The following is a 141,681-nucleotide window of genomic DNA, read 5'->3' as shown; positions in this document are numbered from 1 at the left end:
CACACGTGAGAGGCAGATCCAAAATCTACAGAAGCTCGTCCATGAAAACTCACGTTCATTTTTCATATGTTCGTATATTTCATTTTCATTGTCCAACTCCTTATTTAAGACGAATTCTTTTCTTAGTTCAGGAGGCGCCTGACCAGCCCTTGTTGCCAATGAAACCGCATCGCGGGGACGAGCAGCTTTGGTTTCTTCTTGCTCCAGCCAGGGGCCTACCTGGGTCATAAAAGAGCAACATTAATCTTTAATGACTCCTTGATTTGTTACCCTGGGAAGGGCTCCAAGTTCAATGAAATTCTTCTGATGGAGGGGTGTGGAGGGCGGTCAGGTCCTCCTGCCACAATAACGAGAATGATGACTACGGAAGTGTCCGGACCGAGTATGCTGCTCAGCCCGGCCCTCAACACGCGGCAGAGAGGATGTCACCCAGTGTGACGGCAATTCCGTGCTGGTGGTGGGAGCGCAAGCACCCACAGCTGTCAATGCGGAAACGGAGCCACAGAGGGACTGTGTCCCTTCCCGGGCCCGAGAGTGGGCTCTTGTCTAACGCTCGGAGAGGAATTGTCCGAGGAGACACACGTGCTGACAAAGCAAAAGACTTTATTGGGAAGGGGCGCCCCGGTGGAGAGCAGCAGGGTGAGGGACCCCAGGAGACCTGCTCTGCCACGTGGCTCACAGTCTCAGGTTTTGTGGTGATGGGGCTGGTTTCCGGGCTGTCTCTGGCCAATCATCTTGGTTGGCCCATATTTGGTCTGACTCAGGGTCCTTCCTGGTGGTGCGTGCATCCCTCAGCCAAGATGCATTCCGGTGAGGAGGATTCTGGGAGGTTGGTGGGACGTCCTTTTGGCCCCTGCCGAATTCTCCCGGTTAGTTTTTGGGCGGCCGCACTGCGTTCTTTATCGGGACCTCCTGTTGTGAGACAACTCAGGCAAGCGGTTATCAGCATGCCTGGCCAAGGTTTGAGTCAACGGTTCCTTGACAGGACTTTCCAAAGGTCACACAGCTAGCGACAAGCAGTCTTAGATGCTAAGCCCTGAAGGATGGGAGGAAAAAGGAGAACGAGGGAAGAATGAGGGAAATGTTACTGAGTGGCAGAACAACACCTCCTGGAAATCCTGATCTTCTAGAATCTGGGGCCAAGAACTAGTACAAAGAATCGTGTACCAAGCTAGGCACATTTTTTTAAAAAATATGATGGATTTTTGAATACATTGACTGGGTGGCCAAAGAGAACTATCTTTTGTCTCTTTTCCAAACAAATAAAGAAACTTCCTCTTATGAAAATTGGACAGGGATGACAATTTAACACAAACACGTTATTCTGGAAAAGCTCACATACAACATTTCACTCTCCTACTGGAACTTCAGAGCATATAGAGTTGGATTGTGTTAAAAGAGTGGATGAAGAGCTGTATCGATGCAGTGTTTGGTTTGGACGCCTCCTGGGCAGAACTCAGGTTGCCTCTACAAGCCTTCTGTAGCCCTTTGTTCCGCCCTGGGCCTGGGCCTTCAGCACTCTGCATATCACACATGTGCACCAGAAAGAAATGTATCAAGTCACACACAGATGGCTTTGTCACTGGGATCTGGTGCTCAATGTGAGTACAGCGAGGCTGGCAACCGTAAACATCCACTCTATTAACTAACACCATTCAGGCCCAAGAAACATGCTTCTCTACATCTATTGCCGCATATTTTCAAGACAAAAAGTGACTGCCTCTGAGTGCCATGAAGTTTGTGGGTTGTATCACTGCCAACTTTGGAGAAGGACACTATTTTTGGAGTGTGGAAAGATTTGCGCAGTGGAAGAATTTAGATAAAAGACAAATTAATTAACTTGTTAAGTCCTCTTCTCAGCACGAATGCAATAGATTCTTGTACAATGAAGCATCATTTCCCAGGGGGGTCAAACATGCATTTTCTTCCTTATCCTTGGATTCCCACTTGTGGTTCCGGAGGCCCTCACTAGTGCAGTGTCTACCACAGTTGCACATGCCAACCTTGGAATACTTTGCAATGTTAAACATCACTCTTAGATTTGGATAGACAGTCAGTTTTTATTATTTGAAGTAGTTATGTTCTATAAAATCACCACAAACCCTGAATTAATGAATACTGAACAACTGTTCCTACAAGAAATACAGAGTTAGGTTCCTGAGAGCCTCTGGTCACAACACTTCTGTCAATTGATCTATACATAACCTTGTTTTATGTGTGTTCCTGTTTAAAAACACCCTATTTAATAAGTATTGCTGATTCATTGACATTGAACTCATGACGACCAGTGCTGTAACTGATGCCTGAACAAAGCTTATGTAACACACGTATCTCCTTCATAGGCTCAGCACAGCTTCTTGGACTTAGGACTCTAGACAGCACCACAGCACTATGTAGGGGGACATTCTGAACAGCAAAGTCACCCCAAAAAGCACAAAAATTCGAAAAGAGTGGGTCTAAATAGACCACAAAAAGGATGCTTATTTACAGTATGAAACAAGAAGGCAGGGTGTCCCTTGTTCCACCTCAGCTGGGAGCGTGTGTATCACGTGGCTCAAATTTTTCACCATAGTCCCCAAATGACCTAAAAAGCCCTGCAAATATTGATTTGCGGGTTACAAATCAATTTTAGCAAGCAGGTGAATTCTTTTTTTTTTTTTTTTTAAATTAATTTATTTATTTATTTATTTATTTTTGGCTGTGTTGGGTCTTCGTTTCTGTGCGAGGGCTTTCTCTAGTTGCTGCGAGTGGGGGCCACTCTTCATCGCGGTGCGCGGGCCTCTCACTGTCACGGCCTCTCTTGTTGCGGAGCACAGGCTCCAGACGCGCAAGCTCAGTAGTTGTGGCACACGGGCTTAGCCGCTCCGCGGCATGTGGGATCCTCCCAGGCCAGGGCTCGAACCCGTGTCCCCTGCATTGGCAGGCAGATTCTCAACCACTTCGCCACCAGGGAAGCCCAGCAGGTGAATTCTTAAATACAGAATCCATCCATAAAGATGGACAACTGTATATGATCTAGATGTAACCTGTGTGAAGTAAGATACTAATTTTCTACACTATATTAGCTAGTCGGGCATGGAATGCCAGAATGCAAACACTTTTATTCTTATAAAAAAATGTAATAAGATTTAATTAAACCTTCAATAAAGTAAATTAAAAATTTCATCTTTAAATAATTTTGATCAAAATGTTTATATTTATTAATTTATAATTTGGCTTTTAATTTTATTAGATAAGATTAAGTATTTTTAAAGAAAAATAACTTTTAAGAAAGCATAAAGACTTCCCTGGCAGTCCAGTGGTTAAGACTCCACGTTCCCGATGCAGAGAGCACGGGTTTGATCCCTGGTCGGGGAACTAAGATCCCGCATGCTGCAGGGCGTGGCCAAAAAAAAAAATTATAATTTTAATCTATTGCATTTTCTTTTTTTTTAATTTAATTAATTAATTTATTTATTTTTGGCTGTGTTGGGTCTTCGTTTCTGTGCGAGGGCTTTCTCTAGTTGTGGCAAGCGGGGGCCACTCTTCATCGCGGTGCGCGGGCCTCTCACTATCGCGGCCTCTCTTGTTGCAGAGCACAGGCTCCAGACGCGCAGGCTCAGTATTGTGGCACACGGGCCTAGTTGCTCCGCGGCATGTGGGATCTTCCCAGACCAGGGCTCGAACCTGTGTCCCCTGCATTGGCAGGCAGATTCTCAACCACTGCGCCACCAGGGAAGCCCTGTTGCATTTTCTTTATATTTTTGTGAAAATATTTTGAAATGTGTACTTTGAATATGATTTTTTTATTATTTAATTCTTTAGATCATTATTGTTAATGGAAAACAAATTATCCAAATATCTTTATTACAATACCATAATTAATAATGTTGCTAAAATAAAGATAAGAAAAATTAATTTTATGGAATAAATAATACGATAATATGTGAATTATGTATGTCTTTATTTTGTTACTCATCTAGATATTGCAAGCCTATCAACTGAAGCCCAGACATATCCTATAAATAAATTTATATTTATATATAATAATAAATAGATACATAACTATCTATTCTAAATAGATAAATTGTTAGAAAGATAAATTTATCAAGGTAGGAGGAGGGAGCATTTTTTATTTTACAGCTTATTGGTTTGCTTGATCTCTTCTTACTTTTTAGACATAGTGTATGTGGAGCTCCATTTGTACTCTTGCTCTGGGGTGGGCCTGTTACTATGGAGATTGGCGGTTTTAGGGGCGTTTTGGAGTCTGCATTCAAGAAGAGCAGCAGCTCAGCCTAGCAGATATTCTGATATTCTGATCAGGTCTCGCCCCAAATCTCAGAACAAGAGACAGCAACAGCATTGAACCAAGCTAGAAACTCCCCAGTAACAGTGCTAAACATCGTCGCAGGGCTGAAAAAAGTCCACCCTGGCAGCCTGGAAGCCAGAAGTGGAGGGGGTGAGAAAATGCAGGGCCACGATGGCAACAGCAGGGAAAGGATCCTCAGAGAGTTGTTTGTTCTGCTGATCAGAACAAGAAATCAATACACTTGACCGTCCAGCCCTGAAGGACTTCTCCAATGGGACCAAGACCCCGTCTACCCTGAGCATGGAAGGTTCCAGGCAACAGAACTGTGTCCTGGGGCTCCCACCTCAGATTAGCCCCAAACCAAGGCTCCTCCAGAGCATGTTTATAAGAAACTGAAGACAAAATGCCATCTGCCCAGGTATTAAAGTTAGGGCTGTAAATCATCTGAGGAAAGATTCAGCATGTGTGAAACTTCAGGGGACACAGAAAGTGACCTGGGTTCTACTTCCAGTTTCTAGTTTCGATACTAACTACCTGTGCGACCTGGGACAATTTTTTTTAACCTCTGCAAGCCTCTGTTTCCTCATCTTGAAAACAAAACCATAGTCTTAGTTGATTTTTAAGGTCCTTCTTGTTTTGCAACTCCACGATTTATCTGCCAGAGGGATTCCTTCTGTGTGTCTTGGACAACATCCAGTATAAGGATTACTTATTCCCAAAGGCAGCTGTTCTTTTGTTTGCTGTCCTCAGGGGGAACCCAGATATTTTATGATGTTATAAGGGAGCGGGGGTGGTGGCAGTGAGTGACCGGCAGGTTTCCCTCCGCCTCGGGGCCCCCGTCATTGGCACCGGCCCAGGCTCTTTGGTGGAGGTCATCCCACCCTTGTTATGCGGTCAGCCTGGCTACCTTCAGGGAAGTACCCACAAGACAATAGCTCCCTTTGACAGCACCACATCCTTCCAATTGCGACAGACAGCCCTTGGGCTCTCTAATGGGGTTCAGTCTGTAACTTCCTTAAACCATGACTTATCCTTATTATCTCATTCAATAAATATTTATTTTGGGGATAATAATATCTACCGTGTAGTATTTCTGTGAAGAGTAAACAAATTCATATAGAACGGACTATGCCTAACACATAATACACTCCAATAAACGTTAGCTATTGAGTATCTACTATGTGCCAGGCACGAGTAGGCACCGGAATGCCAGAAGGAGTTAGACCAGCTCCCTGAGCAGTGCACCGCGGGGATGGACATGGGCAGAACAAGAGCACACTGTGAGAAGCAATGCAGCAGGAAGAAATAAAACTTACGGGAGTACAGACAGGGAGGTACTGATTCTTTCTGGCGCAGGAACGAAGAATGGAAGGTAAATACCCAGTATCGCATCCCTCCCGTCTTCAGATAGGAGAAGCCATCTTACTTGTGGGGAATTCATTCCATGTAGTCAGGAAGGATGATAAGGGCAGGTGACCCAAGTCTGGCCAATCAGAATATCTACCTCCCTGATGACAATCATTGCTCAAGGATGACCATGTGGCACACACAAGGACAATCAGCTACTGAAGACTTTTAACAAACCTATTAGAAAAGCATTCATTGTCTTTTTGTCTGGGGTCCTGAGCTTTAAAGATAATGCATGCCTGGAGTTCCCAGTGACCATCTGTAGCTTTAGGTGGAGAGAAACTTAACCTAAGTCGAGGAAAATCTTGGAGAGAAGGAGAGACAGAGAGACAGAGACAGAGAGCAGTCATGGCATTCTGAACCTCTGGATCCAGTTGAGCCTGAAGCTACAACCACTCCGTCACATGAGCCAGTAAAGTACCCCTTTGCCTAAGCTAGATTGTATTGGATTTCTGACGTTTGCAACCATCAGCCTTGGCTAATACAGAAAGGTGTCTTTTTTCCAATTATAGAAAGTTTTAAAGAAGAGGGGATATATGAGCTGAAGTTTGAGGAACATGTAGGAGCTCATGAGGCAAAAAAAGTAACATTAGTCTTTGAGATTCAGTAACAAATCATAATTCCCTGGAATTCTTGAGATTTCCCCCCAAATCATAAATTATTCTATATTTTATAACACTTTATGTAGTTGTTTTCAAAAAATAATGGGTGACCATAATAATAAATCATGATCATGTTTCTGTGGTAGGGTTATAATAAATGTTTCAGAGGCTTTCCATTTTTAAAAAGACATAATAATAAATGTATAATTTATTATTGTTATGAAGAAATATATAGTGCCTGTAGATTATATATTTCAATAACACAAATAATCTCTACCTGATAGAGACATTTGACAGTAGAAAGCAATAAAAGTTATACCAGAAGAACAAAATAAATACCAAATAAAAGTCATTAAAATTGAAAGATATTATCACAGATACTGAAAGTTATTGTTCTTTTTTTAAAGTTTTTAAAAGTTTATTTATTTATTTTTGGCTGCGTTGGGTCTTTGTTGCTGCGCGCGGGCTTTCTCTAGTTGCAGCGAGCGGGGGCTACTCTTCATTGCGGTGCGCGGGCTTCTCACTGTGGTGGCTTCTCTTGTTGCAGAGCACGGGCTCTAGGTGCGCGGGCTTCAGTAGTTGTGGTGCGTGGGCTCTAGGGAGCAGGCTCAGTAGTTGTGGCGCACGGGCTTAGTTGCTCTGCGGCATGTGGGATCTTCCCAGACCAGGGGTCGAACCTGTGTCCCCTGCATTGGCAGGCGGATTCTTAACCACTGCGTCACCAAGGAAGTCCCTGAAAGCTATTGTTCTTAAAATGAAATGTTTAAACACAGAAAGCATCAATTGCCCTAAACAATGGTCTTGATCTTTGTTTCATGGCAAGTGTTCCATAGGTAGAAAAAGACCTTTCAGTTTGTGTTGACACAGGTTGAATTGTTGAAAGTGCATCCAAAACCATCCTTAAGTTGGGCAGAGGGTCCACGTTGTTTCACGTAAGCTCATTTCCTATGTAATGATGAAAATATTTCATCTCCTTGCCCTGATTTTGATTTTGCCTTTGCAATCAGTATCTCTTTTGCTAGTGTAGACTTCAGACTGTGCCTGACTTCACGTCATCTTCTCATGGGGTTTCTTCTTTTCTAGGGTCCATCTGGGCACCCCAGGTGCTCAGCAGGGCTCACCCACTCTGGCTCTGGGGAAGGCCAGCTACTCACGGTACTGCTTGGCTTCTGGGGTCTCCAGGCAGCTTGCAGCCTCACAGCCTCACAGCTCTCTGTCCATCCCTCTGCCAAAGACCACCACACTCAAACTCCTGGGCTCCCTTCTCTCCACTTTCCCACCCCACAAATTCCGGGGGCTTCAGCTCTTCCTCCTCGGCTCCATAAGACCGCCTCTCTCTGCATCTCCTTGCTGTGGTTCAGAGAGTGGTCCCAGGAGCAGGAAGCTGGGGTGGATGTGCGGTCACCTGTGGGTATCCCAGCTCTCAAGGATCACAGCCCTGTGTTGCTCGTGCTCCAATTCCTGGAAACAGTTGTTTCATCTGTTTTGCCCATTTTTATAGTCATTTAAGCAGGACAGTATATCCAGTACCAGTTACTCCAAGATGGCCAGATATAAAAACCCATCCCTGATTTTCAGTAGAAAATTGCTATTATGATCATGATTATTATTACATTGTCCAAGTTTATAACATGTCTGTTCTGGTTTTGTAGCCATAATTCCACCCCTTTCTTTTCTTTTCTTTTTAGCAATAATACTATATTTAAATAGATTCAATATTCTCCCTAATACCCTAAATGTAAATTTTACAAAGTTCTCTTGATTCTTGAGTTCTTCATTTGATTCATTCCCCTAAAGGTTTGATTTTATAACAAATAGGTTTTTGTTTTGGTTTGTGTTTTTCAAAAAAGACTGATAGGTGCTACATTCCTGAGCTCTTTCAAGTTTGAGAATGTCTGCCTTTTGTCTTTATACTGAAATGGCATCTTGTCTGAGTATCATTTTCTCAGTCATGCTTTGTTTATAGTACTATATATATTTTTCTTTATAGTGCTCAATTTTCTTCCTTAATTATTTTCCTAGTGACTAAAAGAATCTTTAAAATGTCAAACAACAATATCATCTCACACCTGTGAGAATGGTTACCATAAAAAAATCTACAAATAACCAGCGTTGGAGAGGGTGTGGAGAAAAGGGAACCCTTCCACACTGTCAGTGGGAATGTAAATTGGTGCAGCCACTATGGAAATCAGTATGGAGGTTCCTCAAAAATCTAAAAATAGAACTACCATAGCAATCCTACTCCTCTGGTGTATAGCTGGAAAAAATGAAAACACTAATTCAAAAAGATACATGCACCCCAGTGTTCACAGAGGCACTATTTACAATAGCCAAGATGTGGAAGCAACCCAAGTGCCCATGAACAGACGAATGGATAAAGACACGGTGTATATATATATATAATGGAACATTACTCGACCATAAAAAAGAATGAAATTCTGCCATTTGGAGCAACATGGATGGACCTAGAGAATATTATGCTTAGTGAAATAAGTCAAACAAATACTGTATGATATCACTTATATGTGGAATCTAAAAAATAATAAAAACGAGTGTATATGCAAAACAGAAACATTCTCACAGATATGAAAAACAAACTGGTGGTTACAAAAGGGAAGAGGGAGGGGGGGAGGGACAAATTGGGGTAGAGAATTAAGAGGTACAAACTACTATGTATAAAATAGATAAGCAACAAGGATATATCATATAGCACAGGGAATTATCCATTATCTTGTTATAACTTTTAGTGGAGTATAATCTGTAAAAATACTGAATCACTATGCTGTATATCTGAAACTAATATAGTATTGTAAATCAACTATGCTTCTATAGAAAACTTTTTTGATAAATTAATTTTTTAAATATCTAGAATTTTGTTTCCTTTATTCTTATGAAATATTGATACCTATTAAAGAATGTGCATAAACTACATGTTATAAATCATCATAATAAAATGAACATGCATGAATTCATCAGCTAACCTCATAACGGATACATTATTGCTACTGGTGAAGCTCCCTTTGGGCATCTCCCCAAGCTGAGTTCCCCCGACAACCCTCAGAGAAAATCATTATCCTAAACTTTCTTTATAGATTTACCACGAAATTTTCCTTAAGTAATATATAATTGTTCTTTAACATGAAATGTGCGGCATGTTTCTTAAGATTTGATCACATTGATGTGTGTAGCTGTAGTGCATTTATCATCACTGCAGTATTCAGTTTTATGAATGTACTACAATGTATCCATTCTGTTGTCAACTGACAGGTTGTTTCTAGTTGTTTTCTATCTTGAGCAATGCTGTTATGAACATTCTTATGCTTCTTTCCTAGTATATTTGCAATAATTTTTATTGCAAATAAAAATTTAGGATATATATCCAAAGGTGGAATGGGTATGATTATAGGGGATGTGCATTTTCAGCTTTATAATCTAATGTCAAATACAGCCGTTAAACAAACGTCCACTCCCACTGTGGGGGGCTGAACTTGTCCCCGCTGGGTGCTTTGTGTCCACTGTTTCCTGGCCTTGAATGTTACTTGTGAAGAGGGCTGAGTCCTGCTGGTTTTTGCTCCCCTGGAATGATTTGCTTTTTCTGTCAAATGCCTGAAGAATTTTTTCTTTATCATCGAAGTTCATAATTTCATTAGACTATATGTTGGTATTTAACATTCTGCATCATGTTTCCTTGGAACAGTGTATTCTGCTTTTTTATATATTTAGCCCTTCCTTTCATGGAAACTCACTTGATCATATTTACATTTGAATACATCTTTTGTCCCATGTGTTGGGCCCTCTACTTAAGGGCCATCAGTTATCTTTATATTTAATCATTTTTTCTCTCTTCCGTACCTATTTCTCTCCCAGTCTCTCTCTTCCATACCTATTTCTTTCTCAGTTACATTCACGGTGATTATCTTAAGCTTTACCTCTGCATCATAATTCAAATTTCAACAGTATCTATCCTGTTTCTTCTTATTCTGTTCTTCTTATTTCTAATTTATATTTTCATTCTATAATATTGCCCTCTGTGTGTTTCCTTAAATCTGAAATCTCCCTTTTCATCTCATTTCTGTCGTTTTACCGTCTCATCTTTGAGTTCTTCTTTCACTGGATTCATGCTCTAATTAAGCCGTATAGCATGAAGAAATTGGGAGGAATTTCCTTCTGTTGCTTGATTTACTATTTCTTCTCATCTGGGTTCCTGGTCTTTTGCATGTTGCTTCTCCCTAGCCCTCACTCTATAGTATGGTTTTATTGTTGTCATGCTTATTCTTTCATTTTGCTCACGTATAGGGAATTACATCCATTCAGTTTATTTGTTCTGATAGAGTGTGGGTGACTTCTTGACTCCTTCCCTGTTGTATTTGAGATCAGTTTGTTTTTCTCTCTGTTTCATTGTGAGGATCAAGGGAGCTGCGGAGTGGTGGCACCAGAAGGGAAGCTCAGTGGGCAGAGTGTTGGTGGTTGGAATGTCTGGGCTCTGCTCTTTCTGCTGCGATTTTGGAGATGTGTCAGGATTTAATCCTCAGGTTTGGATAATATACATCGTTCCCTGGTGGGTAGAACCTCAAGCTTTCATTGTTGCCCAAATTCGGTTTGTTGCCCTGAAGACTTTACTTTGGTCAGAATCAGCCCCATTGTTCACTCGCCCAATTTTACCCATTTCTCCTCAATAGCTATTTCTACTACTTTTCAGTCAGTGGAGGAAATGGATGTGGACACCTACATGCTTGGCTTCTCTTGGCTTTGGGGGTATTAGTGAGAATTCCCAGGACTTTGCAGATTCTCCATTGCAGCCTCTAGGTCAGCAGGGACCAGGTTAGGAGCCAAGCCTTGCTGGCCTTCTCTACTTTACCCCCAAATTTTGTTTCCTTTCTTGGTTAACAGTTTTTGAAATTTATTGTACAGGGTATGCCTCTTTCCTTATTTGATTGCTGTTGGTGAATTTCTTCTGCTTATTTTTACTTCTTTATTGTTTTGGCTATTTGTTGAGGTATTGGCAGAATAAAACTCTATGAGAAAGTTTCAATCTGATATCTTAGTCCAGAAGTCTTTCATTTGTTGTATGTTATCTGGTAACCCCACTGGAATGTAAATTCCACAGGGACAGGGATCTTGTTTGGTTTATCCCTGTGTTCCCAGGTCCGGAAAAGTGTTTGGCTTATAGTAGGTGCTCAATAAAATGTGTAGAATGGACAGACTGACGGACAGATAGAGGGATGGAGAGACAAAGAAATCAACTAGAAGGCTATCACCTTAGTTTCATGCAGGGATGACGTGCACCTGAGAAGCAGAAGCAGAAATGGAGAGGTAGGGGTGGATTTGAGTCACAAGCTGGAGTAGAATTGAGTTTCAGTTGTGGTGAGGGGCAGAGAGAAAGAAGCCAAGTCAATCCCTTAAGGTTAACTGAAGGCTCTAGGGTTTCTAGCTCAGATGACCGGGTGGTGTCATTAGGTCCTCAACTGAGAGAGGGACCACCAAAGGAACAGAAGATACTGGTTCGATGTGGACTCACGTTTGATTTCATCGGGCTGCCTTAGATACGAGGCTGATGTTTGGGAGAGAACAGGGCTGGGCAGTCTGCGGTGTCATCGGCAAAGGTGGAGTTCGAGGCGGCGGAGTTAGAGAAGAGAATGGGGCACAGGAGTGAACAATTTATCGGCATTTAAGGTGGGGGAGGAATGAGGGGCAAAGAAATCCAATTCATGAAGCTCCAGGTCCTAGAAAATGTTTCTAGAAGTAGAAGAAAAAAACCAAAACGGTTATGCAGATGTATATCACATTTGTGCCCAATTTGACTTCCTCCAGGGTCCACCTTCTCCCCCAGTCTTCCCTACCATCCTTCAGCCTCCATCAAGTGTTTCCAAGGTACAAAAAGAAAATGCAGATTTGCATAACCTCAAGAAGAGTGAAACCACTGCATTTGGAACAGGAATGGTTCCTTTCTTTTCGCGTTCACTAAAGTGCACAGTATGAGTCATTTGAGGTTCTGAAAATTCAGCAGGACCTGGGCTTTTTAATACTCTAATCAGTGGGGGGAAGGGCAGTGGGGGTAGACAAGCACCAGGCAGGAAATGCTGAGTGTCACACAAGGGAAGATCCCAAGAAGGTTTCCCTTCAGTGACGACTCTGGGTCTGGAAACAATGACGTCAGTACAAGCTGCAACTCTGCGATCGAGCCAGCTCTCCTCTTACTTGGGTCTGAGACCCAGGGCTGGGGACACTTCCCATCATCTCCCAGCCTACCTCGTCTTCCATGCCCGCACCCCCTCTATCCTACAGCGTATTTAGGGCTGGGGTGATGAGTCCAATTTCTGTGAGCTACACCCAAGGCCATGCTGACCAGCGCCATCCCGAGGCATCCTCACAGGAATTGGACACTGGGGAACGCGGGTTGAAGTGGAGTCACCTTGGACTCCAAAGGGCTTTAGTTACTGAACTGCCACGTGCAGATCTGAGCCAGGTGTTGTCAGGAAGGAAGGAGTTCCTGATTTGCAAATTTTCGTCCTTCTTCAGTCAACTAGCTGAGGCTTCAGAGTAAGGGCTACTGCCAATGGTCACAAAAATAAAATTATAATCATTAATAACATAATTGGCTGATTATTGCTAAATTAATACTAATTTTACTGTGGCTAATAATTATTCTCATTTATTACGCACTCACAATGCTAGACCAATTAACTTATACACATGAGCTCATTTAGGCTTCCTAACGACCCCTGAAGTACACATTACTATTTGTGTTTTATTACCGAGAAAACACATTCACTCATTTATTCATTCAGTCGATGGTTAGGGATGTAATGTGAATGAAACGGGTGCTGTTTCACTGCTGATGGCTTGCCCAGATCCCTTCACTGGGCAGGTGGGCCCGTCTCCAGTGGCTCTGACCATTGGCTGCTAATGCGTCACAGAATTGCCCTTGACCAAAAGGGAGCTGTTTCAACTGGGAGGGTCCTCCGCCTCCTCCCCTGCAGCCCATAGCCAATGATTCACCTGCACATAGAGGAACAAAAAGTTGGCTCCCTTCTCGCCTCAAGATGGGCAAACTCTGTGGTGTAATTCATGCTCTAGAGCTCCCCATGGGACTAGGCTGAAGAAATTACGTAGTTTCCAGCTAAGACTATATCCTTCCTTTCACATCCTTCCCCGTCCTCACCCCCTTTCTCTTGTGAGCACTTCATATATAAGTGATGGGCACTGGTGTCTCAGGCTCTATTTCTGGTGGGCCCACCTACCACACAGGGGCAGTAGAATGAGCATAGGCTTTTGTTTCAGACAGACCTGAGTTCAAATATATCTGTGCGGCTGTGTAATCTTAGGCAAGTCAATTAACCTCTCTGAGCCCTAATGTCTTTATCAGTTTTTAAAAGTTGAAATAATACTACTAATTTAATCTTCATTCCTTCCTCCTGTCAATAAACTTTAACATTAGACTCTATGCTGGGAAAATAGAGACTAAAAGGCATGTTGTGAGAGAGCGCACGTTCTGTGGCTCTTTTATCCCTTCCTCCTGCTCCCAGCCCCACCCTGCTCTGGGATTCTTCCACCCGGCTTCCTCTACTGCGGGGAGCTTGCCTGAAGGGGCCTTGGACTGCACACTGACGATGTACAGTGGCAGCAGGTTGGGGGCCCTGCAGGAGTGTGTGGGGACCACAGCACACCCAAGGATGCTGGGCCTTGGGGTTCAAAGAATTCAAAGGATCAAAGTGCTGACCAGGAGAGGTTGACCACCAAGGGACACCATTTACAGAGAGTTTACTCCAAGCCAAGCACAGGCTACATGAGCTTTACATATGTAGCATCAAATCCTTACAATAACATGGAAAGTTAGATATTATTATCTCCATTGTCCAGATGAGGAATTTGAGGCTCAGAGAAATTTACTGCTTTGCCCAAAGTTACACAGTAATTGCTGAGCCAGTATTTGAAACCAAGCATACTTGACTCCAAAATGCATACTCTTACACTGTCCATCCTTGAGTATGTTGCTGTCTTGTAACATCTTAACTTGCAATGAACAGTTCAGCGTATAATAGGAACTCAATAAATACTTTTTGTATGAATGAACAGATGGACAGCTGGATGGGATGGTTTGGGGTGCCACAAGCAGCTGTCCCTTGAACTCCAGCCCTTTGTTGACTTTTCACCTGTGTTGGAGAATATTTGGCTCTGTATATGTGAAAGGTACAATTTTTCTGAATGAAGACACACTATTCATCAAACTAATTATTATCAATGACAATTTTTAAGCAAAAACAAATACTTCATGAAATCAGGTTACTCTTTAAATGATCATTGTAGGCATTGATAAAACGTGAATTGATTTTTTAATGTTTATAATGCGAGGGAGGCAAACAGGACAATATTTTCTTTGTTAGCAGCAAAGGATTCACGGACAGTCACAGCTTAAGGACTTTAGCAATTATCCCTTCCAATACCCTCATTTTGTAGCTGGGTAATCGGGCCCCAGTGAGGAATGTATATGTTTACATGGTTATTTAATAATTATTCCATCTTTCACTACAGACAAAACTTCATTTCTTGGGCTTCCCTGGTGGCGCAGTGGTTGAGAATCTGCCTGCCAATGCAGGAGACACGGGTTCGAACCCTGGCCCGGGAAGATCCCACATGCCGCGGAGCAACTAAGCCCGTGCGCCACAACTACTGAAGCCTGCGCGCCTAGAGCCCGTGCTCCGCAGCAAGAGAAGCCACCGCAAGGAGAAGCCTGTGCACCGCAACGAAGAGTAGCCCCTGCTCGACGCAACCAGAGAAAGCCTGCACACAGCAACGAAGACCCAACGCAGCCAAAAATTTTAAAATAAATAAATTAATTAATTAATTTAAAAAAAACCCCAAAACTGCATTTCTCTGTAAGTGGTCCTTATCTAACTTATTTAACCTTTCTGTTACTCAGTGTCATTGCCTTTAAAGTGGAATAATAATATTACCTACCTTATGGCATAGCTGTGATAATGAAATGAGTAATACATGGAAATGACATGTGTAAGGTGCTTAGTAACAGTGACTGGAACCCAGTAAGCACTCAAACAATTCAAATATCATTATGATTATTATCACCCAGTGGCAAGAAACTGGGAGCTTGTGCTAATCAATTCTCAGCTTAAAAACTGAACTGATCCCTCTTTCCTTTCTTATCTTTATTTTACTATGTTAACTTTTGAACAGAACTCTGATTAGAATTAGAGTTTTCTTGTTTTGCCTAAACACACACACACGTGTATATGCATATACATGTATATGTGTATATGTGAAAAAGAAAGTATGAAACATCCAGTCCATCGGGAGATGACTCTCCCTTCAAAATGCATCCAGAATCTGTCTCCTTCTCGCCACCACCACCCTCCCACCGGGTCCCACTTCCGCCCTCCCGCCTGCATTCGTGCAGTAGCCACTTAATCTCGCCCTGCCTGCGCTCTTTCTCCTCAACAGTCTGCTCCCCACCGGAGTAAGAGGGCTCCTTCCAAAATGTGAGTCAGATAATTTCACTTCTCTGTTCAAAACCTTCCAACAGCACCCCTCCTTGTGCTGGATAAAACCTCTCCCATCTCCCTGCTCTTATTTCCTCTGACTTTCCCCTCCCTCTCTCTCTGCCCCAGCCACAGTTGTCCCTTGAACACCCAGGCGTGCTCCTGCCTCGGGTCCTTTGCTCGAGCTGCCTCCTCTGTCGGTGATGCTCTCTCCCAGGGAGGCCCCCGACTCTCCTCCTCCCTCCCTCCGGCTCTCTCTCTGCTCAGATGTCACCTTAGCAGGTCAGTCTTCCCTGATCAGCTCAAGAAAGTAACACCTCTATGCTCTCGATACCCCTCTTACCCTGATTATTCTCCACAGCACTTAGCAATACCCCCCCCCCCACACACACTTGTTTGTTACTCCTGTCTCCCACAAAAGTGTCATCTTTCCAAGGTCAGGGATTGCGTCTGTTTGGCTCTATCCTCATTGTGTAGAATCTGCCTGCTCAATCACATGATAAGGAATAAATTTGTCTTCTTCCTTTTTTACATGGAACTGCTTTTTAATTACTGAAAGAGAGAAGGTTTTGTGAGACCTGGAAATAAACCCTGGGGCTCCAGTGGACACCGATCATTTTTAGCGGCCCAGCCTCTGAGCCCCACGTGTTCGTCCCAGCCTCCCTGCCGTGGGCACAGACTCATGACCAGGCTCAGCCTGTCAGGCACACGCACCAGACTTGGACACAGAGGAGCAGGGGCCTGGCAAGGCCACCTTGGTGGTGATGGGGGCAGCAGTGGTGGCCACATCCTGGAGTAACCCACTGCAGTATCATCTGTGTTGACATTGCCATGCCTGGTGCTGGACTAGCTCTGGGGCTCAGAGCCTCCCTCCTTCTTGCTGCACTTCCTAAGCCTGATTTTCCAGCATTCTTGATGATTTTATGAGCTCCCCAATATCTCTTACTATAAAATTATCTTCTGCTTATAGAGGCTAAACTCAAGTTTCTGTTGCTTGCCATTAAGAACCCTGACTACTACAGGCTCTGCTCTGTGATACTCCATAGCAATAAGCACCAGCACCAACAGAGGGTGGGGACATTCAGTGACCACTGAGATCAGAGGGACGACTGGGAAAGCAGTAGCCTCATAAAAGCCTTCCTAACTTCTTACAATCTAGCTTCCCAAATGTGAGCAATTTAGTATTCTTTGCATCTCACAATTTGAAGTCATTTGTCTTTGTGCTTTTTCAGAGTGTCTGTGGTCTTTGGAAAAGATGTCTATGTTTGAAGTTATTATGCATCTGGGCATTCTGGAGTCTTCTTCAGATGGATTTCCTGCACATGATGTGAGCTCTCCAAGCTGGTGGCAATTTCACCACATGGAGGCAGAATTTGGATGGGAAGCTTTCAACCCGAGCATTCATGACCCAGGACTCCTCTGGGAGATATTCTTCTAGAGCTCCATTTCCAGGAAATTTGCATGTCTTATTTTAGAATCACAACCACTGCAGCTGTGCTCAGACCTGATTGAGGAAGAGGCTCCCCGCCTATCCCTAGCTCCATCTTCTGAGCTCTGCCTTAGTTGGGAGCTATCCCACCCCACGCCATCCCCGTTTACCCCAGCCTTCTATCCTTAATCATGCGTCTTAGTTTAGTACAGAGGTAGGCACATAATAAATAACTTTAAAAAGCAATCCAGGGCTTCCCTGGTGGCGCAGTGGTTAAGAATCCGCCTGCCAATGCAGGGGACACAGATTCGAGCCCTGGTCCGGGAAGATCCCGCATGCCGCGGAGCAACTAAGGCTGTGAGCCACAACTACTGAAGCCCGCGCGCCTAGAGCCCGTGCTCCACAACGAGAGAAGCCACCGCAATGAGAAGCCTGTGCACCATAACCAAGAGTAGCCCCTGCTCGCCACAACTAGAGAAAGCCCACGTGCAGCAAAGAAGACCCAATGCAGACAAAAATAAATAAATAAAATAAATTAAAAAAAAAAAAGGCAATCCAAGGCTTTCTCTTCTGCTGGTCTGTGGACTGCAGATAAGAGTAAATGGAGACAGAGACTTCCCTGGTGGTCCAGTGGTAAAGAATCCACCTTCCAATGCAGGGAATGTGGGTTCGATCCCTGGTGGGGGAACTAAGATCCTACATGCTGCGGGGCAACTAAGCCCGCACGCCACAACTATTGAGCCTGTGCGCCTCAACGAGAGAGCCCGTGTGCCGCAAACTATAAAGCCCACGCACCCTGGAGCTCTCGTGCCACAACTAGAGAGAGAAAAATCCCGCACACCACAACCAGAGAGAAGCCCGCACACCACAGCTAAAGAGAAACCCCAACAGACCGTGCACCGTAACGAAAAGGTCCTGCATGCCTCAGCAAAGATCCTGTGTGCCACAACTAAGACCCAACACAGCCAAAAAAAATAAAATAAAATAAGGAAAATAAATTTTAAAAAAATAAATATTTTTTTAAAAAAAAAGAGTAAATGGTGACAGTTTTAAGTAGGTAATTGATAAGTAAAACTGAGGGATGCATGGAAGTCAAGTCCAGTGCAGGAGGCTGTGGACTCTAGAACCTGGGATGGGGCAGTAGGAGCTCATCTGTCATTTTGCTTACTACTGTTCAGGGAGAGAAAGAGGTAATGACCTTAAGGGATTTCAGCTGTCTCTAAGTCCACTGTGTTGCCCTTGCCTTCACATCCCCTCTGTGCCTGGCAGTGCCATGCCATCGAATGAATGCTGGACCTTAAGGGTGGAGGGGACCTGCCCATTTCAGGGCCCTGGCAGAACATCTGGAGAGGAGGATGTGGCCCTGGAGCCCACATCCTAGAGGGCAGTCAACAAGTATTTATCAGGTAGTTACCAAATGGGTGGAGTGTCCACACCATGAGATGCAAGGGCCTCCTACTTTTACCACTGAGGTGACCTTGATGTTGGGTGTGTCTGTGACAGTCTTGATGACATTCCTCTCAGGAGAAGCCTGGAACCCAGGCTTTCTCATAGCTGGGGCTTGCTTTGTGTGTGACCTTGAACAAGGCCTAATGTCCATCTGGGTCTGTACTATTGGCCTTAGTTACTGGCTAAGCCTGGATGTGGCAAGCCCTGTGCCAGGTTCTTCTATATATGCCATCTCATTTAATCCCTCAAGATCCCTGTGGGGTAAGCAGCAGTATCCCTGTTTTGCAAATTAGGAAGCTGATGCTCAGAGAGCCTACCTAACTTCCAAATTCACACAGCTCTAAATGGCAGAGCAGGAGTCCCAACCTTTGTCCATCACAGACTTAAAACAAAGGACCCTATGGGTAATAAGAAAAAAATAACAGGAAAAGTTCAGATATTTGACATCTCATAGGCCGACAGCAATGGCTTCCTAATCGACCTTCTCAAGGAAGCATCCCCACAGTTGCCAGATTGGTCCAGATAACCTGTCTTTGGATTCACAGCCCCCAAGAGTATTCCTATCTTGTCTTCCCCTGATTATTCTGAAATAGTTTAAGATCTGTCTCCCTCCCTAGAGACAGACTCTAAAATGACCCCGAAGTATTCCTGCTTACAGGTGTTCATAGCCCTGTGTAATCCCCTTCTCTCGAGCGTGGGTGGCATCTGGAACTTACATCTAAGCAATAGAATATGGAGAAGATGAGGAGCTATCACTTCTGTGATTGTGATATAAGAGCACCACTTCTGTCTTGTTAGCAGTCTCTCTCTATTGCCTTCTCAGCTCACATGTTTTGATGAAGCCAGTGGCCATGCTGAGGAGGTCCACATGGCAAAGAACGGAGGGCTGCCTCTGGCCAAAGCCAGCAAGCAGCTGAATCCCACTATCAACAACATCAGCTTGGAAGAGGATCATTCCCCAGTTGAGCCTCAGATGAAACCTCAGCCCTGACCAACACCTTAACTGTGGCCAGAAGCAGAGGACTCAGGTAAGCCACACTGCATCTCACACAAACTGTGGGATAATAAATATGTGTTGTTTTAAGGCACTACGTTTCTGGTAATATTTATGGCAATAGGCAATTGGTATACTCCCTCAGTTGCAACCTCCTGAAAGGCAGGGATGACGTTCTATTCATCTTTGAAGTCCTAGTACCCAGCACAGGTGCCCTAAGAATGTGGCCCCACTGAACTGGCCTCTGTCTCCCCTCTAACATATCCTCCACATTGCCTCAAGGAGATTGTTCTAAAATGCTAAAGTAATTGTGTCACTCTCTGCTTCAGACTCCTCAGAGCCCCTTATTATTTTTAATAAAAGTCCTATTAGCATAGCAATCAAGGAACCTCACTACATGTCCCTAAACTGCTGTTCCAGGCTCTTCTCCCCCAGTACTGAGCCTCTCCCACCCTCTGCTCCAGCCACACCCGCCTACCACTCTTCCACCTGCTCCTCCATAGCTCAGAGCCCTAGCACATGCTGGGTCCCTCCAAGACTCTTTCTTCTTTGCCCGGTGAGTTCCTACTTAGCCTTTATGGCCCAGCTCAAATAGTGCCCTTTCCTGGAGCCTTCCCACCTCTTCCTCCAGCCCAAGGGCAGCCCGCCACTGTGCTCTCCTGGTACTTTGAATGCTGTTATAACATGTATTACACTGAGTTATCCTTGTTTTCAAACTCGACTTCCCTGCTGGTCTATGAGTTCTCTGAAGAACTTCCTAGACTTCTAGTCTTCTTCATATACCTCCTCCTGTCTTTCTCTCCCGCTCTCCCTGCCTGGAAAACTCCGGAATGGATTGATGCGTGAACGAATGGCATTAATAATAATACCCAAGGCTGAAACAAGGTGCTCATGGGTCAAACAAGAGCTAAATAGGCTGCATGCATGGGTACACAGGGAAAGCTCTAGACACCTACAGTGTTGATGGATGGTGGTTTGCAAGCACGAGAGATATGATCTCATGTTGCTGATACTGTTCCTTCATTGTGAGGAACAGGAGAAATGAGAGGCCTAGGAAACTTCCTCTTTCTGCTGGAGATAGCTGTCTATTTTGTATTAGAACATTACACAGTGACCTTTTCTGAGACTTTGTCCTTAAAGACTCCGTATGTAAACTTTACACTTCCTTCCTCTTCCTAAAATATTAGGTGATGGGATAGGTTTGACTCAAAGGCTCTCTCTGGCCCTCTTGGACTTGCTGATTGAGACCACTAAAGCCCAAGGCAGACTATATCATAACTTCAAAGGAAATATCTTATAAATTTCATGTAACTTACATGTCCTCCATGCTCTTTCTCATCACTTCTTTTTGTCATAGGGGGTCCACAGATATCACACAAATCCAGTTATCTAGAGAAGGCATTACGGAAGGGGTGTAGATGCTGAGGCTGCTCCTCGTTGCTCCACTTTTTAAGCCTTACAATAAGAGCAGCTTTTTCAGTCACAAACAGGCTCAGTGAGTGGGAGAGGATCCCTGGAGAAGGGGCGTATGTGGTACAAAACCATAGACCCAGTATCTTTTTTTTTTTTTACTTATTTATTTGGTTGCCCTGGCTCTTAGTTGCGGCATGTGGGCTCCTTAGTTGTGACATGCAGGCGCCTTAGCTGTGGCATGCGAACTCTTAGTTGCGGCATGCATGTGGGATCTAGTTCCCTGAACAGGAATCAAACTGGGGCCCCCTGCATTGGGAGCATGGAATCTTAACCACTGCGCCACCGGGGAAGTCCCTACCAGTATCTTAAACTGATAACAAACGACTTGGTTTAAATTTGAACGAAGTCTTGACACCACATTTCAACTTGAGTGTTGAAGTTGGCTCAGTTCACAATTAGATATGAAAAGCAGGAGCACATCTTTTCAATCCATCTCTTATCAGTTCATGGTTGCTTGCAGACAATGAAAAAAATATATTTATGTATATAAACCACTAGCTTAGATAATGGCTGATCCACGGCATTTGCATGTCCATGCTTGAATCAGATCTGTAACACATCCAATCCAACTGTGCAGAAATCTGTTATTCAAGTGGTTGAAAAGTCTATTTGAAACTAGATAATTGTTCCACATGTAAGTAGGGTCTACCTATTTATGCTTTGCGGCAGGAATATTTCCAGCCAGTTTGATTTTCCAGCACCACCTCAAAATAGAAAGTAGAAAAAATCCTTCTGCTTTTTGCCCCTACCTGAGGTGGAGACAGTGATCATTCAACAAACATTTATCAAGTATCTTCTCTACATCAGGCCCTGCAGCTGCAGATGGGAATGAGGCATTATTATTCCCTGCCTCAAAGAGGAGACAAAGGGAGCAGTTTACAACAGATGTGTAGTGAGTGGTGTTGAGGAAATGTTTGATGAATGAATGGAAGAAATAAAGAATAAGCTATCATAACACAGGGAAGCCCTGATGATAAGATGATAAGGGCTGTACACAGGAAAATAAGAAGACTGGGGGGTGGGCAGGGGTCAAGATGGGCTTTTTCTGCTTCCTATCAACCTAGAATCATAACCTGTGCTATTTGCATTTTGCTCCTCCAGATTTTGTGGCCTATTAGTAGTAGCAGAGGGCAGCAAGACTCTGTGTGTGTGTCTTTTTTTTAATTTTTTTTTTTAAGATTAAGGAATTAATCGTGAATAAATATTTCTGTGTAAGGTAAGGTATTAGGTGGCTGGGAGAGGGTGGAGTTGTTCATAGAAATGCCACAGCTGTTCACATACCTAAGGGCAGACACAGAACCTGCCAGCCTCATGGGCATGGCATCTGGGATGCCACCAGTTGGTGAGGCAACTCCTTTCTCTCTCCCTGGCTTTCATGCGGAGCTGTAGTTTCTCTGGTCTCCATACCTGTCCTGCACTCCCCACTTCCCTAGAAATCTTTTGCTCATTCCTGGTTTCTCTTATACGTGCTTCACTAGCCCCAAGTTTACTACATAATCCTTCTGTTCATTCCTATAATAAGGCTTCCAAAGTCCCGTGAGAAGAATCCAACTGACTGCCTCATATTTTCATGCCAGGTCATTAGCCAGCCTGTGGATTAGCTGTCTTTGGGAGCCTTGTCCATCTTGGTCTAATTAGCTGTGGGCCCAGCATGGCCCTTTGATAACCCAGCATTTCTAATCAGGAACAGGCAGGCAGATTCACTTAGAAGGGGATGTGGCCTGGGAACAGGCATCTCTCATGTAGTTTTACCTGCCTGAACGTGGGCATAGCCAATCTAGGTGTCATTAGACCTCAGAGTTTCTCAAGATAGAACAAAGAGAAACTGCTCAAACCCCTCCACCCTTGGTGCTCCCACCAGGAGATCAGAGTAGCATCAGCATAGGAAGGAAGGGTATCTGGGTACTAAAGAATCTTATTCTAGAAGCAACTATTTATTGAGTACCTGCTTTGTGTAAGGCAGATTCTTAGATCCACTAAGTCTTGGATCTTTTTGGTGTGAGAGGCTAAGGGGTTGAGAGCTACTTTTTTAAGAAAGCATATCTTTTGGAGTGCTTAACTGTGCTTTATCTAATAGATCTTCATAAGAACACTGTGGAGAAGGGTATTAGAATGCTTGCTATTTTACAGAGCTCAAAACTGAGGCTCAGAGAGTTTCAGTTACTTGCCTAAGGACACACAGCTATGGGAAATGGAGGAGCCTATAAGACCCTCAGCTCTAACTGAGCTGTGTCTCCCTCCCTCCCTCCTTGGCAGCAGCTGAAAGAAGGGTACAGCCTACTCTTTTTTTTTTTTTTAAACCAAATGTACCAAATACCAGATTTTTTTTTTTTTATTAATTAATTTATTTATTTATTTTTGGCTGTGTTGGGTCTTCGTTTCTGTGCAAGGGCTTTCTCTAGTTGCGGCAAGCGGGGGCCACTCTTCATCGCGGTGCACGGGCCTCTCACTATCGCGGCCTCTCTTGTTGGGAGCACAGGCTCCAGATGCACAGGCTCAGTAGTTGTGGCTCACGGGCCTAGTTGCTCTGCGGCATGTGGGATCTTCCCAGACTGGGGCTCGAACCCGTGTCCCCTGCATTGGCAGGCAGATTCTCAACCACTGCGCCACCAGGGAAGCCCGGTACAGCCTATTCTTGATGCACTTGCTGGTCTCCCCCTAGAGTGGGGGGCAGGGATAGTCTTCATCATCTTGTGTTTAGTAGCTGCTGCAGGCCTGATGCACAGCTCCCACTCACTAGTCCAATACCTAAGGAATGAGTAAATCATCTAATGCCTTACCCAGATCAGGGGGAAGGTGAGGGAAACAAGTGAAGAAGGGGTCAGAGGGTCCAGGGCAGACAGCTTTCCTGATGGTGCTGATTCCTTGGTCCTTTTGCATAATGATTTGATTGCTTGATTCATCTGTCTATTTTTTTTTTAATTTAAAAACATGTAAGATTGCCACTACATTGTAAATCAACTATACTTCAATAAAAATATATTAAAAAATAAATAAAAACATGTATAATCCATTCTGTGTGGGGCTAACACCTAAGGCCAGAAAAATAAATAAATCAGGGTCCTTCCCTTCAAGAGCTCACTATCTAGGAAAGAACAGGAAAGATAGTAAGATTGAAGATTTTTACAGTGCAGCAAATAACAGAGTTATATATGATGGGGAGAGGGGACACAGAATTATTCCATGAAGTTCTTGAGTGGTGAATGATTTCATATTTTACCCAGAGAGTATATCATATGTCAGGCACTGTGCTTGGCACTAGGATGGGGGCCCATAGCATCCTTATCAAAGGCTGTATCTGTCCATAGCTATTTTTAAAAAGTATTTATTAAGTTATAATTGATATACAGTCCAATAACGCACATATCTAACATTTCATAATTTGATAAATTTTCCCTGGTGTATACATTTCCTTACAATTAAGATAGTGAACGTATCTATCACCTCCAAAAGTTTCCTCATGCCCCTTTGTCTTCCCTGTCTCCCATTCCTCCCCACAGCCCCCCATTTTTAGACAGCCACCAATCTGCTTTCTGTTATTATAGATTAATTTGTGTTTTCTAGAATTTTCTATAAAAGGAATTATGCAGTAGATACTCTTTTCAGTCTAGCTTTTTTCACTCAGCATAATTATGTTGAGACTCATCCATGTTGTATGTATATCGATAGTTCATTGCTTTTTGTTGATGAATAGTATTCCATTGTATAGACATATCACAATTTGTCTATTCATTCACATGTTGATGAACATTTGGGTTGTTTTCTGTTTACGACTAATTCAAATAAAGCAGCTATGAACATTGGTGTACATATCTTTGTATAGACATATGCTTTCATTTCTCTACAGTAAATACCTAAGACTGGAATGCTTGGGTCATACGATAGGTATATGTTTAACTTTTTAAGAAACTGTCAAACTGTTTTCCAAAGTGGTTATATCGTTTTATATTCCTACTAGCAGTGTGTGAGAGCTCCATTCCCCCATATTTTTACCAAGTAAGTTTTTACGTTTTTAACCATTCTAATAGGTGTGTAATGTTGTTTAATTGTGGTTTAACTTGCACTTCCCTACTGACTAATGATGTTGAGCATCTTTTCATATGCATGTTTGCCACTCTTATACCTTCTTTGATGAAGTGTCTGCTCAAATCTTCTGCCCGTTTTTTTAAATTGAGTGTTCTCTTATTATTGAGTTTTAAGAGTTCTCTTTCTAGATATAAGTCCTTTATCAAATATACACTTTGCATACATTTTCTTCTAGTCTGTAACTTGTCTTTTCATTCTTTTCAGAAGAGCAGAAGTTTTAAATTTTAATATAGTCCAACCTGCCAAAATTTTTTTTGTGGATCATGCTTTCAGTATTGTATCTAAGAAATAGTTGCTTAACTGAAGATCCCAAAGATATTCTCTTATGTTTTCTTATAAAAGTTTTATGGTTTTAGCTTTTACAATTAGATCTATGAGCCATTTTGATTTAATTTTTTGTATGTGGTTCAAGATATGGATTGAAGTTCTTTTTTTTTTTTGCATATGGATATCCAATTGTTACAGCACTACTTGTCAAAAAGATTCCTTTCTCCACTTTTCTGCACCTGTATCAAATATCAATTGTCCAATGACCACCTAGAGGGGTGGGATAGGGAGGGTGGGAGGGAGATGCAAGAGGGAGGAGATATGGGGATATATGTATATGTATAGTTGATTTACTTTGTTATAAAGCAGAAACTAACACACCATTGTAAAGCAATTATACTCCAATAAAGATCTTTTTAAAAAAAATCAATTGTCCATATGTATATATGTTGGCCTATTTCTAGACTCATATTCTGTCACATTGATCTATTTGTCTAACTTTATGTTAATACCACATGTTCCTGATTATTGTAACTTTATGATAAGTCTTGAAATCAAATAGTCCTTCTACTTTGTTCTTTTTCAAAGCTGTTTTGGCTCTTCTAGATCCTTTTCAGTTTCCAATGAAATTTAGAATAAGCTTGTCAACTTCTACAAAAATAAAAACTTGCTGGGATACTGATTTTGATTGCACTGGCTCTATAGATCAATTTGGGAAGAATTGACATCTTAACAATATTGAGTCCTCCAATTCATGAACATGGTATATCTCTCTGTTTATTTAGGTCTTCTTTAATTTTTTTCAGTAGTGTCTTGTAGTTTTTACTCTATGGTTTTATACATCTTTTTTTCATGTATATCCCTATATATTTTATAGGTTTTTTAAAATTAATTAATTAATTAATTAATTTATTTTTATTTTTGGCTGTGTTGGGTCTTCGTTTCTGTGTGAGGGCTTTCTCTAGTTGTGGCGAGCAGGGGCAACTCTTCATCACGGTGCACGGGCCTCTCACTGTCGCGGCCTCTCTTGTTGCGGAGCACAGGCTCCAGGCGTGCAGGCTCAGTAGTTGTGGCGCACGGGCTTAGTTGCTCCACGGCATGTGGGATCTTCCCAGACCAGGGCTCGAACCCGTGTCCCCTGCATTGGCAGGCAGATTCTCAACCACTGCGCCACCAGGGAAGCCCCTTTTATAGTTTTTGATGATATTATAAATATTATTTTTTAAGTTTTGATTTCTGATTGTTCATTGCTAATATGTAGAAACCAATTGATTATGGTATATTGGTCTTGAATCCAGCAACCTTGTTGCTATGGACTGAATAGCGTACCCCAAAATTTACATGTTGAAGTTCTAATTCCCAGTACCTTAGAATGTGACTGTATTTTGAGATAGGGTCCTTAAAGAGGTAATTTAGTTAAAATTAGGTGGGCCCTAATCCAATATGACTGATGTTCTTACAAGAGGAGGAAATTAGAACACAGACACACAGAGAGAAGACCATGTGAAGACATAGGGGGACGATGGCCATCTAAAAGCCAAGGAGAGAGGCCTTATAAGAAACCAAACCGACCAACACCTTGATCTCAGACTTCTTGCCTCCAGAACTGTGAGAAAATAAATTTCTATTGTCTAAGCCACTCAGTCTATGATACTTTGTTACAGCAGCCCTTGCAACTAATACACTTGTTAAACTCACTTATTAGTTCTAGTAGCTTCTTTGTAGACTCCATAGGATAATCTACATAGGCAATCATATTGTCAATAAATACAGTTTTACTTCTTCTTTTCCAATCTGGATGCCTTTTATTTCTTTTTCTTGTCTAGTTGCTCTGACTAGAACTTCCAGTACAATATTGAATAGATGTGGCAAATTGCTTACCACTTTGTGCTTTAATTTCTTCATCTATAAAATGGGGATAATAATAGTATGTATCTCATACAGTTGTTATAAGGATTGAAATGTGTAAATATTTATAATGTGCTTAGAACAGTGCCTGGATAATAAGTGCTATATAACTTTTTTTCTTTGTTCATTTAAAATCATGGAAGGCTACCAGATTCTGCTTCAAGATGCAAGCCAACCATGCTGGCTTCCAGATATGGCTTTTGCTCCATCTTTTCCTTAATCCCTGCCGTCCTTGGTAGCACAGTTAGAATTTTACACTGGTAGAACTATCATTTAGTTCTACCGCCAGCCCAAGGCAGGAATCCCTTCAGCATGCCATACCTGACCAGTTGCTGGCTGTGTTCTGAGCAAGAACTCTTCAGGCTGATTGAACATTCAGGAAGACTGAATTTCTCTGTTCTTCGGAATGCCAGTGATGTCTGGCTGTGAGGTGACAGTGAGAGTTCCCAGAGGCTGGAAAGCTAAGATTCGGTGTTCACTGTATGCACTGCTAGGTCCTCCAGTTGTTTCCACCATGACACCTGGCATGGGTGTTTGCATTTCCTATGATAGAAATAAGCTCCATGGAGTGGGTCTTCTGGGAACTGGCAGCTCCTGTGTCTTGCCACTGGGGAAGCGAATTAGGGGCAAGGGTAGGGCTGGCTTCTCTGCCTTAGCAACTGCCCAGATTCTGAGTCAACACCTGAATAAACTCTGGGCTCTTTTTATTTAGCCCCATTGGGGATGGGAGAGGAACCAGGCTCAGTCTTTTAAACATGGCACGTTAAAAAAACAAGTAGGACTCAAAAGTGTCTCATTCCTGGGAATTCTTAGCTAGAAGATCTCAGTTTCAGATTTAACATGAGTCTTTTTCTGATGCAGCAGCAGGCCGCTTTTCTCACTTAAAGAGTATTGTTACATAAACAAGCAAGAGATGGGTTTGCCACAAGCAAAGTCAAATTTCCATCTAAATTTTAGCTAATAAGACTATTAGGACTGATTCAGGCTTTAGAGTTTTACATTTCCTGAGCCTGGCAGCTGTATTTTCCCTCTTTCCACTAAATTCTGTAGTGTAGAATTTAGGGAATTATGGAAAACACACTTGCAGCACCAGAGCTTAAATGCGGTAAGATCCCTGCCCAGTAGTAATTGCTGATGGTGGGGGAAAAAGTCTCTTGAAAATCATCCAGCTGCAGGAGACTGAGCAAGGGGTCTCAGGCCTTCTTAGTTCCAGGACTATCCTTTTTCTTAAAATAACTTTGAGAATTGAGTGCAAAAATATGCCAGTGTCACATTTGCTGTGTGCATTTAGTAATAGAAAAATGTGCAGTGCAAAGGCGTGTTTATACAACTAGCAATTGCACTGCAAAACCATCAGCAGCTCACAGCCCAACCAGTCTTCCAAAATACAAGTGTGAAGCATTTAAAATCTGCAACTCTGCAACGAGGTGCCCACAAAGTACCTTCTTCGAATTTGCATATTTGTGTACAAGAACACAAACCGTTTATATAAGGCTTTAGCCCGTTTTAAATGTTAAAAAAAGTCCCCATGATTTGCTTTGCTTAAAATGCACGCTCAAACTTTATTAAAAACATTTTTCAAAAAAAGTTTCATAAAGCTAGCCGTCAGCGAGTCTCGCTGGAGGGTGTGGAAAATGGATCGTATATCTTTAACCCGCAGAAGTTAAAAGGTTTTTTTTTTTTTTTTTGGTTGTTAGCTAACAATGGAAACTTTTTTTTTTTTTTAAGTGTTTCCCTCCCTCGGTCTTGCCAAGCAATAGAAAAAAAAGAAGAAAAGAAAAACTTGTTCCGCTGAGTTCAACCCCAGACAGGCTCACAACTTCCTTCCTGCTTTCCTCCCCCAAGCCCCCGCCTTTCTCCCTCCTCCCTCCTCCACCCCAACCCCCCCCGCCCCAACTTTTTTTTTTTTTTTAATCGCACATTGAACAAACACTGAAGTAGCCGGGAGCAGACACTGACAGGGGTAGTATCTCCACAGCCCACAAGGGCGTGCAGGGCCGGCCGGCGTCGCCACCGCCCGGATCTCCCGCCCCGGCCGAGGAGCTTTCCCTCTTTTTTCCCATTCCCCTTTTTTTTTGTCTTCCAAAAGAAGTGAGGAAACCATTTCCGAGCTTTTTTACTTTTAAAGCCATCTTTCTCCTTCGAGGTCTGCGTCCCCGGGCCATGTAGTCTGCACAGGACGCGGGAATCTTGAGCAATTGCAGGTAAGTTTGGCGGCTTTTTAATGGCTCTCGCCTCCGAACCCTCTTTCCCCTCTCTCTCTGCTCTGGAGCGAATCTGAGGGTTCCGGGTTCTGAAAAGGAGCAGAGAGGTGGGCCGGGGAGACGGGCAAGGGGGCTTGATTGGGGAGGGTGGCGTGGAGAGGAGGGAGAGGCGAGTTTTCGGCGTTTCCCGTGCTCGCCTTCCGGGCCGCTGACTCCCCGCCGCCTACCTCGGCGCGCTGCAGGCGTCCACGGGCTCCGGCCGCCGGGCAGCCGGCTTGGCGCCGGGCGAGGCTGCCCAGGATGCGGAGAAGCCCTGCACTCGGCCGAGCCGCCTCCGGGCTTACAGCGGGGCCCCGGGAGGTTTGCAGAGCCCGGGCTTCCGTCCGGCTGCAGCCATGCACACCCTGGAGTCCTTCCGAGTAGGCAAGGGTCCCGGAGCCCGCAGAGGCAGCCGCGTCCTCCGGCACAGGGTGTGCGGAGTGCGGACTCGCTGTCCGCGCGTGTACACACACACACACACACCCCTACGCGGGGGGCGACAGCGTGGGGGGGGCGGCGTGTATTGGTTCCGGTACAGGGGACGAGCAGCGCCTCGGCCCCGGGCGCGCGCAGACGCACCCACACTCACAATACACACTTGTTTGGGGACTGGCGACAAAGCCAGTGCTGAAAAATGCCTAGGCTGCGACCCCGCCGCGCGCCCAGGCCGTCGTAGGCCGAGGGACACAGCACCAAGGCCAGGGTCAGGAAGGTAAAAGGCAGGCACGCAGGGGTCTCCCTAGATCCGGGCTCAGGCAGCGGCCGGGGAAGGCAGGTCCAGCTCAGGTTCCCTCCGAGTGGGTCCCTGATGGCCAGAGAGAGTGGAGCGAGGAGATCCTGAAGCCCAAGGCGGGGGTGGGGAGCTGCCCCGTTATACCCGATGTAACCAGTGTTTGCAAAGCCGAGGGGACCCAGAGACGGTGGGGGGGGGGGTGTCCTCACTCTCGGAGAGCTCGGAATCTGCCGCGCCCCGCACATAGCCTGCTTAGGAATCAAGTGGTTGTACAGTCCCCCGCCCGTCCGCGCGGCTCTGGAGGCAACTCTTAGAATTTGGAATTTGAAGGGACCTTCAAGCGCATCACAATCTGGGGCGAAGGGTGGGAGCGCACTCGGAAAACACACCCACAACCTAGCTGGCGACCGAGGGCCCCCGGGGTTTGTGTCCTCGCCGTGCCGCACAGTCCCTGTAGATAAGATGTCCAGTGGCACCGATCCCCGACCGATTGGGGGATCCCAATCCCAGTCCTAGCCCCCTAGCCGTCCCCCGCCCCCGCCCTCTGGGGTCCTGACTTTTCTCCTTGTGTCTCCACAGCGGCGCTGTTGTTTACGGAACTCTGGGCGGGGGCTGAGCCCGTGGTCTTGCCCCCCGCCCAACGCCCAGGCCATGCCACCCCATCCGCGCGCGGAGCCGCGGCCGCCGGGCCTCTGGGGCTGAGCCGGGAGCCGAGAGCCGCGGGAGGAGGAGGCGCCGGCGGCGGAGCCGGAACAGGAGCGGCGGCGGCCGGCAGCGCGGCGGACCCAGTACTATGGCTATGTACTGCTATGCACTCAACAGCCTGGTGATCATGAATAGCGCCAACCAGGTGAAGAGCGGCGGCGGCCCTCGGCCCAGCAGCAGCGAGACGCCCCCGCCGCCGAGGAGGGCCGTGTTGAGCCCCGGCAGCGTTTTCAGCCCCGGGAGTGGCTCCTCTTTCCTCTTCCCCGCAGCCGAGTCGTTGTCGCCGGAGGAGCCCGGGAGCCCCCCGGGCTGGCGGAGTGGCCGGCGCAGGCTGAATAGTAGCAGCGGCAGCGGCAGCAGCGTGGGCAGCCCGAGTTGGGCGGGTCGCCTAAGAGGCGACCGGCAGCAGGTGGTGACCACCGGTACCCTCTCCCCTCCGGGGCCGGAGGAGGCCAAAAGGAAGCTTCGAATCCTACAGCGCGAGCTACAGAACGTGCAGGTGAACCAGAAAGTGGGCATGTTCGAGGCGCACATCCAGGCGCAGAGCTCCGCCACTCAAGCGCCCCGCAGCCCGCGTTTGGGCAGGGCTCGATCGCCCTCCCCGTGCCCCTTCCGCAGCATCAGTCAGCCCCCAGGAAGGGTCCTGGCTCAGAGTGAGGAGCGGAGGACAAAGTCCTGGGGGGAACAATGTCCGGAGACTTCGGAGGCCGAGTCCGGGAGAAGAGGAGGGACGCCCAGCCAACGCCTCTCGAAGGACAAGGAGGGAGTAGCACCTTTCCCCGGCCCTGCTGCCCCGGCAGGATCAGCGGCTCAGGGTCCAGGCGCTTCGGTGAAAATGAGGAAGCCGGTCCCGGCCGGACCCCACTGTGGCTCACCCATTGCTATGGAAGTTGACAAGAGGGTTTCTCCTCTTTTGGGAACTCAGAATTACCAAGCTCCCTCGTTGGGGCTGGTCGGAATGACTTTAACGATGGCCACAGAAGTGGCAGCGAGAGCCACATCCACTGGGCCACACCATCCACAGGACCCTGCCCTCACTGAGCTGTCTGAGACGGCCCGCGAGCTTGGGGGTGTGTACCCCCGGGAGGCTCTGGCCAAGAGTCAGGGGCAGTCTTTGGGCAGTGAGACAAGTCCGGCCCCAGAGAGGGGCGGGCCCCGCAGTGGAGAGCCCCCTGGGAAGGTGGGGAGAGAAAATCTGCCCGGTGGCATGCCCGGCTCCGGGGCGCCTGAAGCGGACAAAAAGCCAGAGGAGAGGACTGTGAACGCGCAAAGTCCGGCGGAGTCCTCTGAGGCCCCGAGCTGGTTCAGGCAGCCCGGAGACCGGGGCTCAGTAGGCTCCGAGGGGACCCAGAGTGGGGCCCTAGTGGCCAGGGAGGCACGGCCGCGCTCCAACAGAGTGGATGAAGGGTCTCCGACGCTGGGCTTGCTTGGGGGCTGCAGCTCAGCACAGCCAGGCCCCGGGGAGGTGGAGGCGGGGATTCCCTCTGGCGGAATGCTGGAGCCTTTGCCCTGTTGGGAAGCAAAAGATCTGAAAGAACCTCAGTGCCTTCCTGGGGACCTGGTGGGTGTGCAGCCTGGGAGCTCCAGGGTTTGGCTGGGCTCCATGGAAGAAGCCGGTCTGGCCTGGACGTGTGGCACAGGGGTGCAATCCGAGGGGACTTGGGGAAGCCAGCCGCAGGGCAGAGATGCCCACCCCAGCCCAGAGCAGCTCTCCCCAGATCAGAAGGACAAGCCTTCCCGGGGAGAGGCCTGCAGCCGAAGCAATATCCCTGCCGTCATCATTACAGACATGGGTGCCCAGGAGGATGGTGCCTTGGAGGAGGCGCAGGGAAGCCCTCGGGGCGGCCTGCCGCTGAGGAAACTGTCCTCTTCCTCTGCGTCTTCCACTGGCTTCTCCTCCTCCTATGAGGACTCGGAGGAGGACATCTCCAGTGACCCCGAGCGCTGCCTGGACCCCAACTCCGCCTTCCTGCATACCCTGGACCAGCAGAAGCCCAGAGTGGTAGGTCTTGCCCTGAGATTTTTCTAGAACTTGTGCTGCTTTCATACCCATGTGTCCCTTTTTCTTACCTTCTGCTGAGTCAGAAAGACTCTGACCAGGGCCCTGGGGCAGTCACAACTTATAATTCTCTCCAGGTGTGTCTGCTGGGGAGGTACCTAGGCACTGGCCACGCACTTTGTAGCTTGGATAGCGAACCGGAGTCATTTCTGTTGTTATTTCCGTGTACATCTTAAAAGACATTTTTTAAGGTGCCTCTGGTAGGTCACCACTCATTTTTGGGGAAGATAATATTCATGAATGTTACCAAAAGCTTCCTGGTGAATCTCCAAAGATAGTGAACAGAGCTGCTGAGAGTAGCTTTTGTCTGATCAGGTGAAACACTTAATTCTGTGATTCATTTAGGCGGAGGAGAACTGACAAGGATGTCATCGAATTAACTCAGGCTCTACTAATAGGCCAGGAAAATGAGTGACGTGATTCTGGAACAGGGCTCTGACACCTGCAGATGTGGCAGTGGCCGGTCTTCTGGGTGAACAACCACCTAGCCTCAGTAAATTGTCGGGACATTGCAATATTTGTGGGGCCAGCAGAAGATACAGTTTGATGTATGAATTAAAATGAAAACTAGGCTTTGAGCTAAGCAGATAGTTCCTTTAATAACAGAATATTATATTACATTAGGTTGAACTGCATCTGGGTGATATCCCTAGGGTAGATACCTCGTCATGGATATGCTCGTTGGCTGGTACAGGTACATTTCAAGTACGTTTTCAAGTGCATCTGTTGTGATTCAGCACACTGACATCTTGTTCTGGCTATGGCAGTAGACAGGGGTTTATTTCTGTACACAGTTCATCTCAGTCCTAGGCTGTTTTCACTCTTAGGAGGATCAGAGCATCGTATGAAAGATGTAAGAGTTGAAGCTAGCGCTTCTGAAAAGGTCTGGACTTTCTCTTAGCTTTTCCAGAGTCTGGGGAATTTCCTAGTTCGGTGTATAAGGGGTTCTTGTGCTACCTTGGGCGAAAGTCTGCATTTATTGTAGTAGATAGTCTTCCGATTTAATCTTGAATATCAAGTACTATTTGCTGTACCTCAATAACTTAAACCACAGCAACTGAGAACTTTGTATTTCTACTCTACATGCTGCTCTATAAGTTATTTTGGACTCCAAAGCATGTGTCTGTCAGACTCCCACTTCAGAAATCACAGTCTGAATCTTTGTAGACCAGGCATTTCTTTTCATGAGACTCTGCTTTCTGCTGATGATGGGGAGGCAAATGCGTGTGCAGAATCTGGCCCCAATCAGCCTGGCGTTTTGTGGCCAGCACAGGGCACCTGGCACGGGCACACCACCTTTAGAGGAGGGATGGTCCACCTGGAAGGGGATGGATGGTGGTGAAGGGCAGGTGGAAAATGCTTCTCACTGAGGATATGGCTCAGGTTTCTCTGCCTTCTTGCCCACAATTAAAGATCTATGAGATGGTCCTCTGTTCCACTCCTCCCTTTGGCTTTTTATACCCTGGAGCGTGGCCAGCATAGCCAAGTTGTTTTAACTTGTTCTCCAACTTTCCATTTGCCCTTTCTAGTGGTGGATTAGCAGCTCCTATTGGCTGGCTCTCAAAGTATTTTGTGTGTCCCGATGTTTGAAAAGGGCTCTTGTCTGGAAGTGAGTTAAAGGGGAGATAAATAATGATAGATGACAATATTTTTTTTTTCATTTGCCAGAGGGATGCCAGCTAAGAAACCAGAGGGTTGAGTGGTGTCAAGGTAGTGAACGGGTCCAGAGGTAGAAACGAGGCCTGCCCGTGGTCCAGCCTACCTCCCTTCTTTAAACAAGGTTTCAGACACCCACAGAGAAGGGCCAGGGAAAAAGCCCCTGCCAGCCTCGCTCTCTGGTCATGTGCGGCTGATAGGGAGTGTCTGTGGGGGGAAGGGTGGGTAACCAACTGGAAATTATGGGATCCTAGGGACTTTTGAGCTTTTGGTTGAGTGCTTGCACGATAAGCTCAGTTTTCTTTTTCATGTACAGATTGTTGCGGTGGAGCCTTATCTGTGACACCAAAACATCTGCTCCTTGAGTCAAAAATCACTTGATTAGCTGAGATTGATATTTTGTCTACAGAAGGCCAGATAACTTGATTGACTGGGCCTTTTGGCTTGGCTGTTCAGTGTTTTATAGATAAAACCCCAGCCGGTGCTGTTTGAGGCTCTACAGTATCAATACTCGGTCCTCTCCTCAGACTGTGCTGCTTCTGTCTACACTGCTGCACTGCACTCAGGGGCACCCATCCTCACCCGTGCGCACCCTCACACACACACTCCCAGCAGCCCACTCACACACACAGGTTGGAAAGTGCACGTTCAGCCTTCTGGTCACACAACCAACCCCTGACCTTCAGACCCACACTGAGAACACTTTTTTGTGTGCTGCTGTGTCTTTGAGCAGAGTTAGACCTTTCGTGCCTCGTGTGGCAGTTCTTTGCTTCTGCGGAGGGATGATTGTGTGTGACGTGGTACGCAGGCAGAGGTGACAGCCCCGCAAAGCCTGGAACCTGGCTGCTGGGTTAGCTCTCCTGCTGTGTGGCCTCCCTGCCTGCTTATCACTGTGAGAAGTCCCAGCGCCAGTGTAGGGGAATTGGAAGATGTCCCTGTAGTTAAAAACAAAGTGACAAGCAGGTTGTTTGGAAATGCACTCTGAAACTTATTTAGCCATTTAGATTATGCAAATTAGCAGAGGCCTTTTTACTGAAAGGGAATGTGGTGAGAAGCGCCTCTGCTCATTTGCTTCCATGGGTAGGAGCTGTATGCAAAGTGCTTCAGGCCTTTCCTACAGCTCAGGCTTCAGATATGCCTGTCTCTGAAATAGAGTGTTCCGAGTTTTTGCTCCTCTGTGTCTGTTTCTAAAGGAGCAGGCGCTTGAAATTTGCTCAGAAGTAGTTGTATCACGCGCTTTGCGTTCAATGGCTTAAATTCAGGCGTGTTCACATTTACAGTTTTCTGAGATCTGAACAGAAGCGAATTGCACTGAGGAAGAAGGGTGTTCTCTCTTGTTCTTTAAGACAACTAGAAATTAATCAACAGTTCTTGACCTCCCTGTGTTATTCCATTTAAAAGTAACTGGGCCATTGAAACACCAGGTTTAAAGTGCTAAATTAAAATAAGCATGCATCTTCCAAAAATAGATTTTGTTGATTTATTCCAAAATTGTACTATCAATCATGTGTACAAAAACCAAAACAAAATGCTGGTCTAGTTACCTGGGGGACATTTAAGGAATTATAATACAAAATCCTTGCCTTCTTGGTGCTTACTATTTTTTCAGGGCCATTGGAATTTTGTTTCCTTTACTTTTTTTATGTGTTGACTAGTTTTGTTGCCTTTTTTAAAGTAAAAAACTAACTAATATATATGGTAAAAAAATTCGAGCAGTTTAAAATGGTTTTATGTGGTTTTTAAAAGTGTGAAATTTTTATTTGAGGGTAAACCCAATTAAAATTTAAAAGCCTTAGAGGGATACTTACTTAAAAAAAAAAAAAAGAATCTAGTGGTAAGTACTTTTAAGTGGGAAATTCTTATCTGGAAGAGAATATGGAAGGCCCAGATTTATGGGGTTATGAGTTCGGGTTGCATATGCTGTTTTCTTAAGATGGGACACCCTTCCCCCTCAGGTGTGCAGCCAGGATCTTTCTGGAAAGGCTTCAGGACCTTTCAGATCTGGGAGGACCCCTAGTCATTTATGTGAGGTTCTGGGTGTTACCCTGATCTGTTTAAGAAGGAGGAAACCAAGACTCAGGGGCAAAGGGACCCAAGGGCTGCAGCTCTGGCTCAGATCCCTCCTTTTAAAATTTGCATTCTGTGTGAGGAGGAGCTCATGGGGGCCTGTAGAGTTCTAACTCTCTGTGACTATGTAATTCCAGACATTTGATTCAAAACCTGCTGTATGTGAAGTACGTATCAGGGTGTCTGGAAATGTGACAAGATTTCTTTGGTGTGGACCTCAGGCAGTTGAGGCCGAAACTGGGCACATTTAATTGTGTGCTTTTCCTTAAGATCCATTAACTATCTGCCTCTCATCTCTCTTAACTGGAAGAATGGTTCTTTGTAATTTCACATTGAAAAAGTATCATCAAAATAAATCAGTACAATACCCAAGATTCTCGTTAATGGTTAGACTGATATTAGAGGCCGTGCTGGTAGGATGCCAGCACATTAACCTGACAAGTGAAAAATGCATTGTTCTCTTGAGGGCTTCGGCCTCCTCAGATAGTTAAGTTTGGAAACTGAGGCTTTGCCTCTGCAGAGCCAAAACGTCACTTCAAAGACCTCGTTTTATCAAAGATAAAAGTAATTCATCCAGCTTGAATCATTTCAAATAAAGCTGGGGCGTAGAGAAAAAGGGAGATTGGTGTTTAGGCATCACAAAAACACAGCTCAAGATTTACCAGGCTTTTAGGTTTAACAAGAAAAAACGTATTAAACTGGACGACTTCTGCTTTTAGAGAAATGTATTTCAGGTGTTACAGAAAGCATTTTCAGAACTTTGGTTTTTAGCGCCAAATTGCTACCAAGCCACTTTTCTGATTTTGTTGGCACATGCCAGTTAAATGTAGTTACAGATTAGATTAGTTCTCTGTAGTTTATTTATATTCCTGGGAGCACTGATAACATTGTTTAGGCTTATTATATTTTGTCAGGTTTCAACTTAGTTGTCTAAAGGCAGAATTTTAAAATATTTAATGGAAAGAATTTTATATCTTGGTTGAAAAAACTTTGTAGACTTCAGGTAATCAGTGATTCGGGATTAACTCACGAACTCTTCTAAATGGTGTTGTGGACACACCGTCAGCATGGGAGGGTCTATATATATACATATTTTAAATTTATTTAGGCTGCGCCGGGTCTTAGTTGCAGCACTCGGGATCTTCAGTTGCGGCATGCGAACTCTTAGTTGCAGCATGCATGCTGGATCTAGTTCCACGACCAGGGATTGAACCTGCGGCCCCTGCATAGGGAGCACAGAGTCTTATTCACTGGACCACCAGGGAAGTCCTGGTCTATGGGTTTTGATAAGAGACGAGATCTTGGCATTGTAGGTTATACACATTGTTCCCTCCAGCCCATGACAAATGTGCCTTGCAGTGATTTTTTCCTGACTGGGTGGAATTGACATTGTGAATGATGTATTTTTCATGAATTGGGGAGCTCATTGTTTACAAAATCACACCAAACCCAACCGTGAACTCTCTGGTAACATGAAAAGCCAGTTAGAGTGCCAACCTCCATTGTCTCATTGGGATATTTGGGATTTTGTATGTCCGGTTCTCCTGAGACTGTGTGCCCTCCTGTGGTTGCATACTATTATCTTAGTTAACTAAGGACTGTGGTACTACAGGTGGCCTCAACAACATGGAAACACTCAGCATTGTAGCATTCCCTCAGACCGATGGGTCCAGTCTGCTAGACTGTGGAGGCCACCCTGGGAGTCTGGAAGAATCTGGTCCAACCTGGTCCCATGATCCTGTAGTCAGACTCGACTTGCTGTAATTCTGCCATCAACTATCTCGTTGTGGTTCCCCCAGACACCTGGTCGTTCATTTTTCCAGGGGTATATTATTGTTTTAAAGACAATTCAGGTCTCCTGGGCTAAAAGACACTATAGGTATAAATATGATCTCATTAGGAAGTTAGGCCTCTGTTCTTAGAATTTAAAAAATAACAATTTTTTTTTCTATAACCTACATAAGTATCATAATATAAATCTGAGTCTGGGAGAGGCTTTTAGAGCTCATTTTCTCCAATATCCACATTTTACAGGTAAGGAAAGCGAGGCCAGAGCGTATTCAATACAGTCATGTTTACATTTTTCTTTTCCCTTAAAAAACTTCATTAGTGGATAAACTCCTTACTCACCTGGGGAGATCCACCTTGGCTTTAAACATAGGACGTGTTTTTAAAATGTTTGTTAAAGGAATGGATGAATGAATGAGTGATAGACAGTAGCTCTGCTGCATTATCTACCCATAAAAGAACTGTCGAGTCATCCGGGAGAGGAGGAACAAAAAAAGGGAAAAAAGGAACAATTAAGGCAGGCTCATTGCTTATTCCTGTGACCTTCCTGCCATAGGAGTAGGGATGCCAGACTGGGGTTTAGGAGACCTAGGTGAAATCCCAGTCTGCACATGGCCTGCAAGCCCTCTGAAAAATGGAGAGAGTAGACATGACCTCACGGGGTGGGGGATGAGAGTTCAGGGATGCAGTGTTCTAAAAGTGCCTCGGATGGCTCCTGGCACATGGTACAGGCTCAATTAATGTTAGTGGAGGTGGAATTAGGAGACATCTTAAGTACTGGTGAGGCAGTGTCTGTCTGGAAATTTCGTTGGGTCCCTTGGAAGAAATTCTTGGTAGCAACTCTAGGATTTTGTTGAGGTGCCACTTTCACCCAGTACCATCCTGGAAGATGATTCTGCCTCACCCAATAAGGCTGCCATGAAATTGATTTCTCAAAGATGGGTATTCACAGGCTACCCGTGAATTCACACGCTATTGTGGGACCACAACAGCTTCCTGAAGTGTATTTCATGGAACACTGAGAAGAAGGCTGGTCTTACCCTCTGTCTCTGTTTCCTAGTGTAGTTTCCTTTGGTTCAGTTATGGGGCCGGGGATCAAAGACCAATACAGGCCTCAGGGAACAAGATCAGTGAGGACACCTTCTCGCAGAGTGTGTGTGCAGGGAAGACCACTCTGATGTTTCTTACGGGAAGGCAGGGCCCTCCAGGCTTTCTCTGATGAGGAATGATTTATGATCATCCTTTCACTGGTAAGCCAAGACGCAGGCTTTTGACTAACTTGTCCGGTGTGTTTCTCAGCAGTTCCATTAAGAATTCACTCCTAGAGATCTGATCTTTCCCCTCCATTGAGCTTTACTTGGGCATTTTATTTACTTGATATCACTTAATGGAAACCCATTCAACAAAAGGTATCTCTTCAGGCCGCTAGTCAGTACTACATTTTTTATTTCCTGAAATGTTTATTTCTGTTTTGCTCCAAACCAGCTGGTAAGTTTTATAAGTAACCAAAAGTAGGAGCTGCAGACAGTAAGCAAGCAGAATGAACCTCTGCAGTTCATATTTATGTATGATTTAATGGGGTAAGGGGGAGCGTGGAGGGGGAGTATACTTGTTGTATACTCTAAGTATACTTGTTGTTTTTTATGTTTTTATTTTCCCATCTCAGAGTAAGTAGGAAAAAACTTCTCATTCGACCTGGTGGTAACCAGTATTCAACTGAAGAGACTCCACCCTCTTGAAGGTCACTGTTATCCTGTTAATCTAGCATTTTACCTTTGTGGTAAGATTCTGGGTGGAAAGGGAAAATAAAATGATACAGCATCTCAAACAAAGGCATTGAGATCATTTCCATTGACCTGGTGACTAAGATTAGGGTTCGCCTAACCCAGAGATGATATATGTATTGTGAGGCCGGGTAAGGCTCTGTCCTTGCAGAGCTTGCCGAAAGGGTGGTCTGGTCCATTTGCTCACGTTTATAAAATTGGTCTTAATGCATCCGGAGGGCAGGAATGAGGTACTTTGGCCTTGGGCTTTTGGGACTGTGACAGCTGTTTTCTTTCTTTACCCTTCTTAGTGGGTCCTCTGCATCCTGCCCCCCCCATTCCATTTAATCAGGGTAAATAAACTGATTGTTTATTGTTCTTCCAAGAAGAAGCTGTAATACATTTTATATTAGCAGCGCTTAATATTTTCATTCACTATGGGGAGTCTTCAGCGTGCCTCGGGACGGAGGGATTTGGTTCCCTGGTGACTGGCCATTCACCAGCTCACCTGGCAATTTCTCTTGGTATGCTGAGAGTTGGTGGGACCCCGGCAGTTACCGGGGAGGTCCCTGCACCCCCAGGCGGTTCCCAGCGAGTGTTTTTTCCAATTTCACTGACATTCTTTCCAGGCTCAGCTCAATTTGTTTTCTTCTTCTCTATGGCAATTGATGACTGAGTCGTAAAATGTATAATTCAGCAGGATCTTGTGTTAAGTGCTTCTTCCACAGTCGTTCGGAAGCTGGTGTTTGGCTAATCCTCTGCTATGCATGGGTGTGTAAGATTTTCTTTTTGTAAGTTAGCTCTCTGGAGAGTAGGTTTAATACAATACATCTCATAACTATGGGGAAAGGAGACCTGGCTGGGGGATGGAGAGGAACTCAGGGAGTATCACTTCTGTAATCCTTATCTAACCTGAATCTATTAGCAGGAAACTGAAAAGGCCTGTGTATGACAATGAGATAAACAGTTTAATCTCTTAACAATGTCAAGTGGAAAATCCAACCGCAGCCAGTAACTTAAGAAATGGCTAGGAGGTTTTGTTGGGACAGCAGATCCTGAGACCCAGGTTGCTGAGCCAAGGGTAGGAAAATTGGTTGCTGTATGTTCAAGCTGGGAGGTTGGGAAGACACTGGTTCGAGAAACTACTGAAAAATCCTTACGGATACAAAAATATGCTAACGTAGGGGACATTTTGAATGCGTTATGATTGGTATTTTAGTCTGTATGAGGCCATTGAAACCTTTTCCTCCTCTTCACCATTGTCATCATCATTGTCACAGCATTTAAGTACTCATTTAGTATTCAGCATCTTGCTAATTCCAAGTAATTTAGGACATGTAAGACCTTCTCTGAGAACTTTCCTGGGCATACTCTAGGAGTGCAGTGTGCTGGAAAGACTAGGACTCTCAGATTCGGCGCTTGGCCTCTTTGGGCTTTGGTGTCCTCATCTGTAAAATGGGTGCATCGATAATCTTCCTACATCATGCGGTCTTTGTGAGTCTTAAATGAGATCGTGTTTGTAGAGTCATTTTGAGAGTGTATTCTTTCCCGCCTAAATTTTTTTTTTCACGAGTACTATGATGTTGCCTTTTTCCCCCAGATTTTCTCTTGATTTCTACAGTACTCATTTGTTTATTTCTGTCATGCACACTCTAAGTATACTTGTTGTTTTTTAATAAACAATGATCTATTTTTTTTAAATTGACGTGTAATATTGCCTTATAATATTATATTAGTTTCAGGTGTACAACTGTGACGTTGTTTTTAAAGCTTTCCCAAGAGGATGGACCAGGGCAAGCACTGCATCAGTGCAAGATATTCCCACATCTGTGTTGGTGAAAGAGAAATTGCTAAGGACTCTGTCAGAAACAAGCTCTATGTCCACGGCAGAGCCAGTTCTGACGTGGACGTGGCAGTGGGCCCGGGGAGCAGGGGTGAGTAGACATTCGGAATTACATCCTAGTTCCACTCCGGCTGCTCAGTAGCGCCACCTCCTGCCCAAGTGACCATCGAAGCCAGTGCTGACTGTGGACAAAGGCTTCATGCCCCTTGTGGTTTGCTAACTGGCCCATGGAGATGCGAATGTGATGGGCCTGAGGAAAGGCTGGAGGGAGCGAGGAGGGGCCACAGAGCAGGGGTCTGATGTTCCTGGAGCAGGTCTGTCAGCTCCTGAATAATTGAGAGCAGACTCTGCTCCATCCAGAGTCCGAGGATGCTTAATGGGAGCATTGATTTTTCCAATACCGAGTTGTGGTTTTCCCTTCTGTGTCCTGGAAAGTGAAAGGGAGGAATTCAGCAAAGTCTTGAGTTTTTTTTAAAGCAGACATTACATTCAGCAGATATTTCCTGGGCACTTCCTAAGTATGGCCGGGGCCTGGGCTAGATCCCGAAACCCTTTCATAGAGCTGGACCTCCCTTCTGGTGGCTGCCCACGTTGAGAGGCGGACGTGGCACCCCCGTGGCTGCCCAAACAGCAGGCATTATATCTACCGCCTCTGTCTGCAGATACCTGTGCTTGGGAGAATGGCTTAATTGCTGCTATCCCTGTCCTTGGGGATGTGCCCCCTAAGGCAGAGTGGATGCCAACGGACAGACTTGAGATTTGTGAAACTCAAGAACAAGTTGTCTAGCTATTAAACGAGCACATTCATTACATATGAGTTAATAAATAATGAACCAATGTTGGCATGGGAAGTGCAGGAAGCTTCAGTGCGTGTCGTGGAACAGGGAGTAGAGGAATTGAGTTTGGGCGACAGCCACTGAAGACAGTCAAGGCCTTGAGGGGTTTGCTGTCTCTGTTAGAAGTGATCAAGCAAAGGGACTACTCTGGATCCAAAGACTCTGCGAGGTTGGAAGGGAAGAGGGCACCCCCACCCCCCCGCAAGCCTTAACGCCCTGCGTTGAGCACCACACAAATTGATGCTCAGCAGATAAAGAATGTAGTGCTTGGACGGCTAAAACGGGGCCTCGGGAGAACCCCCATCCCCACCCCAGTCGACCAGAGGGACACGGTCAGGAAAACTTGGGAGGGACTGCTGCTCAGTGAGTGTCTGCTCAGTCTGAAGCTTTGGAAGAGCCCTGGGGGTGGCTGGGCTGGGGGTTGTGTAGACCCTTCCAGGGAGAGAGCCCTGGCGTGGCGTCAGGACAGTCCTGGGTTTGAGTCTAAGCTCTGCCACTTCCTGACTGCGTGACCCTAGAGAAATGTCTTACCTTTCTGTCCCTCAGTTTCACCATCCGTGCAGTGGGGCTGCTAATACCAGCCTTAAGGTTGTGAGCCTTAAACGAGGTCCTGTGTGAAGTGCCTGGCACAGTGACTGGACATACTATAAATGCCCAACAAACGGCAACTGCGAGGGCTTAGAGGCAGCGGTGCTCTCCTTCCTGAGCGTATTATGCTGAACCTGCAATGTCCACCCTTCTCTTTGTTTAGGTGAAAGTGACGAGGGTACCCAAGGGAGTATTGCTTGCTGGGGCCCTTCTTCCCCTAGCAGAAAAAAATGGGGCCTGGGGGCTCTTTGATGCTGAGGTTAGTAGGAGGTCTGTGCTAGAGTGGGGAGGAAGTGAGAGGGTCTGCTGGAGAGGGGGCTCCGGCCAGCCACACCCTCACTCCGTCCCAGACCTTGGCAGGGACTTCACTTCTTTGAGCCTTGGTTTCTTCATTTCCCACGTGAGAATAACAACCCTCTGTCACGCGCTGTTGTGAAGATGAACGGAGATCCTGCGGCCCGAGGACCTGGCACAGAACAGGCAGGGATAGAGGCAGCCCCTCTTCTGGCCCCCCCTCCCCAGTTGTGACACTAACTTGCCTTCAAGTGGCCCCAGCCACCTCATCCCAAAGTTCAGTTAACTCGTAAAGGATGATGACAAAATAGGCAGCAGGACTTATTTTTCCAAGAAGGTTTCTCAGTTGCAGGAGAGGCCTCACTTTGTCACCAGGGCTCGGAGCTTAAAGTTTAAAAAACAATCCATTATATTCAGTAGCTTGGCAAGAGGTGTCAGGTTACTCACCGGGGACCAGCCTCTTTTTGTTCTGTTTTGGAGGTGGAAACTGGCTGAGGTCACCCAGGCACGGGAGGCCCAGCCTTTGCGGGTGAAGAAGGCTCCATCTCTTCTCTCCCCTCCCCTCACTCCTCTGCTTTCTTGGTGTGTCTTTTAGAGTCACCATTGCTCATAAGAGAGAGAATGAAATATATATACATGTGTATAAGAAACATCACCGCTGTGTATAGCTGTGTCTCTTCCTGCCAGGGAGGTCTTTGAACTTGTATGTGATTTAACTGGCCTTCATTGCTTTCCTGTGCCGTGTCTGGTGGCGGGCTGGGCACATTCTTATTAAGATGTTCCTTATTCTCTCTCTTAGAATAAAGAGATGCTTTCTTCCACTGCAGGCCCAACTGAGGTCTTGAGGCCCAGGCTGGTGGTCTCTGCAGCAAGCTTTGCACGCCCCAAAGGAGAGTGAGCAAAGGAGAGCCTGCCCAACACTTCCTAGCCACACGGCCGCTTTTTGCCGACGTCCTGGCTGAGCAGACCCGGCCTGCTGGCCTGTTCTCAGGGCTGGGAGGGTGGAGGGTGGTATGGAGGGAGAATGCAGTCAGGTGGCCGGGCTCAGCTGGACTGACCTGGGCATACCAGCATACTTCGGAGTTCCAGGAGGGCCTGTGGGAGTCTGTGCAGACCCTGGCAGGAGCTGGGGCTCTGTGGCCGCAAGTCCCCGCCGAGCAGCACAGACTGCTCCGGGGCCAGACATCACCATAGTCTTGGGCACCCTGCCTGCCAAACACGGGCTTCTACTTTGCTGCACACTCGATGTGTGATGTGGAAATCCCTCTTTCCTTCTTGGCTGTAATACGGGGTGGCAGCCTGTGGTGTGCACCCTTGGGGTTCGCATCCTTTCTGTCTGCCGCTGGTCCACGCTCACCTTCCCACCCCAAGACGGCCACTAGGCATCCGGGCAGAGCTTCCAGGCCCTAAACTGTTGGGTCCTTCACGTGGCGTTACTGGGCCACGCACCTTTCTGGAGAGATGGGTCTCAGGGCTGGCCTGTGCTAACATGCCCCCTCCCCCGAGCCCCAGTCTCCTCCTGTCCTTTGCAGGGATGGAGGGGCTGATGTCTGGAAGGAATGAAACCACGAAAGGAACTTGTTAGTGTGTGGCAGCCTTGACCTCAGAGGCGGTCTGGATAGTGAGTGCACAGCACAGTACCTCCCTATTGCCCCGACCTGGAAATACACACAGGACGGTAATTAGTTTCCATCCCGGGCTAAAGCCATGTGGAGCAGCGTCTGGGTTGCTGTTTACATTGTGGTATCACACTGCACATTAAAAATCAGCCCACTCCCTCCGGAGAGCCGCCTCCCCCCCTCACTGTGGGCTAGCTGCTGGTTCACCCTGAGAAGCTGAACAAAGTCTTGCAGGTCAGAGGTTCTTCCTGGCATCCTTTCTTTGGCATTCTGGACTGGCCTAGATTTTCTGATCTGTCACCATTGGCCTCAAATACCACATCCCCAGGGGGAAGGCAGTAGAGTCTCACCAGGAGATGCAGAGGAAGGGAGCGGGCCCTAAGGGTCAATGGGGGTGAGCCTGGCGGGAAGTGCCCTGAATGTCCCAGGTGGCACACTGCTGGGGATCATTAGCTTGACTTCTGACCGTGGTTTGCAGACATGTTACACTGACTTTGGAAATAAGATTTCAGGAATTTCAGAAAATAGTTCAGTATGACTCCATGACCAGGTATTGTAAAAGAGGATGTAAGTCCTGAGTAGAGGTTTTACAGTCAGCTGCACGAAGGATGGGATGGAGGGGACCTGGCTCAGCAATATTTCTTATGAAATTCGCTGGGAGTTATAATGTTAACAGAAATTCAGCGTGCATTAGCTGGTGGTGCAGCTGTTAACAAATGCCCAGCAGTCTTAGGCTGCACAACAATAATCAAATAACAGTGGCTAGGATTTCAGAAGTATCTTGTTCTGTGCCAGGTGCGTTCCATAAGTGACTTCATTCAATTTCTGTAAGGCGTATATTATTTTCCTCCTTTTACAGCGAGCAGACTAGGGATCAGGCAGATGAGGTTGCCCGTCCCAGGGGCACAGCTGGGCATTGGCAGGGCTGGGATTTGAACTCATGGGTATCTCCCAGCTCCCTGCTCCTTCCATTGTCTGTCACCTGGAGGAGAGAGGTAGGGGATGGAGCTCTGTGCAGAGGGATGCTGAGTTTAGTTCTGGGCTCCGTGCTTTAGGAATATGGGGACTAATTGTACTGAGTGCAGAGGAAGATGCTGGGCTGACGAGGGGTCTGAAGCACAGGCCTTGGAGATGGTTGAGGGAACTAGAGTTGCTTGTTGCCGCGGACATATTACATCTGGGGGGGGAGGGCAGGAGAGTTGCCTTCACATGGTTGCCTTGGAGTAGCATTTTAGTCTGGTTCAAGATCAGTTTTCTGTTCACAGGGGTGGAACTGAGAGAGGATTCTTTTCCTTCTAAATGAATGGGCCTTTGTACAGAAACACAGATCGGTAGATGGAACTGCAGCAGAAGTGAGCTTCTGGAGCTCCCTCTCGGCCCCCGGCCTGGTGGAGTGGAAAAGTGAAGAACTCCTAACCCAAAAGGGCAATAAAAAGTGAAAGCTCCTCACTGCTCGGACAGAGCTGGGCTGTGAGCCCCTCACCGTGGCGGGAGGGGAGGGCATCAGGCATTCGTTCTGCAGCCCCCAGGGGCCCTGGGGACTCGCCTGCCCCCTCCCATAGGAGAGAGAGGGCAGTGCTGCCCGAGGACAGGGGTCCCCGCAGGTACAGAGCAATGATTTGTACGTGTCCCGTTTCCTCGGGCCACCCAGAGGGGCGTCACGGGCCTCTTCGTTTCATGGGTTCCTGGATTCGGTTATACGGCGCAGCCCCAGGCATTCTGGCCCCTTTCAAATGGCACAGGTGAAAGCCTGTCCTGGGTTTATATTTCAAACACAGTATTAGCACCTCACTTGGAAGTGGGTGCATCAGGTTGCATCACCTGCCTACAGACTTCAGATAAATTAGGAGACACTGGATGAGCTAAGGGAGGAAATTTATTCCAAAGGGGCAGGTGGCCAGGAGGCCCAGGCTTCCCATAGATGATTGCCTCGGGGCTCCTGACCTACAAGAAGAGACTTTTCTGTGCATAGCCTCAGTGGGCAGAGCTGAGACCTGAGGGTGTGAGCTCTGAGGATGCCGTGCGTCTCCTTAGGAGCACAGCACTGTCACCACCGGAAGGTGACCTCCGGTGAGCACCACGTAGGGGCCACGTGGGGCAGTGAGCAGCGCCACAGGGCAAAGGCAGGCAGGAGTGGAGGGACCGCCGCCCTCTCATGGGGCCCCTCAGCTTGTCAGTTGGAATTCTCAGCCTCGGCTTGGCCTTCTGAGACTCTGAAGAAAGTCTCACTTTTAGGAGGGGACATCTAGGTGGTTTCCAGTTTTTGGTTCTTTAGGTAGAGCTGCTGCGAACCTTCAGGTACAGGTTTTTGTGAGACCATAAGCTCTCATTTCTCTGAGCTGAATGTCCAGGGGTGCAGTCGCTGGGTCATAGGCTGTTGCGTATTTATTAAAGTTTTTTAAGAAACTGCCAAGCTGTTTCCAGAGTGCCCACACCCTTGTACGTTCCCACCAGCAGTGATGCCGTTTCCCTGCATCCTCGCCAGCACGTGGTGGTGGTACTATTTTTTATTCTAGCCGCTCTGATAGCTATGCAGGGCTGTCTCTTTGTGGCTCTAATTGGTTTTTCCCTGATGGTGTTGAACATCTTCCCCTGTGCTTATTTGCCATCTGTATATCCTCTTCGGTGAAATCACCTGGCTTAGAGAAAAAAAAAAAAAAATTCCACAGAGTTGCTGTGAAACCATGGGCAGGGGTCAAAAGCCTTGTGCATTGGTCCCCCGCCCCCGCATGAGCTCCCCCTCTCAGGGCTTCAGGGGAGGGTGCTTGGTCGTCTCTGAGGTCCCTTCATGCCCCAAGCTTCTCTGACTCTAAAATAGCGTGGTGCCCCAGAGCAGCACCTCCTTGGCGGGACCGCGGTGTGCAGGAGGGAGGTCCCGGGCCTCCTCACCCACACACCGTCAGCTCTTGTCTCCTCAGGATCCCGCCGAGGCTGACTCACAGGTGCTATATTTAAGGCAAGGTGTCTTTGGGCCTGGAAATAAAAGCAAAAACAAAGGAAGAACTGTCGAGTGTCTCCGTGCCCCCTCTGGGCCTCCTGGAAGGCTGTGGCCCAGCAGGCCCCCATCCCCGAGATGCTCCTTCCCTCTGCGTCTCCTCAGCGGGGCCTGTGCTGTGTGGTTTAGTTTTGCAACAGGGTCATGCTGAAGGTCCCAGCAGTGCTTCCCTTTTTATGTTAATTAAACAAAAAAATGTGTCGTGTAATTTAAAACCGCTAAGGACAGTGGTGACTGAAGTCATTGTTCAGGGTGCACTGAATCGCACCCTCTCACCCTCGGCTGCTTGGCAGTGTTGTTGATTTTTCGCCTCTTGCCTCCTGTGTCAGGAGTAGGGGCGGCCGGAAGTGGTCTTGAGTGTTAATGGAATTGCTACCAGTTTGAGGGCCTGCTGGAGGGTTTGGTCTCCACTGGGAAGCAGGGTAGATGACATCTGCTTAAGAATGTATTTATTTTTGTTCTTCTGTCTAATGATGTATATGGGACTTTACAGCGTGTGAAATAAGCATCCTTGATCTTTGCGTCAGTGAGTCATAAGAAATGAAAAGACAGGGTTGTTTCTCCCTCGGTATAATGAAGTATAATATTTGCAAAATCTCCTTTGGTGAAATTGTACAAACAATCTATCATAAAGAAGTAATTGTTTTCTGTGTGGGCTTAGAGGAGTTTTGGAGAAAGGGCAGAGGAGTGTCCCTTGAGCCCGGCCCGGGCAGTGGAGATAGTCTCCTGAACGTAGATGGTCACAGGCTTTTCCCCGTGGCCCATTAGAATATTCCAGCACATTGTAGTGGTCATTTGATTGGGTCCAAGACCAAAGATGGAGCTGAATCACATGATGGTTTGGTTCAGAATGCTTTTCTGGTTTGGTACTTTTTGAAAATCCAGGTTTATTTCTGGTTTGAACTTGTTCAATAGAGTTAAGAAAGAAAAAAAAAAACCCTCTTGTTACGTTCCTGTTTCAAATTAAAATTATATATTTGCACTTGGTTTGAGGTTGAATAAATAAAACGTATTGTGCCTGTTGGTGAGAAGTTCATTTTGATTCAAGTCACTTCTCCAGATAGCATCACTGTTATAAAACTCATTTCCCATGAACTTGCATTCTTCCAGGATGGTGTGTGTGTTGACCTCATTTCTTAAATATTCTGGATAATGAGAGTTACTATACTTGCATTAGTACTTTGCAATGAACTAGAAGTAATAAAATACTTAACGTTAAAACCAGCAGAGGTTTTGCTAGATGCACAGACTTTGTCTTCTTGGGACCAGGCGGAGGGTTTTATCTACTATTTGCAACTAGCTAACTTTCAGGGAAGGGTGAACTAACTCTTTATTCCTACAGCCCACAAACATTTATTGTGTGCTGACTGCATCCAAGTTGTGCTGGCAGGTAGGGATCTGCATATTAGTGAAGCTTAGTTCCTACCCTCTAGGAATTTTCAGTTCAATCGAGGAGGCAAACGACAATACCCAACATCTATTATGCGTTTATTTACTTCATTTTTTGGTTTTGTTTTGTCTTTTGGTTTTTATGGCTGTGCCACGCAGCATGTGGGATCTAAGTTCCCTGACCAGGGATCGAACCCATGTCCCCTGCAGTGGACGCTCGGAGTCTTAACCACTGGACCGCCAGGGAAGTCCCTATTACACATTTATTATGTGGTCGGCATTGAATGAGGAGTTAAGTGACCTGCCTAAAATCACAGTAGTAGAAGAGTCAGAGTATGAATCCAGACATTCTTATTCTAGAATAAGTTTTCTCAACTTTGGCACTATTGACATTTTGGACCAGATATATATATATATATATAGTTTGGGGGACTGTTCTGCACACGGTAGGGTGTTTAACAGTATCCCTGACCAATAGCACTCCCTCAGGTTGTGACAACCAAAAATATTTTCAGCCATTGCCAAATGTCCCCCGAGGGGCAAATCACCTCTGGTTGAGCCACTGCTCTAGAGCTTGTCCTAGTAACCACGGCTCTATACTGCCTACCCAGGTAATAAGTGCTTAGCACAGTATCCGTGTGTTTAGAATAAGTCCATGCAGAGTCCTGTCGGAAGCAGAGGACAGATGCCGCTCTATCTGGGGTCATTGGGAAGAGAAGTCTCCAAGATAGTGCTGTTTGAGTTCAATTTTGGAGGAATTCACTTAGGTAGAGAAAGGGGAAGGATATTTGGAATAGAAGGACCCACAGGCACAAAAGCATGAAAGCGTGAGAAGACAAGGCAGGTTTAAGTGATGACAGTTCCCTCTGGACCCTTCACTTCCCTCTCTTGATGTTTTCTTGTTTCCTTAGCATCAGGCTGGGTTCACAGCAGCCGTATAATTCTTACTTTCAATCAAAGGTGTTGTATCAGTCAGGATGAGCTAGGTTTTGTTGCATAACAACCCCGCAATCAGCGGCTTAAAACATCAAACGTTTGTTTCTTGCTCATGCCTGCTGCCTGATCTGGGTCAGCTGTGGGCTCTGCTGCTTGTCGTCTTCACTCTGTGACCCAGGCTGGTGGTGCAGCCACTTCTGGAACACTGCTGAGCACCAGGGCAGAGGGAATGAGAATGTGGTGTATCCCATCCTGGCTCGTAAAGCTTCAGCCCAGAAGTAGCATCTATCACTTCTGCTCATACTTAATTGACCAAGCAAGTCTCATGTCCTCAACTTTAAGGCGGCAGGGGATTCGAGTCCTACCACGTGCCCGGGGAAAGAACCGGAAATGTGCTGGAGACAGCACTCACGTCTACCACAGATGTCAAAGGTCCTCACCTGGGATGTGCGACCACGGACACGTCATCCTCTCTTTGAGGGCCTCCTAGCTTGGCTTTCAATGATGGCCTATTGCCAAAGCCAGTGTGAAATCGCTGAGCAAAAAGAGAAAATTAAACTATTAAGATTCCAAAAAATTTTAATACTCTGAATAAGCCAGAGAGGTCCTTGTGGGTTAGGACCAAGTCACAGGCCCACATTTTAGAGTTAGGATGTTGGGGGTGGGAGTGGGAGAAAGGGGTCAAGAAAATAAGACCTGGATGCAGTAGGTTGTTTTATGGAAGTGGGTGTAGTTGTTCAGGACACTGGTAGTTATCTCAACACCCAGGATGCTTTCCCTGGCTGATCCTGTAGTAAGTAGAACAGCTTTCAAGCCCGAGCCAAGTAGCAAGATGGTGTCCTTCGTAGACTGTAAATTTATGGGGCTGTTCTGAGACAGAAGGAAGCCCTGGATGAGAGCAGGAGCCACCGAGAGCATTTGGGATGATTTTAGAAAGTCTCAACCAATGCCTTATAAATAACCCAGGAGCATTTTCCTTGCTGGAAACTCGCTCAGACCGCGCCTCTGTCCCAGGCCCTGGGGTGAGGAGATAGAGACAGAGGCTGGCTGCAGTGGATCTAAAATGGGAAAAAACCGGAAACCTGTGGGGAGGATGCAGTCCTTGTCATCCCTAGGCAGAGGGGGCACAGAGGTCTTAGAAAAATAGAAATAAAGATAGCAATCGTTGGCCACTTCCCTCCCCAGTGAAGTGCTCTCTCCAAACCTGGTTTCCACTCTGTTTCCAAACTGTTTCTCCCTGTGGTGTGTAGGGAGACAGGGCAAGTGAGGTGGACAGAAATGGGGCGGGCAGGGGGGACACACAGGCATCGACCCACAGGGAGACAGGATGAGTCACAATCTGGGAACTTGGAGGTAGAGGCTCTAGGGTCCAGAAGAGCCGAGAACAGCCAGCTAGGTCCAGAGTCTCCTTACCTCTGGGGTCTTGCTGGAGCATGTGTGAGTGTGTGTGTGCGCACGCGTGTGTGCAGCTGTAGGGGTGCGTGGGGTGTCTGTACCCAGGGGAGGGCTGCGATGCCAGGTGTGCAGTGGGGTAGCGTTCCTGACCGTCCTGCGGTTTGCTGACAGCTGCCTAACCTGGGTTGCACAGGCTTCCTCCCTCTGCTGTCGGATACCCCAGGGTGCTCTGTGATGCACCATGGCTCCCTTCCATTTTTCACACCCCCAGCCTGTCCTGTTCTTTCTCCCTCTGAGAGCATCAAAGCTGATGGTGCCCTTCAGCAGGTTATGCAGGACCAGACGGGAACAGACAGGTGGACCTGCGGGGTGCAGGGCCAGGGCCAGGCCAGCTCCCCCTCCGCCCAGGCCAGGGCTCCCCAGCCAGGACCACCGTCCCTTCAACACCTTTTTCTCGGCTGTAAAGCGGGCATGCTGCAGGTAGCTGAGCAGGAACTGTTTGCAAGTGCACGGGCTCTGGGGACCTGTTTGGGCAGAGGAGGCCTGTAGCCCAGCTGTGTTTGCCGTCTTTCTCAGTTGCCCACTTACTGTGGGGAGGCTGTGAACTCTTGCTAACCCTTCACTCATCCTCGGATTGGCACTGTGCCCACAGTGATCAAGAGGGCAGGGGACCCAGACTGCTGTGGCCCCCACAGGGGCCCGACCCTTCGCAGCAGGGCTCCGAGAAGGGCTGCTTCCTGGTGAGCCCTACCCACCCCTGGGGAGGTGGAAGGTGGTTAAACCTGTCCTTCCCCGCTCTGAGGTCTCCGGAAGACACAGGTGCTATATATAAAACTCGGCGATTATCTCACTCTTGCTAAGTTTCCACCCTGGCTTGGCTCACTGTAGCCACCGCAGGGAGATTTCCTGAAGCCCTCCTCCCAGTCCCGGGGGCTGGGGGACTCTCCCCCCACCGAGGGCACTGCAGGGCTTGCTTGGGAGGAGGGTGGAAGGGAACGGAGGGCGTCTAGAAGAATGATCAACCTCACGCTCAAGCTCCTGCTAACTGACTTGGGGCCCCAAATGGCCCCAGCCTGCCATGAAACCCCCTCTTTCTTCTCTTTCTTGCCCTTCACGTGGGGCCTCGGGGCCAGGGACCGGCGTGGTGGGTGAGGGGTGCTAAGTACTGGCAGACACCCCAGCAGTTCAGCTCAAACCTGGAAGAGACAACGGGCAGGACTCCTGAGCTATTTCTGTTGTCGCCTCCATGATAGAGGAGAGGAGGTCCGGAAGGGCAGGTTTCCACTGAAGCTTTGGTGACTCGAAATTCCCCTGCGTGGTTTTTCTAGCTGGGGCGTTGCTGGCATATGCTGGGTAGGACCCGTCTCATAGTTTGGGACTGCCCAGCACACTGCTGGCCATCTAGTATTTTCCACCACTGGGCACTGTTTGCCAGTAGTAACCCCCCTGTCCGCTGTGCACCCCCCTTCCAGACGCCCCCTGGGGCCAGGCCACATACTGTGTCTGGTTAGGAACCACTGCAAGGAATTAGTTACTTGGGCAGCTTCTCAGGAGGACCCCAGTCAGAGCCAAAGGATTTTGGAGAGGTGGAGAGAAGACAGGGGTGGGATATTAGGCAAACACCTTGTTATCTTGAGCCGGGTATGGGCCTGATATATTTTTTTGTTTGTTTTTGGTCATTTACTTATTTTTTAACATCTTTATTGGAGTATAATTGCTTTACAATGTTGTGTTAGTTTCTGCTGTATAACAAAGTGAATCAGCTATATGTATACGTATATCCCCATATCTCCTCCCTCTTGAGCCTCCTTCCCACCCTCCCTATCCCACCCCTCTAGGTGGTCACAAAGCACCGAGCTGATCTCCCTGTGCTATGCGGCTGCTTCCCACTAGCTGTCTGTTTTACATTTTCATTCCATCTTCTCTGAATCAGCACTGTTACCTCAGGGCCGGCTTCATGGGTGCGTGAGCAGTGCAGTCACACAGGGCCCCGTGCTCCCTGCAAAGTCCCCACCCTTGGGCTTAATGCTCTGCAGTCGCCATCTTGACATTCTTAATAATTCTGTCTCTGAGTTGTGTTTTGTAAATGAAGTCCTGTGAGACAGTGGAGCCTAGGTCCCCTGGGTTGGGGCGCCACCTGCCTCCTTTCCCCACCCCCCAGCAATTGCTGACGTCCCAGCAGGGGCCTGGGGGAGGGGTCTGGGAGGGCCAGGGTCTGTGCCACTGGTGTCGCAAGGTGGGGCGTGGTGGCCATCCCCACCCCAGGCTGGCAACGCCGCAAAGCGACAACTCAGTGGGGTCGAGCCTCACGCTCCCTCCCCATCCAGGTACCAAGAGTGTCCCACACGGAGGTTGTGATCCTTTGGGCGCTCCCATCCTGGGGCAGGCGAACCTGTGGGGAGAGGAGACCTCTCCGCCCCTGACCTGGCGGCTGGTGGGAGGGGACCCGGCAGCCCCCTTGAGTGGCCAGAGTCATGGGGTGAGACCCCTGGGTCCCGTGAGGGTCTGCACTAGCCCAGAGATGTTAAACAGCAGAGAATCAACACTACATCAGGTAGAGAAAGAGAGACTGTGGAAGAAAGAAAAAAGTTGTATATTTTACTACCTTTCCTGGCCCTTTTCCCTGCATTTTGAACAATAGGTGCTGCTGTTTTCACTTTGCCCTGGGCCCTGCAAATTATATAGCATTCTTACCTGCCATTTCTGTTTAGTTCTCCTTCCCGTTTCTGGAAGGAAAAAAGACAAGTAGTTAAAAGAGGGATCACTGTGAATGTAGGAGATTCCATGTGTTTTCTCCCTCTGTCCTTCTGAAGGTCATGGTCACCAGCCTCAAACTTTTCCAACAATACCTGTTGGCACAGCAGCTTCTACAGGAAGCGGCAAACTGGGAAGAGGAGAGAGAGGGGAGGGGAAGGGAGATGTGTCTGTCGCTGGAACGTGGCTGGAGTTTTTGGCCAGTCAGTCAGATCTTCCTTAGTCAGTGAGCTGTTTCTTCACAGGCACTTACTGTGTGCCAGTTCTGGGCCAGTACTGGCCTGGGCAGGACACTGGAGGGATACCAGACAGGAACCATGAAGCCAGGTTCCAGGAAATGAGGCTCCCCTCTCATCAGCAAGCTGTATTAAAGGATTGTGAGCAGGTGTAGATAGTGTCGCACCAAGCAAATTACACACACCTCGTGCTCGGCCTGGGGGATTGTGCTGTAAGACATGGCCTGCTGGAGAGAACCATGCGGCCGACGTGACCACAGATGAGGTGAGTCTATAGACAGTGGACCGGCGCTGGCCAGAGGCAGGGGAGTCATATTCAGACAGGGCAGGCTCAGGGAAGTTTCTGCTTCATCAGTGAAGCTCTTATGGGGGAAGTTGGAGGTCAGGAGCCTCTGTGCTCCTCCAGGTCCTCTACCGCCTGCTGCACAGCTGCCAAACCTCCCAGGACCATAGCAACGCCTGCCCCACCCCTGCATTTGAAGCATCAGCCACTTCTTGTCTGTTACTATATCATGCTCATCAGACCTTCCTAGACTCATGGGAGACCTCGTGAGGCCATACGCAGGCCATCCTCCTACCTCTGGGCCAGACACACCCAGGGCAGCCCAGATGATGACCGGGGGGCAGGGGGGCCATCTCCATGTCCAGTGTGCAGGCAAAGGCCTTTGTCCCTAGTCTGGTGCCTGGCAGAGAGGGGAGAGCTGGAGCAGAGGCACGGAAGCCTCACATATGGGATATACTTAACACTAAAAAGTTACCGTTCTTTATCTGACTCAAACTTAGCTGGGTGTCCTGTACTTTTCCTGGCAGCCCTACTCCAGAGGGCAGTTTTGTCCCAGGCTTTGTGAAATGTGTGAATCCAGAAATGAGCGTTGGAGGCCAGGAGGCCTCTGGAGGTCCCCTCTTAAGGGGCCAGGCGTCTGGGGCTCTGCTGCCCAGTGCTGTCACCTGCTTGCTGTGCCACCTGGAGTTGTCCTTAGGCCTCTTTTGTAAGATGGGGATAGAAAAGCCAGTGTCTTGTCTTCTTCCACCTGCCCTGACCTCTCTCCCAGGATGGGCTACGGTGAGGCCTCCTGGCAGATTCCACAGGGCCCGGGGCTTCGAGGGGGCTGCTCAGGCTCCCTGCCTCATTAGTTAAGATGCTCTCGCTGCAAGTGTCAGAAAACTGCAATTGTGTGGGCTTGAACAGTAAGGAAAATATAATGTTTCACCTTAATTAATTAGCTCCAGCATAGGCAGCTGCAGCGCTGGGTAATTCATTAGAGCAGCAGAGTCACTCATGTCCTTTGCATCGATCTGCTCCGTCCCCACAGCACGGTGATGCCCCTCTTCTCAGGGTGGCAGGACGGCTGGTGCAGGTCCAAGTGTCCTGTGTGGAGGGAAAAAGGGGATGACTCTTCCTTGTGTCTCAGGCATCTTTCTCAGAAGATGGCTGGCAGATAGCCCCGTCTCACTGACCAGAATGTGTCACAAGCTTGTGCCCAAGTCCGCCTCTGGCGTCGAAGTGACTTAAAACCATTAGTACGTGTTTACTCCTGGAAAGCTCCACCCAGCACACGTTTTTGCTGGGTTCCTTCAGGGCAGATGTAGACATGCAAACAATATCAGGTCCCTCGCTCTGTTCCCTGCCTCATCCTACAAAGGGTTTGAGGCAGTGTTGATTATTTTCTTTGTTCTTTTTGATTTTTAACATAAACATTAGGGAGAAGGACTAACGATAACCATGATCAAACGAATGATTTCACTCATTCTGAGTGTACTTTGATAAGCTGCATAGTTTTGTTTTACATACGTGTAATCTGATTGTAGTATTGGTAGTTTTATCTTTTGATTGTATCATTTTAATGTCATCTCACATTTTCATTTTCATGAATTGACATGGGGTCATCTGCTTGTCATTTTAAGTGAATATAATAGTAATAGCACCTAACTTGTATCAAGTACTTACTGTATAGCAGGCACTGTTCTAAGTGTTTTCTATGGATTATTTTACTTAATCCTCATAGCAGCCCATTTTCAGATGAGGAAACTGAGGCACAGAGTATCTAGAAAGGTACTGCAGCCTGATTCCTGAGTCTCAGCTTTGAACCGCTACATAATTTACATGGTCATGCCTTTACTGTAGCTGTTGCTATATGCAGCAATGAGCATTTTCGTAAAATTACCCTTTCTCTACTCCCTTTGGTTACTAATTTGGAAAATGTTCCTCTTAGTGGTATTGTCGGTCAGAGCCCAAGAAGAACATATGGCTGTGTCATCTTTCCACCTTACCCTCTGGAAAAACTGAACCAGTTCAGGGTCATCTGCAAGGTCTAAATGCTCTGGCTTCCCTACCACCATTGGGTTTTCTTTCTAGTTTGGTATTGTCTAATTGTCCCTTAACTTTTTTTTTCCCTAAAGTTTTAATTTGTAATTCTTTAGTTAAAGTGAGACCCTACGTGTGTTTCCTTGTGATGATGCCTTTAATTATGCAAACTGGCTGCTTATCCCCATTGAGCAACCATGTAATTGAATTGTAGTATTAATGGCCCGTGTTGATAGCATTTTTCTATAGTAAGTGATCAGTTATATTATTTACAAATGTCTTTCTATTCTGTGGTTTTCTCTGAAAAGCATACTTTATTTTGCAACAGTGTTTCATTCCGATTTATTCTAATCTATCTCTTTTTTTTCCCCCCTGTGAAACTGTTCTTAATTGTCCTGGCCTGGAAATAGGGACCATGTGGTACTTGAGGGCAATGATTTTTACTGATTTTTCTTATGCAACCAACCTTTGTGATGGGTCCTTGGAGGACTGAACTGTGCCTCACCCTGTGAAGACTGGGTTTTTTGAAAACCCCCTTTTGAACTCCCAGGAGGCAATTTGGTGGAGAGCTGGTGCCTGGGTGCTGGCTAGCTGGCGGCTGGCCATATCCAGCCAGCCCCAGCCCCCGGGCCATCTGTACACCTTGGCAACCGAGTGGCGACCGACACACCCAGGCCCAGAAAGCCAGACAGAGTGGCGGCTGGAGACTTAACGGAATCCTTGTAATTAGAAAGGGAAAGAGCCTGTTAGCGCATGTGGTGTCCTCCCCTCGCACAGGCCCAACCAGCTTTAGAAGGTGCCTTGTAATTTGCTCTGTCACCTGGAGCACTCAATTAAGTTTCTGGGTCTTTGAAGTCCAGGAGTTGGACTAAACCGGTGGTTTTTAACCCCTTTTTGGGTCTTGTGCTTTTGGAAAGTGGTTGAAAGCAGTGCACCCTTTCCCTGGAAAAATGCACATTTCAAAAACCATTTTGCATGCTCTTTCAGGACACGTACAGCTAGAAGCCCATCTCAACTTCATTCCACAGTCTGCAGGTTTAGAACCCAAAGACTCGTTGATCTCTGAGGTCCCTTTTTAGTTCAGAAAGTCCAAGTTCCAGAAAGTTGCCGGTCAAGGAACCTGGGATTAGAAGTGGGCAAAGGCGAGCCTCTTGTACGTACTTGGAGGAAGCAACTGTCCAGCCCGAAGGGTTTTACTATCTGGTTTGTTTGTTTGTTTTGTATTGTTTGTTATTTTCCAGGGTTGAGTTCAACTTTGTGATACCATGTTCTTTTCTTATATCTTATTCTTTCAAAATTTTGTACTGCCTCTGAAACTACTGAAATCTTTTAGAGTTCTGGGGGTGGAGATGGGTTCCGAATGCTTTTTGACATTCCTATCACAGGAAGGGGGAGGGGAACATCTGCCCAGATGTTCCTGGCAACTCCCAGCAGCTATTAGCCTTCGCCTGCTGACCCTTCGCCTTTAGCAGCTTGGGACATGAGAGAATGGGCTGGTTGCATTGATGTTTTTGTGAGCAGATGGGTCCTTGGGAGTTGGAAGAGGGGGAGGAAAATTTCTTCTGGTTGATCAGAGTGCTTTCCCAGCACCTCTGGGCCTGCTTGGTTAAGAGGCTTTGCTTCAGTTCCCAGGGACTTTTCTAATTCCTCAAATGACCTGCCTGAGAGGAAGCTGAAAGGAATGACTCGGGTCTCAGAGATCTGTTCTCAGGGGTCAGGAGAAAAGTCCCAGTGTAATTTGGCATTAGCTGGAGGGGAGATGCCCACAGTCACCAGCTGAGCCTCCAGCTGTCCAGGCCAGCCCAGCCTCCTGCAATGGGACGGAGACAGTCACAGATACAAGTCTTTCTGGTCGGAGGTTGAAGGTATGTGTGCATATGTGTGCACACAGCTGCTTCTCAATATTTGGATTCGACCCAGGAAGCTGACAGGACTTGGGGCAGAAGGGAGAGAATCAGAATCTTCAACCCCGATTTTAGGTTTCTGGGATCTCTTCCCTCCCTCTGGCCGTCAGAATGTTTACATAAAATGTGGGGCAAGTGATAAAGGAATTAGCCCCTAAATATTTTACAAAATTTTAGGATGATTTTGCTGTGTGGGAGAGTGGCCTAAGTGTGGGGAACCTATGGACCTGGTTCTACCATAGTTACTGGTACTTTTTTTGTTTCCTGCGTATTCTGGAACTCATCTCTGAACATTTAGCACTTTTAACCAAGCAGGAGCAATGCTGTGATTCTTCTAAAAAGCACACACACGATTTTGCCAGTAGTTCTCCCTTCCAGTTCTAAGTTTTGAAGAGTTTTTTCACAGTGTAAGAGAGCCTACAACTTTAAGAAAGTTCATTCCAGCACAAGATTTCAGATGAAGCTGAAATTGTGTGGAGTCACAGTTTTTCCCGTTATCAGCTGAGGAGGCGAAAGCCTCTTACTCCTAGACTGGGCACTGCATTGTTGAATGTCCATCACTTACTGTTTAAGTAGCCAGTGATCCCTGAAAAAAGCCTGCCTGTAAAGTTGCCAAAATGATGCACTGCTTTGTTTCAAGCCACTGTAAACTCTTTCCGCTTGTCATTTTTATCTCCAGTGCTTTGGTCAAGGTCTTTCTGTTTGTTCTCCAGAGTGAGAAAATGCTGCATTCCCCAAGAAAATCTCCCAGAAAGACAGTCTTCATTGTTGCCTGCTCAGTTCAGTTCTTCACAATGACCCAGGAAAGAAACTAGCTGGGTTTTTCTTCAGTCTCATACATTTTCATCAGCACACACAAGTTTTATACAGGAAATTCTCACAACTTTGACCAGTCATGTTGGCTGTTGGGTGGTGGGTGTGTGGCTAGCCTAGATTATATAACAATTTTAAAAAGATAAGTCATTTTTATTACTTTCTTAGTCATGTACAATTACATCGGGGACCTAATTTTATAACAGTTAATAATTTGTAACTGATATTTTATGGCATGCTAAATAGATTTTTCTTAAGTGCTTGTACTGTTAATGTTTATTCTGCTCTAAACTCTTAGTTTAGCAGCCCCCTTTTTTCATACTCCGAAATATATTGAATTCAGCCTAAGACTGAATTATCCCAGGTTTTCTGAGCTGTGAATAAATAGTATTAGAGCCTGACCCTCTCAGTGTTTGAGGTCTAGGGAAATACAAGCTTAAGTCTGCCGGTTTCGTTTGCGGGACTGGTCAGTACCCTTCGCAAGCTGTCCGTGGCGTTGGGCACAGTGTTTTCTGAAGAAATGAAGGGTTTTGTTTCTTTGTGGGTTTTGGGGTATCAAGCCTTTACACAAAGTTAACTAACAGTGAGACCAGAAGTTGTTGCTCCTGGGGTGTGAGAGGGATGGGGAAGACATAAGAGCCGGTAGGTTCGGTAATTCAATATGGGCTGAATTCAACATACTTGGCGGTATGAAAAACGGGGGCTGCTCAACTAATGAGTCGTATAAATAGTAACAGTACAAATACTTTAGAAAAACCTGTTTAGCGTGCCATAAAATACCAATTACAAGTTATTGCTAACTCAGTAAATTAGGTCAGCAGACCAAGATTGTCCCTTTCGGTTCTCACAAAATCCCTACAAAAGAGCTATTCTACCCATTTTACAAATGCGGAAACCGAGACTTCGATAAATCCTCCCAAGACCACGGAGCTGGCAAATAGCGGCGCTGAGATTCCTTCCCAAAGGGTGCAGTGGCGGACCCCAGCCTTTCCCACCGCCAGGGGACCAAGCAAACGCGCAGGAGAGCCTCCTCTGTCCCCTTAACCCGGCCGCGGGCAGAGGCGCGGGCCCGCCCCTGCCGTCACGTGACCGCCGCGGGCGCGCGCCCCGCCGCCGAGCATGCCGGGAGACAGTGCCCCGCTTCAGGCCGCGGGCTTCCGCGAGCGGGCGGCGAGTGGGCAGCGGGTAGTGGGCTGCGGGCGGGGTTCCCCGGAGGAGCACGCGCTGGGTGGTTGGGGCCGGGCGCGAGGAGGAGCCGCTGCGCGGCCAAGCCCCTCCGAGAGCAGGCTCTCTTCCGACCTCCCTGGCAGGGCGAACCGGAGAGGAGGGCGGGAGGCCCGCCGCTCCGTCGCTTAATTGTAAACAGCTCGAGTGGGAAATGAAGTCAGGCTTGGCCCCCTGGGTCCCCGGTGCAGACTTCGCTGGTTTCAAGGGAGGCTCAGACCTTCACACCCAGGGGTGCTGGCCCTCGCTTTTTCTCATACTTAGGCGGTAGGACTTTGTGTGCAATCTCATTTTTCCAGCAATATCTGCACCTCTTTCCCTTTCACCTACTCAGACATTCCCGTGTTTCTTCATAATCACTTTCTTCTACTTAAACATACACACTTAGCCCTTGGCAAGCCAAGTGGAATCTTGGGTCCTTGTCAGACCTCAGTGTTTAAGCTGCTGAAACGCAGGGCATATTTGGTTTAGATATTTTACTGTTGTGAAAATAAACCACCTCCTGCAGTTTCACCAGCTCAGATTTTTCCTCGTTAGGGTCAATGTAGATTATCTACTGGAGAAAAAAATGTTTAATTAGAAAGGAATGAAATTATTCTAACTCCTGGTTCCTTGAGACTGGGGGGAGCTGAGGCAAGGAGCAGTTACATAGATGAGTACGAAACATACCAGGGCCTAAAGAAACCCCTGTCGAAATGCAGTGTCTGTGGGCTCCTGGTGACGGACTTTCCTTAAATTTGCTTTCTTGCTTATAGCACGTGGCCCCAGGTTCCCTGGCTCTGGGTTTCCCTGTTCTTACTCCTCTCGAGTCTTAGAGAGTTCTAGACCGATGAAGTGGGAAGGCGCCCTGTTAATGGGTCTGCATTACCGCCTGCCCAGTAAAGAGACTGTGCAGTTGTTCCATGGGTTTCTTAGAGCCAGAGGATGGGAATTAAATCTATGCTCTTACTGTGTAAGTGTAGCCGCTGCCTCAGCTCCTCTCTCTCTAGGCATAGTGCCTGTTGTTTCCTGCCTTTTTAACGGAGATACAGTGAAGCCCTAGGAAGATGACAGGCAGCACGGCAGAAGGTAACTCTTGGTACCTCACTGTGATGAGATAGAGGGGGAGTCTCAAGTTGATCTTTCTGTTAGGGAAATAGTTGCCCTGCTCAACAAATACCTGGTGCAGTTTTCTTGTCTCTTTCTGTTCTCTGGTATTTTCTCTGGTCTTAGGCAAGCATTTCCTGCTTTTTCTGATCCTCTCAGTGTGTGTGCAGGGGTGTTAGAGGAGGAAGGAGGAGGAAGATTGCTGATAAGGGAGCAACTGGTGAGCAGGAAATGGCTATTTGGTACTGGTTGTTCTGCAGAAGTAGGGAGTGTTTATGGTGCTGATGCTGTGAGGTCAGTGAGAAGCATTCAGTTCACGACCAGGAGGCTTCTCATCACAAGCGGGTAGGTTAGTGAGGGTCCCTGAAGTGTGCTCATTTCAGGCCCAGTCAGCAGTGGGCGGAATCCCCACCTCTTCTACTCTCTGCCATGCTGACAATTCACTGAGCAGGTCTCCCATGTCTCTGTGGCGCTTAAAAGATGAGGTCCTTAGAGAAGATGGGGAAAGTCAAGTTTTCCAAGTAGGTCTCTTGTTAGAAGATGTTAAGAGTCCTCAGAGCCTTACAGGAATTCTCCTGTTGGGATTGTACTTTCTGTTCTGTAGAAATGGTACTTCCAAAAGCAGGAAGTTCCCGGCTAACATAGCAGGGAACCTCACCTGTAGCTCACACTGACCCTGCATGGCTGGCTTCTGATCCGAGTGCCAAGAGTATTTGAAGTTCTTGGAAGTGTGTTCACACGAAGAATGGAAGGTACTGTATACTGCCGTGCAATGCCCTGTGCAATCTGAAATCCAGAGTCAAAGGGAAAGCTCAAATGATGACAAACCTAGGTCCAGAGAAAGACACAGACCTTTCCAAGACAGTGAATTTCTTCTGAGGTCCACAGCGTCTCTTTTTGTATTCTCTTCTTCTCTTGCTTGACTTCTGTTTGGGCTTCTGCTCCCGTCTTGCTCTGTGCTGAGCAGGTGGTGGTTAGCAGTCAGGCAGTGTAGCCTGTGGGAAGAAGAAGCAGGCTCTGTAGTCAGAGGCTGAGTTTCAATCCCAGCCTGAACAATTACTAGTATCATCTTAGGCAAGATATTTATCTCCTGTGAAAATACTTCCTGCATTGGGTTTATGTGGGGAGTGAGTGACGTAAGTCTCCACGGTGCATACGTGGTAAATGGTACTAATTGTTTTTGTTTTACATTGATGAGGCCGTGCTACACTGGGCACTACGGAGAATATCTGAGTGAGGACTGCTTTCAGAAAGCTGACAGTAAAGATGATAATAGTTAACTACTGTGGGCTTACTATGTGCCAGGCATTGTTCTCGGCGCTTTCAGTCTCTTGGCTTATTTAATCCTCATAATGGCCCTGTGAGGTGAGGCTGTTAATATATCTGTTTTGCAGATGATGAAATTGAGACACAGGTTAAGTAACTTCTCAAGTCTCAGAGAAAGTTCTAGTATGTGAAAATAGGCGGCCTGGCTCTGGGGTCTGGGTTCTGAACTACTCTGCTCTCCCCTGCCTCTCAGTATAGGCTATTAGACTAGGGAATCAGTGTTGTCAGCAGCCAGTGGGTGCCTGGTGGTGCTGAGACCCTCAGAGGTCATCCTCCAGGCATCCTGCCCTTGAACCTTTCCTTACTGTGTCCCAGTGCCACTGTGACTCGGAGGCCGCTTACTCAGCTTTCCTACTAAACAAACGGCCCACTGAATACTTCCCTTTTGGCTGAGACCTTTCCCTCTCTCTTGGCCTGATAGATCCTTATTATCAATGTGTTAGAAAGTCAAGGCTGTTCTTTATGGAAGATGGCTGGGGGGAGAGGAGGCCACGGGGGGAGAGGAGGCCACAGGGCCATGGAGAGTTCAAGAAACCCGAGGGAAACTTAAGGCATTGTTCCTTGGCCATCAGCTGCTCCCTGGGTCCTCCCCAGCAGTTTGTTGGAGCTTCCAGATGACCCTGGTTTGATATGAGTTCTCCAGCTCTGTCTTGAGCTGCCAGGCTCAATCTTCTTAATTTTAAGCAAGTAAGTGCAGCAGGTTGGAGAGGCCAGAGCTGTGACCAGCATAGCAGAGCTAGTGCTGCCCAGGGCTCTTCCTGGAGCTCATCAGCAGATCTGTGAGTGCTGAGTCAGCAGGAGGGGAGGAGAAGCCAGGTGCAGGGCTGAGCTCGAGCTCAGTGGCCTGGCGGGGAGAGGGTTGCCCCATCCGGGATGCAGCCTTCCAGAACCTCCTGCAGAGGATGCCTCTCCTCTCCCTGATGCTCTGACCTCAGCCAGCAGCTCCCTAGCTTTGGGATCAGCCACGTGCAGGAGGCGTCTGTCTTTTCTGTTTGTCTCCAGCTGCTGGAGTTATGGAGTTATGACCCATTCAAATGTGAGTGAACAAAAACTGTCCCCCGGCCTCTGTCCTTCCAGGTGTGGTTTGGCTGGGCCCTGCTCTGAGCTTGGGGAGAGGCAGAATGAAGTGAAAAGACGCGCTTTCCAGCCTTATGATTCTGAAAGGCGCTCCTCCTCTAATTAGCTCAGAGCATCCACGTTCTCAGTTAAGAGAGGTTTCTCATCACGCATGCATTCAGCATCCCTAGCCCTGCCCCTCTGTCCTGAGGCCAGCCCTGTGCAGTCCAGAAATGAGCTGTAACTCCTGCTTTAGAGGCCTTAACAAGTCAGTGACCTTTCTCATCTTTCACATCAACAGAGATTTCCTGAACATCCACCCTATGCCAGGCACCATGCTAGGCGCTGCAGAAACAGAAATTCAACAGATCTTCTGCCCTTAGGAAACGTCCAGTATGAGTGATTCCTCTTGGCCCCTTGACAGTCACATTCGTGACATTTAGGGAACAGAAAACAAGATTTGAACTGGTTGGGCAGACAAACCCAAAGCTGCCTTTCAGCCTGTGGTGCTGTCCTGACAGTGCCACACCATCTGTCTGGAGGGGGCAGTGTGACACATGTGCCTCTGGGTCTGGTAGCTTTGACCAGCACTGTCCCAAGAGGGTGTTTGCTCCTCTCTGGGGCCCTTTACATCCAGATGGAAAGGCACCTTTGTTGCTGGCTGTTCTTGCCCACTCTGACAGGACCCTTCCCTGGAATGATCGCTGAGGAGATGCTTCAGCCTTCATGCACGTGGAAAGGCACTTTTGGGGGATAATGTGTAACAGAGGACCGGCCACATCACCAAATTCTGCCCTCCTTTTAGGGTTCGGTTTTGGCAGTTACTTTTCCCTTTGAGGGCTTGGCTTGGGAAAGGAAGGCTCGAGAGCCCGTCGCCCCTCAGTCCTAACCCCTCAGGCCCTCACCCACCTCTGTGAGGTCTCCCAGGAGACACCAACAATCCTAGCTAAGGGCCCTGGCCTGGGGCATGGCTGGGGCCCAGTGTGCCAGGCGAGGCCGGAGAACCGTGGCCTTGCTGGGGCAGCCCTCGCTGGGAGAGCTCAGGGTTCTGGGCAAAGATGCTGAGAGTTCTGCCTCTCTCATTCATGCCACCCGGAGCGGGGTGCCGGTGTCTTCCCCTGTAATCACCCACCCTCCAGCCCCGGCAGTTGTGCTGAGAAGTGACTGAGCCCTGATCAGAGTGCTGGGAACCACGTGCAGCCCGTCTTCATGTGAGATGTGCTCCATTTCAGCTTCCCCCCCAGCGTGGAAGTGGCTAGATGTCAACTGCAGAGTTGGAGAACCGGAGCAAAGGGATCCCGCACCCGATGTCCGAGCAGGGAGGGTGCCAAGAAGAGGAACCAGTGCCTTCACTGGCTCGTGCCAGGGCTCTGTCTGCTCTGCTCTCTCATCTCCAAGGCGGGGATTCTGTTTCTCGTGTTCGCTGTGCTGTGTGTTCGTGATCTTTTCAGATTTGCTTATTGTTGGAGAAAAGGGAAAGAAACTTCACATCTGTTGAATATTCGCCAAACACTGCACCGTGCCCTTAAGTGCGTCATGCCTTCATCACACCCCACAGTGATTGTTTCCGCCATCTCTCAGCCGGAGAAACAGATGCAGAAAGGTTAACCACCTTGCGACAGGCACGTAGCCTGAATCAGTGGATTTCCTCCTGGACCTACCAACTTGTAGTTGATGCTTGCCCGTGTTTTCTGGTTCAGTGAACTATATGGTTGTTATTCTCAGATGATTACAACTCCAAATTCAAGTGAACCAGTTTGTTTAGTGGTTCCTGGTATGATTTGTTCCCAAGAAGGCTGGACGAATGAGCATCAGGGTGCGTCCTCTTTTTAATTAGGGACACTCTACCTGTCCTTATGTAGGAAGCTGGCATCCCTGAGTGTGATCCATGCTGGGGATGTTTCCTGGGAGTGGGGACAGGTTGTGCCGAGCTCGCTGCAATCCCTACGGGGGGACTCAAGGCTAAGGGGGAGGCTGGGACCATGTCACCTCTGCAGTGTCTCAGCTCTGAGATTCTGATGAAGCACTTAGAAAATACGCAGAGCCCTCACTGGATGTCAAGGCGTTGCGTGTTGTTTTTCTCATTGCTAATGCCAGCAGTGACTTCTCCGGAGAAAATCGGTCATCTTAGTGGTCACTTTGTCCCTGAAGGGACCCTGAGAAACAGGAGCAGCTAATGCTCCAACTGGAAGACGATGTCCTCAGGAAACGGAGGAGAAGGTGCAGGGCCTGGCCCTCCACCGTTTCCTCTCTTAGCTGTGGCCTCGTCAGAGGTGGGAGCTGGCATTCAGGGTAGTAGAATAAGGTTACTATCTACCTGCCAGGGTTGTCCGTTACATCTAATTCTAGGTACCAGGAGCACTTTCTGTGGGCCAACCTAATTCTCATTTAATCCCATAGCAAAACTATGAGCAAAACTATTATCCCCATTTCACAGATAAGGCAACTAAGGCTTAGAGAGATGAAATAATTGGACCAAATCATACAGTTAGTAATTGGTAAAGCCAGGATTTTAACCAATTGTATTGAATTCCAAAGACTTTCAGGTAGGGCATTAGTGAGTGGGTAGTGGGCGAAGCTGGGTGTCCTAGGTGAGGGGCAGGCAGGAGCTGGAGGGACGAGGGAAAATGAAAGTGGGAATGACAGTTGGAGGGCTGAGGAGGAGGCCTGGGGGCCATGAGTCTTTTCCCCTGCTCTGCCTTTTTCTCTTTTCTTCTTGGTCCTGGGCCTAGGGCCCTTCTGCCCTCTCCCTGCCCGCATCCTCCTGCAATGCCCCCGCACTGGGGGTTCCATTGGTGGTGTGGGTCTTGCCATAGTTTCTCCATTCCCCTCCTCCTCTTCTCCTAGCCATTTCCCCCACCTCCCTTCCTTTCATCTCTCTTCCTTCTTGCCGTCTGTCTGCCAGTTTTACGGCACGCCGGACTCCTCGGAAGGGCAGGGTGAGGATGGGGCGGAGGCAAGTTCTCCAGGGGCAGCGGGGGCTCTGCAGTGTCTCAGGGTCTGCTGCCATGGGTGGGGAGGGGAGAGAGGACCACGGGGCGGTGCTGGAGCAGCGGAGCTGGATTGAAGGGCAGGAGACACCTGCACGCTGCTCACGAGCTCGGCCCCCGCCCCAGGTCTGCCATATATAACTGCTGTTAAACCGGCATCAGCCTTACTGCACAATGGGTATCTTTAACACCAAAATACGGACTCCATTCTCTTTTATTATTGATTTTGGCCTAACATTTCACTCAAGATAATTCTGACTCCTGTGAATTTCTGTGATTTATCCTATTCACCGTCCTGCCCAGCTTTTTGCAAGGGTAGGGAGAATAAGGAGACTTGAATGCAGATACAGCCCTGGCAACTTTTTAACTCTGGACCTAGAGACACTTTTTGTCTGTCACAACTACAAGGGAGGGGGTGCTACTGGTATTTTATGGGTAGAGGTCACGGACGCTGCTCAACATCCTACATGCACAGCAGAACAAAGAATTACTCCATCCGAACTGTCAGTATGGTAGAGGTTGAGAAACCCTGATGGCTGAGTCTGAGTTTCTTCAGCTGCAAAATGAGTGTCCTGATCCCAGGCTCCCTCACTTGGGAGGCTCAAATGAGATAAGATATGTGAAAGTACTTGATAAAACCGTGATGTGCAATATGGGCCTCCAGTTCATCCGGTCAGTTACGATGGAAGGCACTCCAGACCAGTTAGTCCTGCTGTGTTCACCAGTTATAAGAAGTCACTGATATCAGTGAAAAGGTTGTCCAGGGTTAGACTCAGGAAGGAACCCTGTGGGGTCCTAACAGAAGCATCCGTCAAGGTTCCTAAAGGTCTGTTGTCAATAGTCCCCAGGATGTAGTTCAAACAGCTTCAAAACTATTCAACCACGCTCTCGTGCAGATTTTATTTCTCTGCCTCTTCATGCAACTTGGTGAGATATAAACACATTCTCTGTGGCATTCTTCCTGGTTTTGTAGCCTGCATCCAAAGAAGAAATGAGAGTGGTTTGTTGAGATTTTTTTCTTACTGAATGCATTAGACTGTTAGCAATTTCTACTTTTCTCTGTTTATTCACAGATCACTTGTTCTATAATCCAGCCCTTTGTTTGCCAGTTGGCAGCTTCCAGAATCCAGGTTGGCAGAACATTAGGCAAATACATATTGACCTGTCTGTAGTCCTCTGAGCCTTCTCCTACTCTCTGTGCTGTCTTAAGGGTTACTAGTAGCGGTTCTGTGAACACACAGTTGAGTTCTTTCGGGCTGTCCCTGAAGACAAGTATAGTAAGCAAAGTGCGCTGGGAGATCCCCTGTGGCTGGGGCCCTTGGATAACTTGAGTTCTCTTAAAAGAACCACATGAGGCTTTGTGGGGAAATTGGGGTTATCCAGGAAAGGGGAATAAGATACACATCAGCCCCCGACGTAGCCCTTCTGTCTGACCCATGGTGTCAGCACATGATGTGAACTCAGAATGGAAGGACTGCCTGCTACGGACATAGAAAGTGGTTCTAAAGTCTAGAAATTAAGTTCTTAAAACCATGACTCTTAGACAAGCATTTCCCTAATCTCTGTGTGTAAAGAGGTTCTCAGCATTGCTTGATGGCATTCGGTTTAGACCAGCCAGGAAAAGGCAGGAGAGGTGGAAGGGGGTGATGGAGGACCCTGACTCCTTCCAGAAGCCCAAGGCAAACTTAGCTCAGTGTCTTCCGTGCTCTGCTTTTGGGCTCCTGGGCCTCCCATTCCACGCTGTAACTTTCGTCCAGCTTCTGGAAAAGCTCTGTGCTGTCTGCTCCCAGAAGTTGACCAGAAGGTCTGTTGTAACAGTGTTGCCTTGAAGGGCTCTTTGGTCCTCGGACAAAAAGCAGCAAACTGGACCGAAATGCCTGCTTTGTTCCCTGACCAGCGAGCTCTGTTCCAGTCGGGTCTGAAGTAGCTCCAGGGCCAGGAGACTAAAGCCGTGGACTTAGGACCAGATGTTGAGATTTTATTGTCTGCTGGTTGTTGGTACGTGTTAGGAAAAGAGGAGAAGGAGAAATGAGAGACAGCGTTCCCATTGGCAAAAATACTTCCACAAGGTACTGTCGCATGGTGAGTTGGCCTCTTTCTTTCTTTCCATTTCTTAAGAAGTTGGCATGTTCCTCAAACTTGAGTATTTATATTCTGGACATTAGTAGTTCTGCAGGTGAAGCTAAGTCTCTGGAACACCATGTGCCCTCCAGCTCTTTCTTTGGGGTTCAGCCGGGCGGTGGTGTGATGTGACTTTTCCTTACAGTGGTGGCTCAGGAATAGCCAGTATGGCCCAGACCCCCAGGCTCTCTAGAGGCCAAGTTCAGCCTCAGCTCCTTTGGGGCCGGGTAGGGTGGAGATCGGCCCTGGTTTCTGTTGAGGATTTCAGGGCTGCAGAATGGGGGTGCTTTCTTTAGAAGCTTACCCCTTTAAAAATAATTTCCAGTTTCCTGTTTATTTGAAGAGGATTTTGGACTTATGTTTTTGAAACCTCTTCCCGCCATTTCATGTGACTTGGGACACAGCAGCTGGAATGATGTTCTTTTTACTCAAATGGAAAGTTGGATTGGGCTGGGGCCTCCAGAAAACTTGGGAAAGCTTAGAAGCCAGTCAAGTGAGATTTAAAAAAAGTATAAAAGTCATTGTGAGAGGCAGCTGAGCGTAATGGAAAGAGTGTAAACTGTGGAGTCAGATGACTTGGAATTGAATTCTAGCTCTTCTTTTTGGGCAGATTGCTGAATTTCTTCTCCTTCATTAAACTGGACAACTATACGGTTGTGAAGGCTCATGAAAAATTAAGGTCTAGCATCGTGCACATAGTAGGCCCTTGATAAATACTGACCCCCTCACCTCCCCACCCCAGGCCTTTTATCCTTGTTTTCCCAGAGCTGTTCTGTTTCATTGCTGGCCCTTCATAAGTCACCATTTGGGCTCCAGCCGGTACCTGGGAGCCCAGGACAAAGAGTAACCGCTATGGACTCTGGGTGGGTCGTGGTTGGGCCTCCCGGGACCCACTGCAACCTGCCTTGGGGATTAGGGCTGATACAATCTAGAGCTGCTCCCAGAGCTCTTCTGTGTTTATTTTTAGTTTGGGGTCATTTAAAATTGAACTCATCACGTACAAAGACTCCATGGGGAGAGATGGAAGCAACACAGAAGAAATATTTGGAAGCAGAGTACACAGCTGTTTAGGTGACAGGACAGACTCCTGGGCATTACAGCATTATTATTTATCAGGGAAAGTTGAAATTGGTCAGAGAACAAAGTTTTCCTTAACACATCAGTCTTAGTACCAGAAGTCTCTTTTTATTGTTCCGGCATTAAAATTATTTGCTGTGCTCTCTATTGGGCCAAATACACGAGCCAAAATACTGTTTTGCAAATTGGGAGGGGGCGTGTGTCTGCTAATTCTAGATCCTCCCTTTCCTCCTGTTGATTCAGGCTCGAGCTAAGGCATTTATATACATTTGGGGGCTTTTTCTGGGGCTTATTTTAGAATGTCTGCTTACTGTGTGTGCAGCTGCATTCGGCCACCGCCTGCTGCTGACACTGGAAGCCTTATGGCCTGAGGTTGGGAAGAGAATAGAAGAAACTGATCTTATGAATGTGTCTATGGTTGATTTGAGGAAAAGAATATGCATCTTACCCCCAAGGAGAATAAACAAGTTTTTTTTTAAAGTGTGGAAAATTTACTTTTTTTAAAAAAAAAATTGAAGTATAGTTGATTTACATTGTTTAGTTAGATTCTGGTATACAGCACAGTGATTCAGATATATCTATCCTTTTTCATTATAGGTTATTACAAGATATTGAATATAGTTTCCTGTGCTATACTGTAGGACCTTGTTGTTTATCTATTTGATATAGAGTAGTTTATATCTGCTAATCCCAAATCCTAATTTATCCCTCCCCCACCCCATTTCCCCTTTAGTAACCATAAGTTTGTTTTCTATGTCTGTGAGTCTGTTTCTGTTTTGTAAATAAGTCCATTTGTGTCATATTTTAGATTCCACATATAAGTGATATATTTGTCTTTCTCTGTCTGACTGACTTCGCTTAGTGTGATAATTTCTAGGTCCATCCATGTTGCTGCAAATGGCATTGTTTCATTCTTTTTTTATGGCTGAGTAGTATTCCATTATATATATATACACCACATCTTCTTTATCCGTTCATACATCGATGGACATTTAGGTTGCTTCCATGTCTTGGCTATTGTAAATAGTGCTGCTATGAACATTGGTGTGCATGTATCTTTTCAAATTAGAGTTTTCTCTGGATATATGCCCAGGAGTGGGATTGCTGGATCATATGGTAACTCTATTTTTAGTTTTTTGAGGAACCTCCATACTGTTTTCCATAGTGACTGCATCAGTTTACATTACCACCAAAAGTGTAGGAGGGTTCCCTTTTTTCCACATCCTCTCCAGCATAAAATTTACCATTTTAACCATTTTTAAGTGTGCATTTCTGTGGCACTAAGTACATTCACATTGTTGTGTAACCAACACCAGAGCCATCCATCTCCAGAACCTTTTCACCTTCCCAAACTGAAACTCCATACCATTAAACACTAACTCCCCATCCCTCCCTCCCAGCCCCCGGCAGCCACCATTCCGCTTTCTGTCTCTATGAATTGGACCACTCTAGGTCCCTCATATCAGTGGAGTCATATAGTATTTGTCTTTTTATGACTGGCTTATTTCACTTAGCATAATATCTTAAAGGTTCATCCACGAGTCAGAATTTCCTTCCTGTTCAGGGCTAAATAATATTCCATTGTAAGTGTAGAGCACATTTTGTTCATGCATTCATCCATTGATGGATACTTGGGTGGTTTCCACCTTTTGGCTATTGTAAGAAACTAGTTTTGACATGTTGGGATGAAGGCCTGCTTTCCCTGACTCCTTGTGAGATTGACAAGTTGCATGGATGGTACTCTGTGTGAGTGAGTGAGGCACGTCTGGATGTGTCTGAGTGTCCATCTGTCTGTCTACGTTTACATAAATAGTTAGGGTATAAGAGTCCTGGTTAATATCTGGAGAAACTCTCCCTGCCCACCTGGCTTGTCACAGAGTCCTGATGAAAGGATAAACAGTAGGCGCGTGCAAGGCCAGCTCTCGACACAAGAGGAGACACGCGTGGCAAGCTCCTCCCCTGGGCCCAGATGGAGTTTCCCTGCTCTGAGCAGCCTCTCCTGAACAGCCCCACCTCACCTCCTGTACTAGGATGGCCTGTTTACTGCCGGGTGCTGCAGTGGTGGGAGATCCAGCTGGGAGCCTGGCAGCCTGGGGCCAGCACCAGTCCTGTAATTCCCGGGTTGTGTGACTTTGGCTAAATCACTGAACCTCACTCAGTCTCAGTCTTTGCATTTAAGAGGACCTTTTTTTTGGTGTACGTGTATTAAAGGCAATGTAGCAAAAGCTGTTAGCCCAGTACCTGGCTTATGGTAAGCATTCCCCCCGAAATTTTTGTTCCCTTTCTCCTCCCTCCTCCACCAGATAGTGAGCACCTTGCTGGGACAGGCCTTGTTTTATTTACCTGTATGGCCTCGGGGCCTAAACAGTGCCTGGCTCACAGTAGCAGCGGCTAGTTCAGTGCTTATAACATTATGCTGGACTATATGCAAAACAGAGGCTCTGCTACGACAGGACTTTCCAAAAGTGTTCTGAACAAACAAAGCACCAGTGCAATGAGGGCAGGGCCCCCTAAGGAGACCCCTTTGAAGAAAATATTGTTTATTTGGTTGGGTAGATTCTGGCTTGATTGAAAAACAAAAACCTAATACTGGTCTCATTACTTTTTTGGTCATCGCCTCCTTGTCTGTGTGTAGAGTGCCTCTCAAAGATTATTGGTTGGGACTTTAAAAATAGGCCAGTTGTCAGATATCTTGGCAAGAAAACATATCCCAGTAGCTTTAGGTATTTTCATAAAGCTAAACGTCTCTCCTTGGAGAGAGCTCTTTGGATGAAGAGTCACTAAATACCCTGAGGAAGTCGGAGAGCAAACTCCATCTGTCCCAAGCTAGTGGCGTGGAATCTGGATGTCAGTAAAGTGGGGAGGGCTTGTGTGTTGGCGTTGGGGGCTGAAGGATTGGTGACGGGAGCATAAAGGGTTCAAATCCGACCACCACCCTCCCCTCCACCCCACCAAGGGTACCTGTCTTTGGTTTGACCAGTGAATCATACCAGCCTCCGTGGGTAGCTGGTGGCTTGGGCAGAGAGGAGGATGCAGGGATTGTTGGTGGGGTTCCAGACGCCAGGTGGAAGGCAGAGGAGAAAGTTCTAGCATACAAGCTCTCTCCTGGGCTGGACAGGCCCCTCCCACACATGGGAATGTTGCACTGGCTCTGAGATCCGGTGGCTCTGAGCAGCCCCCTAATTGCGATGGGCCTCGTTAGCGTCGCGCCATGGGCCCAGCGGTGTCTCTGCCGTCAGGGTTGCTTTGGTGACGAGACCTCCCTTCCTCCTTTCTCCTCGTGGCTTTCGTTATTACCTAATGCCAAATATAGCAGGATGGGGGTGGCTCTTCTCTTTGTCTTACAGGAGACGCTAAACAGATGGGGGCTGTCCTGGCAGAGCCGGGGGTTTACATTCTGGGTCTCCAGGAACAGCTCTGCCCAAAATGGCAGCTGTCACATAGAGGGCTGCGGTGATAAAGGGAGCGCTCTTCTTTTCTGGGCCCCTCAGGGCTGCAGGGATCTTCTTTACAGTAATATCACTAGTCTAGCTTGTCATTTCAGAGGGACTTGGAATCGGTGCTTAGCTCTATCAGACGGGTTAGGCCCAGGGTTTTTTTTCCCTTGCCTTGGATTTGGGCCAGACTTGGTATATAAGCTTCCACTTTTCCTTATCCTAAGGAAAATTTAGGAAGATTGGGTGCTTTCTCCTGTTTCTTGTTTTAAAAAAAAAGGGGGGGGGGGAAAGGTTGTTGCAGACACCCTTGGCTGGTCCTGGTTCTCAGGAGCAGCTCTTTCCCCTCCTCAGATGCCTGCAGGAGCTGGTGAGCTCCTTGAGGAGGTGTGGGGATGGTGTCTTTTGACCTCAGCCTCTGTTGCCTCGCAGAGGGCCACGTGTAAGGGGCCCTTGAAGGTGAGGATCGATCACGGAGCTGCCCCGGTCCCCACTGGCATCTGCTTGCCTGTCTCTGCTCCAGGCAGGGCCGAGGGAGGGCAGGAGGCACTGCGCCTCCAGGTGAGTGGGGCTGCTAGGACCAGGATTTCAGGGAACTCCTCGGTTTCACTGGCTTCAAGTCTGCAAGCTCAGAAGCAGACTTTGTGTCAGAGCTCGCTCACATTCCTTTATGGTGGAGGAAGCAGTTTCCGGGGACAAAAGGCAGAATCTCTTTTCCAGGCTGACCCCTGGGCTGGAGAACAGAAACCAAGGAGCTCTGGGGGACATGGAACACAGCAGATGGCAGCTGAGACCCTTCGGTGGCCCCTTTTTTAGGCCCACTTTTGGCAGCTCTGGGTGGGGTTTTTGTTTCCATCCAAGGATGAGAGCTGTGGACTCATGACTCTGAAAGAGCTCTCTTCACAAATAATTTATGGTTCCATACCTCATGGGCTAAATATTCGGCAGCATTCCTATTTCCTATCCCTATGCTCTGTTTCTGCTTTCTCCTCTTAACCAGAGTTTACTTTGCTCCACCCTGAACTTACTTCAGCCCACGTGTAAATGATGCTCTAGAAAGATTCCTTTTTTAGGTATTCCTTTTTGCTCACCAACTACAGAACTGGAAACTCAAGGCAGCAGATGACTTGTACCACATCAGTGAGGCAGGGGTTGGCCCAGGGCCACAGCACTCCCTGGAGGTTCAGGCCGTGCACCCAGCCAGGCGAGCCCTCTGGGGGCTTTTGTTGTCACACAGTCAGATCCTCCCGAGCAGCGCCTTTCCTCTCCCCACGTGTCCTCCTGCACCTCATGCTATGTATGCTCCAGCCCCTCCCATCGCCATAAACCAGTCACAGGTAGCCCCCAGGCACATACACCCAAACCCTTTGGGTGCCCTTTTCCAACATTATGCGTAGCTAATACTACAGAGGGGAATCCTAGGTGGGCAGGAGGTACTTTTAGCGCTGGGTTGGTCTGTGCTGGGTGCAGGGCGCTCACAGCTCAGGCTGGAGGAGGCGGGGCCTCTCAGAGGCTGGGGAGGGGCGGTGCAGGAGCTTCTTGTTTTCCCACTGGGCGTGTTTTCCCAAGGAGCCTTGCTTGAATGGTCTGAGCCTTCTGAATTTATCCCATTTTCCTAAAGCCCAAGGTGGATCCCCAGCTCTGGACTGCAAAATGCTGGAGGGGACCCGAGTCCAGTAATGGTATCTGTGTGAACCCGAGGAAATTTTTCCATGTCCTTTGGTAACTAACAATGCTCTCCTTTTCAGTCAATACCAGGCATGCCCAGAAGTGGAATTAGGCTTACTGGGTGGCTAAGGAATTGGAGACGTTCTCCAGCCAGCCGGAGCCTCGCTGCTGATCTAAGAGCAGATGCTTCTGTGACCTGCCCCCAGCTTACCCACCTCCACTGCTTCCTTACAGCAGACAAAACCAGTTGGGAAGCCTGCTAGCCCACATGGCTTTCCCTTGGGTTCTCCTGAAGTTCCCTGGGAGTCCTGTGGGCATGGGCCTTATCTACCATGCTGGACGAGCTATTCGCTTTCCTGTGGCAACTTGTCCTGTTAATCGGGGGTGGGTATCGTCATCCTCCCCCGACTCTTCACTCAGCTGCTTACACCCACCATCAGCTCCTGTGTTGCTCCACATTTATCTGCTCAGGGAAAGCCTTTTCCCGAAGACTGCCCATCAGTCCCCTGCCCTCCTGGCACTCAGAAGCAAGCCACTTCACTCCCCCAGATCAAGAGCTTTGTAATCAAGAAAGGGGATTTTTTTTTTTTCCTTCTACAGTGTGTTTGGACTTTTCATTAGTTCATTTTATAAACACTGAAGTAAACCACTGAACTAAACACTTGTTACATGCTAAGCATTCCAGCTGAGCGAGACCCAGTGCCTGCCCTGGAGGAGCTGGAGGTGACACGCTGGTCACAGGGGTGCAATCAGATCGGGAGCCTGGGAGTGGCAGGGCAGGGCCGTGGGGCACACTGGGAAGCCTCCGGCCCAGAGCCATCCGTGAAGGCTTCCCGGACGCGGGGTCAGTGGAGCCACGTCTTCACTGGTGAGCTGGACATCGGTGGCTGGACAGGGAGGGAAGTAAGATTCCATGTCAAAAGAGGCAACAACCAAGAGACTTGAGAGAATGTGGTGGGACCGGGAAATGGTGAGTGAGCCGGCATCCCAGGACCGTGGGGCAGGGGTGGGGAAGAGCCGGAGTGTCTGTACCGAGGGTACTGAATATTGAGCTCAACGGGAGCTGAATTTTGATGGGCATTACTCTCAGGAGATTCAGATATCCTGCGAGTGACAAGAGGACATGTCGAGGTTTGAAAACGGCAACAACACATCTAGGTGTAGAGAGGCAACTCTGACGACAGGGACTTCGGGATGCCTCTCCGACCATGTTGCTCCCGTTGATGGACTGTTTCCCTCCTGGTGCGTGGAAGGTTACCTCCTTCATTCCCCGCCTTGGTTTCGATGGACCTGTGGATCAGTCTGATCCTGAGTTCTATATTCTGCCGCCCCGGGAATGCTGACCCATGGGCATGAGTGGCGGAGGGCAGGAGGCAGGGTGCCAGGATGGAGAGGACAGCACAGTGGCCTCTGAACCCCCCTGTGTCCCTCTGGGCGAGTCATTTAGGCCCCTGTGCCTGGGTTTTCTTATCTGTAGATGTGAATGACTGCACACCTTCTGGATTCTCCCTGAATGGCAAATGATACCCCTGCACGCATGCATTTGTAGTCCTGTACCTGGCCCTCCCAAGGGCTTTCACTGGCTTCCTCCATTGTGGAAACGACTTTCTGCCTGAGAAGGGCTCTTAGAGACCCCAGTTCTGGGTCATGTGTGATGTTGGGTTTGTATGGACTGTACCTGTGCATGTCCCTTTTTGGTTTAAAAAAAAAAGAGCTACCTTTTGTCCACCCCTCCCCGCTCACTGCCAGAAGGGCTGCTCTGTGAATCCAAACGTAGGCATTCTGCACAGGCTTTTGAAGGAGGCTGGTGGGGTCTAAGGGCTGGTGCTCATCTCCTTCTGGAAGCCTTGTGCCAGGCGGGCCGGTTGGAGAGGGCCTGGTAACAGATGGGCAGGAGTTTCTCCTGCCTTGAGTTCTTTGGGGATGAGTCTCTACTTCTCCCACATTCCCTTCTGGTACTGCTTGTGCGGGTTCCATCTCATTCCCCTCGGTTTTGTTCCTAATAGCGCCACATCACTACTTCATGCTAAGGGCAGGAGAGAATTCTGTTGGTGAGAACTGGGTGCTGTACAGGGGCTATTTTTCTACTATTTCAAGTTCATTTACTGTTTGTATTGGACATTTCCCTGAGACCCAGCAAGCCAGATGGTTTGTCAATATGGTGCACGCCTTGGGGAATTAGCAGGATATCTGTGCCTTCTTTGGCTGGAACTTAACATTTCCCACTTTGGATCAGCAACTAATAAACTCTCTTTGCAAAATACGTTGCACCATCCTCATTTCCTTAATTTTTTAAAATGAAGTTTGGTAAGATTAAAGCTCTGGTCTGGGGCATAGATCTTGTAAGGGGCTTGGTGGTTGGTTTTTTCGTCCTCCTATAACCTGGCCTTGGGTAGGTGGCTTGGCCATTTCTCAGTTGAAGATAGGAGACAGGCATAGAAAAGAGGGAATGATGTGTTGCCCACATTTACAGTTTTGGAATTGAAAATCAAGCCTGCCACCTCTCCTCATCACCCGCCCCCCGCCATATTTCACAATTGACTTACACTACACAGCTAGTGGGAGGGATTTTGAAATGGGTAGGGGCAAGGGGACATAGCGTGGTGGAGGGAAACGGGTTCTCAGTACACAGACATGGATTCAAGTCCTGGTTACGCCCCCCGATGAGTTCTGTGACCTTGAGCAAACCATGGGATCTGCTGAGCTTCTGTTTTCTTATTGGTGAACGAGGGTAATTTAGTCCCTGCATCGCCTGCCTCACAGGTCTGTTTTGAGCATCATATGACATAATATATGCAGAAGAGCTCCATCAACTCTGCGGATGTGGAGGAAGGAGAGGAGAGGAAAAGGAGACATCATCATGTTGGCAGCAGGGTCTTTTATGCTGGGCTGCTCAGAGCATGAATGGGGAACTGTTGTTCCAGAGTGGGATTCCCCCCTTCCTCTCTGCCTTTGGACACCTGTCACAGATTCCCAAGCTCTGTCTCTTCCACCCAGGTCTGCACACGTTTGTACAGGACAGGTGGCAGTTTGCTGTGGTATGGTTGCCCCCCTGGGGCCTGGCTCCCCTCGGAGCGTCATGATGTCATGGCATCAAGTAGGAGGGAGGGAGGAGGCGTGGGTCCCTGGGCGGACAGACTTGTCCTGGGCAGAGCTGCCTCGGGTGACATAACCCAGGGTGACACAATCCAGTCTGATGGCCACCCACTTTGGGAGGTAGAGCTGTAGCCAAATGCATTTGGCTTCTCCCCCGAGTACACCCCTCCTCCTGAGGCTGAACGTGGAAGTGAAAAGGGGACTGGAGGTGGGGAACCAAAGTGGGAGGTGTCCTGGAGGCTTGGAGGGCTGCCCTGCCTGTCTCCCACGCCACTTCCGAGCTTCATGGAGCTCCTCCCCAAAGAGGTATGAATCTCACTCACTCAAGGGGGCCCCGCTGAAGAGTGCCGTCAGCCCACGGCATCCCTTCTCTTCACACCAAGTGCGAGTTAATCCTAGGTGGTTTGTTAACAGTCAGGGCATCACCTACCGAGGACCTAATACGTGCCAGGCAATGTCCTAGTACAGCTAGTCCTTAAAACAGCCCTGTGAGGGAAGTATTATTATTAACACCCCCACTTTACAGACCCGGAAACTAAGGCTCAGAACCATTAAGCGGCTTGGCCTGGGCCACACAGTGGGCAGCATGCTGGAGCTAGGGTTCTGATTTCTGCTTGCCTGGCTCTGAAACCTATGCTCTACCTTGCCAACTCACCTTCACTGCTGGTCAACAGAAGTCCTCAGGAACCCCGAATGGCTTGCTGAATGTTACTTCTGTTTTCCCAGCCCTTTGGGGCCACTATGACCAAACACTAGCCCAGTGGTTCTTCCGTAGGCTGCACACTGGAAACGTGGGAGCGTTAACCAATCCCGATGCCAGACTGCAGTCCAAACCAAATAAGTCAGACTCTCTGGGAGTGGGACCCAGGCAACAACGGTTGTAATGCTCCCAGGTGATGCTGTGCAGCCAGGAGTGAGGACCACTGCACTCGCCCACCAGGCCTCTAGCCGGCGGTGCTCCTTTGAGTAACGGAAGTTAGATGGTGGCAGCTGCCTGGGATCCTTCAGGAGGCCAAGAAATTCTTCAGCCCGCCCTTTAGGTGGCCCACCTCCATGGCTGCTACACTCTTTCCAGATAGCTCTGCCACTGACTTTTTATTTAATGGTGTCAGACAGCCTATAAGCTTTTATTTTTTTAATTTATTTATTTTTGGCTGCGTTGGGTCTTTGTTGCGCTGCACGCGGGCTTCTCATTGTGGTGAGGAGTACAGGCTGTAGGCGTGCAGGCTTCAGTAGTTGTGGCTCGCGGGCTCTAGCACGCAGGCTCAGTAGTTGTGGTGCACGGGCTTAGTTGCTCCGCGGCATGTGGGATCTTCCCGGACCAGGGCTCAACCCGTGTCCCCTGCACTGGCAGGCTGATTCTTAACCACTGAGCTGCCAGGGAAGTCCCAGCCTATAAGCTTTATAAGCAGCATGAGAAACTCCCAGTCTGGGTTTCTCAAGACAGATGTGGGAATGAAGGTATTTGTTTTGAAGAGGGAGGTGAGGTACTGTCAGGAGAACTGTGTCTTGCAGGGATGCCAAAAAGATGGCCAGCTAGTAGACCTGCATTCACTCCCTTTTTCAGCACTGGGGTTGAGGCATGTAAATGTTGCAGGTGGGAAAGGATAAGCACAGATCCAAATCTGTACAATGCAAAAATATGCAAATTGGGTTTTAAAATAAAATACTATATTTAATTTTTAAATCAAATCTTCTACCTTGATGTAGGTGCCCCAGGCAATTGCAGGAAGGCAGCCTGACATCTAGCAGACCTGGGTTAGATCTGGGCTCTGGATTTATCAAAATTTCTACACTTACCCACTCTGTGCCCTTGCCAGGGTGGCAGATAAGCCTGAGAGAATGGACACAGTCTCTCTCACACAGTGCCAGGCACAGAACGCACACCCGACGCACATGAATTCTTTCCCCTTCCTTCTCTGCCCCATTTTAAAGACGGGGATGTCTGCTGCTCTGCAGTAGTAAACCTGCTAGTCAACCTAATGTTAAGTGAAGTAAAACCCCTCAAGAGCAGAAGGCCTGGTCTAGGCAGGATCCACAGGCTGGGAAGAAAGGAGCTATTTGGCTTCTCCGTGGGAACTGGCAACAGCCCACCACACAAGTGTTAGATCTTCTCTCAAGACCACCCGGTCTGACATGGTAAAAGAAAGCGGATGGTTAATTTTCTGACCGAGGTGCTCAGCTGAAAGGCCACCGGAGGTGGCACTAATAATTCTGCCATCCCTGGTGAATTTTGGTTTCAGAGGACAGTACCTCTCAAAGGCACTGTCAAGCACAATGACTTCACCTCACAGGCTGACCATTTCCCGTTTGGGGACATTTTCTCAGCATATGAAGAAACACACCCACCTAGCCATCACAAGGCGCGCGCGCGCGCGCGCGCGTGTGTGTGTGTTGGAGTGTGGTGTGGTCTTGCATTCACCCAGCATGAGGTGGAACATTCTTCCCTGTTTATCGCAGGGACAGGCTAGCTCTCTTATGTCCAGTGGGCTTCAAGGCAAGAGGGTAGCATAAATCCCTGTGATGAGAGAAGGCATTTAAAATGTCTCCTGGACAACAGTTCCTGGCTTAAGTTCCCTTGATCTGACTTTTCTTTGGCTTGAGTTGCCTCCCAGCTAAGCTGAAAAGCCTGGGTCCCCTTTTTGCTTCCTCCCCAGATTGTGAGACTTTGCTTTCCTTTTTAATACAAATCGTGGATAACTTAATACAATTAATCACGGTAAAGTCACCTGTCCAGTAACTCGTCCACCCGCTGTTCTTAGACGAGGACCCTGAAACGTTCAGCCTTATCTCTTTAGGGGAAGAGTTTCTGTTCCTCCTGTCGGTACTCAGCTGCCCTCGGGCTTTCCTGCCTTCCACCTCGCGGCCAAAAGGGATTTAGAACCTCAAATCTCAAAGGAATGCGAATTAAATTTCCAGAAGCGTGGCGCTCTTTCCGGGTCGCGCTGATTTGGGCGGCTCGTGATCCCAGTGCGCCGGTCCCTGCGCTCCGACCCCGCCCTCCCGCGCTCCGGCCCCGCCCCCACACGCTCCGGCCCCGCCCTCCAGCGCCGCGACTCTTCAAGGCAGGGGCGGGGCCGCGGTCACGTGGTCGGCGTGAGGCTGGGAGGCTCGGCCTTCTGACTTTTGGGTTAAATTTCAGCCCCCTGCTGGGGCCAGGGCGGCCGGGAGTTGACTTCCTGCTCAGAGATGTGTCTTAGGCTTGGAGGTGGTCTCCGTAAACACGTTAGAGGCGTAGACGCGGGGCCAAGGTGCCCATATCAGTAGGAAAACAACAGGTTGTCAGGGGCTTTTCGCATTTCTCTTTCTCCCACGCCTGGCATCGCGTTAACTCTTGTCAGGTTTCTGCCTGGTTGGGAGTGAGGGCAGTTCACAGTGGTGAAGAGGGATATTTCTGAAGTCAGATTCTTTCTTAACCCTGTCTCCAGCAAAATATAATATGGAACAGTAACGTTTAAGTTTCTTGAAAACGTTATACGTCCGTTGTAGACAATTGGATAAATCCAGAAAACTATAAAGAAATGAAAATCACCTATACTTATCGTGTTAGACATTTTAAAGCATTTAAAAAAATACTGCTTTCATACTGTCAAAATGCAATTTTAAGTATACTCTTTTGGGTTACTCTGATAAGGTACAAATTTTCCATTCTCTTATCTGCTTTCTCTCTTAAAAATCACTTCAAAAGGGAAGCAGAATATTAATGCAGGTCAGTAACCACAATTTGGCCTTTTTTGAGATTATCCCAAGACCACGGAATTTCAGAGCCAGCTATTGTTTTTGAGTTTATGTGGTTAATCCTTCCGGTTTGTGGACTGAGACTCAGAAGTGACATGACAAGCTTGGGGTTGCCAAATTAGCTGCAGAGCTCCCCGAACTCCAAGAGCACGGAATATGACAACTCATTTTCAGGTTGGAAATCTAAAATAAGAAAGGCAGAGAAGGGTACAGGGGAAGTAGGCAGTCAAGTTAGAGAGGGACAATTTTCTTTGGAATTTTGATACATTCTAATTTCTTTTTACAAATGGAAATAAAATGACATTTTCTAAAATTCTAAATAGATGCTGACCCCATTGGAAAAAAACACCAGCAAGAAGATGGATACATAGAGAGGCAGAGGTCTCTGTCTTAGAGAGGCACCCATTTCTTTGGGATACATGGCCGTATCTATGAAGAAGTCAGTCCCCAAATCCTCTAGCCAAAGTCCTGACAGCTGTGTGCTTTCTCCTGCTGGTCTGTCCTCTGGGCTGCCACCATTCTCCATTCGCCCATTACTAGCACCTTCTCTGGGGCCTGCCCCTTGGGGATGCTCCACTTCCTGGCATCCGCTCTGTGCCTGCCCTGTTTCTCTTGCTAGGAGAATTAATTGACACTCCTCGTCACTTCCTGGGAGGCCTCGCTCTTCACACAGGAAACCTCTTTTCTGAGAGCAGCCTAGAGTAAGCCTCATGTGAACAGGGTTGTCAAGACCATGTAAAAACCCAACCAAAGCCTTAGCCCAGCTTGGCTCTTTTTGGAATAGATAATTCACTCTTTTTCTCTCTGACTGGGACGGTAATGATAATAAAAATGGACACCTATGAGACTGGAAGGAAGGGGGCAGGGCACAATCATTGAAAGAATGACACAACCGTTAAGAAGAACAGGATACCACAAAAACTGGTTAGAACCTACTAGGCCCAAAATGGTAGAAGATTTGACTTCCAGTAGACCTTGAGCCTCATTATCCACTCATTGTAATACATCAGCATATGCTAAATGACACACCCACAGGTGCCGTGACAGTTCCAAGGCAGACCATAAAAGGCCAAAATGTGGGTGGTGCCCAATTCCTAGAAATTCCCACCCCTTCTCCAGTATAGTTAGAATATTCCTCCCACTCGTTAGCCTATGAAATTACCCAGCCCATAAAAACTAACCACCCCACACCTCGGGGCCTTTTGAGATAGACCGGAATGCATTCTGTCTGTGGAATGTGTTTCTCCCAGTGCCCTTTCCAAGACCCCAACCCCATGCCCTGGGACGGCCTACACTCTGTCTATGGAGTAGGTATCTCTCTAAATAAACCTGTTTTCACTTAACTATGGCTTGCTCTTGAATTCTTTCCTGCACGAAGCCAAGGACCCTCACTTGGCGGCCCATCCTGGAGACTCACACGAGACCTGAGCCATGACTATCCTCTCGCACCCCATTTATTCCTACAACACCTAGAGAGCATTTAATGCTATCTCAATGTGTCCCATGCTCATTTCACAGATGAGGAAACGGATGGGGCACAGACAGGCTTACCTGGAGTCATAGGGCTAGTAAATGGCAGAGCCAGAATTCACACTTGGCCTGGCTCCAGAGATCATGTTTCTAACCACTAGGCTAGACTAATTGGTTTCCTACAGGGGCTCAGCCCTTTCCCTGTGTGACAGCATACTATAAGAGGTCTGCAGCCATCTGCGCAGGGATTTTATTTTCTTCTCTCCTGAGCCAGAGTCTGAGGTCTTGAACACTAGGTAGAAGCCTTGGTTCCTATGCTCTGTCCTAAGTTTGCATGGCAGCCAGTTTTCATTTTGTGTCATTTTCTTTTCTTTCCAACAGGCCATTTTTGTCATGTTTAATAACTAATTGTCATTTAGTAACTGGTTCTTTTGTAAAATTTTTCATAGCAATAATGTTAGAAAAATAATCTTTGTCAGCTTCTATGTCCTGGTTTGGGTTTGGACAAGTGTAGATGTGTGACCAGAGAGCATATTCTGGAATTGGACAAATCTGTTTAAATATAGATCACCACTGACTGGCAACATATCTTTTTAAAAAATTCCTTCATTTGATGTTCAAGTAATGCCTATACAAGCTTGTTATAGCAAGTGAAATAATATAAGTGAAATACCCGTACAGGCGGGATAATACATCACAAGATATATAAAAGTGAAGTTAGTCATCTCCCCCTTCAACGCTGTCCCTCTTCATCAGTGTTAGACACTTTCTTCTCCTGGGCAATTTACTTAGCCTCTCCAAGCTTGTTTTCTTGTCTGTAATGCGAGCATGATGCCCCACTTTGTGAAGGACTGAGCGTGATTTATGTAGAAGGTTCTCTTTATTTATTTAAGATTTTTTTGATGTGGACCATTTTTCAAGTCTGTGTTGAATTTGTTACGATATTGCTTCTGTTTTATGTTTTGATTTTTTTGGCTGCGGGGCATGTGGGATCTTAGCTCTCCGACCAGGGATCGAACCCGCACCCCCTGCATTGGAAGGTGAAGTCTTAACCACTGGACTGCCAGGGAAGTCCCTAGAAGGTTCTCTTCAAATGGTAGTTGTTTGTGGAACCAAAAAAAAAGATACAAAGGAATTTATTTACAAAACAGGAATAGATTCACAGACACAGAAAACAAACTTATGGTTACCACAGGGGAAAGCGGGGGTGGGAAGGGGGATAAATTAGGAGTATGGGATTAACAGATACACACTACTATATATAAAATAGATAAACAACAAGGTCCTACTGTATAGCACAGGGAACTATATTCACTATCTTGTAATAACCTATAATGGAAAAGAGTCTGAAAAAGAATAGATACATATGTATAACTGAATCACTTTTCTATACACCTGAAACATTGTAAATCAACTATACTTCAATAAAAATAAATAAATAAAATGGTAGTTGTTATGTAGTGGGAACATATGTCCATTAGGGCTGCAGTAAGTTGCGTTTTTGCTGTGGAAAGAGGGGTTCGCCAGCTTTCCCACTCGCTCTTGTTTTTCCAGGCTCCTCCGTCTTGCAGCCTCTGGCACAGCCCGGAGCTCAGGGGAGTGGGCAGCGGCGGCTGGTGACTCCCAGCGAGGCCCAGAAGGCGGGTGGGAGCTCACCTCTCCCACCTCGAGCCCCAGCCAGAACTCTGGGTCTGAGTTCCAGGCCTTCTGATCCTGGGGCTGGGCTTGTCTGAGATCCAGATGAGGTTAGAGAACTAAGGAGGAAGGAGAGACAGCCTTAACGCCCCCTCCCTTCCCCCTCAAACCTCAAGCAGCAGCTCATGCTTCTCTCCTGCACACACACCTCTTCCTGCCTTCTCCACCTTGACACCCAGGTCTCTCCCCAGCCTGGTGGCATCTTGCCTGGTGCTAATAATAGAGAGGGGTAAATCTGCCAGGCAGTGTATTCAGCAGGCTGTCCCAGCTCTGCTCTTTCACCGTGATCCTGGCAAACTTTCTGGGCTGACTTGGTAAATAGCCTTTGTGAGCAGAATAAGCCTTTGTGTGTCCTGGAAACTCCTGCTGTCCCTCCCTGAGGGCACCGCCCTCCTGGAAGTGTGACGGGGATGCCTTTGGCCTGGAGATCATAGGGAAACCTAGTTTCAAATAGCCCTAGACTTCCAACCCAGCTGGGGTCTGGGAAGGGAGGGCTTGCAGGTTTGGCCAAGTTGCTGCCCCAGGTGCTGGGGGAAGAAGTGGGAAGGCGGGGTGTGTGTGTGTGTGTGTGTGTGTAAATGTGAGGAGGCTACGCCGCATAGTTCTACCTGAAAGGCAACACAATATTCTTATGGTAGTCTTTTTCAAGGCTCTAAAGCAGAAATCAGAGTGAAAGAAGAAAAGTAAAAGATCTACAGTTTTCCTATTTAAAAAAATCCCCAAAGCCTACTATCCAGTTCATGTGGTGGTTTTTGTAACTTGCTTGTATGAACTTCTTTAGAAATTGTTTAAGCATCCCTCCGGGCAGCTACCTTAAATTCTTGTTAACTGAATGTAGGATGTATGTCCACTAATGGATTCAATAAAACACTTCCAGATTTGGGGGTTAGTCTCCAGGCACTTTTGCTAGGTAATACCTCGCACTTGGATGATGTTTTGTGGTTTGCAAAGCACTTTCACATCTGTTTTCTCACTTAGTTGTCACAATAACCTTGGGAGCCAGGCAGGGCATGTCTTGTTATTATCCCTGTTTCACAGATAAGGAAGCCAAGGTTTTGGAGGGTTCAGTGGCCTGCTCAAGGTCACACGGGGGGGCGGAGAGGGCCCTGGAGCTCAGGCTTTCCTTAACTGGCCTGCCTCCCACTGAGACGAAACAGCAGGATGGTTCCTGGGACCCAAGATCTGGGGGTGGGGTGGGGGTGTTCTTGGATTAAATTAATTCACAGTTCTTTTAAAAATAAATTTATTTTTGGCTGCATTTGGTCTTTGTTGCTGTGCGCGGGCTTTCTTTGGTTGCGGCGAACGGGGGCTACTCTTCGTTGTGGTGTGCAGGCTTCTCATTGCGGGGGCTTCTCCTGTTGCGGAGCATGGGCTCTAGGCACGCGGGCTTCAGTAGTTGTGGCGCGCGGGCTCAGTAGTTATGGCTTGCGGGCTCTAGAGCGCAGGCTCAGTAGTCGTGGCGCATGGGCTTAGTTGCTCTGCGGCATGCGGGATCTTCCCGGACCAGGGCTCGAACCCGTGTCCCCTGCATTGGCAGGCGGATTCTTAACCACTGTGCCACCAGGGAAGTCCCCACAGTTCTTTATGAACTTTATGTGTGGACCTGCTGGTTGTGGCTTTTTTTCATTAGAATTTGCACGTAAACAAAGATGGCTGACTTTTACTGTGCCAGACCCAGCCTGCTTTTGCACCGTGCACAGTGGCGTGGATTAGCCTGGGGGTGTCCATGATTCTTTTTTCTGCATTGCTTCACACATCAGAATTGCCCTGCAGGTAATCGTGAGTTAAAAGACCATGCACAAAGGCATCAGGCAGCAGCCAGATGTTCATTTTAATAAATGGAAAATATGACTCCGAACTGGGGCCACTCTGACCCACCAAGCAGGCAAATTAGCCATTGAGGATGAAGTCTTTGTCTTTGGATTGATTGTAGAAGATGTGGGAGCAGGGGCCCAGGGTCAGGTAGTTTTGTTTATTTTTCCCCACTTTTTCTGTTTGGTCTTGCTTAGATCCTCTGACCAGACTCTATAGGATATTCTACCAAAATTCTGCAGAACTGTGGGCAGAATAATAAACAAGGCTCAGAAGGATGAGTTGGGCAGCTACTCAAGTGGAAATGTAGCTGAGGGGATGAGTTGGAGGAGCCAGAGGTCAGCACTCAGGAAAGCTTTGTAAAGACTTGAATCTTGTTGATGGTAACAGCCTGCATTGGCATAGCACGTTGGAGTGTCCTTTATGCCTTCACCTTTATGCCTTATTCCATATCAATCTCACAACAGCCAAGGATGTGAGCAGAGCAGTCAATAATATCCCCGTTTTATAGAGGAAGTAGAAACCGAGAAGCAGGGAGGTTGAGTAATTTGCCCAAGGTTCCACAACTAGTAAATGGCAGAGCTGGGACTAAACCCGGGTCTTCTGACCCTTGCTTAGTTGAGTGTTCTTTCCAATCTGCTTTCCAGGCTTCTTCCCCTTCTCCTCCCCTCAGCTGCCCAGGGGGTCCTGGCCGTCCGTCTGCTTAGAGGTAAGGGAAGTGATAGTGAGAATTTTTCCAGTGCTGAGATGTTTCTGGAAAAAAGTGGACCTGTGTCTGTGTCCTAATCTGTGCTTTTTAAGGTTTAGGGTAATAGGACTGAGTCTTAGACACTCAGCTCTGGAGAGTGCTGTGCAAGCATTTCCAAGTGTGGCCGGTTTCTTGCACGCTGCTAGTGGAAAGTAGTAAGAGTTCCATTTTCCTGTTTCAAGCGAGCATTTCCCCCTTGGGGTTATAGTAACCACTTCCTCTTCAGCACCCAGTGGAACATGGTAAACACCAGTTACAGAAGAGTATTCCCTTCTGAGAGCCTCATCGGGTTCCTTTTTTTCCTCTTGTCTTTAAATACACACACAGGGCTGTGAAGGATAGGTCCCTTTCCCCTCTGATGCAGGGTTTTCGGAACACAGAAAACCCACACACAAGTCAGATGCAGGTCTGCCGAGGTGCTTTGTCATCCTGCTTCATTTTGGAGGGAACTGGGTTGGAGGCAACTTAGTAGGAATACGGAGCCGTTAATTATCGGGGGTGGAGGGGGACACACTGCATCACATCGCAGACTCGATGGTCAGGTTGTTAGGAAGGATAAGGAACAGACCCTGCAGTGGTTCTTTTGAAAGTGGCAAAGGGAGCAGAGCAGGACTTGGTGGTTAGGTAATGATGAAAAGGAAGCAAATAGGGATTCTAGAGAAATTAAAAGGGTGTGGGGAATATAAGGAAAGGGTCAGTAAAGGATGAGTAAAATGTCTGAAGAGAGACTGTTGATTTTAGGTATTTTTAAAGTACTTTAATACTGAAAAAAAAATTGTAATTGCTGGTTTGGGGTTACAAGAACTTCTGAACCCACCCCAGTCTTTCTTAGAGCTTTGAAGACCGTGAAATCCCATCACCAGAAAATGCTTATGATGTAGGTCACCCTGATCACCCCTGACTTTGGAGGGTGGCAACTGAGATTGACCAGGAAGTGGAGGAGTTTGAGGCATGTGTGGGCTGTAAAACCTCCTGACTCTGTCCTCCAATTATGCAGTAACTGAGCCAAAGGAGGGGGAAAAAAAGTAAAGCCACTCTTTGTGTGTTTGTGCTTAATCTTTATGCGTTATTAAATAGAACAATAAAAGAGCAGATCTCCGAGCCTATCTGGGAGAGATCTCTCTGCAGAACAAGAAGGAGCTTCCTGCAACTCTGGCAGGGTTGCAGGACAGTCCAGATATAGAAACTTCAATTGCACACAGGCTTGTAACGTTTCTCACTTTGTGCAGATAGATAATAAAGCTGAAAGGCCAAGAAACAAAACTATATGACGTGTATCTAATGTATATGATGTGTATTATGTATCCATCTATAGCTATGCTATCCTCTGTACTGTACAGGCTCCAGAAGACCTATCAAATATTTCCATATGTCTAGAGAATTTAGGAGGATCCCCTGATAGGTAGGAGTTGAGACTCTGGCTACGGGTTGGGTGTTGGCCGACCTGGTTACTAGTACCGCCCCCGGTTGCTGTGCTTGTGTTTAGACTGACCGAGGCCTCTGTGTTGGCCTTCCTCACATCATCTCCACTCCTGAGCAAGACTGAACCTGTTTCCACAATTTCTCCAATGCATCCCTTTTTTAAAAAATGGGAATATCTAGAAGAAGATTCTTGTCGTTACACTTGGTACAGTTTAAAGCATGTTCTCCACTTGTCAGAAGCAGGATTCTGGTTAGGAAGGGCCAGTGTTCTGAACGTGGTGGGGATTTCTCATCACTGGAATTGGGGGACAGAAACCAAGTGCAGACTCTGTACCGGGGACCTACTTCCTGTTTGTCCGCCCAAGTTCACACCTCTCTTAGGAGCTGCAGTCTGGAGTGAGATTATTGCACCCCTAATCAAACGTGGAATTCCTTCCAGGCTTCACCTCCCACCGAGGCCCACCCAGGGCAACACCCCTCACCTGCCCACAGACAGGCTCTTATCTCTGGCACAGGATTCCTTCTCACTTCCCTGTTGTCTGTTTCCCAAGGTCTTTGGAAGCACCTACTTTGAACAGGGATCTCGCCTCCAGGCTAGAGTGGGCATGTGAAGGAGCTGTGCTTTCACACCCAGAGACCAACAGTCATGGTCCAAAGCAGAGAGCTGTTGGTTTTTTCAAAAGTCTATCTTCCTCTCTTACCTGGACGATTACAGCAGCCTCAAAACTGATCTCTCTTCTCTGCCCTGCTTTCTCTTCCCCAGGTCTGCTCTTCACAGGCTGAGTGAGCCTGCTTTAGACACTCCTCTCCCAAAACCCTCCAGTGCCTTCCTGTCTCACTCACATAAAATCCAAGATCCTCAGTGCAGCCTGAAGAGCTCTGCCTGAGTGGACCTGGTTTCATTCCACGCCCCTCTTTGCTCACTCCATTCGGCCACTCTGTTGCTCTTGCTGGCCTTTGAACCTGCCCAGCACGCCCTGTCTCAGGCCTCTGTACTTGGCTGTTCCCTTGGCCAGGACCAGGAGGTGTGCAGGGCTCAGGCCCTCACCTCCTGCAGGAAGGGCTTCCCTCTCAGCGCCCAGCCCAGACGGCACAGCCTCCCCCTGCCCTCGGCCATACCCTTTCCTCCACCTCCCGTTCTCTTTCTTCAAAACACTTGCTGCCATCCAAGGTCCTGTGCATGTATTTATATGATGTACTATTTATATATTTATGCCTTTTTCTACTTGGAAGGGAGGGGCTTTGCTGTGTCCACTGCTGCGTCCCCCGTGCCTAGGACCCTGCATGTGGTAGGTACTCTATAAATATTTGTCCAAAGGCCAGCAAAGAAATGCATCCACAAGCTGTAGCATTTGTGGAGCTCTTACTTGGGCGTCGTGTTTGTAGCAAGGGGCACAAAGATGAATCTCATAGCCCTGCTCGTTGCACAACCTTGCTGTCTTCTCTGTGGGGGGGTTTCACACATAATTCTGTTCCCCACTCCTGTTCTTGCTTGTGCTTTTTGAATATTGGGAAGGCCACTCACCATGTGCTTCTAGTTTGTTATCCTCTGCTAATGTTTCTGGGCTTCCAGAGTTCCACGGGGTCCCATTCAGGGAACAGGGTTCAGTCTCGACCTTGAGGAGCCTACCCAGAGGGGAAGGAAGGCTGCTTCTCCCTCAGATGAAGAGGCGTTTTGGAGGGGGCTGTGTTCTCAGATCAGATGCAGGGAGAAGCGCTGAAGGTGCTGGAGGAGATACGGCAGCAGCGGATTCATGTCGCCCGTTTTGTGTGTGTGTGTGTGTGTGTGATCCGTACATTTTTTTTTTAGAAGTTAGCCTTTAGTCATAGACTCTTCTTTTTTTAAAATTATTTATTTATTTATGGCTGTGTTGGGTCTTCGTTTCTGTGCGAGGGCTTTCTCTAGTTGCAGCGAGCGGGGGCCACTCTTCATCGCGGTGCGCGGGGCTCTCACTATCGCGGCCTCTCTTGTTGCGGAGCACAGGCTCCAGACGCGCAGGCTCAGTAGTTGTGGCTCACGGGCCTAGTTGCTCCGCGGCATGTGGGATCTTCCCACACCAGGGCTCGAACCCGTGCCCCCTGCATTGGCAGGCAGATTCTCAACCACTGCGCCGCCAGGGAAGCCCCGTACATTTTTTTTAAATTGTAAAAGCAGACTAACCACACGCAGACATTTAAAAAATAAAGCAAAAGGGCCTATAACCATACTATCATCATAACCCTAAAATCTTAACTAAATCTATTGATTCTGTTGATTATTAATTGGTTACTTTATATTCCATCTTAATTCAAAAAGGTTTGAGGATGCTTACAAACATTTGTAGTGCAATAGAATATAATAAATAGCTAAGAAATCAGAGCAAAGGGTTAAATAAGTTTATGGAAGTCAGTATAAATTTAATATGCAGAAATGCGTACTAATGCACCTATTCATATAAATTGGTATATTTCTTCCTGGCCTTTTTTTGTTCGTTTGTTTTTGTTTTTTTTATTTTTGGCCGCACCGCGCGGCTTGTGGGATCTTAGTTCCCCAACCAGAGATCGAACCCAGGCCCTCAGCAGTGAGAGCGCAGAGTCCTAACCACTGGACTGCCAGGGAATTTCCCCCTCCTGGCCTTTTAAATATGCACATTCTTCACAGTCTCTTCTGCTTTTGCCCCCACTTAACATTTTACCAAATTTTCCATGTTTCCTTCTAAGTCTTATTGTTCAGGACCAAATGATAAATCCCAAGGACAGACCCCTAATTTATTTAATCATTCCTCTATTGTTGGATCTTGGGTTATTTTCAATGCTATTGTTAAATAAACAATGGCCTAATTAACATCTCTGTGCTTGTAATTTTTTCCATATTTTAGAGTATTTCCTTAAGGAGATTTCCAGAGGGAAAATAATTAATGAAAAGTTCAGACATTTCTATCGCCTTTGAAACATATTAGAGGGCTGGTTTCCCCGAGGGTCCTGTGCACTTGGGGTGTCTCCAGCAGACTTCCATGGCGTCCTGCGCCTCACAATCACTTGTATTGATTATTTTTCTGTTTTTTGCTAATTTAATAGGGAAATTGTATATTGTTATTTTCATTATGTGTTTGTTGAATTTTGTGTATTTTGCCAAGTTATCTGTTGGCATCTAAGAGGTTTTTTTCACCCATTTCTTTGAGCTCTTTATGTACAGATGTGTTAACCCTTCCACCATAATGTATATTGTAAAATTTTTTTTCCAGTTTATTTGACTTTTATTTTGATTTGGGGGTTTCTTTGCCTTTGATACTTGGAAGTCTTACAGTTTGGATAGTCAAAGCTTTTGTTAATTTCCTCCGTCATTTCTACCTATTTCCCTAGAGACTGTAGTCCAAGTTCATTAGCCTGGCAGTCCAGGCCTTGGTGATCTTGGCTTGGTTCTCCTTTGCCAAAGCCTCACCTTTTGCTCCCCTCTTGAAACCTTGTCAGGAAGCTGAATCAGTGGCATATCTAGCATATTTGGCACCAGGCATGGATGATTTTTTTAACACTCCTCTCTTCTGTATGACAGAGTTATTTTCAGTGATAATTAAGAGATAAAACAAATAATGAAAATGGCCAGAAAAGACTTGCAGACAGTGAAACTTTTCTCTTACTGAATTTTGTGTATATGATCATGGCAGTAAATAAAAACTGTGTGTTTGGTGGGGGGGCGGGGGATTAGTAGTGGAGAGAGCACAGCTGGACTGTTTGCTCTCAGTAAGGATAGACCCTTCTGGAGAGGAGGGCTGACAAAGAGAGGTGACAGACATACTTGTGGAACCGGCTTTGGCCTGGGTACGGAGAGACCTGGATTCTTCTCTGCTGAGCTTGTGATCTGGGCAGGTCCCTTCCCTCTGGGCATTCTCTGCGGTGATGGACCTGCACAGTGTGGCCTGAACTCTGGCTGCTTCTTGCTCCGATGGTCAGAGCATCACACAAGGTGCCTTTGGGGGATCTGCCTTCCTTGTGTGTCCCAGTCCCCAGGTGGCCCTGCCCTAGGTCTGCGGGAGGAAGCCGACCCACAGTGTGCTGTGCGCAGGCCAGGAGCAGCCTCTGACAGCGGGGAGGCCTGGGGGCCCACCCAGGGACAGCTGCCTGGCTCCGGGCTCTGGGGCGCTCCCTGAGGGGCTGGCCCTGGTGGTGGGACCTCGTGCAGGCCTCAGAGGCTGCTGCCTCTGCTTCTTGACCTCTGCGTGAGTGTGAGGTTCCCCTTCCTGGTTTAGGAACCCCCAGCCTTCAGCCAGACTCCTTAGTGAGGGCTGGGGATTCCGGGCAAGTCTCCCTCCTGCCTTCCCAACCAGGCTCTGAGTCTAGGGGGCTCCCAGCAGTTTAGTGTAACAGGCACTTAATGCTTCCTGACCCTGGGAAAGTAGTGTGCTAGGGCCTAGGGGTTCAGCTGTTCGCTGCCCTCAAGGATGGCTCTCTGTATTGGGGGTGACAGCCGGGGTACAATCAGGGGATTTGAATACACTCTAAAAGGAGCAGCAAATGCATGTACAGGGTATGAAGGAGCAGTTCTGCAGAGGAGGAGGCAATGAGCTTTTTCATGCGCTGGACAAGGGGAAGTGGGCTCTGGGGAAGGGCAAGGAGGAGGTGATAAGTGAGCATGGTTTGAGAGAATGAAGGAGAACTCTCTGGGCAGGTTAGGGGAGGGCTCTCCAGCCAGAGGGAACAGCACAAAAGGCTCAGAAGCGTGAAGCAGCAGGATGTATCTTGGCGGATAGGTCAGTTTTTCTTCAGCATAGGGGGTAAAGGGGCATGGCTGGGCAGGAGCTCTTGAGAGCCCATCTGAAGGAGTTTGGTCTTTGTCCTGAAGGCTTTGGGGAAGCTATTGAATGAAGGTTTAAAGCAGGGAGGGGTCTGCTGGAATTGCTGTGATGAGCTTTACATTTTAGAAAGATCTCCAAGGCAGAGGTGTGGAGAGGGGCCTGCAGGAGGGCACACCTGGAGAACGGGAAGGCTGTCTAATCCAGGAGAGATGGGAGGAGCAAGGGGTGACGCGGATAGGGACGGGAGAGGTGTCAGGGAGGTAGAATCGGGGGCCTTTGGCGATCTCCTGGATGTCCTGGAAACACAGTACCAGAGTCTCCTTAGCTCCCCTGAGGGGAGATTCCAGGGTCCCCCACATAAGTTGTGATCTTCATAGTTCCATCAGGCCTGCTGGGCGGGAGCTACAAGGCCGGGCATTGGAGCAGGACTGTGCCCAGGGCCCCTAGAGCCCCCAGCCACTAGGAAACCGGTTGGGGGTGAGGACAAGCAGTGGGGCTCCTACCCTCTGGATGCTCTGGGAAGGAGCTGGTAATGCCAGGAGCAGTGAGCACTTGGGCTCCGCCTTCTGAGCGCCTCTGGCTTTTTGGGAGGCGCCCTGATTGGGTGGCCCATCGCTGAGTCCCCAGCCCCTAGCCACAGGCACACAGGCCATGGGATCCCATCCCGTGCTCCCTGCTCTTCTCGTTTCACAGTCACTCTCTCCCCAGCCTTCCCTCGTGCGTTGTCTTCGGGAGGACTAAAGGATGGAGGTGGGACCAACGCATTTACCACTGACACCTCTCCTCGTCTGGGAGAAGCCCCTGGGTAGCTAGCCCTCTACCGTCGAGTCTGTCATTTCGTTCTTATTTTCGGCAGGTTTGGGGGAAGAGAGAGGATGGGGCAGGGGCTTTGGCTCTGGCGTGGTGACTGTCCTGTGAAATACTCAGAGGCCGTGGGACCCTCTGGTTTTCCCCTAGCATTTGAGTGTTAAGTTTCATAGCCAGGACGTGAGGCTTCCTCCTGACCCGCTGCAGATGCCATGGCGAGTGTCACCTCTCCAAGGCTGGGCCACAGCTGGCAATCCCAAGGGCCAGGCACCCCCAGTTCTAAATTCTGCTCTAACTGACTCGAGGCCCATCAGAGGCTGTTCTGTTCGGCCATGACCGAGTGATGTCCCACCTCTCTGGTGAGCAGGAGGGGCCTGGTTGGGGGGTTCAGAAGTCCCCGGTTCTATTTCAGCTCCTGCAAGCAACTACTGAGCCACCTCTTGTCTCCCCCTCCCTGGCCACTAATCCAATCATAGAGGCCAACTTTCTCTGAGTGTTTTATTTTATTCTGTAGACCTAAACGGCCATCTCACCTGGCCTGTGGGGTTGGCGGGTGCCCAAAGCACTCCTCTTGTTTCCCCACGCCATCCTCCCTACAGTCTGAGAGGCGGGGGAGGTTCTGAGCACTGTCTGCAGATGGAGAGACACAAGCTCAGGGAAGGAGGTGACTTGTCCATGTTACATGGCAGTGAGTGGCCTGCTTACGACCAGTTGGGGTCCTAAGGCCGTCCTTGGCACTCCGTCCCCTTCATCTGTCCTCGAATGCCGTCGGGGGCCGGACAGGTGATGCATATGAACAGGGCCTGGTGACAGGGGGCGGAAGGCCCGTCTCAAGGTGTGCAGTTCAGCTGCAGCCCACAGACGGTCGCTACCGGGAATGTGGGCCCAGTATTTCAAAGAACGCTGGAGATCTGGTTGTTTGTGTGAAATGTCCCAATTTTTAAGTGTTGGCAACTAATTTAGAATAACAAAAAAAATTGTTGCCAAAGAAAATAAGTCTGCTGGCCACTGGCCGGAAACTCAGCCCTGCATCACTGGTCACTAAGTGGCTTTCCTCTGGGTCTGATTCAGGGTTGAGGGGGAGCTCCACTGACTGACTTCCCCAGCGAAGGGCAGGGGAGAACTGAGCTTGGGAAGTAAGGGAAGAGGAAACGGCCCCAGGAGCTGCCAGCCCATCCGCGTCATGCTGGCCAAGCACCGTGTACACAGCTCAGCCGCCTGCATTCCCAGGGCAAATAGTTTCCATTTTCCTCTTGGGTCACCCTGAATTCTGGGGTTCTTTGGAGGTTTATCACCTCACTTCCTTTTCTAGAGATTGAAATGACGATGGCTTGAAAATATTTTCTTCATTTGGGTTTTTCCTTGGTGACCTCATTCAGAGACAGATGTGCCCTAATAATAGCATCGAAAGTTGAGGGGAATAAATCAGCCAGCTGGTTCTGTTCCCTAGAAGTGATCTTACAGTTCCTAAATGTGGACCGTCCCCAGAGACCCGGGGTGGGGGCGGAGCCTGCGACAGGGCCACGGTCATTGTGAGACTCCGGAGTGTCCCTCTCTCTGGGACAGAGTCCCTGCGGCTCTCTTCACCCAGGAGGGCAGCTCTCACGTCTCGTCCGGGCTCCCAGCTTAGCTGCCGGTCTCCCAGCACACGGCAGCTGGACATCGCAAAGGTTTGCACTTGTCACGGATTGGCAGACAGAGCGCTCACTCTGCTCCTGCCTTTTCCCTGTGCACAGAGGCCCGGAGCTTGGTGACACCTAAACCCAGTCTGTCTCAAGTAGCCCAGTCCTCCAAAGGGTCTCTCCAGTTCCTTTGGTTCAGGGCCACTGGCTGGAAGGACCCTCAGTCTTTAAGCCCCTTCCTCAGCCCCTCCCATTCCAGAATACATTTTCCAGACAACCCGCTCGCATCTCTCAATAACGTTTCACTTCCTCTACCTCAGTAGGAAGGGGATGAAACACATCTGAGAGAACCAGAAGCCTTCCGTAAGTTGCACAGGCAAGAGGGGGACTTCTGTGGGTCAAGCTTTGAGGTGGAGGGTGGTGTGTACCTGAGATAGAAAAGGTACCATCCATATGCAGGTGCTGATGCTGGGTTGTGGGTTAGCTTCTCTTTAAATCCGAGGGAGAGGACGGGAGAGACTGCAGCGGAAGCCGGCTTTGCCCATCTCTAACACAGGAGATCCCCACCACAGTGCTGTGAAGGTCCGTCCCCGTGTAATTACCCCAAGAGCTGCTGTAAAATACCTCAGTATAAAATGAATGTTAATGCATTGTAGCCTAAAGCCAAAAAGTGATGGAAACAGTGATGGGGTGTCCTTGCTTCCAGGGTGTGGGAGACCCCCTTGCAGTTGGGCATGCAGGCTGCCAGGGATAGGGGTTGGGGCAGGAGCCCCAGGTCTGTCCCCTGATTGGGACCCAAGCCTGGCTGAGCCCCTTGGCCCCTGCTGCTCAGGGAATGAGAGGTGAGTCCGCTGCCTGTTTCTCAGGGCCCCGGGTGGCTCCTGCTACACAGGAAAGTGCTAAGTAAGCACTCGGGGCCCCAGCTGACAGAGATGCACGGGGACGGGCGATGAGTCAATCTGTTTATGAAAATCACACATACCGACACGGACGTCAGGATGACCCCCCCCCCCCGGGGTCATCTCACAGCTGCGCTCTGAGAGCTGACGAGTCTTGCTCATACTTGGGGGTTCACTGGTGTGTCTTTTTGGCCTCCAGCAGTCTACACATGAACAGATGCATGACCGCCTCACTGAGACAGGCCTGTGCCCTGAACAGCCCTGGTCGGGAGAGGGAGGCCGGGTGACTCAGAGCTGGTGTCAGAGCTGTACCTCAGCCTCTGGTGGGCAGGGCTGCAGCAGCTGGGTTTCTGAGCCTCTGCGAGTCTGCCTTCCCATTTGCTGAGCACCGTTTAGCCACAGGCAAATCAGTGTAATCTGTCAGAAATATGAATTGCACCAGTATGTCTTGCTGGGAAATATTTTCTAAATATAGCTAAATATTTGATACTGCACATGATTTGTTCTCATGTGGTATTCATGCTCTTCCTGAAAAGTTTCCTTGTTAGAAATTCCTTTGGTGGGAGTTCCCCCCAAGTCTGACTTTGGAGTTAGTCCAGAATAAGCCCCTTACCAAATCCCTTACAAGTGCTTTCTGGGTTCTCCGAAACTACTTAAAAGGTAGTATTTTGTCTGTGAATGTTCTTAGCCTAGAGAAGTAAACTTTCAGCAAGCTGGAGATTGAGGAAATCTTGTCCCTTCTACTGTGTACACAGTAGGATCCTTAGGTTCTCAAATTTACAACCAGAAGATTTTCAATCTCAGGGAATCTCGGAGAAAATACAGGAGCTCCTAACACAGGAGAAGCTTGTTTCCATAAGCAGGGCTGTGCTTGTAAGAGTGGGGGGCAGAGAAGAAGACTTTTCTGATTCTTCCTCATTTTGCAGAAAACTTCCTTTCAGATTGCTGGCTTAATTTAAATGTCATCTTCCAGCATGGGATGAAGCAGTCTGTTTCCACATGGGCCACCTGTCAGAGCCCATGGGTCCTGTTGCTGGGTTGAGCCTCCCTGGGAACAGGCAGAGTTACTTCCTTCAGACTTTGGGTCCATGGGGTGGACTGGGGCAGTGGGAGGGGAGGGTCTGCAGGAAACAGAAGGACCGCTGGTGGCTTCCGTGCGAGGCCACCTCCTTACGTGCTGCCTCTCACACCCATCCTAGAAGGGCTCCTGGGCGTTCTGGACTTCCAGAAAGTCTCTGTTTAAGGCCAGCCCCCAGCTCCTCCAGGGTTCATTTCATGGCAAGGAATCGACTTGTTACTGGGGACCCACTGCCTGCCATCTGTGGCCTTCACCCTCTGCCCTTTCCTCTTGGAAAAGTGGCCCCTGAAGGCCAGGGCTGGGATAGAGGGGGAGGTGATCAGACCCTGCTGCTAATTCTGCTGAGCCAACGCAGAGTCCCCTCCTGTGTGTTTCATCCCACAGACAGTCTCATGCCCTCAGAGGGCTTACAGACCAGACTGGACACATGAGAGGTTTGTAGGGTAGGTGGTATTCCCATTTTACAGATAAAGAGGAAACTGAAACTCAGAGAGGTTTGGTAACTTGCCTAATACCACCAGCCAAAAATAACAGGATCTAAACCTAGGTTTATCCGGCTATAAGTTTACATGTTACAAATGACCAGTGAGGTAGCCTAGCAGAGTGATGGAGAGCTTGGACCCTGGAGCCAGACTGCCTGGGTTCAGATCTTGGCTTTGCCACTTACCATGTGTAGAACCTTGGGCAAGTTGCTTAATCTCTCTGTGCCTCAGTGTCCCCATCTGTAAAATGGGCTAATGAGAATACCTGTGTGACAGGTTGAGATATTTGTATCATGCATACATAATACTTATCAAACACTTGGCATTGTGTCTGGCTCTAGAAGACAGTCGAGACATATCACCTATTTATTACTAGAACAGCCCACATGCTATTGGCTCCACCCCACTGCCCGCCTGGCCTTACGTCTTGGGAGCCGAGAAGGAGGGATTGAGCTGGAGGAGCTGTGTTGGGGCTTGGGGGTGTCATGACTGGCCCCTGTGAGGAAGTCGCCCAGGAGGGGCACTGGGGGTGCTCAGCCGTCCCAGGCCTTCAGTGCCAATTGTCTGTTGACCAGTAAAGACCTTCAGTAAATTTCCACCCTCTGTAACTCGGCCTTGTTTTTTGCATTTTAACCAAAGTAAAAATAAAATCTCTGGGGAGGGGTGGACGAAGCGAAGGGAGGGAAGGGACCTGGTGTGTGTCGCAGGGGCCGCCTCCACCAGCTGGGCAGGGCTCTGGATGCCCTTTCCCAGAGGAAAGGCTGAGCCTTTCTGTCCTCTGAGCTTTGTCCGTTAGGAAGTCGGCTGCTAGAGGCTGCCATTCCCCATCCCCCAGGGCTCTTCCTCAGCCCCCTGGCCACTCCCTGTTTCCTGCAATTGTTGGCTCCCCCCAACCTCTGCTCCAGCGGCCCCAGCAGGCTCCTGGTGTGAGAGGTAGGCTAGGCCCCTGCGCACCAAAGCATTTCCTTTGCTTTCAACTGCTTCCCCTCTCTCGCCTCTTTCTTCCAGCGCTCCATTATTTTTAGTTCTTACGAGGATGAAGTCCAGGAGGGAGGAGGAAGGAGGAGCCAAGTCTGTGACCTTCTAGATCAGAGATGGAGCATTTGCCGGGCCTCCTGGTAGGGAGTGTTTGGAGTATTTCCATTTTGGGTGAAGGATACCTCCATTCCTTGGTAACCAAAAAAAACGCTGGTTTGGCAAGACTGTGAGCCCCTTTGTTGCCAGCTCCTGTAAAGTTAGGAAGAGGGAAGGAGGGTGGATCTGGAACAGTCATTGGGAGAAGTGCTTTCTTTGCTGGGTTGACTAACCAGAGTGAAAGAGTGACCCTCATGTGTGCATGTGAAAAGGCCCCTGGGGCCGGGGCCCGCTGTCCTGGAGCCTGGTGGTGTGTAGTGAACCCCAGGCAGATAGGACAGGAAATCCCCCCAAGTATTCCCCCTGGAGATGTCTCTGGAAAGATCCAAGCTTGGGCATGTGAGCATGAAGAGGTATGAGCTGGTTGAGGTGTATTTCAACTTCTAGGAGATGGCACGTAGCAGGGCCTGAGTCCCTGCCGTGTGATGGACCTGTAAAATTTTCTCATCGGTCACGCAGCTGGTAGTATCGTACTCCCACTGTGTGTCCAGCCTGGGGGGGCGTCCAGAAGTGTTAGAACAAATTCCCGTTCTCCAGAAGCTTACCCTCTGATGGGAGACACAGCACAGGACACAAGAATCATGAAGCTCTCAAAGCCTGTCCTGCTAGGGAGGAGGATTCTTGGAATGGCCTGTGGCTGGTCTGAGAGGCTTTATGGAGCAGGTAGGGCCAGCTCACGGACTCCAGCACCATCAGCTGTGGGGACAGGTGGGATGTGGGTAAAGGAAAGGAGGGGGGAGAACACTGCAGGCAGAGCACCTGCGTGAGCGGGGACCTGGAGGTGGGGTAGGCATGGGACAAGAAGGTGACCAGCCCTGCAGGATCAGAGAGGGTGTCCGTCCGAGAACGTGTGCATAGGAGAGGAGGGTGGGCAGGTGTCTGGGGCGGCCCTCTGTCCCTGGTGGGGCCTTGATCCCGCCTGTAGGTGGTCAGGGAACTCTTGGTGGCCAGTCGGGCCAGCTGGGCCTGGGCGGACTCCTCAGGCAGGGATTCTGGATGATGGTAGGGGAGGGAGGATGGCAACGAGGGATGGACCCCTGCGTGCCCATCTGGGTGCTACCCTTGTCCCAGAAACGGGGCCTCTGGTTGCGACAGGAAGAAGGCAGCTGCTCAGGAGAGGGCAGCTAGGCAGCCGCTCAGCGTTTTCCTGGCTTTGGCCAGAACGTGCTGCTGGGAGTTCACCGACCAAGGTGGTAACCCTCAGGGAGGGCCAGCCTGAGCTGAACACTTGCATCAGGAGCTCCCGTTTTTCAACAGGAGCTCTGGGCCCTGACCGGGTCCTACGCTCCAAACCCGGAGCAGAGCAGCCCTCTGACCCGACCAGGAGTGGAGAGGACGGAGCACCCACCCTGAAAACACAGAGCTGGTTCCTGCCTCTCACGCCCTCAGTAGCCAAGGGGTCCAGGCCTGCAGGGGCTGGTGAGGGCCCGCCGTCCTCATTCTCCTGCCCTAGAGCAGCCACTGATGCTGTGGGAGGTACGTCGCCCACCTCACTGCCCTCAGCGTGATTCCGACCACCTGTGGGTGGGTTCCCTGCAGGACAGGTGAGGAAACGCTGTGCCAGCCGTAGACTCTGAACCACTCATCTTGTGGGAACACCATGTGGGGTGGGGAGAGAGGTAGGGATGAAATTCAGCATTACTCAGGTCTTCCTCAAAGAGTGTTTCTGCATTCAGTTTTTAGGGGAGTTTCCTTGTTTGTTAAAGGGGAAAGACGGTTAGTCTTAAAATCCAGATTCTTATTTTTAGCCAGAGCCTACCTGCCCTGCCAAGTCCTTGGGCTTTGTTTCTCCTACCCTTGGTGTTTTGGTTTTGAAAGGCCTTCCCTCCTCCGCTCCAGGCTCCCAGCTCACTTTGGCAGGGGTGGGTCTGGCCCCAGCCAGGTTTCTAACCAGGCCTCCAGGACGGAGCTATTGAGCCAGGGGCCCCTACCTGCCTGGGCTTGCACCCAGCTGCCGTCACAGGAGGGCCCTGCCAGGGCGAATACAATGAACAAAGTTGGCTTGCCTTGGCTCTGCCTCCTGGGAGAAGCACAGGCTTTTCCCCAGCGAAGGAAAGAACGATCACTAGGGAAACCCAAACTGCTTTTTTAGAAAGACCAAAAGAAGAAAAGAAGGAAGAAAAAAGCATTTTTTCCAAACATGGATAACTCAATGCCTTTTGCTCAGACTTCTGCAAGGCCAGAACAAAGGCACTGACACAGAATGAACCTTCCCGGGCAGGGGCGTCTTCACCCACTTTCAGCGCTTTGTTAATGTGTCTTCCCAAAGTGGGTGTCAGTGAGGCTGTTCTGGGAACCACTTGGAAAGCAGGGCAAGGCGGGTCATTATTCAGGCCTGCCCCATCTGAAAGGTCACTCTTTTGACAAAGCGCTTGCTGTTTATCTGAGGCTGTTTTTTAACTGGAGGAGAGACGATGGGGGCCCAGTTACCCTGTTGGCTGAAACAAAACAAAATCCTCGGAGCAAACCAGGAAGCTGTGTGACCTTGAGCAAGTTACTTAACCTCTCTGAACATGTTTCATCATTTGCAGAATGTAGATAAGTATCAGTGCTGTGAGTGAGGATTACATGAAATATTAGAATAGTACCTAGCAACATGTTAGGCATTTAACATGTGATTTCTCTGCCTCTTTCCCCAGACAAGCCAGGTTATCACCACTAACCAGCACAGACGCACAGGCATCATATACACATGCACACGTGTGCAGCAAGGCAAAGGATTCTGGCAATATTGTTTTGGAGAGTTATACGGTCCAGAGATAATTTCCCTTTTCTGATATTTTAGAGATTTCCCTCATCTCTTTCACTCAAAAAAAAAGGATACTCTTTATAATTATCTAAAAATAAAAGTTTGGCAAGTGATCTAACTATTTAAATAAAAAGGGAAGTACTGGAGGAAAGAGTAGAATATTGGGGGAACAGCTCAGATGGGAAAGGGGTTAAGAAGAGTGTGTAAACCCTCTGTGTAAAATGAAATCCGTTCAGCAGTCTCACTATTTATTATGTTCTTCGCTGGTGCCTAGCAGAGTTCCACATGTGTGAAATGGCGTTCTTTGGGGAACTCTTCTTTCTCCTTTTAGCAACTTTACTGACCTTCTGAACCAGAAACTGGTGTCGAGGCACCTGGACGCCGGTCGGCTCTGCTCTCCCTGAGTCACAGAGCTCGAGGCCCCAGGAGCCGCCCTGTGTGTTCCTAGTTGCCATGAACATCCAAAGGGAAGCTTTGTAAGCAATTAACCACACAATTAGCTCATCTTCTTGCCACCGGCAATGATTGACCCTCTGGAAGTGCCCAGCGGATTTTTGCCAGTCTCCTATGCCTTGGAGGAGAAAACTTTTCAATTAAAACAAACAAACAAACAAAAAACAGACACAGAAGTACAAACAAAGTGAACATCTAAGATTCACCTGTCCAATGACGGTATACAGAGCACCTGTGTACGTGTGTACCACCTTATCAGTTCTCTCAGAGCTGATAGAGTGTGCATCAGGGCAAGTGTGACGTTATCGTGCCCAGTTTACAGGTGAGAACGCTGAGGTCGGAGAGGTTCAAAGGCTTGCTCACAGCTGCAGTCAGGAGGTGGCAGAGCAAGGGATTGTTCTAGCTCCAAAGCCTGGGTCGTGTGCTGTCTTCTGGAAACTAAATCCAACGCTGTGGCCTGCCTCAGAGGCAGAGGATTTTAAACACACTCGAGACGGAGGGGAAGAGTGCGTTGCTTCAGCCTGAGTTTGCAGGGCGGAAAGAGCGGCAAGCCTGGCAAAGCCAGCGGGAAGGGAAGCTGCAGGAAGGGCCGGCTGCCTTGGGTAAAGTGGGATTGTGGGGAGCTGTCTTCAGGAGGCCTGCTTCTCCAGACAGGAGGTGGTGCAGGCACTGCTGGGGCCGACAAGAGGGGAGCAGAGCCCGCAGCACCCTGGAAACTTCAGCTTACTCCGAGAGGCTCTGACCAGGTTCCCAACGGGCGATGTTGGATTTGGTCTCCCTCCTCCTGAGCCGGGCGGGGCTTGGCTCAGCCTGCAGGCCTAGCTGACTGGCCGTGGTGGCCTCTCCAGGACCCGCGGCAGGGGGTTGCCAAGGATCTGGTGGAGCCAGGTGCTGGGAGTCCTGGCTGTCGGGAGGGTACACTCGCCCAGAGGAGAGCTGGGGCGCAGGCGTGCCCCGGGCACTGTGGGAGCACCCAGGAGGGACGGCTGCAGCAGAGGAAGGTCCTCCGGGGCCTCTGAGCTGCCTAGGGGGTTAGCGGAGTCCTTTGCCTCCACACCCGTGCTTGCGAAAAATCCCTGGTGGCGGAAGGTGTCACCCTTGCGGTGCCTGAGGGTGGGTGAGGAGAGGGGTACATGCAGCGAGCCAGGAGTCGCCTGCAGAATCTCATGGGCCTGAGAGAACATGTGTTTACTGAACTGCAAATACCTCCGTGTGTGGATGGGGGAGGAGACCTAGGGCTGCAGACATCCTAGGGCATGTGAGGCAGTCCTCCAGCAAAGGAACAGCTGGCCCCCATGTCACTGCCCCTTCTGGGCCGTGCATGTCATGCAGCTGATCCTGATGACAGCTAAAGCGTCCTGTGAGTGGGGTGGCTAAAGGCCCCCAGCCTCGGCTCTGGGTCCCTGCTTCCCCGCCTTCCTCCTCCTCCTCCTCCTCCTCATCTCCACCAGTCCTTTTTGCCTGTGTGATGGAAGACAAAGGCCTGCCTTTGAGGTCATCCACTTAGCCCTTTTATTTAAGGCAGTGTTCCCTGCAGCACGAGGCGGATGACTGGCTGGGGGAACCAGCCAGAGGGTGGCGTTTACGCAGGAGCCATTAGCATCCCTGGGAGGCTTGGAGTCTGGTTTAGATAAACACAGAATCAGAGACGCTGCCCAGGCTTCCTCCCTTGGGCCCCACTGGCCAGTGGACCGTTTCCGCGCTGGGCTCTCAAGGGCTCTGGGTGAGTCCAGGCCAGAGGGATGAGGAGCTGCCTTCCTCGCCAGGGCTGCCCCGAGCGCCCTGAGGCTCTGCGTGCTGAGTGGAGAGGTCGCCACACATTGGTATCGGCCGTTAGGGAGTAGATGCACATCTGCTGTGAGGCCAGAAGTCTTTGGGCAAAGAGGAGGAGGGAAAAGTGAGAGCCCCGAGCCTTCCAAAGGCACCAGTGGCTGGAGAGGGCTCAGCTGGGGTTGGCCAGGTTCTGAAACTCCCTTTCCAGGTGACTTCTGTCACCTCAAGCTTGAAGAGGATTGGGGTTTTGTTGTTACTAGGCTTTTTCTCCTGCTACAAATCCCTCTCCACATTCTCTGAATATTTTAGTTCCTGTCAAGTCAGGTATGAAGGGAGGGAACTGCCCAGAGCAGTTTCAGAGCACCAGACGTCTCCAGCCACTCTGAGTCTTAAAGGACCAACCTCCGCTCCTCAGGTCTGGCTATTTTCTGATCCTTCTGAACTTCTCTGGGTGAATTAGGGCCCTACCTTTTCCTGTGCAGCCAAAGTAGAGAACATGACCCCACCTCTTACAGAGCGAGGTCAGGGCTGTAACAAACATCAGCAGAAGGCCCTGCCCTGCACTCAAGTAGAAAACAGAGCGAAACCAAAATCAGTGCTTATTTAACCCAGGAGTGCAGTCCTCTAGGGATTTGTGGAGCTGGGCCATTCCAAGCCCATAAACCTGAGGTGTTACCTGAAAAACCTCACTTCTGGTCTGCAGTTGGCTTACACCCAGCACAGAATCAAGGTGAGAGCTGTGTGTCGTCAGCCCACCCTGTGGTTCCTTCCCTGCTCAAGAGGCAATCGGCTTTGTGGGGCTTGCCTTTCCCTTGAAGTGCCACCCAAGAACATCCCAAGTGTAAAATTCCAGCCACAGTCTAGGAGCGATTAGCTGGTCTGATCTGACTCATGGGAGAGCCTTGTGTCACCTGGTAGCTAAGCTGGAAGTGGCACCTGCCCAGCCCCGGAATGAGACCTATCTGGGGTTTTGATGGCCAGCTGTGGAGCCTCTCCCAAAGGCTCTGGGCGCCTCTGCTGTAGAAGCAGCCGGAAGACCCCCTACCCCGGAGCACTGTCCTGCCAGCCCAGCTCCCTGGCTGCCCAGGGGAACCTCCCTGAAGAAATCTCCTTGTCCTTCCTGCCCAATCTTCTGTCCCCATCACCTTGCCCAGCGTGCTCTGGGCTGGAAGGGCCCCTGCTTGTTGATAGGCACAGCAGTTGGTGAATCGGTTTGAGGTTCCCAGGGTGATCTGGAACCTACTGGCAGAAAGGAGAATGGAATGACTTTGGGGAAGCAGCTCAGCTTGTAAGATTCTTCATCTTACAGAGAAAATAATCCTGTCTACCACCAGGTTGTTTGAAGATGAGAAATGAGGCCATAAGGAGCCCGGTCCCGCTCCTGTCACATAGTGAGAGCCCATAAGTGATGAATCATGAACGCTCACGCCAGGCCCAGTGCTGAGGGAGGCTGGCCGTCCGTCCTGTTGCGCATCTAGGGAAAAGAGCCCTGCCGGTGAGATGACAACTGATGCCAGCTTGCACGGAGTTTCTAAGAGCCATTCCCTTTGCTCTGTCATGCCCAGCAGACTTAGGAAGAACACCCCAGCTTATCCATTAGGTAGGCCATTTTATCCATCAGATCTGCGTGTAAGTAGCGTGCCAGAGTAGAGCTTGGCGGAGTCAGCTAGCTGACTCCTCAGATTTACACAGGAGGACCCCGCCACCCAGAGAGGCCAGGGGGCCTGTCAGGCATGTGGAGCTCTGGGGGGCGTTCCAGGAAGGGTCAGCAGAGGGTGTCCAGATGACCCTGGTGATTGGGAGGTGATGGAGGGACGGGGCCAGTGAAATCAGCTGGCAGCCAGCGCTGCCGAGGGGGAGCGACCAGGTGCCCTTTGCCACACCGTGTTCAAGGCATTTGAGAGCTGCCTGTGTGTCTGACAAAGCTCAGCTTGTTAAATTCGAGACCTGGGACTGTAGTCCGATTGCAGAGAAGTGACTGAGGCTATTGAGACTCTCTCTCCCAGGAGAGAAAAGGTGATCAATTCCTCCGGATGGAATTCTTCCAGGTTGTTGGGCTGCCCTCCTTTCTTGCCTCGTCGGCTGTCTTGGGTGGGGAAAGAGGCCTGGCATCCCTTTCTGAGGACTGTATCTTCCTCCAGCGAGGGGCTTGCCGGGAGACTGTTAGCCCAGCTGACCCTCCGGGACCCACCACCTGGAAACAGCTTCTGCCTAGAGTTGGTGGTGCCTAGAGCACCTAAATGGGTGCTGTGGTCTCCCGGGCATCGTAAGGGAATCGATTCTCTGTAATCTCCTGCCCTAATGTTTCTCTCCACTCCCACGGGCCGGGGGTAGGGGCGGTGGTCACCCTGCCGCCTTCTTTCCTGGGCCTTTCCTGGACCTGCTTTTCTGTTTAATGTTTGGCAGCGACTCTCGGCACTGCCTGGGTGCTGCTATTTAAAAACCACAGGAAAATCCCCTGCTTGCTGCTGCCAGCACAGTCGAGAAATCCCGTGGTGTGCAAACCCGCCCCAGTGGAATATTCCACCTTGGAAGCGGGGGGACGCTCTGGCCTTGGCCATATGGGGCCCAATTTTCATGTTGAAGAAATGCTCCCTTGTGGAGGAGGTGTGGGAAAGAGGAAGCTACGCGGAAAAATGCCCCATTTACTCAGAGCTCAGCCGTGTGGGGAGGCGCTTGGGTCCCGCGAGCCATCAGAGGACCCCGCCCTGGAGCAGCCCTCTCCTTTCCGGACCCCTGAAGAGGGGTCCGGGGACTAGAGGTTTCGCAGCTCAGATGCCACTGCTGGACTCGAACCTGGCTATTCTCACCCAGCTCTTTTCCCTCCTGCCTCCCGGGTCCCAGGCCCACTGCCCAGTGTGTCCCCGTGGATCCCCAGAGAGCTGCATCCTGACAGGGTGGGTTTGGTCCAGCCCCAGGCTCCGTGACCTTTATTCCTGAGTAACTATGGCAACACCTCCACTTGGCTCCGGCCTGACTGTTCCTGGGATGACTTCAGGGACACCCCTCCTTGAACTCAGACCACTAAGACTCTTCCACAAACACCCCTGTGCCCGTGAACTTCTAATGGCTTTACCTCCGGGGCTCAAAGGAATGTATGTGTTATTCCCATTTTACAGGGAAGATAATAGGGCCTCAAGGGGAGGGTCAGGAACTTGTCCCAGGTCACTCAGTGAGGAGCAGGCGGAGCCAGGACTAAGGCCCAGGGCAGCCTGCCTCCCCAACACCACACTCCCCGGAGTCCAAGCGTCTCGGCCCGGCGTGCAGAGCCGGACTCGCCCTCTCACCCTTATCAGCCACTGCTTCTGGCTCCCATTCCCAGCACGTCCGGCCCAACTGCTCCAAAGCCCAGTCCCGGACCTCTGTTCCCACAGGCCCCGCTGCCTGCAGTAGTCTTCTCCTGCTCCCTTGAGTGTGCCCCCAGCCTGCGTCTGCGGGGTCAGCCTCTGTGATGACCTTCCTCCCCGGCAGGCATCAATCTTTGCAGGCCCCGACCCCGGCAGCAGGACACATCCTCCCTGGGTCCTCTGCTGGCACCGCGTCTGCAAATGCAGTAGGAGGTGACACGCTGCAGCTGGGTGATCGTGGCCTCTCTAGTCTTCCTCTGAGGGGCCCTTGCTGTTGGGATGCAAGAGGTCATTTTTCAGAGTCCTAGAGTGTCCACTGATCCAAAGAGCGTGGGGGGGACCAGTTGTCCATCCCTCACTAGACAGATGAGGAAGCTGAGGCCCTGAGAAGGGGGCATGAAGAAGGGCAGTGTGGGTTTAGTGGTCCCCTGATGGGGGAGTGGCATGGGATGGGGTCTGCCCTGGATGGAGAACAGTCTGCCCTCCCCCTCCTCCCACCCCACTCTGAACCCGTTGGACCCTCGTCCCTTCTGAGCTCTGTTGCAGGGGTGTGACCAGCAGGTGGTGAGAACTGTGCACTTTTCTTCTGGACCCACCTAGACGTCTTCCCCGTGGGTGGAACAAACCATCACTTGGTTGGTCATCTCATGTAATTAGGTTTTCCCATTGCTGCCCTCATGCATTGTCTGTCCTGAGTGTTTGTGCAGCCTTCTGGGTGCTTAGATAAGAAACGCTGGCTTTCCTTAGCCTTCTTCGGAGATCTCCATCAGAAGGATCTAGGAAAAACACCCTTGTCGGTGAGGCTGGCCCTTTGTCACATGGCCTGGCAGAGCGCTGCCCTCGCTTTAGACTAGGTCTTGGCGGTAGAGTGAGGGTTTCTGGGGTGGGATAAACATTGCCAGGTTCGGTAGGGAAGAATTCTTCTCCTTAAACAGATTTTAACTTGAAACCTTGATGACAGAAGCAGCTGAGTCTCACCAGAGAGAAAAAAACAAAGGAGACGGATTTAACCTTGGGCTCCAGCAGCTGGAGTCAGTCCAGCAACCTCAGTGTGGCTGCTAGCGGACGCTGCAGGACAGAGAATGAGGAACCGCCTCTCCAGGGGTCCACTGTCCAGGCAGGACCACTCCTCACCTCCCTCTTCTGTAGAATTCCCAGCTCCTCCTTCCCAGCACAGAGCCTTGGGGGTTTACTGTCTGTGGTTTTGCTAGTCAGGGATCTGCTTCTCAGGAGCTTGAAATGCTTCACTTCTCATCACTCCCTTCAGGGGCACTTGATCTTCATGTCTACAGCCCGGTCTTATTAAAGTAACTTAGGGATATTTTTATAGAGAGAAATGTGTATAGCTGGGGATAAAAAGGATTTTCTTTAAAGTAGTCATATAGGTGAAGGTTTAAATGTGGCTTTATCACTTACTTGTCCGAGGCTTGGGTTCTGCAAATGGAAATAACAATGATTACCTTGCATGCTTGCTGTGAAAATAAAATAAGAAGGTGCTCAATAAATGTTAGTTCTCCTTACTACCCAAGGAACCCCTCCTACACACACACACACACACACAAGAGTTTTTACTTAAGAAATGTCTTGAGAAGGAGAAGTGCAGTGGAGAGAGAGTCCTGCGGGCTGGCTCACCCCTGAGTGCACCAAAGCCTCGGAGGCACTGCTGTCCCTGGGGAGTTCCCTTTAAAGTCTCCTCAAACCTCTCACAGGCAAGAGGTGCCTCTGCTGGCACCGCATCTGCAAATGCAGTAGGAGGTGACACGCTGCAGCTGGGTGATCGTGGCCTCTCTAGTCTTCCTCTGAGGGGCCCTTGCTGTTGGGATGCAAGAGGTCATTTTCCAGAGTCCTAGAGTGTCCACTGATCCAAAGAGCATGGGGGACCAGCTGTCTATCCCTCACTAGACAGATGGGGAAACTGAGAGGGGGCACAAAGAAAGGCAGTGTGGGTTTAGTTGTCCCCTGATGGGGGAGTGGCGTGGGATGGGGTCAGCCCTGGATGGAGAACACTCTGTCCCTCCTCCCTTCCTCTGTTCCCAGAGCCTGTCAGATCCTTGTCGCCTTGATTCTGGGTGTTTTACTCAGCCTGTTTGTAGAATGGGGCAAAGCCCATAGATGCATGCCACGTAGTTGATGGAGGTGAAGTCCTCAGAGCTGCCTGCGCCGTGGGCCTGGCACTCACCTCTTGTCCTGTGCCACAGGCAGCGGGGTTCCCTGGTTTTGAATTCATCCTAACCGGAAAGCAGTAGTTCTGTTTCTAATGTAGAGCTTTTCGTTTGCTTGTTTCTAGAGCAAATCATGGAGGAAAATAAAAAACATGGTGCATTGGTCTCCCTTTGTCATGTCCTTCAAGAAGAAGTACCCCTGGATCCAGCTGGCAGGACACGCAGGTAGCCACAGCTCTCCCGGACTTTCTGACAGGATGTCCAGCTCTCTGGGGAGGCGTCCAGCACGTGTGGGGGACGGGCCTGGCCCTGGATGCTCCCGGGGATGAAGCATCTGAACAGGTGCTCCCCGAGAGACTTCGTGGTCTGCAGTCGCAGGCGTACTTGAGAGACGGGCCTTAACACCGCCTCGAAAATGCACATGGACACCCGCCCTCTCCACAGTCTGTGCCACCTCTTCATAAATCACACACATTCCCCCCCTCAGTCTCTCTGTCTCTTTCAATCTCTTTCTTTCAATCTCTCTACCATTTTAACTCAATAAAACAGATGAAGTCATCAGTCTTTATAGCTTGCCTGCCATTTGTCACCTGGGACAAAGAGACAAAGCTAAGTGCTTCCCTGAGTGCCTGTTGTATGCCCTCATCAAGGTGCTCCTCTGGGTGACAATATGTATGCAGATACAGTGTCTGCCCCGAAGGAGCTCGTAGCTGGTGGGAGAGGCAGGCAGGTGGCCCCAAGAGTGTTAAGACGTAGTGGAGTACTGGCTGCAGTGGCCACGCCCTGGGCTAGCCATGAGGTCTCCAGGTGGCCCCTCAGTGACAGGGGAGGGTGTCTAGAGCTGTCTAGCCCACTCATGGTGGTCCTTTGGTGGGCATCATCCTCAGGGGACAATTCAGTGGCCGCCCGTGGACTTCAGGCCAGCACAGGGTCTGACATTTTTTTTTTACACCCTTAACCACGTTGGCCCAGACCCCAAGGCAGGTGGAGGGACACCCTTCCTCAACACTTACCTGAGGGTGTGGCTCAGAAGGAGCGCCGCCCAGCCGGGCAGAGCCTTGGACCGCTGCTTCTCAGCCGGTCTCCCTCTCCTGGCGCTAAATCCGGTTCTATCAGGGCTTCTCCTCCACTGAGACCGGAGACACTTTCGTGGCTGGGAAGCAGGGTTGACGGTGGGGTTGGGGGGTGGTAGTCTCACAGAGAGGGGTGAATAGGTCCTGGCGCAGACCTCTCACTTCGCCTTCCTCACCCTCCAGCGGTGAGCACTGGCGTACTTCCATCTTCAGAGGAGGAGCCTGGGGTCTGGGAAGTCGGGGAACCAGCCCAGAGTTGCCATCAGGGCATGGCGGGGGGCGGGGGGGACTTGCACCCACTCCGCTTAAAGGGCTCGGTCCCCCAGTGGGGACCTGGGCACACCTCCAGCCCCGTGCTGGCAAGCTCCACAGCATGCCCGAGAGGCCCGGGCCCTGTGACGGAGGCCGTGTCTGGCAGGGGCGGGGGTCAGAGCGGGGAGGGCTCAGGCTGGGGACCCAGGGCCTCCTCCCACCTTGCTCTGCAGGGAGCTTCAAGGCGGCTGCCAATGGCAGGATTCTGAAGAAGCACTGTGAGTCGGAGCAGCGCTGCCTGGACCGGCTGATGGCCGACGTGCTGAAACCCTACGTGCCTGCCTACCACGGGGACGTGGTGAAGGACGGGGAGCGCTACAACCAGATGGACGACCTGCTGGCCGACTTTGACTCGCCGTGCGTGATGGACTGCAAGATGGGCGTCAGGTGAGCCAGGCTCCTCAGATGGGGCACACCCGCCCCTCAGCCCCCAGCTGGCCGGGCGGCAGATACCAGGCACGGCATTCCAGGCTTCCAGGAAGCCGAGCTTTCTGGGCTGTCCCTGAGGCCTCATGTGGGCGAGGCCGGGCCAGGGGTCTGGTTGGACCCCGCTCTGGTCATCTCACATATGTGCTGGCTTTGCCCAGGACGGCCCCTTCTCTTCTCTGGCGAGCCAGGGGCCGGTGGGAGAGGGGACGGGAGCCGGTAGCCGGTGGGACCAGAAAGGGGACCTGGTGGGTGCGGAGCCTCCCCAGGGAGAGGGCAGAGAGAACTGCCCATCTGGTCAGGTGGGATTGCTGGGGGAGCAGGGGGCGGCTTCCCGTTAATGTGGGCTGCGAGGGGGAGACTGGAGTAGAGGCTGTTCTCATCCCACCCTCCCCGCCCTGCACCCCAACCCCAAGCCAAAGAGGGAGCCGGTTAGCAGATTGTGGTGATTTGCCAAAAGAGACTTGCGCCTGTCATAAGGGTGCAGTGGAGGAGGGAGGAGTGTGAGAGGCCCTGACAACAGTCACCAGCTTGCCGCATTCTGGACTGGGGCTGGCGGTGACCCCAGCCCAGTGGCTGCGTGGTCCAGGGCACAGGGCCAGATGGGTATGTGGGCATGTGTGTGGAAATGGGTGTCCCCCCCACCACCAGGCTCCGCCCAGAGAAGACCGGGAGGGAAGGAGGCGGGAGGAGCGGGCTGGAGAAGACAGGGTGGAGGGCAGAGCCAGGAGGACCCGAGCCCCGGGCGCCTGAGCTCTGGGCCCTGCTTTGGCAGCAGGGTTTTCTCATCTCCTCTCAAACTCTGACCATTCCGTGTCAGGAGTCATGGAGTAGCTCCTCCCCAGCAGGTCAGCGGGTGGTGAAGTCCTCTGAAGCCTCAGAGAGCCGCCGACTGCAGGTGCCCAGACGGGAGGGCCAGACGCGGGCCTCCTCCATCCGGCCCGCCGCTCTCCGGGGAGACCAGGCTCCGAGACGCAGAGCTCACAGCTGGAGCCTGCGTTTGCTTTGGATGGTTTAAGCAGTTTTATTTCTTATAAGAGGAGTTTGAGAAAAGGGTGTGTGTGTGTGTGTGTGTGTGTGTGTGTGTGTGTGTGTGCCCGCAGGAAAGAAGCAGGCCAAGCCAGTCAGTTTTCCTTCCTTCCTCATTCCTCCTGGGAATTGTGTTATAAAATCAGACCCTGACCCTGCAGCCTGACCCGCTGTGTTCCCTTGGCTTTGCCCCGAGGGCAGGGACGAAGGGGTGGGGTAGTATAGATCCCACTCTTTGCACTGTCCCCAGCCTCTCCCTCCCTCCATCCAGGGGTCTCACCATCTCCAGCCCACAGGGAGAAGACAGAATGTCCCTCCAGCCACCACTCGGCCACTGCTCTCCCCAGAGTCTTATTTCTGTCCCTGGAAGGCCTTCCCGTGATGCACCAGGATGTGCCCTCTCAAGGGGAGACACACAAATATTCTGATCGGTATTCACTCAGACTGGGGCCAAAAAAAGTACACCCTGTGGGAAGAAAGTGTGGCCAGTCCGTCCTAAAAGGCTGCCAGGGTGCCTGTCTGTTCCCTGGAGGCTGCTGGGGACAGGAGCCCCCTCTCCTACCAAGGCTGCCCCATCCCCCTGCTGCCTGGAGCTTCTGTCCCACTGCACCCAGGGCTCTCAGGAGAGACCCAGCGTGACCCGCAAGGCTGGGACGTGTTTAACCCAGTGCTGGGCGGCGCCGCCTGGAGGCTGAGGGAGGAGGTGTGTGAGGATCCCGTATGGAGGGGAGGAGGTAGGTCTCCCCAGAACGAGCCCCAGCCCAGCACCCGCTTCCCTGTCTCACGGGTCCTGAGGACGGGGTGGAGGCCCTTCTGTACTCTGAGCGCTGGGTGCTCCTTACAGCCGCCCTGGCAGATGGGCCACCATCCAGTCTGAGCAGGAGGACCTTTGACCCCAGAGGCTAAGGGACTCCCCAGGGCCACGCAGGCAGGGAACCACACAGCCCGCCTCTGCACCAGGCCTCTGACTACCAGTCGAGGCTGGGCTGCAGCCTGGCACTCCCCAAGGGTTCTGTGCTTGCCAGAGGGAGGAGGCCGCAGCCCAGGGCCACCGCAAACCCTGAGTCCGGGGCATGAGAGGTTGAGACTTGTCACAGACTTGTCACAGTGGTGGAAGGGCTGGCTGGTCAGCAGACCCAGCCATGGTGAGGCCTGAGGAAAAGATGATGCAGCCACCTGCGGTGTCCTAACGAGGGGTGTCTTGGGACCCCAGTTCCACATGGGCATAAGCTCACATTGCTCTAGGGCGTTTTCTTAGATTTGACCCCGTATCTCTTGTGTGTCATGTAGCCTGCCGTGGAGAATCAGGAGTGTCTTCCTGACCTCTGGACCAGGGCTGGCAGGTGGAGACCAGAGCTGTCTGTAGCACCTGTGCCCTGGTGGGAAGCAGGTTGGAGAGAGCGTGGTGGGAAGTGGGTGGCTTTGGTGTATCACCTGTTGGCTCCCCATGGGCTGGCTGCCTTCCTGAGAGGAACACTGCCTTTACTTAGTCTTGTGGCTTCACCCAGCAGGCTTCATGGACGTGTGACCTTCCTGCTGGGGTGGGCGAGGTGGGCCGGGCCAGTGTCGGGACACCAGGGTTGGGGAGGCTTTGCAGCTCACCTCCCGGTGGACCCCTGACCCCACCACCAGGCTCGTGACCCCTGTGGGCATCTCTGCCCGGCCCCTTTCCTCTCCCAGAGGGTGAGCAACTCTGCCCAGACTGAGCGGCACAGGCCCTTTCTGGAGCAAGCCCCACGTGGAAAGGGATTTGACAGTGAGGCCTGCTTCCTGCTTAAGGAGCTACTGAGAAGTCTTTGCAGAAGTGCACTACCCACCCACCCGCAGGCTCCTGCAGCGCACTCAGGAACATTGGGGATGGCAAACCCTTTGCCCGCCACACAGCACGCACACAAATACACACATGGGCCAGCATGACACAAGTCCATGCAAAAGCAGCCTGCCTCGCAGCTCTGCCCTGTAGCGCTCATCAGCACTGACCTGGCTCTGCACGCAGTAGTGGTTGTACATGCACGTGTACGTGCATGGGTGTGCATACAGTAGTGTGTGCGTGCGTGTGTGTGTGTGTGCAAGGGCACAACCAAGGACAGAACCTCCTTATGGTCTGCATCATCCGCTGGAAGGTCCTAAATGACCAGACCCAAGTTCACCACCAAGGATTTGCTTTTTTCTTGAAAGAGTTGGTACAGTGGTTCTGGAAACTTATCTTTTAAAGGATTTGACCAGTCTGTTCTGGGTCCCAAACCGGCTGGTTGGAGGTATGGTGGGAAGCGGTAGAGCAAGGCCCCGGGGACAGATGGAGAGTGGAGGCTGGGCCTGCTGTCACAGACCGCCGTGTGGGCAACGCCCACGCACACGGGCCCAGGGAGAAGACTTCTCTCTACTCAACTGACATTGCGGATTCCTGTTTCAGGAAGGGTCACAGGCAGCAGCTGAGCCCACTGTGGGGGAGAAGGGGAGTTTAAAATAGGAGCAGGGAGGAGGGTGGGCGTCTGTGATGTGCAGCAGGGGTGACTCACCCCGTTGGCGAAGGGGGCCAGGGAGGCAGCCTGGGGCCAGGAAGCCGGTCTCGGGCTGCCCAGATCCTGTACTGTCCCCACTCCTGTTACCTCTGCCAGTTTCTAGGGGACCCCTGCCAGTTCGGCCTGCAGTCCCCTCGCAGCCCGTGCGGAGGGCAGGGCGGTGAACAGTTTACTTGGCCACATTGTCTTGAGGCCTGGGGTCCGAGGGGCAGGAAGGGCCCAGCCCATCTCTGCGGTAGAAAAAGAGCCCCGAGGCTTTCCCTCCCATCATGGGCTTCTCCCTCCAGCACTGGGGCCACTTCTTCTGGCCTGAAGGTGTTCCCTCTTCGGAGAGAGCCCTTAGGCTGCCGGAGCGGCAGGGAGATGGGTGGGGTGGACAAAACGCGCTCCCCGACTCACACAGGTGCCGGCTTACGAAGCCCTCGCTTCGTGGAAGGCAGCCAAGAGGGGGGACAGCTGGACCCTGAGCGGACCTGCCCTCCACCCCCTTCCCCACCGTCACCCCAGCAGAACGAGTCGCCAAGCGGCCCCTCCTCCTCCCTCCTCTGCTGGTCCCGTGAGATGCCCTAGAAGGAAGAGCTCCTTGGGCTTTGTCCGGCCTTCCCAGTGCTCTTGGAACGAAGCTGCTCCCACTAGGCAAGGCTGGCCCGTGCTCGGTCAACAGCCAGGCCGAGCCCAACCAAATGTGCGCCTGTCCGGGACGAGGCTGACTTGGCCAAGCTGACTGCAGCCCTCGGGCAGGGCACCCGTGGGCCGCGCTCCGGCCAGCGGCCCTCATGTGGCTTCCCCTCCCTCCCAGGACCTACCTGGAGGAGGAGCTCACCAAGGCCCGGAAGAAGCCCAGCCTCCGGAAGGACATGTACCAGAAGATGATTGAGGTGGACCCAGAGGCCCCTACCGAGGAGGAGAAAGCCCAGCGGGCTGTGACCAAGCCGCGGTACATGCAGTGGAGGGAGACCATCAGCTCCACGGCCACGCTCGGGTTCAGGATCGAGGGCATCAAGGTGAGGACAGCCAGCTCCTGGGTGGGGAAGGGACTGGGTCCTTGGGCTCCAACAGCATTCACCCAGCGGTCCTGGCTGCTCTCAAGACCCTACGGAGGCTGTAAGATTCCTCCCCATACGGGCCCAGGGCCTGGGCAGCCAGCCCCAGGGACAGACATTTGGGGAAATTAGCTTACTCCTTGGTCTGGGTCTGGGTGCGATGGCCATGTAGGGGGCTGGGGCCTTGGAGCAGGGGTGGCTTCTAGCCCCGCCCAGCGTTGAGCCCTCTGCCGGGGACCCTACGTTTAGCCCAGACCATGCCCAGCACTGAGAACCCACTCAGGAGGCAGCTCGCTGGATGCCAGTGCCCGGAGCCAGCTCATTCTGCCCAGGGCCCGAAAATCAGGACTGGCAGTGAGATGCAGCCAAGGGAGGGAGCGTGCGGCTGCCTTTGACATCCGAGCCATCTGCCTGGGGGGCAGGACCAGGCGCTGCTCCTACTCGTCACCAAGCCCCTCTGGGGAGGCTGCACCGAGGCCACCCCCAACGTCTGGGCCACCTCATTCTCTTTTCTTTCCGCTTCACTCTCCCAAGAAGGGCCTGAGAATGCTCTCCCTAGACCCAGGCCCCTACACGCCTCCTTTGCTGTTCGATTTGAGAGCCGGCTCAGACACACGCTTCACCCCAAGGAGCAGGGCTGTGAGGCGTGGCCCCTCGGTCTCGGGCAGCCGTCCCTCTCAAGCAGAGGGTAGTCCAAGCGTACTCGGGTTTCTGTTCTCTGCCCATTCTTGGCCCACGTTGGCCAGCCCTCGAGTCAGAGTAGGGCAGCGGGGAGCCCTGACTCAGGAGCGAGAGGAGCCAGGACAGCCTCCTTGCCCATGGCATTGGCTGGAAGTTTCTGCGGGGCAGTGCCTCGCTGCCGATGGTTTGGTTTCGAGTGGGGCAAAGTTTTCACCTTCCCCTGTGACAGCTGCTTTACGATCTCCAGGCTGAGAAAGCCATTTGCCCCGCCCCTGTCTTCTGAAATCGGCTTTTGCTGTTTTTTTGGATCCAGTGTGAGAGTAAATTATACGCTCTTCCTCTTCCTCTCAATGCTCCGTTCCTTTCTGTATCTGTCTGAAACAGTCTGCTTTTCCCTTGACCTCTCTCTCCGTCTCACGCTGGATCTCCTGGTCTCTGTCCACTGTCCAGCTGCAGGAACGGCCAACAGCCCATCTTCTCGGGCTGAGGGCCACCAGCTCCGAAAGAAGCCAGCTGCCTTCACCAGCAACCCCTGCCTCCCCCGTCCCTGGTCCAGGAAAGGCCCTGCAGAGACCCCTGTGGGGAAGGCCCCGCCCTCGGCTCTCTCCCTCTGCCCAGGGTCCTGCCTGTTCTTGCAGAGGCAGTGACAGTGCTCGGCTCCACCCTGCTGGTGCACAGACGCACGTCTGGGGGCCTAGTGGAGCCAGCCTTTCTCACCCTTTGATCTTAAAGAATAGCTTTCCTCGTAGAGATGCTAAGCCCCAGGTGCTGCCTGAACAGCCTGGAACAGACATAGTACTGGGCTCAGGAAAGGGAGCCATTCCGTGCGCTGGGTGGGGCAGGGAGCAGGATGGGCTGTGTTACGTCTTCGCCTTCAGGGGACCTAAGTAAGAGACCTTCCATTACAAAGGGAATCGAGCTGAACTTGGGGCGAGGAGCGCCTCTCTCCTGTGGTGAGGGAGGGTGTCCCTGGGCAGCAGGGACTTTCAGGCACCCCGGTTCCAGGGACCCGGCCCCTCGTGGAAGCAGAGGCCCGTGCACCTCCCTCAGCCCCTGCTGCTCACACTCAGGACCCTCAGAATGGACGGGCGGGCCCCGCAGCCTCGCTCCTCCAGTCTTGGCCCAAGCGCCCCTCGTGCCTCCGGGCCTTCCTAATGCCGTTTACTCTGCCTGGGACGCTGGTGCCACCGCCTTTGTTCTCAGCCAGGGCGCAGGACAGGCTCCCCCGTGCCGTGTGGTCGGATTGACCACGCGGCGCCTGCCTCCTTGTGCCCCGTGTGGGCACCTGGCTGCCTGGGGGTCAGCCCGGGGCTCATGGCTCTGAGGCACTGTGTCATCCCCCTTCTCAGAAAGAAGACGGCTCCGTGAACCGGGACTTCAAGAAGACCAAAACGAGGGAGCAGGTGATCGAGGCCTTCAGAGAATTCACTAAAGGAAACCGGAACATCCTGGTGAGTCGGGTGCCCCCTGCGAAGGGGTCGGGCCATGTGGTCTCCAGGCAGGGGTAGCTGCGCCCCCTCTGGAAGTTCTTGCCCAGGCCGAGACGGAGCCAAGGTTCCCACACAGAAAACCCTGGCCCCAAACTTCTGCTTGGAAGGTGAAGAGGGAGGTGGTGTGGTTGTCAGCCCGTCCAGCGGGTGAACACTCACTCACTCTCTCCCTTAGCCAGCAACTCAGCTCCCAAAAATAGTCTCCATCCCCTTCAGAGCAACCCTTTCCTCTAGCACCCGCTGCAGGCCAAGTATTGTGCCAAGTGCTCACCAAACCCTCATAGCAGCCCTCTGCAGCGGGTTGGCATCCGTGTCCCCATTTTACAGATGAGGAGACTGAGAGGTCAAGGGCACACAGCTAGGAAAGGGGGAGCTGGAGCTCACACCCAGGTGGGCCGGCAGCCTGCTGGTCCCTGTGCTTCTAGGCCTGGCTGGGCCTCCACCAGGCTGAGACTGAGTGAGGGAGGTGTGCGGGCATTGCGGGGCGAGGTGCCGCGTCACCCTCCCCAGCCAGAACTGATGGGCTCTCTGAGCCTGGAGGTGTGGGTGGCAGAAGTTCACGACAAAGTGACTTCATTCGCCGCAGGCAGGCTGCTGGACAGACGCTCTGAGCGCTGGGATCAGCTGAGGTAGGGTGTGTTGAGTCGCCACACCCCAAGGACAGTCAGAGACCTGGGTACACCAGGGACCTGAGCCCTGGAGCGCCTGTGAGAGGCACCTTTCCCTGCACAGGCTCCCGGGATGCTGAGTGGGGAGGGCTGGACCCAGACAGCCTTTCTCCAAGGAGACTCAGCACCGGCTGGAACTGGGGAGTTTCCCTACCCACCTTTTCCAGCTGGGAGACTTCGCTTGGCCCGTGGTAAGAGCCGAGGCTTCAGTCACGGGGCAGGCACCCCAACTCTTCCATAGCTGGAGCCTCTGGACTCCGGGTCAGCGGCCGGGGAGGATTCCAGCTCCTCAGCGGAGTTTGCCACAGAACGCGCGCTGCCTGCACCCGGACGAGAGGGATTATTCCTGGTCCTGAGCCCCAGGCTGGCACTGCTTCAAATGGGCGTCAAGGGACCCTATGTGCCTGTGTGCGACATGCTTCCCTCGCGGCCCCTGGGGAGGGTGGGCACCCCCAGGGCCAGCACAGCTCTGTGGAGAGGCCACTGGCAGAGATATTTGTGGCCCTGGCTCTCTTATTCTGTCCTTTTCAAGAGTTCAGGGCACTGAAGTTTGTATCAGGAAGACAAGCACCATGGCAACCGGGCTCTCTGGGTTCTGCCTCCACACTGCTGGCGTTCCAGAATAGACTTAACCCTCGTGCGAGGGGCTCCTGGAGGCCTCCCGGCTGTTCGGGAACTGTCCCCCGCTCCCCCGTCCCCAACCGCGCCTCCTGTCACAAAGCAGTGGAGGGAGCGTGGGACCAGGGCCCCAGCTGCTCCGCCTTCTTTGGGCCTCAGTTTCTTCATTTCTAGATGAGGAGGTGGGAATAATCAGGGTGTAGGGCCCTCTCACGCTGACACTCAGAGACTCTAATGGGCCAAATAGCACCTAAAATCCACCTCCCACACCCACGTGTTTAAAAATCTGGTCATCTTTCTGTTCCCAGATCGCCTACCGGGACCGGCTGAAGGACATTCGGGCCACCCTGGAAGTCTCTCCCTTCTTCAAGTGCCATGAGGTAGGTGTTGGGCTTTGTCCTCGGGGACAGAGAGCCGTGTTCCGTGTGGTTGGCCACAACCCCTGGGCACGCCCGCCTGAGCTGTGGGCCTGACCCCCGTGCTAGCAGACCTGCGTGTTCCTAGACGGGCCGCCCATAAGGAAGGAGTGGGGCGTACGGAGGGCCGGCTCGGCCTGGGTCTGCCCTGTGTAGCTGCACTGGGTCCGGCCATTCTGGAAATGCCCTCTTCGCCCTTTGTCCTCGCTGAAGCCCAGTGTCCCTGGGTGCTTGGCTTCTCCTGGGGTTTCTGCCTTCTCAGCTTTGTGCAGCCTGCAGAGCTTCCTCCAGCTGGCCTGCTTTCTCTGGGGGACAGCCTGGGGCCAAGGCTGAAAGGACCTGAGGCCGAAGAGCAGCGCATGACCTCCTGCGTGGACGGAAGGACCCGCGGCTGCCCACTTGGCAGCCCCAGGCTTCGTCTCACAGCTTTGCCCTCCCTTCTTCAGCACTTTGCTCTTATTTCCTGAAAAACTGTTTTGCTATACTCTTTCTGGAGTTTCACTTGGAAACTTCAGGTCTAGACCGAGGCCAAATTAGCTGGGGCTTCTGCTTTTTTCCATCTGGGAAGAGAATGCCCCCTTCTCTGGGCTCAGCATGTCCAGGGGGTCTTCCCTGCCCTGGCCGGGGCCCTGGGAGCTAGAATGACACTTCAGCGCCTCCCCACACCCCCATGTCTCCTTCGGGCCTCACACAGGTGACCCAGGGGGTTGGAGGGTGTGTTCATATTTGGGAAAGCGCCTTACCCCGCGCAGGTGCTCTGACCTGGCCCACAGCAGGGAGGGGTCTTGGTGCCCGCTGTCCCTGGCAGAGACCGTGGGCAAAGACCAGCCTCAGAAGCCCTGTCTGCCCAGGACTTGCAGCAGGTGTGCTCCGGGCTGGGGGTGACCTGGGCCTGACGGCCCACCCTCCCCGGGGGCTGTGAGCGCCTTGGGACAGGGTCCTTTCTGGTCTCCCCGCAGACAGGCGTGTGGCATCTCCTTGGCACCTCCCCCTCGGGGAGTTGGAGAGGACTCGGTGCCGAGGGATGGGTTAGCTGTGGTCTAGAAATAGAGGAAAGTGTGCAGGTTGGGACTGGGGGATGGGGACGGGGTCTGCCCTCCTGGACATTCCTCCCTGGCGGTGTGGGCGGTCATTGTTCTGGGTCCCATGTCCTCCGTCCATGGCGTGGCCACTCGGGCAGGCTCTGCTGCTCAGGTGAGAATGGGGGACAGAGCCCATCGGCTGAGCAAAGCTCGCTCCACTTCACCGAGGTCTCAGGCTTTTCCAAGCCCCCCTAAGGTGCCGGCTTGCTGTCTGGAGGGCAGGGCGGGGCCCCAGCCCTTCCCCGCCTCACCTCCCTGCTCCCCTCCAGGTCATCGGCAGCTCCCTCCTCTTCATCCACGACAAGAAGGAACAGGCCAAGGTGTGGATGATCGACTTTGGGAAAACCACGCCCCTGCCCGAGGGCCAGACCCTGCAGCACGACATCCCGTGGCAGGAAGGGAACCGGGAGGACGGCTACCTGTCGGGTCTGAACAACCTCATAGACATCCTGACGGAAATGTGCCCGGGCGCCCCCCTCTCCTGAGGCCACCCTCTGCCCCACCTCGTTGCCACCCTGGCCTCTCCTCCCCCTTGCTTCCCTTCTCCTTCTGAATTTTTCCTTCACTTCCACCTGGGTGCAAGCCCTAGAACTGACCCTCCCGAACGGCACTACAAGACACTTTGTAGACGAGATGAGATGAGATTTTCTAGTTACTGCCTGATTGAAGGGTTTGGAGCAGGGGCTTCCATTTTGCTTTCTCAATAGGATCTCCTACTAGCAGAGAAATGCCCAAACCCAGGCTTGGCCGCCTGCAGGGAGGTCAGTAGGGTTTAGATCTGGAGGGAGGTTCAGGTAGCCATGGGGTTCCTGGCTCCAGAGGGGACCCTAACAGAAGAGCCCCCCACCCCAAGCCTCTGGGCAGGTTACCTGTGAGGGCCTGCTGCCCCCTGGTGGCCAGTGCCATTGGCACCACTGTTCGGCACAGCCTGTTCCTGCCCCATCCTCTCAGCCTGGGGATGGGCTGGTGCTGTAAAAATAGGCGCCTGGTGCCAGGCTTTCTGGTATTTGGGGCACAAAACCACTGGGAACAGAATGTTGGCCATGAATAAAGTACCCTCTGCTTAGCAGCCTAGGGACTCCGAGAGATGCCGTGGTGGCCTTCGTAGGGCTGCTAAAGCAGAGACCCCACCCATCCGGTATTGAAACCCTCCGGCACTGGGACAGACCCAGGAGCCAGAAGTCCAGATCCAACTTGACTGTGCTCTCTGACATTGGCCTTCCGAGGAGTGGGCAGGTAGGAGCTGTGTTCTCCCTCTCTGATTTTCGCCCGTGAATTCAGAGGGACATTCTGCAAACCTGAGCTTCCAGGGATGCCACCCAACCCCCAGAACCACTCGTACCCCCCACTCCCCACCTTGCTGTGACAGGGTCCTCAGGGCTGGTTGGCAGTGGGCCAGGGCCCAGGCAGCCCCAGGGGAAAAAAGACAGAACCTGCCAAGGACATTCCTCTCCTGTCCCCTCGCCTCCCAACTTCCTGGTGCCAGGTGGTCCACCTGCTGCACACCCAGGATGCTCATGAGGCCCAGGGTCCCCAGCAGTTATGGGCCAGAGCTGCAGGCCAGTGCTACGCAGGGAGGAGGCAGGAGGCTGGCTTACCGCCATCATTCCCCCACCCCGGCCCCGAAATAAGTCTTAACAGCCCGAAGGGCTTAGACCCGCTTCCCAGATAGGGCGTGAGCAGCTTCCAGAGTATGTGGAGGGTGCCAGGCATCTCTTCCTGGGGTCTCTAGGTTGCTTGAAGATTCACAAGGAACCAACTGTAAGCCTTATTTTAATTGTAAAGCAAGTAGGTCTATATTATTGAGAAGAATGTAAATTTGCGTGAGTTGTAAAGAACAATAAGTCCAGCTCTTTGGCCATTTGGAGCTGGGCCCCAGGTGTTCACCCTTGCTGTCAGAGGTTGGACCCATTACTCTGCAGGGAGCTGCTCCAGGGACACTTGGAGATGATGTGTCCCCAGGGGTGTGTGCCTGGAGGACCAATCCAGAGGGAAGCCTTCCTGGGCTGCCCCCTGTCACCGCAGGGTCTCTGGGGGAACTGTCAACTTGCCCACGTGACACGTTCGTTTCCCCTTTCATGCTGGGTGAGTGACGGTTGGTGGGGGCAGAGGGTGGGACACATGAGGATGCATAAGTACAGAGTTTAAAAATGGAAATCACTTTTGAACTTCCTGGCTCTTGTTCAAAACAGCAGTGAGCTCCTGTGTGGGCTGCCTTGCTAAAGGTCACACCCCCTCCCGGCTGAGCACGAGAGACCTTGTGATACCACATGACCCTAGAAGGCAGAAGCACCAAAGTCAGCCCGGGGTCTTGGGAGCTGTAGTCAGCTGGGTCAGAAGGGACCCCGGGGGTCTGGGCTGCTCCTGTCTGTGGGGAAGGGACATCATTAATTCAGATGTAAAAGTTCTACAACTATGGGCTGGCCAAGTTACCCTCATTCTATCTATGAAAAAAGTTTGCTAAAGCAAATTAATGCTATGAACAAAAATTACAGGGGACCAGCTTAACCAATTTAAGAGAACAAACTTTCCAAGCACTTTAAGCAGGCACCAGTTGTTTGCAAACAATGTGCTAATATGCAAGTGACTTGTTCATTAAAGGAGGCCCATCGGGCCTCTTACTGGTGATCCTTTGCTTTGAGTTACAGTATATATGTGAATGGTAGAAAGTGGCATCTTTCTAGGGTTATGCTATTAGGGGTTTGGAGGTTTTGTATTTCCCATGCTAGTTCTCCTGCACACCTACTCTCCCTCTCAACCCATTCTCCCCTCTGTCCCCCACTCCCTTAACCGAGCGGGATAGATGGATCCTGGAATGTGATTTCCCAGAACCCCTGCCTAGGCGGTCTGAAAACCTTCCCCAGCCAGCCTGGTCCAGGCAGGGACTCCTTGGGTCCCAGCCGTGCAGGTGCCAGGAGGGTGGGACGAGGTGTGCACACCTGCGCACAGGTGAGTGGGCGCCCTTTCTGCCCTGTCCCCATGGGGCCCTGGGACTCTTGGGGTTCAGCACTGCTCAGCAGTGGAGGGAGGTATCTCAACTGCTTGTCCCAGATGTGCCTTTAGTGTCATGTAAGAAGTTTTTAAGTTATATTTATTTTGTTGGGTTTTTTTAATTGCACAAAACACTAAGTGTGAGAGGCTGGATTCTGTTTCTCCTTTAAAGCTTTGCCTTCCTTCTGAATTTCCTTTCCCACCCAATGGAAAGAGCCGGATGCAGCCCTGGCCATCCTCCCACCCTACCCCGCCACCCTCCGCCATGGACTCTTTCCACGCTTCGCTGTATTTAGCTTTGAGTTTCTCTGCGTCTGGTCAACCCCCGTGTGTATATAACCCGGGCCGTTGCTTGGGAAGAAGCAGGGTGCTTACCCCCTGCCAGTGCCTTTTTCTGGAGGAGAGAACTGCCCTGAACGTCCTCCTTCCTTCTGCACCCCTCTCCCCGCCACACCTTTGGAGAAAACTGAGCTGTTACAAACCCCCGCACAGTGCCTGTCAAACAGACTGCAGATGCTCTGTACCTTCCTGAATAAAGGCCCTGGAGATCACGGTGCTGGGCGCTGTCTGCGCGTGGTCCTTCTCACCCCAAGCCCTCCAGGAGTGTCTGGAGGTGAGGGGGTCTTTGGAAGCTGGAGGATCCAGTGGGGCTATGACAGCCCCCAGGGGTGGGGGTCAGATTGGGTAATATTTTAATCTGCAAAGGATTTTAAACACTCTTCAAAACTGCTCTTTTCTGCTCTCTCCATGAAAACTTTTACATAGCAGCTCAGGGATGAAGCAACAAAGCGCTCCCCACTCCACACCCCCCCGGGCTGGCGGAGCTGCCAGCAGCTTTTGCTTATGGAGCCCCGCTCTGTACAAGGCACTGGGTGCTTGCATCTGTAGTCCCCTTTGATCCCTGTATTAACTCCACGAATAAGGCTGTATAGTCTACAGATGGGGAAACTGAGGCTCAGAACAAACACCTTGACCTGGGTAATAAGTGGGAAGCAGGGCTTCAGATCCAGAATTTGTCTGGTTTCAAAACCAATTCTGTCTTCCTCCCTCCCTAGGGAGCATCTAGAGGGCAGAGAGCTTGTCTTTACCCTGCATCCCAGGTGCTAAGCACCGGGCCTGGCACATAGTAGCTGCCCAGCGAAGGTTTGATGGACTAATGAATGGCCATGTGGCTGGGATGGCCAAGGAAGACAGCCGAGAGCAGGGGCCCCTGCAGCACATCAAGGGTTCACCATGCACTTCCCTTCAGGCCTCTCCAGCTCTGGATAGCTACTGGCTTCATTTGCAGAACTCAGAATTCTGTATCTGGAGGCTGGTGCATCCTTCCTTTATCATTTTGAAAAATTATAGGACAAAAGTACAAAAACGCCACAGTGCCTTTGCACCTTCTCTCCCTTCTGCCTGGACTGCTCTCCCCAGGTTATCATGTGGTAACTATGCTCACTCCAGATTCTCACACCTGTATCTCATTCCTGCCCCACAGCTGGCTCAGTGGGCTCCAACCATTGTCTACACAGGTTCACGCAAACTGCTTCCTGCCCTTCCTTCCCTGTCAGCCCAGAGCCCTGGGATGTACCCAGGCCCGTGCCCATGTAACCCTGAAGTCTGGGGGATTTAACCCCCCTATGGTACAAACTTTTCCCCGATGGGAGATGAGAACAGGTCAATAGGTCCCTGCTCCTTCACCACACCCCTCACTGACGGATGCAGCCTGACTGGCTTCCCCGAAAGTGGTCCTATGAGATCAAGCAACCAGCTGCACTTAGTGGGGGTTGCACTCTGACAAAGCAGCAGGAAATAAGCCTCCTCCTCAGGCTTTTCTCCCTGGGGAACCTGAACAGAGATACACCATCGTTTAGATCTTGGCTCAAATGTTGCCTCCTTGGCGAGGTCTCTGAACCCCCAGCTAAAGCAAGCGTACCCCAGCCGTGCTCTCAGTGCCCTGTCTCATCTCCCACACTCTTGCTCAGTGTTCAGAACCATCTACAGGACTTGGGGTCTGTCTCTTCCATTGCGACACTGCCCCTGAGGGTGGGGACTTGACCTTTTAACTGTTGTTTTCAGTGTCTCACAGTGCCAGGCACAGGTGCTTAGGGAATGTTGATGGGGTCCCTGAGCACCCTGCGTGACCATGGCAGTTGGGCACACAGACACCCCTTCTCAGGCAGGAGAACAGCTCCCAGGTGGTGTGGATTCTCTGGCCTCGGTCCTCTCCTGCGATCTTACCTGCGCCCCTTTCAGCCAGCCGTTCTCAGTGTCTTTCTCCAGATCTTGCTGTTGCCAGTAATTGACCAGTAAAGGCACTCAACCAGTACTTTCTGGAATGGGTGAGTGGCACTCCCTCTTCTCATCCTTTCTGCTGTGGTTACCCCCTGCCCAGGGCTTTGCGATCACGCCCAACCCATGTGGAGCCCCTGTGGCCGTGAAACCCCGGCCTCTTGTGTCTGCCTGGGTTTCCCTGCTCAGCCTCCTGTGTCCAGTGCACAGGCTGATGGAGATGCTGCTACAACCCTTCAGAGGTGGTGCCGCTGTCCCCCACTCCCGCCCGCCCTGGGCCACCCGTTGGAGGGAGCTCCTCTCAAGCGCTGCAGTGAGGGCACCTGGAACATCCAGGCCTTCTCAGCTTCTGCACCCCTCATGCTGCTAACCTGGAGTGGACGCCACACATCCCCTAGGCGCTCTGGCCACAGAGAAAGGACCAGACCCCAGGCCATGGGGAGACCCTTAGAGGAGCCTGGGCACCACCAGGGCACGGGTCCCTGGATGGGGAAGAGTTGTTCTCTGGCTCAGTTAATGGGATCCTGGGTCTTTCTGCCTGCTTCAGACGAACTTCAATGGCCAAGGCGGCCTGTCGAACTCTGCCTGCCCTGGGAAGGGAGAGTCAGCCTGGGAACCGGTGGAGCTCAGGGAGCCTGCTGCCTACAGGCCCCATTCATCCTGGGTGGAGACGGGATTGGCGGGGGAGTGGGGTTCTGAGTCATTCCAGCACGGCCCAGCCGCCTCAGAAGGGTTTGACCTTGGTCCCAGCAGCAGGGAGGAGTGCCACCTCTTTCCCTCAATGGTTCTCACCTGGCTGGGCGTCTGCGCAAAACAGCCTGAAGCAGCTGCTCACATTCAGCTGCTTCATTGGGAGAATCTACCCCAGTCAAGGAGCTGAAGTGATGTTCCATCCGCTGCAGATTAAACCCATTCCAGTTATACACCTGGGAACCGGGCTGGCTCTGTGGACTCAGGGCAAGATGGCTTGGGGCCCAAACTCCTTCATCCCATGGACTCTGTAAACCCCTCTCTAAGCAGAGGCCCAGGGTGGCCTTTCAGGTGTCAGGCAGCCCTGTCAGCACAAACCCCAGAAGACTGACGGCTGGTGCAGCGGGAAAGTGCTGACCCTCCCAGAACGACGTCAGCTCACAGACCCCGGCCCCTGACTGGGGCCTGCCCCTGCTCGCCTGCCACCTGCCCTTCGCCCCACTGGACCACAGGGGAGAGCCATGGCTGCTGACACAGCTGCCTCACTGCCTCCAGACCGGTGGGCGAGCCGACTTCTCAACCCCACCCTGAGGTTCCACTTTCTAGGGAGACAGACTGTCCAGGACAGTCCTGTGTCATGGGGAACCTGAAGGTCAGTCACCCTGCTGCTTCCCAGGACCACTTCTGGCACCAGCTGCCTCGGCTGGGTTCCCTGAAACACGGAACCCGGGGTAAAAGCTTATGAGCTAACACTTCATTGAGCAGAGTGGTCCCAAGGGGTGGGGGGGGGGGTCGGGGTGGGCTGGCAGGGACGAAGGCAACGTAAACACGAGGGGACACGTCAGAGGGGCCTACGCACTAGTGTCGGGGGTCGGTCCTGGGGGGCAGGGAGGAGCAGACCTTCCCACTGGTTCTCTGCACAGATCTCCGGAGTGGCACTGCCAGCCTCTCCGGCAGCCTGGGTACAGGTGCCTGTCCCTAGCAGGTGGCTGTGGCGGTGGCAGGGGAGGCGATGTGACTCCGGGACCGTGGGGAGCACAGGGCTTTGCTGAGCTGCTGCGCCCTGGGGTGCTGCAGTGGGAACTAAGTTTGATCAGGAGCTCTTTCCGTAAATACCCGCAGGGCAGTGCCCATCTGACCCCCATGCTCAGGCCAGTCCTCACTTCTGCCTCTTGCATTTCCCTGACTGAGAGCCTCACCTCCTTACCCAATTGGGCAGGAAGCTGGTCACATCAAACTTCCCCCCAGTTCTGCCAGGGCTGGGGAGGGGAGAGAGGTGAAAATAACAGAGCTCTCCGGGGGGTCTACAGAGGGTTGGCTGGAGAGTTCTCGGCTGTCTTGGTAACAAGGAGGCTGTCTTGGGACCAGGGATCAACAGGAAAACCTCCTTGAGCCAGTTTGAGAACCAGAGGTTAGGGGAAGGCCTCTGGGGAAGTGACCAGGAGACCCCTGCCTGCTTCTAAGCAGCTGTGTCCCACTCAGCCAAGGGACCTCTCCTCCCACATCTGTCATGGCCCCAAGGTCTCCCGGGGCACTTCACTGAAGTCTGGGGAGTCATGTGGCTTAACACAATGGTCTTTCACCTTTTGAGGATCACAGATGTCTGAGATAATCTACAGGGAGCTATGAGCCCTCTTCCCAGAAAAATGTCCATAAGCATATACATAAACAAACGTATGTACAAATTTAGGGACTCCTAGACACCCCCCAAAGCCCCTTGAAAAATTCCCAGATGGTCTATGGGCCCTGGTTTAAGAACCCTTGGATTGTAATAGCCTTTCCTAATAATACATTAGGGACACGTGCCCACCTCCCCTTGCTGCAAAGACATCTCTGTGCATCAGAGACCTGCCTGGCCTCTGCAACCGCCCTTTCCCCCCTTCTTAACCATGCAGCCTTCTGTACAGGCACCACCTTTGAACTACGGCCCACCTGTTTTTAAGCAAAGCTTTATGGGAAACAACCATGTCCATTCCTTTATGTACTGCTTATGGCTGCTTTCATACTAAACAGCAGCATTGAGTAGTTGCCAGAGACTGAACAGCTGCAAAGCCTAAAATATTTACTCTCTGGCCCTTTATCGAAAAGTCCTCCAACCCCTGCCTTAGAATAACGGTGACCACTGATGAAGAATTGCTACCTGTCAGGCACCATACCAGGTAATTTAAGGCTACATAGTTTAATCCTTATAAAAACTTCATGAAATGAGCTTTGTTAACACCATTTTGTACACAAGCAAGAAGAGGCACAGAGAGGGTGAGTAACTTATCTAAGATCACACAGCTGATAAGCAACAGACCAGGCTTTGAACCAAAGCTCAAGATCTTTCCATGACCCTGCATGACTGAGTTTCCCAAGCAGCAGGGTTTGTCCCTACACCTGGCTGCATCACAGGATTGCTGGAATGGCCTGTTGTCAAGCCAGGAGTCCATGTTTTGGCGACTATAAACCTGACCAGGCCCTGGGAATGTTAATCCCAAGCATGGCCTTCTCCTGGGGCTGGGGGATGAGCTGCAGAGCCCCCAAGACCAACAGGCTGGACCTGGTCTCCAGCCAGCCTGAGGGAGTCGGGGGTGGAGGGAGACCCTGGATCAGGTGCTCTCTGATGAGGCACTGTTTGTTCTAGACTCTGTGGGACCCTGCAGGGAAGTGCAGCCTGCACAGCACCATGACACCAACACTCAGACTCACACTGCTCCCCCCACCCCACCCACAGCAGACTGTGCAGAGCCAAGTTCACTTGCCAGTTCACGGGCTGGCTCACACGTCTTTCCACAGAAAAACAGAAAACGCGTCCTAGCTTTCAAAAACACCAGGAGACAGCACGTGTGTCGTTTTTCTCTCTTTACTGTGACAGCTGTGGCCTGCTCCTGGCTTTTGGTGTGCTGTGTGCAGGCCTGAGGTGACCAATTCAACAGAGAAGTCAGAAAGGGAGTGGAAAGTGCTGAGTGAGAAGAGGGCTTTCACACTTTAGCAAGAGGTGAGGGCTTGCGGTTATTTCTTTTTTTTTAAGAAGAAAATAACTAGTTTGATATAATACTGACAACAATAATAATATAAGAAAGGGAAGTGCTTCCCTGACTAGGTACCTGTCTCAAAACATAACCAAAAGTCACAGACTGGGTGGCTTAAACAGCAAAAATTAATTTTCTCCCAGTTCCGGAGGCTGCAAGTCCCCGATGAAGGTCTGGCAGGGCTTGGTTTCTGGTGAGGGTTTCTCTCTTCCTGGCTTGCAGATGCTGCCTTCTCACTGTGTCTTCACACGGCACAGTGGCCGGGAGTGGGAGAGGAACTCCTGTGTCTCTTCCTCTTCTTCTAAGGGCACCAGCTCTATCTGATTAGGGCCCCACCATTATGACCTCACTTAACCTTTATCAGGGCCTCACAGACCCCATCTCCAAATACAATCACTTCTGGGGGTTAGGGCTTCAACGTATGAATGGGGCAGGGAGAGACAGTCCATAACAGAGCTCCTGTGCTACCTAACTTCAGGGACTGTTTCCAACTCCACCTTCCAGTCCTGTACCTTCCAAACTGGTGAATTAGTAAAGCAGTTTGGGGGTGGGTTTGGGGAGTGCAACGCTAGTTTCTGTGATTTGCAATGTGGTTTGCAACCTGTATTTGGGTTATTTTAAAAATAGTTTCTGCAAATCATAGACAAACAGCATCTTACTGAGACAATTTGCTGTCGACAGCAGCCCTGTTTTATTTCAATGGGAAAAAAATGCCCAATTTTAGTCATGCTTTCGAGAACACATGCTGGAGTGAAATCAAGACTGCAGCCTACACAGGCTGCTGAAATAATGCGGCCACTTCAGGGGAGGGTGCCCCCTTCTGGACAGTCATGTGCATTACAAGGTACATGAAGAAAAGGAAGATGGGTGGAGAGTTCGTTGAACTTCCAGGCTCAGCGAGCCTCCTTCCTCTGCTGTCCCCCAGAGAAGAAGAGAAAGTTCCCTTCCTTTCATGGCTTCTCCAAGCCTAGCTACATCTTTAACTAACAGGGATGCAGTGGCCGTGGCAATGATGAAGGAATCACCAACTACCATTACAGAGGGTTCAATGTTGGGTGGGGAGGCATGGTGGTGAGCACGGTACGTACATTACCTCATTTAATCCTTACAACACCCAGCTGAGGTAGATACTGTTAGTATTACTACCTGTGTTGTCTAAATCAGGGAACTGAGGCTTAGAGAGGTTAAGTAATTTGACCAAGCTTGCACTGCAAGTAAATAAATACCAGCTGTGGACCCAGGTGTACAGGCATGGCGTGGAGGTGGGCAGTAAGCAGGCACGTGCAATGCAGTGTAAAGAGGGCCATGTTGGGGTAAACATGGGGCTCCACGGGGCACAGAGGAGGGTGCCTGATCCAGGAGAGGCACAAGAAGGCCACTGGAGAGAGTCTTTGCAGAGGAGGTGCCACCCAAGGTCGGTTGACAGGCTTAGTAGGAATTATCTGGAAGGGGAGGGCAGGTAGAGGGAACAGAACCTGCAAAGCCACAGAGGCACATGGGAGGACACGGGTCAGCTGTCACTCAGGTGGCAGGAGCACAGCGTCTGTGTGGGGCTGAGGTGGCGGATGGGACTGGGGGACGGGCAGGACCCTATCACAGGGCTGGTGAGCCCGGTGCGGTGCATGGACTTTCCCCCCATGGTAAGGGGCCGTCCTATAGGCTCTTACACCAGGACGTGACGAGATCGCCATTTGTATATGGCGGATGGCTCTGGCTGCCTGTGCCTTTGGAGTGGGGTGGGGGGACGGACGAGGTGAGGGGATTCATTAGGAGGATGTTAGGATAAGCCAGAAGAGAAATACTGGGGTCCTGAAATGAGGAGAAGGCTGTGGGCTGCAGAGGTGTGAGAGATGCAGTGTGGGTGACCTTCCATGAGTGGCCGCAGGAGGGCTGGGCCTGGGGGCCCAAGAGTGCCCAGCTGGTAGATTGGTGCAGGGTGGCACCACTCTCCCAGGGGAAAGGCGGGGAGGAGAAGCAGGACTGGGGTAGGGCTAGGGGGAGCAGATAATGAGTTTAGTTTAGTTCCTGAGTTAGAGGTGCCTGGGGCGCATCCACATGGAGCCGTCCTCGGACAACTGGACACACGGGCCTGGAGTTCAAGAGCCAGGCCCGGGGGGGAAACGATGCTTCTGGAGTCCTCGGGATAGACTGTGGGCTTCCCCAGGGAGGCCGGAGCAGGGAGAATGCTCACAATATCACCATAAGTAAGAAAAGCAGAATTCAGAATTGTATGTGCTATTTAGCCCGGGTTTTTGAAGTTAAAAGGAAAACAGATTATTAACTGTGGTTTTTTTGAGTGATGGGATCATGAGTGCTTTTAATTTCCTTCCTTACAGTTTTCTATTTAATCAAAAATTTCCCAGCAAGCGTAATTTGCTTTCATAATCAGAAATTTTGTTTTAGTCACTACATCTGTAACCAGATCATCTGGAACCCGCCCAGCAGTGGTGGGTACCCCTTTCCGAGTCCCCCAGCCCTTCTGGTGCTTATCACACACTGTTGTAAGTATTTGTTTAACTGCGGGAGGGTCCAAGTCCTTGTCATCCCAATGTCCTCAGCTCCAGCCCAGGACCTGGCACACAGAGGTGGCATGATAAATGTTGCATGAATGGAAAAATAAAACCTAAAAGGCCTACCACAAAGCATGTACCCCCGAGCCTTGACAGTGCCCTTGTCAGGGTTCACAGGCTTGGGCAGGGGACAGGAACTTGCTCTTTACGGAGCTCTCAATCCTTGGCAAAATCTGTTTATAAAGAAAAATATATTTGTAAATGCTAATGAAATGCTAATATGAAATAAGGATCAGTAATGAATAATATATCAACTCAGAAATGAGCTCATAAAGTGCAACGCTACCCATGGACATGTATACACTACCAAATGTAAAATGGATGGCTAGTGGGAAGCTGCCGCATAGCACAGGGAGGTCAGCTCCGTGCTTTGTGACCACCTAGAGGGGTGGGATAGGGAGGGTGGGAGGGAGACGCAAGAGGGAGGAGATATGGGGATATATGTATACATATAGCTGATTCACTTTGTTGTACAGCAGAAACCAACACAACATTGTAAAGCAATTACACTCCAGTAAAGATATATTTAAAAAAAAAGATGCCATATAAACCCAAGTTCTAACCACCTCCTCCAAGGTACTCATCACTAGGTGCTCCCATATGTACGCCCAATGCACACACTAATAAACTTCTGTCTGTTCGTCTCTTGTTAAAAAAAAGCAACGCTACTTTCATAGGGGAAAATTTGGTGGTAAATAGTCCCAAGTTTTTAAAGCACATACATACCCGCTGACTGAGCAAAACTATCCAGGTGTTTACTTATAGATACCATAGCCCATATGTCCGATGACACTGACACAAGAATATTTATTCCAGGACAGCAAAAGATTGCAAGCGCCCTCCGTGTCATCGTGGGGACTGTCTAAATGCATCCTTCTAACGCAGCTGTTACAAAGAACGAAACGTCTCTATCAGTACTGAGAGGCAACCCGCTCCAGAGCATATAGTTAATTGGAAAAAAGCTAGGTTGATAACAGTGTATGTTTGTTATTGTGTAGACTCTTTGGCAACAATATTTGACTTCCGGGGGGGGAGAGCTGTGGGTGGGATCCTGTGGGAAGGGGCCTCTTCTCACCGCACTGTGTCTTTTTGTTACTTTGAGTTTCGTACCATGTTTAGGTACCCCCATATGAAAAAATTAATAAAATAAGATAAATAAATATTTAGTGAGGCACAATTAATACCAAGCTATAGCAAATACATATTTTATTTTATCTATTTATTTTTTTGGCTGTGCCACACGGCCTGTGGGGATCTTAGTTCCCGACCAGGGATCAAACCCCAGCCCCCGCAGTGAAAGCATGGAGACCTAACCACTGGACCGCCAGGGAATTCCCAGCAAATACATATTTTAAACCACAGGGTGTTGTATTTTGTTTTCCCCTTTTCAGACAAAGTTCTGCTCAGAAACACTAACCTCTCTCGTTTTCAGGCAGCGCAACTCTCCTATGTATCTTAACAGATTCTCTTGAAAGAAGTTTAGATGAAGGACCAGTTTGGTTGTTTCTTTAGAAAATGTGATTGAGGGGCTTCCCTGGTGGTGCAGTGGTTAAGAATCCGCCTGACAATGCAGGGGACACGGGTTTGAGCCCTGGTCTGGAAAGATCCCACATGCCACGGAGCAACTAAGCCCGTGCGCCACAACTACTGAGCCTGCGCTCTAGACCTCACGAGCCACAACTACTGAGCCCACGTGCCACAACTACTGAAGCCCGCATGCCTAGAGCCCGTGCTCCACAACAAGAGAAGCCACTGCAATGAGAAGCCCACGCACCACAACAGAGAGTAGCCCCCTCTCGCCACAACTAGAGAAAGCCTGTGTGCAGCAACAAAGACCCAACGCAGCCAAAAATAAATAAATAAATAGTTTAAAAATGAGATTGAATGTGCCATATCTGACTTTTCTGCCCTTTTCTTGCTGCCAGTCCCATGAAGGGGTCATTCAAGGAGCTACCAGCTGCTATGTGGAGCAGATTAGGTTGCAGGTGGCCTGTGAGGATGGCGGTGGGCTACTGGGAAGGTGTGGGTGGGTTGGAGGAGCCATACGTGGAAAAGCCCCTGACCCTCATCTGCCTGAGGTTGTTGGCCCTCTCATTTGCTAACTGGTGTGAGAAGAACTTTGCAGAGTCCAGAGGTGGGAACTGCTGCTCGGAGCTGTGTGGGCTTGAGCTTCAGTTTCCTTCCCTATGACACAGGCATAACCTTAGGCTCAAAGGATCACAAAGGAGGGAAACTCCTGCATCTTCCAAGCAGGATAGAAGCTCTGGATCCAGCCCCAGAGCATCATTCCCTTGGATTTCCTGTGAATGGTAAAGATATATTAAAAAAAAAAAGATGAAAGGGCTCCCTGGAACCCACAACCTGGGCCTTTGGGCTTTATTCCAACTGCAGAACCCCAGGAACCACCCCTGAGGGTCTGCGGTGGACATTGGCCAGGTGGTGGCCTGGGGTGTGATCAGAGGGAAAGAGTGTGTCTTAGGTCCCCAGGGGAGTGGCAGGTCAGTATCCAGGAAACTGACCAAAGAGTGAGTAGGACTTTAAACAGTGTGGGGTCAAGAAGCAAAGGAGCACAAGAGCTTGAGAGGAGGGGTCCAGGGCAAGGTGCTGAGGGCCTGGTTTTGCTGGGTGCTGGGTGAGGGCTGGACAGGCTGCCCCTTAAAAGTGAAGGGCCAGGTTCACAGGTGGGAATTTTGTTGGACCCCACAAAACAGAAGGAGAGATGGTCCTCAACATTCTTCCCCTAGACGCTGCCTGGAGTCTCCCTCCAGGCTGTCCTCCCACCCTGCTGAGGCCCAGGAGGTCTGGCTCCCCTGGCTACTGGATGTGGGCATTGTGATTCACACAGGCCTTGTGCTAGCAAACACCCAGGATCTTTAGAGAAAAGTGTTAGAGATTTGTGATTTGGGGGCCTGTTCAGGCTTTACTTTCCAAGCCCTGTACTTCTATAGGGCACCAGGGGCTCAGGGCTGGGTCAGACTGGGAAATTTGGGACATTACTAAATGCACCAACTTACATGTATATAGACTACCAGAAGGAGAGGAGAGAGAGAAAGAAGCAGGAAAAAAAAATCATTAGAAGATATGTATGAAAGACAGACTTTTAACATTTGATGAAAATCACTAATCTACACATCCAAGAAGCTCAACAGACTCTTAGTATAAACACAAACACTTCATAGAATAAATCCTGGAAGACACAGGTAAAGAGAAAATATTGAAAGCAGCAAGAGAAAATGACTTGTCACATATAAGGGAACCCCAATAAGATTATAGCTAACTTCTCATTAGAAACAATGAAGGCCAGAAGGCACTGGCATGACATTTCAAAGTGATGAAAGAAAAAAAAACAAAAACAGTTTTATATCCAGCAAAACTATCTTTGAAAAATGAAGGTGAAATAAAGACATCCTCAGTTATAAAGAAAATAAAATATGTTGCTAGCAGACCCATCTCACAAAAAAATATAGGGAGAAGGGAGAAGCAGAACTATTTCTTTTCACAAGCAGCATGATCTTGCATATGGAAGATCCTAAGTATCTACTAAACAAACTATTTGAACTAATGTACAAGTTCAGCAAGGTTGAAGAATACAGGATCAATATAGAAAACTCAACTGTATTTCTATATACTTGCAATGAATAATCTGAAAATAAATTTAAGATCTATTTAAAATAGCATCAAAAAGAATTAAATAGGAATAAATATAACAAAAGAAGTGAAAAACTTAACCTCTGAAAACTACACAACATTACTGACAGAAATTTAAGAAAACATAAATAAATGGAAAAGCATCCCATGTTCATAGATTGGAAGACTTAATATTGTTAAGATGTCATACATCCTAAGTTGATCTACAAATCCAATACAATCCCTATCAAAATCCAAGCTGGTTGGATTTTGCAGAAATTGACATATTGATCTTAAGATTTATGTGGAAATAAAGGGATCCAGAATGGACAAGACAATCTTAAAAAAAAAAAAAAAAAAGAACAAAGATGGAGGACTCATACTTTCTGATTTCAAAATTTTCTAAAAACTTAGAACAACCAACAGAAGTGTGACCAAGATGGCAGAGTAAGAAGACCCTGAGCTCATCTCCTCCTGGCACATCAAAATTCAACTATTTACAGAGCAACTATCTATGAGAATGACCTGAAAACTAGTAGAAGAGATTTTCCACAACTAAACTAAAGGTATAAAGAAGGAACCATAATGAAATGAGTAGAAGGAGTGGAGATATGGTACAGTCAAGACCCATATCCCTGGGTAGGTGACCCACAAATGGGAAGATAATCACAACTGCAGAGGTTCTCCCCAAGGAGTGAGGGGTTTGAGCCCCACATCAGGCTCCCCAGCCTGGGGGTCCTTCACCAGGAAGATGAGTCCCCAGAATGTATGGCTTTGAAGGACAGCAGGGCTTGCATATAGGAGAGCTGGAGGGCTGTAGGAAACGGAGACTACAATCTTAAAAGGCTCATGTAAAATCTCACATGCTCTGAGACCCAGTGCAGAGGTAGTAATTCAAAAGGAACCTGGATCAGACCCACTTGCTGATCTTGGAGAGCCTCCCAGAGAGGCAGGAGGCAACTGGGACTCCCTCCGGGGGCATAAATGCTGGCAGCAGCCATTTGGGGGAGCTCATTCTACCACAAGGACACTGGTGCTGGAAAGCACTATTTTGGAGTCCTCCCTCTAGCCTATTAGTGCCAGAGACTTACCTGCCACCAGTAGGCCAGCACCAGCCTCAGGTGTCCCCAGGTCCCACAGCCAGCCACCCTGGAACCCAGCCCTGCCCACCAGCAGGCTGGCAGCCCATTCACAAGGCAGGGCCTAGCAGCCAACCAGACCATGACCCAGCCCTGCTGACCAGTGCACTCACAGTAGTCAGCCCTGCCACAATAGAAGGACTCATGTAGCCCAGAACATATAGCTCTGGTGACAAGAGGGGAGTGGGCTGCTGGACCCCATTGAACTTCTCCTATATAAGGCCACTTCTCCAAGATCAGGAAAGGTAACCAACCTATCTAATACATAGAAATAAACACAGAGAATTAGACAAAATGAGGAGACAAAGGAATATGTTCCAAATGAAGGAGAGATAAAAGAAGAACTAAGTGAAGTGGAGATGAGCAATCTACCTGATAAAGAGTTCAAGGTAATGATCATAAAGATGCTCAACAAACTCAGGAGAAGAAAGAATGAACCCAGTGAGAAACTTAACAAAGAGTTAGAAAATATAAAGAAGAACCAAGTGGAGATGATGAATATAATAACTGAAATTAAAAATACACTAGAAGGAATCAACCAAAGATTAGTAGATTAGTAAAGGAATGGATCAGTGAACTGGAAGACAGAGTAGTGAAAATCACCCAAGCTGAACGGAAAAAAGAAAAAAAATTTTTTAAAAATGAGGATAGTTTAAGAGACCTCTGGGACAACATCAACCATACTAACATTTGCATTATATGGCTCCCAGAAGGAGAAGAGGAGTGAAAGGGGCAGAGGACTTATTTGAGGAAATAATAGCTGAAAACTTCCCTAACCTGGGAAAGGAAACAAGCATCCAAGTCCAGAAATCACAGAGTCCCAAATAAGATGAACCCATAAAGGTTCATACCAAGATGCATTATAATTAAAATGGCAGAAATTAAAGTTACAGAGAGAATCTTAAAAGCAGGAAGAGAAAAGCAACTAGTTACTTACAAGGGAACTCGAATAAAGCTATCAATTAACTTTCAGCAGAAACATTGCAGGCCAGAAAGAAGTGGCATGATATATTCAAAATGATGAAAGGAATAAACCTACTACCAAGAACACTCTACCTAGTAAGTCCATCAGTCAGATTTGAAGGAGAGATGAAGAGTTTTACAGACAAGCAAAAGCTAAAAGAGGTCAGCATGACTAAACTGGCTTTAAAAGAAATGTTAAAGGAATTTCTTTAAGCAAAAAAGAAAGGACCATAAATAGAAATATGATAATTATGAAAGGAAAAATTTTCATTGGTAAAGGCAAACATACAGTAAATGTAGTAGATCAACCACTTATAAAGCTAGTAGGAACATTAAAAAACAAAAGTAGTAAAATCATCTATATCAACAATAAGTAGTTAAGGGATACACAAACAAAAAAGATGTAAAATATTATATCTAAAACATTAAACATGAAGGAAGGAGTAAAAGTTAGGGGTTGTTAAAATGCCTTCAAACTTAAGAGATAATCAACTTAAACATGTATGTATATGAAATAATCATAGTGTTATATATGAACCTCATGGTAACCACAAACCAAAAATCTATAATAGATACATACACAAAAAAGAGAAAGTAGTCCGAATATAACACTAAAGATAGTCATCAAACCATAAGGGAAGAGAGTAAAAGAAGAAGAAAGGTACAAAAAAGAACTATCAAAACAACCAGAAAACAATTAACAAAATGGCAATTAGTACATACATATGAATAATTAGTTTAAATGTAATGGACTAAATGTTCCAGTCAAAAAACATGGAGTGGCTGAATATATTTTTAAAAAATTTTAAAAAAGACCCAGCAAGCCTTCACCTTCTATGCTGCCTACATGAGACTCACTTCAGATGTAAGGGCACACACAGACTGAAAGTGAAGGGATGGAAAAAGGTATTCCATGCAAACAGAAACAAAAAGAAAGTTGGGTAGCAATACTTATATCAGATGAAATAGACTGTAAAACAAAACCTATAAAAAGAGACAAGGACATTTCATAACGATAAAGGGATGAATCCAGTAAGAATATGTATAACAATTGTAAATACATAAGGGCCCAATATATGAGCACCTAAATACATAAAGCAAATATTAACAGACGTAAAGGGAAAAATTGACAGTAACACAATAATAGCAGGGAATTTTAACACCCCACTTACAACAGTGGACACATTACCCAGACAGAAAGTCAATAAGGAAACACTGGCCTTAAATGATACATTAGGCCAGATGGAATTAATAGATATGAAGAGAAAATTTAATCCAACACCAGCAGAATACACATTCTTTTCAATTACACATGGAGCATTCTTCAAGATAGATCACATACTAGGCCACAAAACAAGTCTCAATAACTTGAAGAAGATTGAAATCATATCAAGCATCTTTTCCTGCCACAATGATATGAGACTAGAAATCAACTACAAGAAAAAAAATTTAAAAATCACAAACATGTGGAGGCTAAACAATACACTACTA

The 141,681-nt window shown here is 49.6% G+C and overlaps 2 protein-coding genes across 6 annotated transcripts; one reads left to right on the top strand and one right to left on the bottom strand.

Moving 5' to 3' along the window:
• Positions 1-26,423: 26,423 nt before the first annotated feature.
• Positions 26,424-126,466, top strand: ITPKB (inositol-trisphosphate 3-kinase B). Of its 4 annotated transcripts, none has more exons than XM_082426325.1 (8): positions 26,424-29,601; positions 30,953-33,080; positions 111,685-111,784; positions 113,118-113,331; positions 117,721-117,925; positions 119,995-120,096; positions 121,730-121,801; positions 123,189-126,466. In XM_082426325.1, exons 2-8 carry the CDS (start codon positions 31,167-31,169, stop codon positions 123,402-123,404), a joined length of 2,823 nt encoding a protein of 940 aa, XP_082282451.1. In that variant the 5' UTR covers positions 26,424-29,601; positions 30,953-31,166; the 3' UTR covers positions 123,405-126,466. The 4 variants fall into 4 exon arrangements, with proteins under 4 accessions (XP_082282451.1, XP_082282452.1, XP_082282454.1 ...); XM_082426326.1 differs by lacking the exon at positions 26,424-29,601 and adding an exon at positions 30,207-30,352; XM_082426328.1 differs by lacking the exons at positions 26,424-29,601; positions 30,953-33,080 and adding an exon at positions 64,961-64,990.
• Positions 33,088-55,548, bottom strand: LOC309644176 (uncharacterized protein). 2 transcript variants are annotated; one of them, XM_082427744.1, is made up of 3 exons: positions 52,325-55,548; positions 51,352-51,446; positions 33,088-42,681 (listed from the first exon to the last, which is right to left on the bottom strand). In XM_082427744.1, exons 1-3 carry the CDS (start codon positions 52,931-52,933, stop codon positions 42,471-42,473), a joined length of 915 nt encoding a protein of 304 aa, XP_082283870.1. In that variant the 5' UTR covers positions 52,934-55,548; the 3' UTR covers positions 33,088-42,470. The 2 variants fall into 2 exon arrangements, with proteins under 2 accessions (XP_082283870.1, XP_082283871.1); XM_082427745.1 differs by lacking the exon at positions 33,088-42,681 and adding an exon at positions 43,273-48,564.
• Positions 126,467-141,681: the final 15,215 nt, after the last annotated feature.

This window comes from Balaenoptera physalus, assembly GCF_965194825.1.
Source record: "Balaenoptera physalus genome assembly, chromosome: 1".
Taxonomy (NCBI): domain Eukaryota; kingdom Metazoa; phylum Chordata; class Mammalia; order Artiodactyla; family Balaenopteridae; genus Balaenoptera; species Balaenoptera physalus.
Note: the sequence above shows the minus strand (reverse complement) of the source record. Positions and strands in the feature narration are given on the sequence as shown.

Excerpts from the sequence above, each read along its gene's own strand:
- LOC309644176 (XM_082427744.1), bottom strand. The coding sequence starts at position 52,933 with ATGAGTGAAGGGTTAGCAAGAGTTCACAGCCTCCCCACAGTAAGTGGG. Across the intron at positions 51,447-52,324 it reads GCTCCAGCAAGACCCCAGAG|CGATTTCACACTGGCTTTGG; the intron begins GTAAGGAGACTC and ends CTTTTTGCTCAG. Across the intron at positions 42,682-51,351 it reads TCCGTGGTCGCACATCCCAG|GACACAGAAGGGAAAACCAC; the intron begins GTGAGGACCTTT and ends TTCACTTTCCAG.
- ITPKB (XM_082426325.1), top strand. The coding sequence starts at position 31,167 with ATGGCTATGTACTGCTATGCACTCAACAGCCTGGTGATCATGAATAGC. Across the intron at positions 117,926-119,994 it reads TCAGGATCGAGGGCATCAAG|AAAGAAGACGGCTCCGTGAA; the intron begins GTGAGGACAGCC and ends CCCCCTTCTCAG. Across the intron at positions 121,802-123,188 it reads CCTTCTTCAAGTGCCATGAG|GTCATCGGCAGCTCCCTCCT; the intron begins GTAGGTGTTGGG and ends GCTCCCCTCCAG.